Raw genomic sequence first — 144,179 nt, 5'->3', positions numbered from 1 at the left:
CGACATTCGCACCCAAAAGCGCCCCATTGTAAAGTTAGTTTTTTTACCAAACTAACCTTTAGCGTTTATCATCTCTTTTAATTCAGGCAATCCAACAGCCCAAAATTCCGTGTTCGGATAAGTCCTTTCTGGTCCATGTGTCCTTTAAGGCTCAGCGACCCCTTATTGGGTACCGTTTCGCGTCTTCCGCGTTCGCGTGGGTCCTGTCCGGCCCGGGTGTCTTTTCAGGAAAGGCGACCCCCTAATGGGTACCGTTTCGTAAACTTAAATTTTTCTCATCGGTTTAAGCATTAAATTGAATTGAACTTAATATATGAATTATACTAGCTTGGTAATTAAGCATATAAGTAAGTCGCCATTATATTATAACCACTACGGGGCAGTATATCAACATTCAAGTTGATATTTTAAAAAACTCTTTTATTTTGGTTTGCAATAAAAAATTTATTTTTGTTTATTAGTATATTTTCCAACAAATTAGAATTTTCTTTTTTTGAAGTTATTCAAAATTTTAAGTTAACACGAAAACTCAATTAAAATTATTTTAAAAATTAAAGTAAAGAGTACAAAGTAGTTAACACTATATTTACTCCCCCTCCAAGAAAATTTGAAACAAACAAATTATTAATTAATATTAAATGTAACCTTTTTTTGTTTTTTGTTGTTTAATGTATTTGTATTTAAATTAGTGTTAATAAGTAGGTTTGCTGGTTTAAGTAAATCAATTGAAATATTTTTAATAGTATTATTGTATTGAATTGTAAATGTTTTATGTTTCTTAGATATAACATTAAAAGGTCCTTCATAAGGTGATTCTAAATTAGATTTACGAAGAACTTTAACAAAAACATACTCACAATTTTCTAATTGTTTAGGAACGAAAACATTTTCTTTGTTATGATGAAAAACTTTAGAACGAACAAGTGAAAAATATTCTCTTATTTTATGAAGAGCGTCATTAGAAAAATCATGTTCTTTATTACTATTTGAAATAATTAATTCACCAGGTATTCTAAGTGTTTGGCCATAAACAAGTTCAGCAGATGAACATTTTAAATCTTCTTTAATAGAAGTTCGTAAACCAAGTAGAATGAATGGTAAAATGTCAGACCAATGAACCGAGTCGTTTGATGCTATAATTGCTGCTTTTAAAGTTCGATGAAATCTCTCTATCATGCCATTTGCTTGGGGATGGTAAGGAGATGTATGAATTTTATGAGAACCTAAAAGTTTAGTTAATTCCGTAAAAAATTTTGAAGTGAATTGTGAACCTTGATCTACTGTAATATTCAATGGTATACCAAATCGTGGTATATAATTTTGAATAAAAGTTTTTACTATAGTATTTGTTGAAATATCTTTAAGTGGATAAGCTTCAGGCCAACGTGAAAATCTGTCAATAATTGTTAAAATATAATAATTTCCATTTGAAATTGGAAGAGGTCCAACAATATCCATATGAATATGTTCAAAACGGCCTGATGGTATTTGAATTTTTTGGATAGGAGATTTAGTGTGTCTTGAAATTTTGGATTTTTGACAATTGATGCAAGATGAAGTCCAATCGTTAATCTCTTTACGCATGTTAGGCCAATAATATTTATTTTGAATTAATTTTCTAGTTGTTCTTATACTTGGATGAGATAATGAGTGAATTTTGTCAAATATAATTCTTCTCATAGAATGTGGAACATAAGGTCGAAAAGGTTGTAGAGAAACATCACACCATATATTTAAATTAATAACTGGAATATGAATTTCTTTTAAATTATTTTTAGAATTTTGATCAGAAATGGTTTTTTGTAAAAATGTATCAGTTTGCTGTTCTTTATATAAAGTTTCTAAATTTATATCTTGAGTTGAAATTGTATTTATTTCCGGAATACGGGAAAGTGTGTCAGCAACTATGTTGTCTTTTCCACGTATATATTGAATATCATTTGTAAATTGAGCAATATATTCAAGATGACGTAGTTGATGAGGAGATCTATCTACTTTAGAATTTAGAACATGAATTAAAGGTTTATGATCAGTATAAATTGTAAAAGTTCTACCTTCAAGAAAATGTTTAAAATGTTTAATTGAATTATAAATTGCCAAAAGTTCACGATCAAATGTTGAATATTTAGTTTCTGTTGTAGTTAATTTTCTTGAAAAATAAGCTAAAGGTTCTAGTATATTATTGCTAGTTTGTTGAAGAACTGCTCCAATAGCAACATTTGATGCATCTACAGCTAATGATAAAGTACCATTTTTGTCGAAATGTGTAAGTAAAGTATTTTTTGCAAAATGTTTTTTAACATTTTCGAAAGCTGTTGTGGTTTCATTTGTCCAATTTAATTGTTTGAGTTTGTTTTTAATTGCATGTGTTAACATTTCATGTAGAGGACTAAGTTCTGTTGCTAACATTTTAATATATCTGTGATAGTAATTTATCATACCTAAAAATTTTTGTAATTTATTTATAGAAATTGGTTTTTCAAAATTTGTTATGATTTCAATTCTATCTAAAGATGGTTTAATACCTTCGCCTGAAATTTCGTAACTTAAAAAATTTAATTTATTTACACCGAGAGTACATTTTGAAGGTTTGATATTTAAATTATATTCTTCAAGTCTTTTGAAAACTGATTTTAAGTGATTTATATGTTGATCTTCATTATCACTGGCAATAAGAATGTCATCAATGTATGTAAATACAAAATCGAAATCAGAAAATACTTCATTAATAAAGCGTTGGAAAGTTTGAGCACTGTTTCGTAAACCGAAAGGCATTCTTACGAATTCAAACATTCCAAAAGGGGTAGTTATTGCAGTTTTATGAATGTCTTCTTCTGCCATTGGAATTTGGTGGTAAGCACGCACAAGATCAATTTTGGAAAAAAATTGTTTGTTTTTTAAATCAATTGTTAAATCGTGAATATGTGGTAAAGGATACCGATCTTGTGTAGTAATAAAATTAAGTCTTCGATAGTCTCCGCAAGGTCTCCAATCATTTGGTTCTTTTTAGGAACGAGATGAAGTGGAGATGCAATAGGAGAATTTGAGGGTCTGCATATACCCGTTTTAACTAAAAATTCAAATTCAGCTTTAGCAATTTTAAGTTTGATTGGATCAAGACGTCTGGGTTTCGAAAATGGTAAAATACCTTTTGTTTCTATCCTGTGAACCGTATGGTGTTTAACTTTTTTAGTATAATCTGGTTCACAGGTAATAGACGGAAATTCATTAAGTAATTTTGAAAACTTATTTTCGACAATAGGAATTTTGAGTGAGAAAATATCAGAAAATCCAGAAGATCCAGTAACTTTAATTTTTGTAGTAGAATCCATTATTTCTTTATTTTTAATATTGACAATAATTCCGAATTTTTCTAAAAAGTTTGCTCCTAAAATTGGTGTATCAATATTCGCAATAATGAATGGAAATTCAAAATCTCTTCTTAAACCTAAATCAATTTTAAGTAGTTTTGTACCGAAAGTTTCAATTGAAGAACCGTTTGCTGCAGTTAAAGTAAGATCAGAATTTCTTTTATAAATTTTAAATTTAGAAAAAGGAATAACTGATACAACTGCACCGGTATCGATAAGAAAATTAAGTTTATTGAATTTATCAAATATGAAGAGGCGACGAGTAGGTTTAATAATAGTTCCATTATCCGTCACCGTCATAATGGATCGTTTCAGTTTAAATTTTGTTCGTAATTTGAATTATGATTTTGATTAAAATTGCATGGGGGTATACATTTGAGAGCGTTATTCTTAAATTTTGTGTGATACCAACAAATAGTTGTTTGTGAATTAAAATTACGATTGTTTGAAAAATTTCTTGATCCTGAAAAATTTCGAGATTTAGATCTATTTCTATCTTTAGATCTTGAACGGATTTGTAATTGATTAATATCATTAGAAATTTTATTTAAATTTTAATAAATAGTCGTAGTTAATTCAGTTAAATTTTTAACGCATTGTTCTAAAATATTATTATTTATACTTGAGACTACAGGAGATTTGGAAGAATGAGGTTTATTGATTAAATCAAAAAGTTTGTCAGCTAAAATAATAATTTCATCTCTGTTTTGATTATTATTGGAAGTCAAATGAATTTGTATTTCTTGTGGTAATTTACGAATCCACAATTTAAAGAGTAATTCTTGGCTAACTATGGAGGCAGAACCTATAAGTGATTTCATAAATCTGAATAATTCAGATGGTGAACGATCACCAAGTTCAGTTTTTGAAAATAATTGTTCTAATCGTTTTTCTTCGCTAAGAGAAAATCTTTCACATAGAATTTTTTTGATTGTATCATATTTATTAAAAAGAGGAGGAGGGTTAATAACATCTAAAATTTTAGATATAGTATCTCGTTGAAGAGTAATTAGAATATTTTGAAATTTTAAATTATCATCATTGATATTATTAATTTCAAATTGTCCTTCAACAAGTAAAAACCAGGCATCAGGAGAATCTTGCCAAAATTGTGGTAATTTAATAGATTTAGTAGAAGAAAAATTTGTAAAGTTATCTTGTCTTGAAGCATCTTGTGTTATATTAGAGATGATGTTTTGTGTTGTATTAATGTTAGAATTTTGAGTTGTATTGTGAGTCATGATGTTATTTGTATGGTTGATATTTTGATTTTCTGAATTTGTAAATTTACGAGTTCGTATTGGTGAACGTAGAACCATATGAAAAGAAATTTAAATGAAAAATTAGAAAATAAGAAAATATTTAAGATTTTTTTTGGAAAGGGAGTTAACAATTTAAATAAAATATTTAATTTTATATAAAAAATAAGTAAATTTAAATAACTATATTAAAATTGTTAAAATATAAAATAATCTTAAAATAAATTTAAAAGTTTAAAAGGTTTAAAATTTTAATTTAAATTATAATTGGAAAATTTGTAATATGATATTAAAATAAAAATTATACTTACATAAAATTAAATTAGTAAAAAAATATTCAAATTAATAAGTATTTGATTGATGATTGTAGAGATTTTGAGGGAATAAATGACGTTTTTTGGGCGTGATAACAATTAAATTCATTGTTGTTGCTGTTTATGCAATGGCTTTGTTGTTTTCTTTATGAATCTCATCATTTTCATCGTGATGTCTTATACTTTAAATCCGTTCTTGTGTGTATTTTGCGTAAAATTGTTGTAATAGCTCTTGTTGTAGTGAAGTGGAAAACTTAACTATTGTTTTAAGCGTAGTATATTGTTTTTAGAGTTCTTTATTAATTAACGATTCGTAGAAAAATTTTATTTTTATTTATGTTGCATAAAATTTATAGCATGTCTACTAGTAAATTTCTGCTATAAGTACTTTATGTTTTATTTGATTGTCCGCACTTATTTTTTGTTTTTGTTTCGTATATAGAATTTACAGCGACTGTTATATGCAATTTGCACAAAATATTGTTTATTAATTGAAGTATATTTAAGTTTCATTTTTTTTTTAAATCGATGTGCGATTTACAATTATGGTACTATGATTTAACTTTTTAATTTTTTTATTGTTTCTTTAAAAGTTTTAACAATTGGTTAAACTATTTTGTTCATCAAATCTGCTAAAATTTGATTTCCGTTTTCGGGTGTTTCCACACAGTCCATCTACGAATGTCTATGGACTTTCACTTATTTTCACAATAGTAAATGTTTTAAGCACTTTCAAAACGAAATATTTTTAAAGTTAATTATAGCTTCGTATTATAATCACTAAATTCATAATTTTTTGTTGATGGCGAATGTATTTCCAAATTGGATTTTAAGTAAACAAATTGATGGCTGTTCGTTTAGTCTGTTTCGCACAACTATTTAAATCGTTGTAAATATGACGGAGTAGTTACTTTAAAATTGCGAAATTTTTTGTTCAAAAATCATTTATCACAAGCACGAGGTATTATATATACAAGCACGGACAGATATAGATTTAGATAATAAATGCATTTTAATTAAAAATTAGCGAATGGAAATTTTCGTAATCATTACAGTCATTAATGAAATAAAATATTTGCGCAGGATCGTTGGTAGGATCGCCAATATATCAACATTCAAGTTGATATTTTAAAAACCTCTTTTATTTTGGTTTGCAATAAAAAATTTATTTTTGTTTATTTTTGAGTTTAGATATTTTCCAACAAATTAGAATTTTCTTTTTTTGAAGTTATTCAAAATTTTAAGTTAACACGAAAACTCAATTAAAATTATTTAAAAATTAAAGTAAAGAGTACAAAGTAGTTAACACTATAGGCAGCAATTATGAATTTATAAAATACGAACATGAACTAGATTTAACTATAATAAAGAACTGTATATATTAAAGAAAACTCAACAATTTATTACTTTACACGCATTTAATGAATTTTAGTTTTAGTTTGGAAATTTATATAGTGCTTAGCTTCTAAGTTGTTTGTTGCAACCCCTACGTGTTGCAAGGCCGGCGTCAATGTTGAAGCCAAACGCCTTCAATAGTTGGGAACCACTGGTGTTTCTTCATTCACAGCTGTTCGCCACAAAGCGCACTGTGGTTGGAAATCTACCGGTGGTTCTCTTTCGAAGTTAGGGTTCGTTAACGCTGCGCTCAAGTGCAAAGGCATAGTCTTCTACTTACGACAGTAGTTGAGACAGCGTTCCACAGCAGCTAAGGTAAAATACGTACTTTTCGGTAATATTAAATCTTAATAATTGTTATATCTGTAGGAACGGATAATACTGCACAACTGTGCTTTTAGATAGAAAAGCAACACGGACAGGAAAAAACTATTAAGAAAATATTGTAGTTTTGAAAAATTAATTAATTATTGTCTTGGATGTGAAAAACGTTTTTGTTAAAAATCTTTAAAATACTTAAACATTCATATAATATTAATTTACATTCGTTAAATCAAATAACTGTCTAATTGTAACATGAACAATTAACTAAAAAATAAACGATGTATTATAACTTTAAACTTAAAACAATTATTTGTGGAGACCCACAAATAAATTGGGGGCTCAACCAGGATTGAATGCCGTCAAGCCAACATTTCCAACGGAAGATCTATTTGTAAGACTATCCGTAGGAACGGATAATACTGTACACGGAAACACTGTGTTTTTAGATAGAAAAGCAACACAAACAGGAAAAAACTTTTAAGAAAATATTGTAGTTTTAAAAAATTAATTAATTATTGTCTTGGATGGAATATTTTTGTTAAACATCTTTAAAATACTTAAACATTCATATAATAATAATTTATATTCACTAAATCACATAACTGTGTAATTGTAACATAAACAATTAACTAAAATAAACGAGATTTTATAACTTTAAGCTTAAAACAATTATTTGTGTAAACCCACATATCTATTGCTATTTATAGTCTTTATTTTAAATTCCATTTTTCACCCACATATATCCTCGTATATGCGGTTTCTTCTTCTTAAATAAACCTAAACATTTTTTATATTATACTTTACTAATTCCTTTGTTTCATTTCCTTCTTTTAATTTTTTCGAGTTGCCGTGAGGTCGAACCGGCATACTATTTGGTTTGTGTAGACAAACAACAACTCTTACACAAGAGGCATATAATATATATCTCGTATATGCGGTTTCTTCTTCTTAAATAAATCTAAACATTTTTTATATTATACTTTACTAATTCCTTTGTTTCATTTCCTTCTTTTAATTTTTTCGAGTTGCCGTGAGGTCGAACCGGCATACTATTTGGTTTGTGTAGACAAACAACAACTCTTACACAAGAGGCATATAAGAGAGAACTTGAGGTCATATATAATATCGCTGCAAACAACGGATATAAAAAAGCACTAGTAGATAAGCTCAGAAGGCAAATGGAGAACCAAAAAGAGATAATGAAAAGGAAAATAATAGCTGGACGACTATGACATATACTGGAAAAGCAACGTATAAATTGGCAAACTTCTTCAAAAAATACAACATTAACACAGCTTTCAAAACATCGAACAATCTAGGGCGAAAACTAAGAACTAACACTAACTCAGAGGATCCGTTTAGCAGCCATGGTGTATACAAGCTTACCTGGCGATGCCAGCTTAGTTACATAGGACAACCAAGACGGCAAATAAGAACGAGATTCAGAGAACATATTAGAGATTACAACAAAAAAATACGGAATCCAAGCATTATACCCGAGTCTTTTTCGCGAATCACATGGTCGAGAATGAATGTTCCCCAGCAAACATCAATAAAACAGTTAGGGTTCTTCACATACAAGCAAAAGGCCGACGTCTCAATGTACTAGAAAACGTGGAAATCTACAAACAGAAAACATTCGACGGTAGAATAATAAACGAACAAATAAACACAATTTCTGACACAATATTCGAGCCTTTAAAACTAGCCTTTACAAGAAACAAAGTAATCGCACAGGTACAACAGACAACCCCAGTCAGCCACAAAAATCGATTAATCAACCACCCTCGGTTCTGAATGAACACAAAGCACATACATATAACTAAATATACACAAGCATAAATTTTGGCAATACTTGCTCATGTACCTACGAACTATAAATACAGGACAAACGAAAACAACAGATCAGAACGAAAATCGACACTGATGATGGCACAACGCCGAAACCGGTATGTCTTAAAACCAAATTTGACAAGAGATGACGGAAAATCGTTCCAATATACATCATTACGGGAGCCCTGAAAACCACCCCGATTGCTGCACTGTATGCCATTATGCAAATTCCACCTGTAGATCTGGTAGCAAAGAACATAGATCTAACAACTGCAACCAGGATCAGGGCCTCGGGACAGCTTGAGCACCGACCATACGGGTATAGTAGTATAGCGTATCAATTACAGAACGAACATACTACCTGATTCCCTATCTGTGCTTCGAGGGAGATCTTAAAGCCGCAATTGAGGTGGATGGTTGGCGCAATTGTGCTCAAAGTAGTGGAAGGAGTAGGCTCTGCGGTATACCGTGCTGATCTGGAAATAAACAGATCCTACAAGCTGCCAGATCACTGTAGCGTTTTCCAAGCAGAAGTACTGAAAGATAATAGCTTAAACTGCAACCGTGTTAACTTTTATACTGAAAACGAGTTATAAGTAGAAAATTTCCAAGTGTGTATCGCAGTTGATTGAAATAGTCGGCTACACGGTCTAGGACCTTTGTTTTGTTTTTTCTAATTTATTCGTTTTCTATGTATAATAATTTAATATAAAATAACTTGTAAAATATACATTTTACAAAAATAACAAACTCGGTTTTGGGGACAACAAATTAATATAATAGTTCATTATTTACAGACCAGTAAAACCAAACATAACATTAAATACTTTCAGAATACTGAGAAGGCACCCTGGAACTATAACAAAAGGAAGAGCTTAAAGAAAAACCATATGGGCTACAACAAATATCCTCGTCTAGTGAAATAGCGCACTCAGTAGACGGTGGTAAAGAATAAAAACAATAAAAAATTTAGAAAACGAGTTATAAGTAGCAACTTGCCAAGTGCATTGATGGATTGATGCATGCACGGCCGTTGTGAACGAATTTTTTAATTGAAATTTAAGTAACTTCCCGCTAAGCTACTAGCTTGAAATTTGGAATATAGTTCAAATCGTATTGTGGTGTGATTTGGCTCATATTTGGAACACATAATACATACAAGAATAGAAAGCGACCTATAAAAAAAACGCCGCTGGGTAGCGCAAGGATCGAGATATTCACAAAAATCGGTATTGTGATCCGATTTGGCTCATATTTGGAACGCATAATATATGCGAGAATAAAAAGCTACCTAAGAAAAAAAATCGCCGCTAGGTAGCGCAAGGATCGAGATATTCACAAAAATCGTATTTGTGGTACGACTTGGCTCACGTTTGGAACACATAATACATATAAGAATAGAAAGCGACCTATGAAAAACAATCGCCGCTAGGTGGCGCAAGGATCGAGATATTCACAAAAATCATATTTGTGGTCAGATTTGGTTCACGTTTGGAACACACAACACATACAAGAATAGCAAGCGACATATGAAAAAACGACACCGCTAGGTGGCGCAAGGATCGAGATATTCACAAAAATCATATTGGTGTCCGATTTGGCTCCTGTTTGGAACACAATACATACAGAATAGAAAGCGACCTACAAAAAAAAATCGCCGCTAGGTGGCACAAGGATCGAGATATTCACTAAAATCGTATTTGTGGTCAGATTTGGTGCATATTTGGAACACATAATACATACATGAATAGAAAGCGACATATGAGATCCGATTTGGCTCATATTTGGAACAAATATTATATACAGTCCGGTAGAAATGACATCTAAATATTTTGGAGTTGGAGGGGGGACAAGCATACTTGGCGCAGAGTAGAGTAAAGTCTTTGGAAGGATTATATATTGAGGACTTAGATTGTAACAAATTGTCAGGAAAGAGTCCTTGTAATAATGAGTCACCAAATGAACTAAATAGAATGATAAATAATAGGCAATTAAATAAAGACTAAAAACGTGAAAATAAAATAATTTAAAAAAAATGTTTAAGTTAAACAGTTTTATTGAAAACAATACTTACATGAAGCAATAATAATACTAAAAGCTAGATAATAATTAGGTAGGTCCTAGGTACTAGTCATCACACTCCTCATCAATCTAGGGCGTTGATCAGATAATTAAATAAAAGCGATGGACGCGTCAAATTTCTATTGATAGTCATATATAAGACCAACTGAACCTTAATCAGGTTAAACTACGCCTCATATTTTTAGAAATTTCACGCGCCCAACGCTTTTATTTAATTGTGTGATCAACGCCCTAGATTGATGAGGAGTGTGATGACTAGTACCTACGACCTACCTAATTATTTGCTAGCTTTTAGTATTATTATTACTTCATGTAAGTATGGTTTTCAAAAAAACTGTTTAACTTAAAAATTTTTTTAAATTATTTTATTTCTGATTTACTCGTTTTCTATGTAAAATAACTTAAAAAATATACATTTCACAAAAATAAAAAACTCGGTGTTAAAGACAACAAATTAATAGAATAGCTAAAAAAGATGATACACAAATTTTAAGGACTAGCTTTATATAAATGGATCAAAAAATAGTGGGCAATTTTTCCTTTAATACAGACATAATCTTGTTGAATTTTGGTTAAAAAACTTTAAAAATAGCTCTTGTAAAAGAAATTTGGGATTTGAAACTATAAAGGTGGACCCCAATATTTCAATTTAAGGAAACCATGTACTTGGGATTAACTAATTGATTATTTAAAATTTAAACTCGCGCTCTACCTTTATAATTTTAAATACCAAAATTCTTTTACTATAGCTGTAGTGAAAGTCTTTTAGGCAAAATTTAACAACATTATGTCTGTGTTAAAGGAAAAATTGCCTTCTATTTTTTTGGTCCATTTATATAAAGGTAGTCCTTAAAATTTTTTTATCATCTTTTTATTTTCAATTTTTTAGTATTGCCTACAAAAAGGCAATTACAAATTTGATTAGTAGTTTAAGTAATTCCTAAGTGAAAATTCTTATCTTTATTTATTTGTTCAAAATAGCAAGATTTAAGAGAATTAGTGGAATTTTCGCTGACAACAGTGGCGAAAACAACAGAACTCCACCTCGCATCATAACAAGAGAATTCCACCTCGTTTGTCAGTTACTTAATTTGCACACCTGAAAATCGTGGTGAAATTCGCATACGCCTGAAAGTCTAAAAGAATCGTGGTGACAGTCGAGTACGCGTAAAAGTATGCAGGGACGGGCATTGAGTTGGGCCTTCGACGAGGTGGAATTCTACAACGCCTGCAACACTCAGGAGGCTAGCCATGAAGGTATGACATAATTTTCTAAATAGTTCGACTTGTGCCTTACGTAGCTCAAATTTTTATACTCAGTTGAGCAGAGTTCACAGAGTATATTAACTTTGATTGGATAACGGTTGGTTGTCCAGGTATAAAGGAATCGAGATAGATATAGACTTCCATATATCAAAATCATCAGTATCGAAAAAAAATTCGATTGAGCCATGTCCGTCCGTCCGTCCGTCCGTCTGTCCGTTAACACGATAACTTGAGTAAATTTTGAGGTATCTTGATGAAATTTGGTATGTAGGTTCCTGGGCACTCATCTCAGATCGCTATTTAAAATGAACGATATCGGACAATAACCACGCCCACTTTTTCGATATCGAAAATTTCGAAAAATCGAAAAAGTGCGATAATTCCTTACCAAATACGGATAAAGCGATGAAACTTGGTAGGTGAGTTGGACTTATGACGCAGAATAGAAAACTAGTAAAATTTTGGACAATGGGCGTGGCACCGCCCACTTTTAAAAGAAGGTAATTTAGAAGTTATGCAAGCTGTAATTTGGCAGTCGTTGAAGATATCATGATGAAATTTGGCAGACACGTTACACTTATTACTATATGCCTGTTTAATAAAACCTAGCAAAATCGGAGAACGACCACGCCCACTTTTTAAAAGAAATTTTTTTTAAATACAAATTTTAAAAGAAAAGTTAAAATCTTTACAGTATATAAGTAAATTATGTCAACATTCAACTCCAGAAATGATATGGTGCAACAAAATACAAAAATAAAATAAAATTTCAAAATGGGTGTGGCTCCGCCCTTTTTCATTTAATTTGTCTAGGATACTTTTAATGCCATAAGCCGAACAAAAATTTACCAATCCTTGTGAAAATTGGTAGAGGCTTAGATTCTAGGACGATAACAGTTTTCTGTGAAAAAGGGGAAATCGGTTGAAGCCACGCCCAGTTTTTATACACAGTCGACGGTCTGTCCTTCCGCTCGGCCGTTAACACGATAACTTGACCAAAAATCGATATATCTTTACTAAACTCAGTTGACGTACTTATCTGAACTCACTTTGTGTTGGTGTAAAAAATGGTCGAAATCCGACTATGATCACGCCCACTTTTTCGATATCGAAAATTACGAAAAATGGAAAAAATGCCATAATTATATACCAAATACGAAAAAAGGGATGAAACATGGTAATTGTATTGGTCTATTGACGCAAAATATAACTTTAGAAAAAAACTTGGTAAAATGGGTGTGACACCTACCATATTAAGTAGAAGAAAATGAAAAAGTTTTGCAGGGCGAAATCAAAAGCCCTTGGAATCTTGGAAGGAATACTGTTCGTGGTATTACATATATAAATAAATTAGCGGTACCCGACAGATGATGTTCTGGATCACCCTGGTCCACATTTTGGTCGATATCTCGAAAACGCCTTCACTAAGGGCCACTCCATTTTAAAACCCTCATTAATACCTTTAATTTGATACCCATATCGTACAAACACATTATAGAGTCGCCCCTGGTCCACCTTTATGGCGATTTTTCGAAAAGGCTTCCACCTTAAGAACTAAGGCCCACGCCCTTTTAAAATACTCATTAACACCTTTCATTTGATACCCATATCGTACAAACAAATTCTAGAGTCCCCCCCTGGTCCACGTTTATGGCGATATCTCGAAAAGGCATCCACCTATAAAACTAAGGCCCACACCCTTTTAAAATACTCATTAACACCTTTCATTTGATACCCATATAGTACAAACAAATTCTAGAGTCACCCCTGGTCCACGTTTATGGCGATATCTCGAAAAGGCGTCCACATATAGAACTAAGGCCCACTCGTTTTTAAAATACTCATTAACACCTTTCATTTGATACGCATATCGTACAAAAAATTCTAGAGTCGCCCCTGGTCCACCTTTATGGCGATATTTCGAAAAGGCGTCCACCTTAAACTCTAAGGCCCACGCCCTTTTAAAATACTCATTAACACCTTTCATTTGATACCCATATCGTACAAACAAATTCTAGAGTCACCCCTGGTCCACGTTTATGGCGATATCTTGAAAAGGCGTCCACATATAGAACTAAGGCCCACTCCTTTTTAAAATACTCATTAACACCTTTCATTTGATACCCATATCGTACAAACAAATTCTAGAGTCACCCCTGGTCCACCTTTATGGCGATATTTCGAAAAGGCGTCCACCTATAGAACTAAAGCGCACGCCCTTTTAAAATACTCATTAACACCTTTCATTAGAAACCCATATCGTACAAACAAATTCTAGAGTCACCCTTGGTCCACCTTTATGGCGATATTTCGAAAAGGCGTCCACCTATAGAACTAAGGCGCACGCCCTTTTAAAATACTCATTAACACCTTTCATTTGATACCCATATCGTACACACAAATTCTAGAGTCACCCCTGGTCCACCTTTATGGCGATATTTCGAAAAGGCGTCCACCTATAGAACTAAGGCGCACACCCTTTTAAAATACTCATTAACACCTTTCATTTGATACCCATATCGTACAAACAAATTCTAGAGTCACCCCTGGTCGACCTTCATGGCGATATTTCGAAAAGACGTCCACCTATAGAACTAAGGCCCACTCCATTTTAAAATACTCATTAACACCTTTCATTTGATACCCATATTATACAAACGCATTCTAGAGTCACCCTTGGTCCACTTTTATAACGAAATTCCGAAAAGGCGTCCACCTATAGAACTAAGGCCTACTCCCTTTTAAAACACTTATTAACACCTTTCGTTTGATACCCGTATTGTACAAACGCATTCTAGACTCAACCCTGGTCCACGTTTATGGCGATATCTCGAAAAGGCGTCCACATATAGAACTAAGGCCCACTCCTTTTTAAAATACTCATTAACACCTTTCATTTGATATCCATATCGTACAAAAAAATTCTAGAGTCGCCCCTGGTCCACCTTTATGGCGATATTTCGAAAAGGCGTCCACCTTAAGAACTAAGGCCCACGCCCTTTTAAAATACTCATTAACACCTTTCATTTGATACCCATATCGTACAAACAAATTCTAGAGTCCCCCCCCCCCCCTGGTCCACGTTTATGGCGATATCTCGAAAAGGCATTATAGTGTTAACTACTTTGTACTCTTTACTTTAATTTTTAAAATAATTTTAATTGAGTTTTCGTGTTAACTTAAAATTTTGAATAACTTCAAAAAAAGAAAATTCTAATTAGTTGGAAAATATCTAAACTCAAAAATAAACAAAAATAAATTTTATATTATAAACCAAAATAAAAGTTTTTTTAAATATCAACATGAATGTTGATATATTGGCGATCCTACCAACGATCCTGCGCAAATATTTTATTTCATTAATGACTGTAATGATTACGAAAATTTCCATTCGCTAATTTTTAATTAAAATGCATTTATTATCTAAATCTATATCTGTCCGTGCTTGTATATATAATACCTCGTGCTTGTGATAAATGATTTTTGAACAAAAAATTTCGCAATTTTAAAGTAACTACTCAGTCATATTTACAACGATTTAAATAGTTGTGCGAAACAGACTAAACGAACAGCCATCAGTTTGTTTACTTAAAATCCAATTTGGAAATACATTCGCCATCAACAAAAAATTATGAATTTAATGATTATAATACGAAGCTATAATTAACTTTAAAAATATTTCGTTTTGAAAGTGCTTAAAACATTTACTATTGTGAAAATAAGTGAAAGTCCATAGACATTCGTAGATGAACTGTGTGGAAACACCCGAAAACGGAAATCAAATTTTAGCAGATTTGATGAACAAAATAGTTTAACCAATTGTTAAAACTTTTAAAGAAACAATAAAAAAATTAAAAAGTTAAATCATAGTACCATAATTGTAAATCGCACATCGATTTAAAAAAAAAAAATGAAACTTAAATATACTTCAATTAATAAACAATATTTTGTGCAAATTGCATATAAAAGTCGCTGTAAATTCTATATACGAAACAAAAACAAAAAATAAGTGCGGACAATCAAATAAAACATAAAGTACTTATAGCAGAAATTTACTAGTAGACATGCTATAAATTTTATGCAACATAAATAAAAATAAAATTTTTCTACGAATCGTTAATTAATAAAGAACTCTAAAAAACAATATACTACGCTTAAAACAATAGTTAAGTTTTCCACTTCACTACAACAAGAGCTATTACAACAATTTTACGCAAAATACACACAAGAACGGATTTAAAGTATAAGACATCACGATGAAAATGATGAGATTCATAAAGAAAACAACAAAGCCATTGCATAAACAGCAACAACAATGAATTTAATTGTTATCACGCCCAAAAAACGCCATTTATTCCCTCAAAATCTCTACAATCATCAATCAAATACTTATTAATTTGAATATTTTTTTACTAATTTAATTTTATGTAAGTATAATTTTTATTTTAATATCATATTACAAATTTTCCAATTATAATTTAAATTAAAATTTTAAACCTTTTAAACTTTTAAATTTATTTTAAGATTATTTTTATATTTTAACAATTTTAATATAGTTATTTAAATTTACTTATTTTTTATATAAAATTAAATATTTTATTTAAATTGTTAACTCCCTTTCCAAAAAAAAAAATCTTAAATATTTTCTTATTTTCTAATTTTTCATTTAAATTTCTTTTCATATGGTTCTACGTTCACCAATACGAACTCGTAAATTTACAAATTCAGAAAATCAAAGTATCAACCATACAAATAACATCATGACTCACAATACAACTCAAAATTCTAACATTAATACAACACAAAACAACATCTCTAATACAACACAAAATACTTCAACACAAGATAACTTTACAAATTTTCCTTCTACTAAATCTATTAAATTACCACAATTTTGGCAAGATTGTCCTGATGCCTGGTTTTTGCTTGCTGAAGGACAATTTGAAATTAACAATATCAATGATGATAATTTAAAATTTCAAAATATTCTAATTACTCTTCAACGAGATACTATATCTAAAATTTTAGATGTTATTAATCCACCTCCTCTTTTTTTAATAAATATGATACAATCAAAAAATTCTATGTGAAAGATTTTCTCTTAGCGAAGAAAAACGATTAGAACAATTATTTTCAAAAACTGAACTTGGTGATCGTTCACCATCTGAATTATTCAGATTTATGAAATCACTTATAGGTTCTGCCTCCATAGTTAGCCAAGAATTACTCTTTAAATTGTGGATTCGTAAATTACCACAAGAAATACAAATTCATTGGACTTCCAATAATAATCAAAACAGAGATGAAATTATTATTTTAGCTGACAAACTTTTTGATTTAATCAATAAACCTCATTCTTCCAAATCTCCTGTAGTCTCAAGTATAAATAATAATATTTTAGAACAATGAGTTAAAAATTTAACTGAATTAACTACGGCTATTTATCAAAATTTAAATAAAATTTCGAATGATATTAATCAATTACAAATCCGTTCAAGATCTAAAGATAGAAATAGATCTAAATCTCGAAATTTTTCAGGATCAAGAAATTTTTCAAACAATCGTAATTTTAATTCACAAACAACTATTTGTTGGTATCACACAAAATTTAAGAATAACGCTCTCAAATGTATACCCCCATGCAATTTTAATCAAAATCATAATTCAAATTACGAACAAAATTTAAACTGAAACGATCCATTATGACGGTGACGGATAATGGAACTATTATTAAACCTACTCGTCGCCTCTTCATATTTGATAAATTCAATAAACTTAATTTTCTTATCGATACCGGTGCAGTTGTATCAGTTATTCCTTTTTCTAAATTTAAAATTTATAAAAGAAATTCGGATCTTACTTTGACTGCAGCAAACGGTTCTTCAATTGAAACTTTCGGTACAAAACTACTTAAAATTGATTTAGGTTTAAGAAGAGATTTTGAATTTCCATTCATTATTGCGAATATTGATACACCAATTTTAGGAGCAAACTTTTTAGAAAAATTCGGAATTATTGTCAATATTAAAAATAAAGAAATAATGGATTCTACTACAAAAATTAAAGTTACTGGATCTTCTGGATTTTCTGATATTTTCTCACTAAAAATTCCTATTGTCGAAAATAAGTTTTCAAAATTACTTAATGAATTTCCATCTATTACCTGCGAACCAGATTATACTAAAAAAGTTAAACACCATACGGTTGACAGGATAGAAACAAAAGGTATTTTACCATTTTCGAAACCCAGACGTCTTGATCCAATCAAACTTAAAATTGCTAAAGCTGAATTTGAATTTTTAGTTAAAACGGGTATATGCAGACCCTCAAATTCTCCTATTGCATCTCCACTTCATCTCGTTCCTAAAAAAGAACCAAATGATTGGAGACCTTGCGGAGACTATCGAAGACTTAATTTTATTAATACACCAGATCGGTATCCTTTACCACATATTCACGATTTAACAATTGATTTAAAAAACAAACAATTTTTTTCCAAAATTGATCTTGTGCGTGCTTACCACCAAATTCCAATGGCAGAAGAAGACATTCATAAAACTGCAATAACTACCCTTTTTGGAATGTTTGAATTCGTAAGAATGCCTTTCGGTTTACGAAACAGTGCTCAAACTTTCCAACGCTTTATTAATGAAGTATTTTCTGATTTCGATTTTGTATTTACATACATTGATGACATTCTTATTGCCAGTGATAATGAAGATCAACATATAAATCATTTAAAATCAGTTTTCAAAAGACTTGAAGAATATAATTTAAATATCAAACCTTCAAAATGTACTCTCGGTGTAAATAAATTAAATTTTTTAAGTTACGAAATTTCAGGCGAAGGTATTAAACCATCTTTCGATAGAATTGAAATCATAACAAATTTTGAAAAACCAATTTCTATAAATAAATTACAAAAATTTTTAAGTATGATAAATTACTATCACAGATATATTAAAATGTTAGCAACAGAACTTAGTCCTCTGCATGAAATGTTAACACATGCAATTAAAAACAAACTCAAACAATTAAATTGGACAAATGAAACCACAACAGCTTTCGAAAATGTTAAAAAACTTTTTGCTAAAAATACCTTACTTACACATTTCGACAAAAATGGTACTTTATCATTAGCAGTAGATGCATCAAATGTTGCTATTGGAGCAGTTCTTCAACAAACTAGCAATAATATACTAGAACCCTTAGCTTATTTTTCAAGAAAATTAACTACAACAGAAACTAAATATTCAACATTTGATCGTGAACTTTTGGCAATTTATAATTCAATTAAACATTTTAAACATTTTCTTGAAGGTAGAACTTTTACTATTTATACTGATCATAAACCTTTAATTCATGTTCTAAATTCTAAAGTAGATAGATCTCCTCGTCAACTACGTCATCTTGAATACATTGCTCAATTTACAAATGATATTCAATATATACGTGGAAAAGACAACATAGTTGCCGACACACTTTCCCGTATTCCAGAAATAAATGCAATTTCAACTCAAGATATAAATTTAGAAACTTTATATAAAGAACAACAAACTGATACATTTTTACAAAAAACCATTTCTGATCAAAATTCTAAAAATAATTTAAAGGAAATTCATATTCCAGTTATTAATTTAAATATATGGTGTGATGTTTCTCTACAACCTTTTCGACCTTATGTTCCACATTCTATGAGAAGAATTATATTTGACAAAATTCACTCATTATCTCATCCAAGTATAAGAACAACTAGAAAATTAATTCAAAATAAATATTATTGGCCTAACATGCGTAAAGAGATTAACGATTGGACTTCATCTTGCATCAATTGTCAAAAATCCAAAATTTCAAGACATACTAAATCTCCTATCCAAAAAATTCAAATACCATCAGGCCGTTTTGAACATATTCATATGGATATTGTTGGACCTCTTCCAGTTTCAAATGGAAATTGTTATATTTTAACAATTATTGACAGATTTTCACGTTGGCCTGAAGCTTATCCACTTAAAGATATTTCAACAAATACTATAGTAAAAACTTTTATTCAAAATTATATACCACGATTTGGTATACCATTGAATATTACAGTAGATCAAGGTTCACAATTCACCTCAAAATTTTTTACAGAATTAACTAAACTTTTAGGTTCTCATAAAATTCATACATCTCCTTACCATCCCCAAGCAAATGGCATGATAGAGAGATTTCATCGAACTTTAAAAGCAGCAATTATAGCATCAAACGACTCGGTTCATTGGTCTGACATTTTACCATTCATTCTACTTGGTTTACGAACTTCTATTAAAGAAGATTTAAAATGTTCATCTGCTGAACTTGTTTATGGCCAAACACTTAGAATACCTGGTGAATTAATTATTTCAAATAGTAATAAAGAACATGATTTTTCTAATGACGCTCTTCATAAAATAAGAGAATATTTTTCACTTGTTCGTTCTAAAGTTTTTCATCATAACAAAGAAAATGTGTTCGTTCCTAAACAATTAGAAAATTGTGAGTATGTTTTTGTTAAAGTTCTTCGTAAATCTAATTTAGAATCACCTTATGAAGGACCTTTTAAAGTTATATCTAAGAAACATAAAACATTTACAATTCAATACAATAATACTATTAAAAATATTTCAATTGATTTACTTAAACCAGCAAACATACTTATTAACACTAATTTAAATACAAATACATTAAGCAACAAAAAACAAAAAAAAGTTACATTTAATATTAATTAATAATTTGTTTGTTTCAAATTTTCTTGGAGGGGGAGTAAATATAGTGTTAACTACTTTGTACTCTTTACTTTAATTTTTAAAATAATTTTAATTGAGTTTTCGTGTTAACTTAAAATTTTGAATAACTTCAAAAAAAGAAAATTCTAATTAGTTGGAAAATATCTAAACTCAAAAATAAACAAAAATAAATTTTATATTATAAACCAAAATAAAAGTTTTTTTAAATATCAACATGAATGTTGATATAGGCATCCACCTATAGAACTAAGGCCCACTCCCTTTCAAAATACTCATTAACACCTTTCATTTGATACCCATAGAGTACAAACAAATTCTAGAGTCACCCCTGGTCCACCTTTATGGCGATATTTCGAAAAGGCGTCCACCTATAGAACTAAGGACCACGCCCTTTTAAAATACTCATTAACATCTTTCATTTGATACCCATATCGTACAAACAAATTCTAGAGTCACCCCTGGTCCACATTTATGGCGATATCTCGAAAAGGCGTCCACCTATAGAACTAAGGCCCACGCCCTTTTAAAATATACATTAACACCTTTCATTTGATACCCATATTGTACAAACGCATTCTAGACTCAACTCTGGTCCACGTTTATGGCGATATCTCGAAAAGGCGTCCACATATAGAACTAAGGCCCACTCCTTTTTAAAATACTCATTAACACCTTTCATTTGATACCCATATCGTACAAACAAATTCTAGAGTCGCCCCTGGTCCACCTTTATGGCGATATTTCGTAAAGGCGTCCACCTTAAGAACTAAGGCCCACGCCCTTTTAAAATACTCATTAACACCTTTCATTTGATACCCATATCGTACAAACAAATTCTAGAGTCCCCCCCCCCCCCTGGTACACATTTATGGCGATATCTCGAAAAGGCATCCACCTATAGAACTAAGGCCCACTCCCTTTCAAAATACTCATTAACACCTTTCATTTGATACCCATATAGTACAAACAAATTCTAGAGTCACCCCTGGTCCACCTTTATGGCGATATCTCGAAAAGGCGTCCACATATAGAACTAAGGCCCACGCCGTCTTAAAATACTCATTAACACCTTTCATTTGATACTCATTCCGTACAAACAAATTCTAGAGTCACCCCTGATCCATTTTTATGGCGATATCTCGAAACGGCGTCCATCTATAGAACTTAGGCCCACTCCCTTTTAAAATACTAATTAATACCTTTAATTTGATAAGCATATCGTACAAAATAAAGTCTAGAGTCACCCCTGGTCCACCTTTATGGCGATATCTCGAAACCGCGTCCATCTATAGAACTTGGGCCAACGCCCTTTTAAAATACTCATTAATACCTTTCATTTGATACCCATATCGTACAAAATAAATTCTAGAGTCACCCCTGGTCCACCTTTATGGTGATATCTCGAAAAGGCGTCCACCTATAGAACTTAGGCCCACTCCCTTTTAAAATTATCATTAACACATTTCATTTGATGCCCATATCGTACAAACAAATTCTAGAGTCAGGCCTGGTCCACCTTTATGGCGATATCCCTAAATGGCGTCCATCTATAGAACTATGGTCCACTTCCTCTTTAAATACTCTTTAATACCTTCCATTTGATACACATGTCATACAAACACATTCCAGGGTTACCCTAGGTTCTTTTTACAACATGGTGATTTTCCCTTACTTTGTCTCCACAGCTCTCAACTGAGTATGTAATGTTCGGTTACACCCGAACTTAGCCTTCCTTACTAGTTTGATCTAACATTGCACAGGCACCGAGTTTTAAACTACATTTCAGGTTTCAAGTCTCTAGATATCCAGGAAGTTAGTTAAAAATGGATTGAAAGATTCCCAAGTTAAAATAAATTTTCCTAATATCTCGATCCATACGCCACCTAGCGAAATTTTTTCATAAAATATTGCAATGTCATCGGTTCTGACTTGCGGCTCAAGTTTCATATCTCCAGCCCACCGGGAAGTTACTCAAAATTCGATTGCAAAATTCCCCTAATTTTTCAGGGATTTGCAGTTATTTCAATTAGCACGCCACCTAGCGGAGCTTTGTTTTCTATAAATTGTATTTTCACCGGGTCTCGAACTATGTGCTAAGTTACAAGTCTCTAGGTAACCGGGAAGTTAGTTAAAAATGGATTGAAAAATTCACAAATTAAAATTAATGTTCGTAATATCTCGATCCATGCGCCACCTAGCGATATTTTTATGGTAAAATATTGCATTGTCACCGGGTTCTGACTTGCGGCCCAAGCTTCAAGTCTCTAGCTCACCGGGAAGTTACTTAAAAATCGATCGCAAGATTCCCTGTGTTTTTTCAGGGATTTTAATGGATTTTCGTTTGTCTCGATTTTTCTGCCACCTGGCAGCTTTGTTTTCCACGAATTGTAGTGCCATCGACTCGCAAACTATGTGCTTAGTTTTAAGTCTCTGGATCGCCGAGAAGTTAGTTAAAAGTCGATCGCAAAATTTCCATATTAAAATTAATTCTCTCTATATCTCCCTACGTGCGCCACCTAGCAGATTTTTTTTCACTTGCATTGTAATGTCTCCCAGATGTGAGCTATGTTCTAAGTATCAAGTGTCTAGCTCAACGGGAAGTTACCGAAAAAGACTTTTCCGTGGGTTAAAAATTCGTATGGAAATGAGGGGACAAACATTCAAGGGACTTAATATAAGGATAATATAAAATAATTAAAAAAATTGTTTAAGTCAAACGGTTTTATTGAAAACAATACTTACATGAAGTAATAATAATACTAAAAGCTTGAAAATAATTAGGAAGGTCCTAGGTACTAGTCCTCACACTCTTCAACAATCTAGGGCGTTGATCAGACAATTAAATAAAAGCGTTGGGCCCGTGAAATTTCTAAAAATTATTGGCGAAGCATAACCTGATTAAGGTTCAGTTGGTCTTATATATGACTATCAATAGAAATTTGACGCGTTCAACACTTTTATTTAATTGTCTCATCAACGCCCTAGATTGATCAGGAGTGTGATGACTAGTACCTAGGACTTACCTAATTATTTGCTAGCTTTTAGTATTATTATAACTCATGTAAATATTGTTTTCAGTAAAACCGTTTAACTTAACAATTTTTTTTAAATTTTTTTTTTCAAGTTTTTAGTCTTTATTTAATGCCTATTATTTCTCATTTTATTTAGTTCATTTAGTGATTCCTTATTACGGGGACTCTTTCCTGACAATTTGTTACAATCTAAGTCCTCAATACATAATCCTTCCAAAGAATTTACTCGACGCTTGTCCCTTCTCCAACTACAAAATATTTTGATGTCACTTCTACCGGACCGTATGTAAGATTTATTCAAAATATGAGCCAAATCGGACCACAAATACGATTTTTGTGAATATCTCGATCCTTGCGCCACCTAGCGGCGATTTTTTTTATAGGTCGTTTCTATTCTTGTATGTATTATGTGTTCCAAATATGAGCCAAATCGGGTCACAAATACGATTTTTGTGAATATATCGATCCTTGCGCCACCTAGCGGCGATTTTTCATAGGTCGCTTTCTATTCTTGTATGTATTATGTGTTCCAAATATGAGCCAAATCGGGCCACAAATACGATTTTTGTGAATATATCGATCCTTGCGCCACCTAGCGGCAATTTTTTTCATACGTCGCTTTCTGTTCTTGTATGTATTATGTGTTCCAGGTATGAGTCAAATCGGACCACAAATAGGATATTTGTGAATATCTCGATCCTTGCGCCACCTAGCGGCGACTTTTTTCTTATTATTGCATTGTCATCGGGTTCTGAATTAAATTCCAAGTTTCAAGCTTGCAGCTTATCGGAAAGTTACTTAAATTTCAATTACAAAATTCGTGCACAACGGCCGTGCATGCGGCCGTGCGGCCTGTCTGTCAAGTCAAGCTAAATAAAACCGTTTAAAAAAACGATTGAACCCCTACTCTACAAATCATTACTGTTTAAAGTAACTTGGCAAAATCATCAAAAAGTTTAATAGATGAATCTTTGTTTTTTTAAGTGAGCCACATATTTTTTATGCATTTTTTATGCGAGTGATGGCCACTATTTTTCTGCTATTTGCTACCTTGACAAGCCAAGTTTCAGGTGCATTTACATGTAATATCGATTAACCTACGAAGCGACTGAAACTTGATGAATTAAGGGAATTGGGAGTATTTCAAACTATTTCTAAATTAAGATCAATTTTTCCAAAAAGTTTGATATAGCTGTTTTTAATAAATGCACGTTGCCGTTTTAGCTTTTATTTCCAGCTGCGATGCTCTTGATCTCGCTCTCACTTATGTCAATAATGGTTGGCAAAGAGTGTTATAATTGTACGTACTCAATTCACACGTATTCTTATTCTATTTCGCTAAGTAGTCGCTGAGCATTAGGCGCAGCAACCATTAATGACCTTGATATGAAACTTCTCGCACCCTGAGAGCGCGTGAAAAGGTTCCTTTTAATAATATTGGCCATAGATGCCATCATCCTCAAAATCAAATTTGGGCATTTCTTAATAACTTTGGGTTATTTTACATGGTAAATGTATAATTTGATTTTCGTCGAAAATTTACTTGTCAAATGTGATATCCGATAAAACTCGAATTTATGTTAGGATTACAAATTCGAAAAAAAAATAACTCCTTTTCACCCGTGGAAAACTTATCTGTGACAACACCTTTCATCGAAGGGCTGCACACGAAACGGATTTTGGTAGCGACTTTCGATTGATGAAAAAGTTGGCTTCTTACTCTTCGCGTTGATATAAGTAGATGGGTAAAGGCCATTTTTTGTGGCGCTTTGCGACATTCCATTTTTTACGGCTGAAATAAATTGTACGAAGACGTATAAGCTAACGTAACATGTTTCATTAACTTCTTTTTGAGGACGAGAACGCAGATACTTCACCAAGTTTTACCTTTTTGCGTTCGTTGAAATAATAGTGGATCTAGTTTCGTAATTTCTTATAAATTTTTTGCGTTTTTCATTGTAAGTGGACCTACATACACGTTTTGGTCGCATCAAAGCCAAGAAACGGGATAGCCGTTCATTGTTGTCTTATGGCGCTGCCAGAGCATCAAAGCAAAGCAACGCGATCGATATATATTATTTGCTATTTTGCACTTATCCACCACAAAATAATTTTACAAAGCATTGCCTTTTTTATAAATTTTAATAATTTTTTATCAGCTTAATTGCTGATTTATTAAAAATAATGGTACCGAACGGATTTCTTGGAGTTTTTTTGGCGCATTTTAGGCAATTCTATAGCCATTGGATATTCAAGACACATTCTTGGAAACGAAAGACTAATGTTTACAATCGAATGAACCATTGTTTACAATCGAATGAACAGATAGCTGATATTAAAGATCCATTCCTGGAAACGAATTGAGAGAGAATGAATGTTTCATATCAGGTCATTAGTGGCAGCAACATGGAATATGTCCTTCGCTCACAATGTTATCCATAGCTCACTATTTTCCAACCATTGAACACAAACGATCTTCGCTTGTTGCTTGCTAGAGAAAGTGCGAATGAACAACACAAAATGATGACTCAAGCATGGCGGAACCATACAAGGTGGCAGCATGGTGACGGACCTACAAACATAAATAAAAGTCCATGTACTTTGTTTTTGTATATTCGATGGACTAATGTCAAAATTGTACTGAGCTTTGGAGACAAAATGTCTTTTTCATGGATACATACACATGGTAATACTAAAAAGTGGGGTAACTTGCCTTTGGTATCTTTCTTCAGCTATCAATTCGTTTTATTTGAATAATTTTTTAAATATGAAAATTTGGTTAAATTTGAATGCATTTCTTTATAATTTTTTTAAAATCACCCCTAAAATATTTTCGAAGCGCTCTTAATTACGAGTCCGGTAAGAGTCCGAAATTGTAGACCAAGGCTGACGTTTTTTGGAACGATTTTCCTTCTTCCTTTGTCACATAAGGGAAAATCACCAGGAGTTTGATCGCGACTACGTAGCGAACTCTGCACCTGCAAGTGTAAATAACAAAAATGAAGCAAAAAAATTACAAATTCAAACAAAAGCAATATTAAAAATATTCCACCCATTAATACATTTGATGTAGAATAAAAACAAATAATTGGGCTGATGGTTTAAAGATAACAAATTTTAAAATAAAAGAATACAACCCAAGGCAGTCGGTTCTATGTACCGGAGCGACTCGGGATTTTTCCCGACCAAGGACTGTCATTTCAGTGTGACCCGATTTAATTTGTTTCGTCCCTCCCACAAATTGTTATCCTCCCAGCAGCTCCTTGCAGCAGGACTGCTCCATATTCTCTTACTCCGGGAAGGCATCGAATACAAGGGATGGTTGCATCGGACAGGTTGTTCTGGGCTTGATCCCAAAACCCGACGTCCACGTAACTTTAATAAATCTTTTGTGGCTCCTTGCTGTTTACGCCCAAGTTCGCCCCGTAGTCTACGCCTAAGTGCCCCCCCCCCCCCCCCCCTACTACCTTCCAGCAGCCCCGCTGGTCAGCAAGCCACAACAAGTACCCGCTGCTGCTCGCGCCCCACGGCGCCAACAACTCAAACAGCTAATACCACTCATAACTACTACCTTCGTAGTAGAGTTGGTAGCAATGCTGAGCATCAGCCCCTGCCCCCGTCTTCTCCCCCCTCTTTTCCGGCAGCAATCATGCAGGTCAGGGAAACAGACTCTTAGTCCCTACCTCCGTTTGCTCCGTCTGCCAGCACAGAATATATAGGTTTGCGACATCCGCCCAATGCAGCTCCTGCCTTGGGTGGTGCCACTTTCCTAGATGTTCTGGTCTCCGCCACGGGAACCCCCCGACGGGTTTCATCGCGCCATGTTGCCAGTTCGCAAACCCAAATCATCCGGGTACCCCAATGCTTGCCCAAGGACGCCCAGTCCCAGGGCCACAACAGAAATTGCGTCCTGGCCTTCCACAACCCAGTCGTAGTCACCCGTCACTTACCCCCAGAGTGGCGGCGTCTCCCCTTATGCACTTCAGAATTCTGCAGTTAAACTGTAATGGACTAACTGGGAAGATTACGGAGATAGTCGATTTCATGAAGCGGCACAACATCCGCATTGCTGCGATTCAAGAGACTAAACTCACAAGATCTGCATTGCAGACCTGCTCTGGGTATAATGTCCACAGGAAAGACCGCGAGAGCGGAAATGGAGGCGGTCTCGTGTTTATCATACACCACTCTGTGCAATATTATATATTTGATCCTGGCATCGACCGCAGGGACAATGTCTTAGAACATCAAGGCCTATCTGTCCGGTCAGGCGAGGCAAACCTAGAAATCATCAACATATACATCCCTCTTGCCACCTTTTGCCTCAGTGGATACCACCCTAATATCAGGGCCTTACTCACTGGCAACAATCGCATTATCTTAGGCGATTTCAATGCCCATCATGATCTATGGCATTCAAACTTGCGGGCGGACAGTAAGGGTGGGATGTTGGCGGATCAAATAGAAGAAACGACGTTCTGCACAATAAGCGGAGACGCCCCCACACGTATGGTAGGAAGCTGTCACAGCTCGCCAGATATCTCAATCGTGAGCTCAGAACTCGTAAACTGCGTCAACTGGCATCCGATGGTAACATTGGCATCCGACCACCTGCCAATAGTTATTTCCGCCGACTTCATCGTCACTGAAAAACGCACTTTCATAAACTTCAAAAAAGGAAAGTGCGAAGAATATAAATCCTTTACAGACAACCGCTTTGCTGCCCTCCCTATCCCGACTGATGCCCGCCAAGGGGAGCGTGCCTTCCGTAAGGTCACTGAATCCGCCTCGGCACATTTCATTCCCGCCGAGAGAATTCCCGAAATCTGGCCCCACTTCTCGGCGGACGCCGCAAATTTAGCGAAAGAACGTGACCTTATAAGACAGCTTGATCCAGGCGACCCCCAAATAAGGGATATTAACCAACGGATCAGATTGCTTGTGGATGAACACAAGCGGGCGAAATGGGAGGAGCACCTAAGAGGTTGTAACCTCTCTACCGGTGTGGGTAAACTTCAAAAAATAAAAATGGGTAAACTTTGGTCCACCGTAAAGTCCCTATAGAATCCGACTAAGCACAAAGACAAAGATTCCATCGCCTTTGGCGACAAAGTGCTATCGGATGCGAAAAAATGCGCGAGCGCTTTCTGCTGACAATATATAATGCATCCTACTGTCGACAAGGATAGACGGAGAGCCAATATACACGCACATAAACACAAATTCAGCGCGTCACCAATCACCATCACCGCTAAAGAGGTTGAGGACGCCATTGGTCGCGCTAAACCATCCAAAGCAGTGGGCCCAGACGGCATAGCCATGCCGATGCTTAAAAACCTAGGGAAAGAGTGTTTCAAATATTTAGCGCATGTCTTCAACCTGCCTCTTTCCACCTTTGTCATATCCGAGAAATGGAAAATGGCCAAGGTGGTCCCGCTACTAAATCCTGGGAAATCAGCTAACATAGGTGAGCCGTATCGTCCGATATCTCTCTTATCGCCAGTGGCAAAGACGCTTGAATGATTTTTGCTCCCTTATTTCCAAGCAAATTTGCAGCTAGCCCCTCATCAGCATGGCTTCGGAAAACTCCATAGCACTACCACCGCGCTAAATGCCATTAGCACGCAGATAAATTGTGGTTTAAATCAATACCCCCACCATAGAACAGTACTCGTAGCGCTAGACCTATCAAAAGCTTTTGATACGGTCAACCATGGCTCGTTACTGCAAGACCTGGAAGGGTCTCCCCTTCACCCATGTCTTAAAAGGTGGACCGCAAATTATCTGGGTGGTCGGCAGGCATCGGTGCAATTTAGAAACGAAACATCAAAACCAAGGAGAATTAAACAAGGGGTGCCACAGGGTGGTGTCTTATCCCCACTTTTGTTTAATTTCTACATATCTAAGCTAACTTCACCACCGGAAGGAGTCAGAATCGTTTCCTACGCCGATGACTGCACAATAATGGCCACAGGCCCAGAACCAAAAATCGATGCGCTATGAAATAAAATAAACGGCTACCTCCCTGATCTCTCCAGTTTTTTCGCCTTGCGAAACCTGGCATTATCACCGACTGAATCTTCCGCGGCCTTATTTACAACATGGACGTCCCAAATTTCGACCATTTTGAACATCCACGTCGATGGCACTACGCTACCGACTGTCCTACACCCCAAACTCTTGGGTGTGACGTTTGATCAGGATCTACATTTTGGTGAGCACGCAGCCGCAATTGTTCCGACAATTCAGAGCCGTAACAAAATCCTCAAATCCCACGCTGGCAGTACCTGGGGAAAAGATAAAGGAACGCTCATGACTACATACAAAGCAATTAGCCAGCCGATTACGTGCTACGCATCACCCATATGCTCGCCAAGCCTAAAAATTACCCACTGGAAGAAACTACAGGCCTGCCAAAATACTTACTGGGCGATGCTCTGCCACGCCTATTCTCTCTGGACTACGGTGCTCTGTCGCGGTTTGCGTCGGCGTCCCTTCCTGCTGCGGTGCTCTGTCGTGCCTTCGTCGGCATCTACTTGTATTACTGAGGCGATGCTCTGCCGCGCCTAGCGTCGGCGTCTCTTGTATTACTGGGCGATGCTCTCCCGCGCCTTGGGTCGGCGTCCACTTGTATAGCTGCGCGATGCTCTGCCACGCCTCGCGTCGGCGTCTCTTCCTGCTGTGGTCTTTCGTCTGCGTTTGGCGGTCGCGTCGCTGAGGTGCGGTTTATTACTGTCGCGGCGCCGCCGATGTTAGCGAGCGGACGTCACCTGTTCGCGGGTGCGCGTTACTGTGACAGGGCCTTTGTCTACGCGGGTGTGAACGAAGTCTCAAACCGTGTTTGGTGGTAGAACCGACACATTCACAACTTGAAGCCACGACTCACTCCTATGAAACGATCTCTCTTGGTGGTAGAACCGAAACATTCGAGGCGCGGTTCACTGGTAGCTCTGGTCACGACCACAGCTCCGTGCTAACTGACTACTGTGCTGATGTGTCGCTCCTTTTATGGCTATTGTGTGTAGTGTTGCTAGCTCAGATGGTTGCGTTGCTGTTAAATGTTGCGACGGCTCGTTGCGTTGCTGAGACATGTTGGTTATCCGTGTTGCTGTTAAGTGTTGCGACCGCTCGTTGTGTTGCTGAGACTTGTTGGTTTGTCGTGTTTCTGTTAAGTGTTGCGACCGCTCGTTGTGTTGCTGAGACTTGTTGGTTTGTCGTATTGCTAGGGCCTTTTGTGACCGCCTATTGTGTTAATGGTTGTGATCCATATGGTGTGGTGTCGTTTTGTGTGGGCCAAATTAATGAGGTTATATTTGGTCCTCACCATACCTCAAAATTTACTCAAGTTATCGTGTGTACGGACGGACGGACATGGCTAAATACATTACTTTTTCGCCCAGATCATTTTGATATATAGAAGTCTATATCTATCTCGATTAGTTTGCGAACAAAGTTAATATACTCTGTGAGCTCTGCTCAGCTGAGTATAAAAATTTGAACCGCCTACAAGTACATTGCTCTTATAGTGCTATACAACAAGAAAATGCTAAACTAAAACTAATAAAGAAGCTAATTCAGGACAACATCAAAATACATATAAATAAGCAACTAGAACTCAAACTATCTTATATCAAGACTGGCGATCCCTCTAAAATGTCTTCTATTAAAAAATCATTTCTTCCAACTCAGAGTGAGACCATCAGTCAATTTTGTATTCCCTTACTTCATCCCCACTCATACAAGACTAGATTGTAACTTAATTGAGAAGAACCTCACAACTAACAGCTACATTATCTAAAATAAAGATACTCATATAGTTGATATAATTGGCGTTCATCTTGAATCAATTCATTCTTGAAAACAAAACAATCCTGACAATCTAATCCATTCACAGGTAGAAGAATGCTTCAATGAATTTTTAAAGACTAAAACTTTGTTTGATTTAATGATGAGCTGTACGAGCTATACGCAGACATCAACATAGTCCAGTGAATTAAAACGCAGCGGCTGCACTGGCTAGGCCATGTTATGCGAATGAAAGATGATGCTCCGGCCAAGAAAGTGTTTCTATCGGAACCCGCCTATGGAAGCAGAGGTAAAGGCGGCCTCACTCCGTTGGAAGGACCAGGTGGAAAACGATTTAAACTCCCTTGGTGTGACCAATTTGCGCTGGTTGGCGGAGCGCAGGAGCGACTGGCGCGCCTTGTTGGACGGCCATAACCGTTTAGACGGTTAAGCGCCAATTAAGTAAGTAAGTAAGTAAAACTTTGATAGCATCGAGGTAACTATAACAACATTTAGCGCAGATAAACGGGCAAATAACCTTACCGAAAAACAAGCCGAAAGATTCTTCATTCTTACTAATGACCTGTCAGATGTATTGGCAAATTTGAAGGGAAAACTGTCATCAGGTTTAGATCAAATACCAAATATCATCCTAGAAAATCTTCCAACAGATATAATTCGAGAATATTGTACGCTTTTCAACAACATGTTGAACAATGCTTACCTCCCACCCATTTGGAAAACCGCCAAAACAATATTTATACCCAAAATGAACAAAGACAAAAACAATCTCAAAAATCTTTGTCCGATCAGTTTGTTTCCAAACATTAGTAAAGTATTCGAGGTAGTAATAAATATAAATATCAATAGAATTATTGAAAACAATGACTTAATAAGCCCCAAACAATTTGGTTTTAAATATGGGCACTCAACTACTCATGCCATCAGGAACTGGAATAAAAAAACACGTCACAGGCCTTAGTTCTATTGTTGGACGCCTTTTCGAGATATCGCCATAAAGGTGGACCAGGGGTGACCCTAGAATTTGTTTGTACGATATGGGTATCAAATGAAAGGTGTTAATCAGTATTTTAAAAGGGAGTGGGCCTTAGTTCTATAGGACGCCTTTCCGAGATATCGCCATAAAGGTTGACCAGGGGTGACTCTATAATGTGTTTGTACGATATGAGTATCAAATTAAAGGTATTAATGAGGGTTTTAAAAGGGAGTGGTTGTAGTTGTATACGTGAAGGCGTTTTCGAGATATCGACCAGAATGTGGACCAGGGTGACCCAGAACATCATCTTTCAGGTACCGCTAATTTATTTATATATGTAATACCACGAACGGTATTCCTGCCAAGATTCAAAGCCCTTGATTTAGCCCTGTAGAACTTTTTCATTTACTTCTACTTAATATGGTAGGTGTCACACCCATTTTACAAAGTTTTTTTCTAAAGTTATATTTTGCGTCAATAAACCAATCCAATTACCATGTTTCATCCCTTTTTGCGTATTTGGTATAGAATTATGGCATTTTTTCAATTTTTCGTAACTTTCGATATCGAAAAAGTGGGCGTGGTCATAGTGGGATTTCGTCCATTTTTTACACCAATACAAAGGGAGTTCAGATAAGTACGAGAACTGAGTTTAGTAAAGATATATCAATTTTTGCTCAAGTTATCGTATTAACGGCCGAGCGGAAGGACAGACGGACGACTGTGTACAAAAACTGGGCATGGCTTCAACCGGTTTCGCCCTTTTTCACAGAAAACAGTTATAATCCTAGAATCTAAGCCCCTACCAAATTTCACAGGGATTGGTAAATTTTTGTTCGACTTATGGCATGAAAAGTATTCTAGACAAATTAAATGAAAAAGGGCGGAGCCACGCCCATTTTGAAATTTTCTTTTATTTTTTTATTTTATTGCCTTTGAATTATAACTTTTTAAATATACACGAGCTCTAGGCCAAATATTTGTATATTCTTAATAAAACACAATACGTGAATTTTTGATATACAATTATATTATTTAATTTGTCGATATTTCGACTTCAGTCTGAAGTCATCATCAGGACTAGGTACGAAAAGAACAAACATACATATTAAAATCATAAAAATACACATTTGCACAATTACAGAACTTACATTTTTGAATGCAATATGTCGACTAGTGTAACACTGTTCGTAAACGAACAGAACAAACATACATATTAAAATCATAAAAATACACATTTGCACAAGTACAGAACTTACATTTTTGAATGCAATATGTCGACTAGTGTAACAAAAATATAAGTTTACGAACAGTGTTACACTAGTCGACATACTGCATTCAAAAATGTAAGTTCTGTACTTGTGCAAATGTGTATTTTTATGATCTTAATATGTATGTTTGTTCTTTTCGTACCTAGTCCTGATGATGATTTCAGACTGAAGTCGAAATATCGACAAATTAAATAATATAATTGTATATCAAAAATTCACGTATTGTGTTTTATTAAGAATATACAAATATTTGGCCTAGAGCTCGTTTATATTTAAAAAATTTTATTGCACAATATCATTACTGGAGTCGAATGTTGACATAATTTACTTATATACTGTAAAGATATTGAATTTTTTGTTAAAATTTGACTTTAAACAAATTTTTTTTTAAAGTGGGCATGGTCGTTCTCCGATTTTGCTAATTTTTATTAAGCATGTATATAGTAACGTTCCTGCCAAATTTAATCATGATATCTTCAACCACTGCCAAATTACAGCTTACAAAACTTTTAAATTACCTTCTTTTAAAAGTGGGCGGTGCCACGCCCATTGTACAAAATTTTACTAATTTTCTATTCTACGTCACAAGGTCAGCCCACCTACCAAGTTTCATCGCTTATCCGTTTGGCAATGAATTATCGCATTTTTTTTGGTTTTCGAAATTTTCGATATCGAAAAAGTGGGCGTGGTTATAATCCGACATCGTCCATTTTAAATAGCGATTTGAGATGAGTGCCCAGGAACCTACATACCAAATTTCATCAAGATACCTCAAAAATTTACTGAAGTTATCGTATTAACGGACAGACGGACGGACATGGCTCAATCAAATGATGATTTTGGTATATGGAAGTCTATATCTATCTCGATTCCTTTATACCTGTACAACCAACCGTTATGCAATCAAAGTTAATATACTCTGTGAGCTCTACTCAACTGAGTATAATAAATAAATGTAAGGCGCGATAAGCTCCGAAGAGATCTAGCTCCGAGCCTCTCTTGCCATTTGCGTCGTGCTCCTCTTGATTTTCCCTACAAATTGGGCGGCCGACTCCGAACGGCATCTGCAAGGCAGATGAGTTTTCACTGAGAGCTTTTCATGGCAGAAATACACTTGGAGCGCTTGCCAAACACTGCCGAGAGGCGACCCCGCTTAGAAAAATTTTCTTCTAATTGAAAAACCTTATTTCTAAAATTTTGATGTTGCTTTGCCCGGGGTGCGAACCCAGGGCATACGGTGTGGCAGGCGGAGCACGCTACCATCACACCACGGTGGTCGCCATTATATAATAGGTTTTTAAATTTCTTCAAATAATTGTACGTTTTAATATCTACAGGTAGCTCATTATACATTTTCAAGCATTTATAATAAAGATTTAGCTTTGCATTTTCTGTCTGGCAACGTGGTAATGCGTCAGTAGTATCTTTCAGACCAAATGATGATATATGTACGTGCCCACATGTGGTAATGCGTCTACTCTCATTAGAGCCAACAACAGCATGATTATTTTGTCTTTTGTTTTTCACATTAGACCAAACATTATTGTTACTTAACAAAGTGTTATTAGCTCCTTGCTGTGAAAGAAGAGAAACACTGAATGCGGCGCTCCTACAGTGACCTCTGTATCGGTGTTAATTGGTACCGCAGATACCATGGTATCACCAGTAGTAACATCATCATCAGCGGTCCCATCTATTGTGATAGTCACTGCTGGCTGCTCATTAAGAAGAAAAGGCGAGACACCATTGTAAACGAAATCTTCGCTCACAGCAGAGATATTAGTTGAATCTCGAGTAGTGGGAGTAGCAACAACAACCGAAGAAATAATTGTAGATATAGACATTGGCAAAAGGAAAATGCAACTGTGTTAATAAGAGTGCAATGCCGCAGTTCTCTTGAATCCATGGTGGAACTATACAAGGTGGCAGCCCAGGACAGCTGATTTGTACTTTTTATACTTAGCTGAGAAGATCTCACAGATTATATTAATTTTTTTCGCATAACGGTACTCCGTAACGGCATAAACTAATCGAGATTTAGCGAAAAGTTTAGCCATGTCCGTCCGTCCCTCTGTCCGTGAACACGATACCTTGAGTAAATTTTGAGGTATCTTAATGAAATTTGGTATGTAAGTTCCTGGGCACTCATCACAGATCGCTATTTAAAATGAACGAAATCGGACTATAACCACGCCCAATTTTTCTATATCGAAACTTTCGAAAAACCGAAAAAATGCGATAATTCATTACCAAAGGCGGATAAAGCGATAAAATTTGGCAGGTGGTTTGACCTTATTACGCAGAATAGAAAATTAGTAAAATGTTGGACAATGAGCGTGGCACCGCCCGTTTTTAAAAGAAGATAATTTAAAAGTTTTGCAGGCTGTAATTTGGCAGTCGTTGAAGATATCATGATGAAATTTGGCAGGAACGTTACTCCTATTACTATATGTGTTCTAAATAAAAATTTTGCAAAATCGGGTAACGAACACGCCCACTTAAAAAAAAATTTTAGTAAAATTTTAATAAAAAAATTGAATCTCTTTACAGTATATAAGTAAATTATGTCTGCATTCAACTCCAGTAATGATATGGTATAATAAAAGACAAAAATAAAAGAAAATTTCAAAATGGGCGTGGCTCCGCCCTTTTTCATTTAATTTGTCTAGAATACTTTTAATGCCATAAGTCGAACACAAATTTACGAATCTATGTGAAATTTGGTAAGGGCATAGCTTCTACGACGATAAATGTTTTCTGTGAAAATGGGCGAAATCTTAGATCACGTACCTATCTGAACTCACTTTACCTTGGTTTAAAAAATGGGCGAAATCCTACTATGACCACGCCCAATTTTTCGATATCGAAAAATGAAAAAAATGCCATAATTCCATACCAAATACGAAAAAATAATTTAAAAAAATTTTTTAGTTAAACGGTTTTATTGAAATCAATACTTACATGAATTAATAATAATACTAAAACTAGAAAATGATTAGGTAGATCATAGGTACTAGTCATCACACTCTCATCAATCTAGGGCGTTGATCAGATAATTAAATAAAAACGTTGGGCGCGTGAAATTTCTAAAAATGTGAGGCGTTGCATAAGCTGATAAGGTTCAGTTGGTCTTACTTATGACTATCAGTAGAAATTTTAAGCGTCCAACAATTTTATTTAATTGTCTGATCAATGCACTAGATTGATGAGGAGTATGATGACTAGTACCTAGGACCTACCTAATTATTTTCTAGCTTTTGCTATGATTATTACTTTTGAAATACTCATCAAAATCTTTCATTTGATACCCATATCGTACAAACAAATTCTAGGGTCAGCCCTGGTCCACTTTTATGACTATATCCTTAAATGGCGTTCACCTATAGAACTATTACCCACTCACTCTTAAAATACTCTTTAATACTTCCATTTGATAAACATGTCATACAAACACATTCCAGGGTTTCCCTAGGTTCATTTTCCTACATGGTGATTATTGACAAAAAAGCTCCCTCTCTTGTTTTGCATTGGTAAAAAAAAAAAGATGACCCAGTAAAGAACCGCGTATAAATTTCAATTTGAGTGAGTTATCTTGTGGTTAAACTTAAATTTTTGGATTCGAGCATCCGGCCGGTCAATGTGAGAGTTTATCCTTTCAACTGTTTTACCGGTAGAAGGTAGTTCGAACTCAAGCGCCTTAAATGATGACCATATAAATTTTAGTTCAGAATCGAGTGCTGATCTTAAATTTTGTAACGAATTCAGGGAAATTCCGCTTATACCAAATATTCTGCTAACGTTCGTATCACTGAACTATTGAATAAATAACTCCAATATTCAATAATGCAAAAATGGTCTTTATTAGACTACTTGAACGTATTTCACAACCAATAGCGTGATTAAATCAAACTCATTGCTTATTCCTCAGCTGGTGCTACTTTTATACTCTTTGGTTTCCTCGTTCGCATATTTCTAGCCATTTCCCCTTCTAGAATTTACTAGTTCGCTGAAGATTGCATACTTTTGTGAGTATCTCAGAAATATGCATGTGTATGTGTGAGAACTACTTTGATGATGATTGCATACTTTTGTGAGTATCTCTCCGCTGATGTATGAATAGATGTGTAGACATAATGATTGATTTGTTTATGTAGATACAAGTGACTGCTTAGTATCGACTTAGAGATGATAGTATGCCTTAGTGTTGCTGATATTCGTCACACTGCCGTCCAACTAAGTCTGTTCGTCCCGATCAGACAAATTTCCTGATCTAAACGCCGCCAGGCTTCCCAGCAGACCATTTCATTTTGGTTCGTGGTTTACCAATGGTTTGTATGCGGTTTGTATGCAAAAATGTTCTATTGAATCGTTCCACCATACCATCGGACTGAAGATGCTATGCAGTCCGTGTTTTTCGAATGCCCAATGATTTACACATTTCCTAGAACACAGCTGATTCGAAATTCCTGCCATTGTCAGAATGTAACTCCATTGGTACACCATAACTTCCAACCCAATTGTTTATAAACACTTCTGCTACTGTTTCCGCTTCTTGATTTGGGATTGGGTATACCTCTGGCCATTTGCTGAAATAATCCATAACCACCAGTACATATTTGTTTCCGCAGTTGCTAGTAGGAAATAGACCTGCGACATCCATAGCGATCCTTTCAAATGGCGCACCTGAGTTATATTGCTTCATCTGGCCATGACTTCGGGTTTTGGGCCATTTCGCTCTTGTTACGCAAGCCTTAAGATACATCGATACATATGTCACCGGCAACCGTACTTGTTCTTGCCTTACACTGTTATCGACAAAATGTATATCAACCAGGTATCTTCGCGTATCCGACAGCAATATACAAAGCAAGCTTCGTCGTCTATAAAACATTTCCGTTTCTTGAACGAAATCATACAGGTCTAACTTATGAAGATCTTCAGCTTTAAGTTTTTGTCCTTCCAATGAATATACCACAATTCGGCCTCCGCAGCAAAACTTGTAAGACCGTAAAACTGAATAAAATAAGGTATAATGGACAACTGAAAAATTTTAGTTTTGCATGAATTGTTACTTCTAAAAATTGCAAACAAGCACATTAACCCTTTGTGGCCTAAGCATATATTTTGGCTCCTACACATGATTCAACTACTACAGGTTTGCTCACACGAAACACTCGAAATCAAAAATCAGTACGTGTCGTGTTGCTTTTACTTAGCATGGAAAAGGGGGGAGAAATTGTATCTTTCTCAGCAAAAATTTTAATAGAAAAGGACCTAAAGTAGTATGTAGTAGTAGTAGTGCTAGCAAGTTCGTAAATGGGAGTAAATTTTCAGAAAATTGTAGATTTCAAACGAAATATTTCCTCGCTTTGGCAAACAGGTTTCGCAAAAAAATATAACCAGCTCGGTCGGAAATATACGAAAACTTCCTTCGTGAGCACCTTGGAGTAGCTTTTCATCCGAACTAGATGCCTTAAAGAATTGAACAACTATTATTCTGAGTAACTCCGTAAAAAGCACAACTTATGAATGTCCTCCCACACTGATCTATTCCAGGATATCACTTATTACGGATGCGCGTTGTTGTTGTTTTTTTTTTTCAACAAAAGTATTCAAATTGAAAATTGTGTGTGTTTACAAAAAAAATTAAATTTTTCAGAAGTCAATGGGTTAAATATTTTTTTCATTTGAAACAACAATTCATACAGAGTAGGGAGAACTGTCAAGTTCACTATTACTTTGTTTAATATACTTTGAACAGTAATATTCAGATTTGTCTTATTTACAACACTTCTGTTCTATCACAACTGAAAATTACATGAAGGGATAAAGTTACACAATTCTATATAAATCTTTAATTTACGAAGCTTCACTGGATGAGTCGTGATTTCCATAATACAAATGCGTTGCAAAGAGCGAATTACTGAACAGCAGGGCCGCAGAGAGCCGAGCCGGGCCCCTGGGACACTTCGCGTTTACGGGCCCCCTAAAAAATAAACTAAATCTAGTAAAAAAATAACATACATAAATTTTTCAATTTACATTGTCAGTTTTATTTCATATAAAATAAGATATCTTGGAGCACTTACATAAATGAAATGTTAGATTTCATTGTTTGATTTTCTTACATTAACTTTTTCTAAATATGTACATTTTAAGAGCTTGAATCAACCGAGGAAAACCTTCCGTGCTTTTTGGTCTGCGAATATGGAAATTTCCGATTCAAAACTAATGCTGCGAGCAAGGCTGGACTCCAACGCCAATTAATTACTTCCGAAACATACAACTTTTCAAGAGAGCCCTTTTAAGATTTCAACAGACACATTGTTTCGAGACATTAAAGTTTAAAGTTGAGTACTTATTGCAATTTCTGGGTAGTAGGGCTATGGCCCGGCCATAAACAAACTCTGTGTCCATAAACAAAACTATACAAATATGAGTATAACTAAAAGTTAAAAAAAAAATTTACTTTGAGCCTTTTGCTTCTAAACCCTTCAGATATTGGGCGCGTAAAGCTAGAAATTAATTTTTATCTCAAGCCCCCAGTTTTCCACGAAACATCAAGAATGACGCATTCATTTTTTCATTTCATTTATTTAATAGATTATTACCTTTAAATTTTATAAATCAGTGCTTAGTGTATGTCTTTAGAAGGCCCGTGAGGAATTACAACCGAAATTACATTCACAAATTAAAAAATTTACCAATAAGTGCACCACTGACAAAAGAAATACGAAGCTTGCAACAATTATCGCAAAACTGACCTTTGTATTATCCACGGCATTCTCATATGTGTATGTGTATGTGTAAGTGTACTATTTTTTTCAAATTAGCGCTCTAGTTTATTATCAGCCTGTATTTATAGATGTCGCTGGCTTTTACAAAAATGAAAAAGCAATACGATCAAACCGATAGGGGCATAGTTATAGTCGAAATAAAATGTGATTTTAAGTTAGTATTTTTGACAGATAGCTCTTATAAAATTGTGTCAAAACCGTTTATCTAACTTAAAATCACATTTTATTTCGACTATAACTATGCCCCATAGTATTGATTGGAATCTTATGATTTTAGTTTAGTGATTTTCAATTTTAAAACAATTTTTTGCAGCAACAAATTATGTATGTATCTATGAAATCCTAGTTAAAGTACTGCCAATATTGTTTGCCTTGCCGCCCCCCAAAAACGTTCCGGGCCCAGGGCAATTGCGTTTTTAGGTACCACTTTCTAATTTTTTGCTATTTTTTTTAGCACTCGGTCACTGTCCTAGAATATTACCTGCGTATACATGCTAATAAATATTGTGATTGGTAAAAACACAAAAAATTTATATCATCCATTCAAACCTTTTGAACATGTAAGCTTCTCTTGCAGACCCAAACAGGAAGCAGCAACTTCTTCAACCCGAGTCGTGGCGGGTTCCACAATCTTTCGTTTTGGTGATGTGAAGACACAAGTATACAATTTGGGTTGAGGCAAGAACAAAACTTTTTGAGGAAGATAAGCTTCAAATGCGAATCCCTCCAATTTGAATAGTTTTGTGATTATGTTGGGAAATGTATTGTATACTTTAACTCTTTCAGCCTGGCTTTTACTTGAAAATTTTTAATTGATAAAACTTATTTTGGTAATATTCTAGAACAGGGATCAACTTCAAAAATATTTCCAAAAATATCTGGAAAGTTGTCGAAAGACGCGTTTTGACTTCAGTATTATTAATCCGAAGGCGGGAGTCCAAAATTTTGCTGTCAAATACTCACCAAAAAAAAAAAACACAAAATGACCCTGGATATATATGTTTGTATGCGCTAGTGTACATACCCACTAAACATTTTTGCCAATTCTCAGTTTGAGATACATTTGAGAATCAGTCCATTTCTCACATTTCAAACGTTAGTTTTCAAATGCATTTAAAATAACCGCTGATAGCATTCTCAAGCTAAAAGGCTCATTTTTAATATGGAATTTTTCTTTATTTTCACATTGAGAATTTTTGGATTTTCAAACTTTTTCTCAAACGATAATAAAGCGGAACGAAATGGAATCCAATCTTTCTAATTTAATTGTTTCTTCAGTGTTACCTACGCTGTAAAAGAAATACCCAGTTTTAATAATAAGAGTTCTTTTTTTATGAGTTTTGACAAATTTTTTAAATTTTCTTTATTCAGTTAATTCAAAAAAGTATATCAATGCAAAAAATTAGTTACATACCAGTTTTTCAAACATCTTTCTATTTTATTAAGAAATACTGTAACAAATATGTATATATTTTATATTGTTTAATGTTGATAGATACGTGAAAAAAAGAAATTTAAATTATATTATAAAAAAATTATTATTTCATGAAAATCAAAAAAATAAGCATTAAATCCAATGTTACAAAAAAGCAAAGGATGTAGAGAAACTCCCACTAGTTATATATACATGATTAATACATTAAAATATTATTTAATGTTGATTAAGTACACATATAGGTAAACAAAAAACTTAGGCACACAAATTTAAGGTACAAAAGTTCCCATTAGTGACATGTATACAAGCCTAACATATTAGATGTGTTCATCTACAAAAAAATTATTACTGGAAGTTACGAATTTCTGTCATTGCTCATACAAAACATCAACAATTACTAAATTCGAGAAACAATTTTTTTGTAAATGAACAGGCCTATTATTTCACATAAAAAAAAAAAAAAATTTCATAAAAGGTTACAAAAAATGCATATCAGCTAGAAAAACTCCTACGGGTTACACATATAAATGATCTTTCAATTTAGTTGAAGAAGTGAAAAGAATTTAATACAAAAATTCAAATTACATTTTTGTAGTTCAAAAATACAACAGAAATATCCTGCGTTTTTAAGAAAAAGGAAACATTAAATAATAAATAAATAAAATGCATCTAATAATTATCATATATAGATTATAATCTATTGCAAGCTGGTATTCTTCTGTTTTTCGTATTCATCCTTTTTATTTAGCCTAGTACTAGCGTGTTGGAAGAAGTTGATTGTCGCTCGTTCAAACTCATTGTCGTTGGCCACGTTAGGAAATTTGAGAAAAAAGGCTTCTAAATATAATCAACAAAATAACTAAAGCCACAACATATGATCATACGCGTAATTACGTTTCAGTGCTCCTGTTACACTTAGCGCCCTAGCTGGTGTCTTTGTTCCTGGTGTTCCTTGCCAGGAATACGATTGCGCATCATTGTCAGTTATTATTTTCCGCCAAGCCATTTTTATGAATTTAGTTGTACTTGCACAGATGATGGTCTGCAGTTCGGCCACCTGGAAAAAATAAACATGTATAAAATAGCTGCATTTTAATTGAATAGCTAAATTGTTATGATATTCACCAAATCGTTATATTTATTCTCAGAGCTATGAATTTTTACTTCAAATTCCGAAAATTCATGCACTTCTGAAAAAGGTTTTTGCGGTAAAATCTTCTTTCTTTTTACAGTTGCAGAACTAACGCCTAATTTAACTTCTTCCAATACCCTCTTTAACAACTTTTGTGTTGATTGATTTTCTGAAATTATCGAATTTATAGATATGTATGAATATTATAAAAATATTTGCATGAAATAATTATATATATGGAAAGTACGCCTCGTTTCAAGATTTTCTACTAGGGTGTTGCCACCAATGTGATTTTTTTTTAAAGTATTAAGCAAGATATGCCAATAGGGGTATCAAATGAAAGATATTTTAAGTCGTATACCAACTAAAGTACTTTCAAGGAGGATTATCATTATATATACACAGTTTGACTGATTTTGAGTAAGGCCAGTATTCTTCATTCCAAAATTTTTTTAACTGTTCAATCAAATTTTTCACAATATTTTCGAGTATTCCATTTTTTCCATACAACGTAAGGACAAAATTTAAATTTTGTATACTAAAGTTATACTAAAAATTACATACTCGAAAATGTTATGAAAAACCTGACTAAAAATATAAAAGGTATTCGAGTTGAACATATCGCACACTAATTCAAAAAATTTTAATAAATAAATAAACAAATATTACCATTTGATAAATTTGTTCTCCATACGTATATTTTCTTGTCTAAGGCATCAATATTCCTATTCAACTTATCCAAATCTGAAAAATGAACGGTAATAGACATTAGTATAAACAATTTCAAATAAACAATGAATACTCAAAAACCTTACCTTGTTTGGTAACTTGGTTATCTCCAGTAGACAAAAATATGCTGTTAAAATCCATCTATGAGTGAACAAGTGGTAAAAATACGAATTAGATATTTTCAAAGTTAAGAAATAAAATTACTTTTTTTGATATTTCATCTACAGAATGCTCAAATCGATCACTGGAAAATTCTAAAGTGGCGCAACATTAAATATTAAAGTTTGATGATTTTATTGGTGTAATAAAAAGATCATTTAAATTTTTGACCTCCGAAGATATTACTTTTGGAACAAAATTTTCATGATTAATACTTATTATCTTGAATATTTTTTTGTTTACGCTATAAAAGTTGTCAGAACTTTTTATGAATAAATAAAATAAATTTGTATTAATTGAGTTTACTGGCCGATTTCGTAATTTTTCCTTTTCAATTTTTTCCGTAACACTTTCATTACAGAACAAGCTTTCTTCTACTAAACGATTATAAATCTGTGCAGCAATATGTTTTTTTTTCTACATTTTCGTTTTAATTTAGACAAAAAGTTTTAAAATTTAAATGCGCTTACAGATTCTAAATCGCCAAAGTTTAATGCATCACTGTGTAAATGAGTAAGACAATCAAAATTAAATGTTAAACAAGAATCATCATAAAGCCTAGAGACATTTTTAACGAACTCATTTAAAAGAATTATCGCACACTCATTATTTTCCGAACATGATTTTTTATCAAGTAAAATTTGAATACCCAAACTAAGTAACAAGAAATGGTGGTACCGTTCGTCATCTAAGATATCAGCAAGTAAAGAAACTCCAGTATATAATAGAAATTGCCTCAATTCTGTGGCCTTAAATCTTTCAATTTCCTTTAAGGTACTTGGACGTCGAGCGAACTCTCTAGGTACCTTATTACTCAAAAATAATATTTAGAATTTAAAGCATCAATCTGTGCAGATTTTAATGAATACGGCTCATTTCTTTGTTCAACCCAACCTACAAGCAAAGTTTTCATCACACCAAGGCATACCACATGCATGTAGTCATATGGGAAGGATTTTACAACATCAATTGGCAATTTATCAATGGCGGTTTGTTCTATTATTCTGTGATGATTTATATCAGACCTTAGGAGGAAATCTGAGTCTGTTCTACTACTTTTCATTTCACGATGAAAGATCATTCTATGACCTTTACTATCCCCTTTCTGCGTACACTTTACGCAACAAAAATAACCCGTATGTCCCTTAACACCCAATATATACGATCTTGCTGGAGCATCACAAACAAAAGAGCGACAGTGAATTGAATAATGCTTGCCATTGAAATCTAAACCTTGCCCCATTAAGTGCAACATTTCATCTACAAAACGTTGCAAGTATATATTTGGGCACAGTGCCTTGCTATTTCCGCAATAAGCACCTACGACCATTACAACCGGGTTCCCATTCACGTTTATTAAAATGGACCATGCCTGCAAATTGGAACTTTTTGCTAGTGGAAGACCGTCAATATTTATGTTGCGGTGGATTTCAGAAGATATGAAGGATTTTTTCATTAAAAAATCTGTAAGGGAATCTTCAACACCGTAATGGAAATATTCTCCTAACCCTTTTTTTCCACTAGCGGTATCTTGGGAGTACATTTCAATGTCCTGCCATCTTTAGGAATGTCAGTAATATATTTCCGAAGTATTCCTAACAAACCGTTAGTTGCATCAGTGGAAATATTAAAATGGACGGCCCATCCTGCAAGCTCTTCTCGTATAAAACTTTCAATTTCACTTTCTGCATCAATGTCAGATTCCGAATAGTCGCAATCAAACTTTCTGAATCACTTCGGTCATAAATAACACTATTGGAAATATAAGGGCCTTCGCCTAAGGTGACGCCTACTCCTGAACTTTCTATTATTCCCGGTGCTACTGTTGTGCCACTTTCGGTAAGCAAATTTATTATTTGCCTCACTTCACTTTTAACTCGTTTAGATTTATGTATAATGTAGTACAATATCACTTAATATTAGTAAAATGTATATATACTTCCTTACTTTTTCACATTTTGTCCAACTTCACTCAATAAAATCGCTTGTTTACATTTCCAGCTAAACTATGCAAATTAGAGATCGACGAATATCCACCGATTCGATAGATTTCGATATCTTTGCTATGTTGACATTTCAGGAATGGAACGATATGCAAGCATATCTCAAACCATTCTCAAGTTGAAAAACAACGTTTGAGAAAAAGTTGCGATAATATTTAGTTTCGAATGATTAATAATGCTGAATATCAAACTGAGAATTAATGTTTTCTCAAGCAGTTGAGAGAAAAAAATGTTCAAGTATGTCTCAAATTATTCTCAAGTTGAAGATCGACGTTTGAGAAAAAGTCGAGAAAATATTTTGTTTCTAATGATAAATAATGTTGAATATCAAACTGAGAATCAATGTTTTCTCAAACATTTGAGATTTTTGTTTTCAGTGTTTGTTGGGTATGTATTATGGTGGATGTCAAACCCGGCTAACTGCCAGGTCCCTGACAAAGTTCAGGAAGATTTTGTAGTGTCACCGTAATATATATATTTGTACGCGCTAGTGCATATATATATTATGGTGGATGTCAAAGCCGGCTAATTGCCAGGTCCCTGACAAATTTCAGGAAGATTTTGTAGTATCGCCGAAATATATATATTTGTACGCGCTAGTGCATATATATTATGGTGGATGTCAAACCCGGCTAAGTGCCAGGTGCCTGACAACGTTCAGGAAGATTTTGTAGTATCATCGTAATATATATATTTGTACGCATTTGTGCATATATGTATTCTGGTGAATGTATTTTCTGGCGCCCGCTGGTAATTTGCATTTTCTGGACTTTCTGCCTTGCGCCATTGCGATTTTATGAAATAGAATAGATTTATTAATTAATACAATATCTCGAAACAAACAGTAATACATCACAAGAGTGTGTAAAATGCATTTCAAAAGCGGGCGGCATAAAATTCACCATCCAAAATTTCAGCAAACTCTGCCCGAATAACGTGTTGGCGCCTCTTTTTGGAATTACCAAGGTTAATTGCAGACTGCAATTTTAGAGAAACGTGTCTAAATTTAAATAAATGGTAGCCACTGTGGCTAAAAGTGCTGAGGTTATTAATAATAAACATCTTACCTTTAAAAAATTTGCGTACGTCCATCCTTGTAACTTATTATTAAACAATTCAACTTTTTTTGTTTTTTTTTTTTAACTTTAAATCAATGGCAGAGAAACTAAATCTCAATAAAGCAAATGTCTTCCAAGAAAGGTGTATTCAATTCCAAGTAATTGTAGGTAAACGAATCCAAAGATGTTGTATTCAAATCCAAGTAATTGTAATAATCACACACTTTCCACTTCAAGAATAGAATTTAATTGTATTACGACTTGTAAAAACTATTACTCAAGTAGTCATATTTCGACTTAAATACTACAGGGTGATCAATTGCATTCAATTTCACCAAAATTTGGTACTCCAACTAAAAAGTTGAACCGATAGAACATCTGTAAACTTTTGCCATTTTTTTTTTTACTTTTTTTCGGTAAATTTTTATCGGATTTAGGTGGGAGAGAAGGGGGGCTGTCAAGCGCAAAAAATAAAAAAATCATCGCATTAAAATTAAAAATTGCAAAAAAATAAAAGTAATTGTATAAATAAAAAAAAAAATTATAAGACTTCATGAATTTAGGGGTGGAAGGAAAGATATGACGATATTTTTTTGTATAAGCATAGTATCTTTCTGATACCGTATAAATTGGGGGGTGACGAGTTATACACAACCCTCAATATCGTTCATTTAATTTTGTTTGAATTCGATAATTATTTTTTTTTTTTTGCTTCAAACTCGATTGTTTTTGAATTTATGGTCGAAGAGTTATTTGAAGATTTCAAGCTTTTCTTTATATAGATATATTGTATTGCTAAATAGAATTGTCAAAATACTTTATTAGCCTTTTGTTTGCGATAAATTTTGTACACGTAGATTTAAGCCTAGTGGTTAGGGTATTATATATTTATTTTGTTTGTGTTGTTCGCGGTAGGAAGAGGGAAGTGGGGGAGCAATGACGAGAAATACTCTTAGACAGACGAACGTGAGTCAGGTATAGGGACACTGTAAGGTAATCTGAGTCAGCACAGTACCATGGCTTTGCGCGAGCTGCGCTGAGGAGGGTGGGTAGACTCCCCCTGACCCGGGAAGGGCCTTCTTTTCTCTTTTCTTCCATTTTTTTGTTTAGATAACTGCGGGTAAGGCAGGTGTGCAAAACCCCACCCCATTCGACGAGCTGGCAGGGTTGCAACCATGCCATATCCCACCTCCGCCTTACCACCAAAAGTCAGTTATCATAACAATGGCGCCCAACGCAATAGCCCGAATAGTTTTTTTTCCGATTTCCCATTATATTTCTCCTACTTTTAGTTACCTCAATATCACTTCTTGCTTTACACACTTCTCTATCTTTATATTTCACTACTCTCCGAACTGAGCTAGGGTTTTAACGATCATGGTTGCAACATCACGAGCGATCAGTCGCAAGCGATATGTGCGGCTATGATAAAATCAGAGGGGGGTTGTATCTCTATCCTTTCAAGGTTCCTTTTGCTATCTTCAAAGCTGACACTAGTGGTACTTGGAGGATTTAGAGGTGCATATACATATGTGGTTTCAATCCTCTTTTATTAAAATTTACTTTCCTTTTTTTGTTTTTTCTTTTTTGCTATGTGCATGCAGTTGCTGAAGCTACTGCACACTCCTTCGAGCAACAAGTGTAAATGAGGCTTTCAACATGCATTCAAATGGGGGTAGTTTTACAAGGGCAGGATAAAGGTGTTGCATCCGTACATCAGTACCGAGTACTGGGTATTGAGGTGCGCCCTTTATAGTAGTATATAAGGGATTAGATAGCTGACGTGACAAGGACAGAATGATTCCGGACTGAAACCTCCCACAATGACCTCACCGAGGCAACAACATACGCACCAAGAGTAACAACATAAACAGTTATAGATAAACCAGGAAGGATAGTTAAATCTGATATTTTTTTGTTACAAGAATCTTTTTAATATATATGAAATCTTTTTAATATACATATTATTATATATACTTATATCCACACACACCACGAACACACAAAGCAAATCACTATACACATAAACTAATGGAGTAAAGTTATTCCCGCCTTGAATTATATTTTATAGGAAATATAAACTATTTTTTTGTTCTGTTGTATGTGTAACTGATAAAAAAACAAACACATACGTATATTTAAACACATCTTGATACTAAATATACCCACATATATAAATACATATACATTTTTTAATTTTTGAAAATTCTTTTTTACTTTTATTCTATTTCGGCCTTTATTTTATAAATTTTTATAAAGAATTTTTCCGAGCTCTAAGCAATGTATATATAAATTGAAACACCAAAATTGCTTATTTTACATATAAATTGTATATTTGTCAAATTTATTTTTATCAATTTATTTTTATCGATATTTCGATTTCAAACTGAAATAATCTTCAGGACTGAAAGGCATATAAAAACAAAAACATATTAACACATAAAATATAACAACATTCCATAATTTTGAACTTACACTCTTGATGATCGACTAATTTAACAAATCTTAAAATAAACAAGTACAAGTGAAAACGATAAACAACAAGTAAGGAAGGTTAAGTTCGGGTGTAACCGAACATTACATACTCAGTTGAGAGCTATGGTGACAAAATAAGGGAAAATATCCATGTAGGAAAATGAACCGAGGGAAACCCTGGAATGTGTTTGTATGACATGTGTATCAAATGAAAGGTATTAAAGAGTATTTTAGGAGGGAGTGGGCCAAAGTTCTATAGGTGGACCTCATTTAGGGATATCGCCATAAAGGTGGATCGGGGTTGACTCTAGAATTTGTTTGTACGATATGGGTATCAAATGAAAGGTGTTAATGAGTATTTTAAAAGGGAGTAATCAGTAGTTCCATAGGTGGACGCCGTTTCGAGATATCTCCATAAGATGGACCAGGGGTGACCCTAGAATTTGTTTGTACAATATGGGTATCAAAAGAAAGGTGTTAATGAGTATTTTAAAAGGGAGTGAACCTTCGTTCCATAGGTGGACGCCGTTTCGAGATATCGCCATAAAGGTGGACCAGGGGTGACCCTAGAATTTGTTTGTACGATATGGGTATCAAATTAAAGATATTAATGAGTGTCAGCCAATACTCCGATGCGTTTGTGGATCTCCCCCGTTGTGCCAGTGTGCTCGATACTCAGTTCCTGTGCGATGGACACCAGCTGTTCCTTCGCAATGTTGTCTAACCACGTGGCGTCGACCTGGTCGGCCATCTTGTGGTTTATATCTTTAGCCTTCTGATGTTATGGGATTTGCAAGGTTCTTGCTCGGGCACCAATTGTAACGAAGCCTTTCCGTGGCCCCGTTGCTTCTTTAATAATTGCTGGGGTATACTCGCCGTGCTCGGGGTTCGTTTACAATAAATTTGTATTTAAGGGGCACCTTGCAAATCGATTTAATATAATATTTCACTTTATTGATTGATTGCTTAAATACTGTAATATAAAAGAAAACGTGCTTGTATACTTCATTTGCAAATTCACTTATATTATCTTGCGGTATCCTCGACTGTCGTGGCGGTCTTTAACTGTCCGGCCGCATTCCGTTAGACGGATCCCGTTAGTATGTGGCGTCTGTGCCTGTCGCGCCTTATGGTGGCGTCTCTCTCTGCTGCGGTGCTCTGTCGTGCCTTACGTCGACGTCTTATTGTATTACTGGGCGATGCTCTGCCACGCCTTATTCTGGCGCCTCTCTGGCCTACGGTGCTCTGTCGCGCTTTGCGTCGGCGTCCCTTCCTGCTGCGGTGTTCTGTCGTGCCTTCGTCGGCATCTACTTGTATTACTGAGGCGATGCTCTCCCGCGCCTTGGGTCGGCGTCCACTTGTATAGCTGGACGATGCTCTGCCACGCCTCGCGTCGGCGTCTCTTCCTGCTGTGGTCTTCCGTCGGCGTTTGGCGGTCGCGTCGCTGAGGTGCGGTTTATTACTGTCGCGGCGCCGCCGATGTCGGCGAGCGGACGTCACCTGTTCGCGGGTGCGCGTTACTGTGACAGGGCCTTTGTCTACGCGGGTGTGAACGAAGTCTCAAACCGTGTTTGGTGGTAGAACCGACACATTCACAACTTGAAGCCACGACTCACTCCTATGAAACGATCTCTCTTGGTGGTAGAACCGACACATTCGAGGTGCGTTTCACTGGTAGCTCTGGTCATGACCTCAGCTCCGTGCTAACTGACTACTGTGCTGCTGTGTCGCTGCTTTTATGGCTATTGTGTGCAGTGTTGCTAGCTCAGATGGTTGCGTTGCTATGATCACCGTGTTGCTGTTAAATGTTGCGACGGCTCGTTGTGTTGCTGAGACTTGTTGGTTATCCATGTTGCTGTTAAGTGTTGCGACCGCTCGTTGTGTTGCTGAGACTTGTTGGTTTGTCGTCTTGCTGTTAAGTGTTGCGACCGCTCGTTGTGTTGCTGAGACTTGTTGGTTTGTCGTGTTGCTAGGGCCTTTTGTGACCGCCTATTGTGTTAATGGTTGTGATCTATATGGTTTGGTGTCGTTTTGTGTGGGCAAAATTAATGAGGTTATATTTGGTCCTCGCAATACCTCAAAATTTACTCAAGTTATCGTGTGTATGGACGGACGGACGGACGGACTTGGCTAAATACATTACTTTTTCACCCAGATCAGTTTGATATATAGAAGTCTATATCTATCTCGATTAGTTTGCGAACAAAGTTAATATACTCTGTGAGCTCTGCTCAGCTGAGTATAAAAATTTAAATCGCCTACAAGTACATTGCTCTTATAGTGCTATACAACAAGAAAATGCTAAACTAAAACTAATAAAGAAGCTAATTCAGGACAACATCAAAATACATATAAATAAGCAACTACAAATCAAAATATCTTATATCAAGACTGGCGATCCCTCTAAAATGTCTTCTATTAAAAAATCATTTCTTCCAACTCAGAGTGAGACCATCAGTCAATTTTGTATTCCCTTACTTCATCCCCACTCATACAAGACTATATTGTAACTTAATTGAGAAGAACCTCACAACTAACAGCTACATTATCTAAAATAAAGATACTCATATAGTTGATATAATTGGCGTTCATCTTGAATCAATTCATTCTTTAAAACAAAACAATCCTGACAATCTAATCCATTCACAGGTAGAAGAATGCTTCAATGAGTTTTTAAAGACTAAAACTTTGTTTGATTTAATGATGAGCTGTACGAGCTATACGCAGACATCAACATAGTCCAGTGAATTAAAACGCAGCGGCTGCGCTGGCTAGGTCATGTTATGCGAATGAAAGATGATGCTCCAGCCAAGAAAGTGTTTCTATCGGAACCCGCCTATGGAAGCAGAGGTAAAGGCGGCCTCACTCCGTTGGAAGAACCAGGTGGAAAACGATTTAAACTCCCTTGGTGTGACCAATTTGCGCTGGTTGGCGGAGCGCAGGAGCGACTGGTGCGCCTTGTTGGACGGCCATAACCGTTTAGACGGTTAAGCGCCAATTAAGTAAGTAAGTAAGTAAAACTTTGATAGCATCGAGGTAACTATAACAACATTTAGCGCAGATAAACGGGCAAATAACCTTACCGAAAAACAAACCGAAAGATTCTTCATTCTTACTAATGACCTGTCAGATGTATTGGCGAATTTGAAGGGAAAACTGTCATCAGGTTTAGATCAAATACCAAATATTATCCTAATAAATCTTCCAACAGATATAATTCTAGAATATTGTACGCTTTTCAACAACATGTTGAACAATGCATACCTCCCACCCATTTGGAAAACCGCCAAAACAATAGTTATACCCAAAATGAACAAATACAAAAACAATCTCAAAAATCTTTGTCCGATCAGTTTGTTTCCAAACATTAGTAAAGTATTCGAGGTAGTAATCAATATAAATATCAATAGAATTATTGAAAACAATGACTTAATAAGCCCCAAACAATTTGGTTTTAAATGGGCACTCAACTACTCATGTCATCAGGAACTGGAATAAAAAAACACGTCACAGGAGCTTGCTTCTTGGACATAGAAAAGGCTTTCGATAAAGTGTGGATAAAAGGACTTATAACAAAACTCATTGGTTATAAATTTCCCCTTCTGTTAATAATTTAATTTATAATATTCTTTCAAATAAAAATTCTCGGTATATACAAGGTCGACTTTTATGATAGTGAATTTTTCGATCCAAATTTGTAATACGTGTTCCTTAGGATCACCGTATCAAAGAATTCATAAACAGGTTCCATTTGATAACCATATTGTACTAACACATCCAAGGATTACCCATGTCCATGCTTTGATCTCAAGACCCTAGCCAGAACGTGATAATTGTCCGTCTCCTGCTTCTACGCTACCTCTCCACCAATTTTCAACCAAATTGGTTCATCCGTTCTTGATTTATAAATAGTGTAACTAGCACCCCTTTCTTTTATACATATAGAATATTTAGTTAGCGGCTTGTAAATATAGGCAGCACATTTTCTCAGAAAACATAGTAGCTTCCTATCAGGGCCCTATTTAAGAGATTCCTTTAAGCCACTCAGATGAATTAAAACCCCTTCAGAAGATATAGTCGGTGCGTTAATTAAGTTGTTTACCTGCAGTTCAAAGGGATATTTGTGAGATTGAGAATAGGCATCTATAGCATAGTTAGATTTTAAAAAAATGTGAAAACAAATCAAACTCATCCACCAAGTTTCATCACTTTATACGTCTTTCATAATGAATTTTCGAATTTTTTTCATTTTACGAAATTTTCGATATCAAAAGAGTGGGCATGGTTATCATCCGGTTTCGTTCATTTAGCGATCTGAGATGAGTGCTCAGGAACCTACATACCAAATTTCATTAAGATACCTCAAAATTTACTCAAGTTATCGTGTTTACGGACGGACAGGACATAATGAATTTCTTTTTGATAATTTTGAGATATGGAAGTCTAAATTTATCTCGATTAATTTTATACCGTTACGGAATAACGTTATGCGAACAAAATTAATATACTCTGTGAGCTCTGCTCATCTCAGTATAATTATAGCTGCGTTGGTTTCGTGGGGTTTCGTAGATAAGTGGTTTTTAATTCCATATCACATACGTTTGGGAAATATCGACCAAATTGTAAACCAAGGGTGACGTTTTTTGGAACGATTTTCCTTCATCCTTTGTCAAATAAGGAAAAATCACCATGTAGGAAAATGAACATAAGGTAGCCCTGGAATGTGTTTTTATGACATGGGTATCAAATGAACGGTGTTGACGAGTATTTTAAAAGGGAGTGGGCCTTAGTTCTATAGGTAGACGCCTTTTCGATATATCGCCATAAAGTTGGACCAGGGGTGACTCTAGAATGTGCCTGTACGATATGGGTATCAAATGAAAGGTGTTAATGAGTATTTTAAAAGGGAGTGGACCTTAGTTCTATAGGAGGACGCCTTTTCGAGATATCGCCATAAAAGTGAATCAGCGGTGGCTCAAGAATGTGTTTGTAAGATATGGGTATCAAATGAGAGGTGTTAATGAGTATTTTAAAAGGTAGTGGGCTTTATTTCTATAAGTGGACGCCTTTTTGAGATACCGCCATAAAGGTTGAGCAGGGGTGACTCTATAATGTGTTTGTACGATATGGGTATCAAATTAACCGTCCTGTTCATGAATAAATTTTCTTCTTAGTACGCATGGCTGGGTACACGGGTACCACAAGGCAGTTCATACGTGACAACTACTAGTGGTACCTGGGTATCCCAGCCATGAGAACTAGTAATAAAAAACAAATTTTAGTAATAAAAAACTAATTTATTAAAAACCCATCCTTATGAAATTATATTTGAAACAATTTTCTCTCCTATTTGTAGAAAACTTATTCCCATATAATGCCACAAAATTTTAATTTGTTCCTATTTGTAGATTATGTAAAAACATGAGAACTACGAGTACTATTAATAAAAAATTAGTTTATTAAAAAAATCATCTTTATGAAACTATATTTGAAAAAATTGTCTCTCATTTTTGCAGAAAAATTATTCCCATACGATACCAAAAATTTTAACTCGTTTCTATTTGTAAATTATTTAAAACTGGCTTTTGAATATGCAAAAGGTACCCGGATACCCATCTATGCACAGGACGGTTAAAGGTATAAATGAATGTTTTAAAATGGAGAGGCCCTTAGTTGTATATATGAAGGCGTTTTCGAGATATCGACCAAAATGTGGACCAGGGTGACCCAGAACATCATCTGTCGGGTACCGCTAATTAATTTATATATGTAATACCAAGGGGTTTTGATTTCGCCCTGCAGAACTTTTTCATTTTCTTCTACTTAATATGGTGGGTGTCACGCCCATTTTACAAAGTTTTTTCTAAAGTTATATTTTGCGTCAAAAAACCAATTCAATCAGCATGTTTCATCCCTGTTTTCGTATTTGGTATAGAATTATGGCATAGTCGGATTTCGCCCATTTCTAATGCCAAGATAAAGTGAGTTCAGATAAGTACGTGAACTAAGTTTAGTAGAGATATATCGATTTTGCTCAAGTTATAGTGGTAACGGCCGAGAGGAAGGACAGACGGTCCACAGTGTATAAAAACTGGGCGTGAAAACAGTTTTGGTCATAGAAGCTATGCCCTTACCAAATTTCATAAGGAGCGGTAAATTTTTGTTCGACTTATGGCATTAAAATTATTCTAGAAAAATTAAATGAAAGAGGGCGAAGCCACGCGCATTTTCAAATTTTATTTTATTTTTGTATTTGATTGCCCCATATCATAAATGGAGTTGAATGTTGGCATAATTTACTAATATACTGTAAAGATATTCAATTTTTTGTTAAAATTTGACTTAAAACTTTTTTAAGTGGGCGTGTTCGTCATCCAATTTTGCTAATTATACTCAGTTGAGCAGAGCTCACAGAGTATATTAAGTTTGATTGGATAACGGTTGGTTGTACATATATAAAGGAATCGAGATAGATATAGACTTCCATATATCAAAATAATCAGGATCGAAAAAAAATTTGATTGAGCCATGTCCGTCCGTCCGTCCGTCCGTTAACACGATAACTTGAGTAAATTTTGAGGTATCTTGATGAAATTTGGTATGTAGGTTCCTGAGCACTCATCTCAGATCGCTATTTAAAATGAACGATATCGGACTATAACCACGTCCACTTTTTCGATATCGAAAATTTCGAAAAACCGAAAAAGTGCGATAATTCATTACAAAAGGCAGCTAAAGCGACGAAACTTGGAAGATGAGTTGAACTTATGAGGCAGAATAGAAAATTAGTACCATTTTGGACAATGGGCGTGGCACCGCCCACTTTTAAAAGAAGGTAATTTAAAAGTTTTGCAAGCAGTAATTTGGCAGTTGTTGAAGATATCATGATGAAATTTGGCAGGAACGTTACTCCTATTACTATATGTACGCTTAATAAAAATTAGCAAAATCGGAAAAGGACCACGCCCACTTTTAAAAAAAATTTTTTTAAAGTAAAATTTTAACAAAAAATTTAATATCTTTACAGTATATAAGTAAATTATGTCAACATTCAACTCCAGTAATGATATGGTGCAACAAAATACAAAAATAAGTTCCCGAAATGGATCTATACAACGAGCTTTGGCAGTTGTCTAAAATTTTTTCTTTCTTCTATTCTAATTTAAAAAATTTTTTCAATTAAGAAAAAATTTATCATAACAATAATAATGATAAAAAATTATTGTTAGGCCTTGAGCTCGATTCGAACCCGCGATCTTAAAATCAGTAGGCCGATATAACAACAAAAATTGTTAATACATCCCAGAGCACGGGGAAAAAAAGTGTCAATAAAATATGACACTATGGCAGCATTGCCAACAAACAAGTCCAATTTTCACAGCTATTCTGCAACAGATGTCGCAGTGGTGTGAATATCAATTGGCACGAACCAGAATAGAAGTAGGATTAATGAAGAAAAACAAAAAACCGCTGTGGTGGCGGAATGGTTATAGCAGCGGCGCCTAAACGTTGCCGATGAAGGAATTTAGCAGTTCCCGAAATGGATCTATACAACGAGCTTTGGCAGTTGTCTAAAATTTTTTCTTTCTTCTATTCTAATTTAAAAAATTTTTTTCAATTAAGAAAAAATTTATCATAACAATAATAATGATAAACAATTATTGTTAGGCCTTGAGCTCGATTCGAACCCGCGATCTTAAAATCAGTAGGCCGATATAACAACAAAAATTGTTAATACATCCCAGAGCACGGGGAAAAAAGTGACAATAAAATATGACACTATGGCAGCATTGCCAACAAACAAGTCCAATTTTCACAGCTATTCTGCAACAGATGTCGCAGAGGTGTGAATATCAATTGGCACGCACCAGAATAGAAGTAGGATTAATGAAGACAAACAAAAAACCGCTGTGGTGGCTGAATGGTTATAGCAGCGGCGCCTAAACGTTGCCGATGAAGGAATTTAGCAGTTCCCGAAATGGATCTATACAACGAGCTTTGGCAGTTGTCTAAAAATTTTTCTTTCTTCTATTCTAATTTAAAAAATTTTTTCAATTAAGAAAAAATTTATCATAACAATAATAATGATAAAAAATTATGGTTAGGCCTTGAGCTCGATTCGAACCCGCGATCTTAAAATCAGTAGGCCGATATAACAACAAAAATTGTTAATACATCCCAGAGCACGGGGAAAAAAAGTGTCAATAAAATATGACACTATGGCAGCATTGCCAACAAACAAGTCCAATTTTCACAGCTATTCTGCAACAGATGTCGCAGTGGTGTGAATATCAATTGGCACGAACCAGAATAGAAGTAGGATTAATGAAGCCAAACAAAAAACCGCTGTGGTGGCTGAATGGTTATAGCAGCGGCGCCTAAACGTTGCCGATGAAGGAATTTAGCAGTTCCCGAAATGGATCTATACAACGAGCTTTGGCAGTTGTCTAAAAATTTTTCTTTCTTCTATTCTAATTTAAAAAATTTTTTTAATTAAGAAAAAATGTATAATAACAATAATAATGATAAAAAATTATTGTTAGGCCTTGAGCTCGATTCGAACCCGCGATCTTAAAATCAGTAGGCCGATATAACAACAAAAACAAAAATAAAAGAAAATTTCAAAATGGGCGTGGCTCCGCCCTTTTTCATTTAATTTGTCTAGGATACTTTTAACGCCATAAGTCGAACAAAAATTAACCAATCCTTTTGAAATTTGGTAGGGGCATAGATTTTACGACGTTAACTGTTTTCTGTGAAAATGGGCGATATCGGTTGATGCCACGCCCAGTTTTTATACACAGTCGTCCGTCTGTCCTTCCGCATGGCCGTTAACACGATAACTTGAGTAAATTTTGAGGTATCTTGATGAAATTTGGTACGTAGGTTCCTGGGCACTTATCTCAGATCGCTATTTAAAATTAACGAAATCGGACCGTAACCACGCCCACTTTTTCGATATCGAAAATTACGAAAAATGAAAAAAATGCCATAATTCTATACCAACTACGAAAAGAGGGATGAAACATGGTAATTGGATTGGTTTATTGACGCGAAATATAACTTTAGAAAAAACTTTGTAAAATGGTTGTGACACCTACCATATTAAGTAGAAGAAAATGAAAAAGTTCTGCAGGGCGAAATAAAGAACCCTTGAAATCTTGGCAGGTATTACATATATAAATAAATTAGCGGTATCCAACAGATGATGTTCTGGGTCACCCTGGTCCACATTTTGGTCGATATCTGGAAAACGCCTTCACATATACAACTACCACCACTCCCTTTTAAAGATCTCATTAATACCTTTAATTTGAAACCAATATCGTACAAACACATTCTAGAGTCACCCCTGGTCCACCTTTATGGCGATATCTTGAAAAGGCGTCCACCTATTGAACTAAGCCCCACGCCCTTTTAAAATACTCATTAACACCTTTCATTTGATACCCATATCGTACAAACATATTCTAGAGTCACCCCTGGTCCACCTTTATGGCGATATCCCGAAAAGGTGACCACCGATAAAACGAGGGCCCACTCCCTTTTAAAAATACTCATTAACCCCTTTCATTTGATACCCATATCGTACAAACAAAGTCTAGAGTCACCCCTGGTCCACCTTTATTGCGACACCTCGAAAAGGCGTCCACCTATAGAACTAAAGCCCACTCATTTTTAAAATACTCATTAACACCTTTCGTTTGATACCCATATTATACAAACGTATTCTAGAGTCACCCGTGGTCCACCTTAATGGCGATATCTCGAAAAGGCGACCACCTATACAACTACCACCACTCACTTTTAAACCCCTCATTAATACCTTAAATTTGATACCCATATCGTACAAACACATTCTAGAGTCACCCCTGGTCCACCTTTATGGCGATATTTCGAGACGGCGTCCACCTATAGAACTAAGGCCCACTCCCTTTTAAAATACTCATTAACACCTTTCGTTTGATACCCATATTGTAGAACAAATTCTAGGGCACCCCTGGTCCACCTTTATGGAGATATCTCGAAACGGCGTCCACCTATAGAATTAAGGATTACTCCCTTTTAAAATACTCATTAACACCTTTCATTTTATACCCATATCGTACAAACAAATTCTAGAGTCAACCCTGATCCACCTTTATGGCGATATCCCTAAATGGCGTCCACCTATAGAACTATGGTCCACTCCCTCATAAAATACTCTTTAATGCGTTTCATTTGATACACATTTCATACAAACACATTCCAGGGTTTCCCTCCGTTCATTTTCCTACATGGTTATTTTCCCTTATGTTGTCACCATAGCTCTCAACTGAGTATGTAATGTTCGGGTACACCCGAACTTAACCTTCCTTACTTGTTTTTATTTAGAACACATATAGTAATAGGAGTAACGTTCCTGACAAATTTCATCATGATAGCTTCAACTACTGCCAAATTAAAGTTTACAAAATTTTAAATTACCTTCTTTTAAAAGTGAGCGGTGTCACGCCCATTGTCAAAAATTTTTCCAATTTTCTATTCTGCGTCATAAGGTCAACCCACCTGCTAAGTTTCAGCGCTTTATCCTTTATTCGTCTTTGGTAATGAATTATCGCACTTTTTCGGTTTTTCGAAATATTCGATATCGTAAAAGTGGGCGGGGTTATAATCTGAGTTCGTTCATTTTAAATAGCTATCGGAGATGGGCGCCCAGGATCTTGCATACCAAATTTCATTAAGATACCTCAAAATTTACTCAAGTTATCGTGTTCACGGAGAAACGGACGGCCGGATATGGCTAAATGAATTTCTTTTTTCGCCCAGATCATTTTGATATATAGAAGTCTATATCTATCTCGATTAGTTTATGCCGTTTCGGGGTACCGATATGCGAACAGAATTAATATACTCTGTGAGCTCTTCTCAGCTGAGTATAAAATGTACAAATAAGCTGTCCTGGGCTGCCATCTTGTATAGTTCCGCCATAGATTCAAGAGAACTGCGGCATTGCACTCTTATTAACACAGTTGCATTTTCCTTTTGCCAATGTCTATATCTACAATTATTTCTTCGGTTGTTGTTGCTACTCCCGCTACTCGAGATTCAACTATAATCTCTGCTGTGAGCGAAGATTTCGTTTACAATGGTGTCTCGCCTTTTCTTCTTAATGAGCAGCCAGCAGTGACTATCACAATAGATGGGACCGCTGATGATGATGTTACTACTGGTGATACCATGGTATCTGCGGTACCAATTAACACCGATACAGAGGTCACTGTAGGAGCGCCGCTCTCAGTCTTTCTCCTGTTTCACAGCAAGAAGCTAATAACAGTTTGTTAAATAACAATAATGTTTGGTCTAAAGTGAAAAACAAAAGACAAAATAATCATGCTGTTGTTGGCTCTAATGAGAGTAGACGCATTACCACATGTGGGCACATACATATATCATCATTTGGTCTGAAAGATACTACTGACGCATTACCACGTTGCCAGACAGAAAATGCAAAGCTAAATCTGTATTATAAATGCTTGAAAATGTATAATGAGCTACCTGTAGATATTAAAACGTGCAATAATTTGACGAAATTTAAAAACCCATTATATAATGGCGGCCACCGTGGGGTGATGGTAGCGTGCTCCGCCTGCCACACCGTATGCCCTGGGTTCGCACCCCGGGCAAAGCAACATCAAAATTTTAGAAATAAGGTTTTTCAATTAGAAGAAAATTTTTCTAAGCGGGGTCGCCTCTCGGCAGTGTTTGGCAAGCGCTCCAAGTGTATTTCTGCCATGAAAAGCTCTCAGTGAAAACTCATCTGCCTTGCAGATGCCGTTCGGAGTCGGCCGCCCAATTTGAAGGGAAAATCAAGATGAGCACGACGCAAATGTCAAGAGAGGCTCGGAACTAGATCTCTTCGGAGCTTATCGCGCCTTACATTTATTTATTATACTCAGTTGAGTAGAGCTCAGAGAGTATATTAACTTTGATTGCATAACGGTTGGTTGTACAGGTATAAAAGAATCGAGATAGATATAGACTTCCATATATCAAAATCATCAGTATCGAAAAAAAATTTGATTGAGCCATGTCCGTCCGTCGGTCCGTCTGTCCGTTAATACGATAACTTCAGTAAATTTTTGAGGTATCTTGATAAAATTTGGTATGTAGGTTCCTGGGCACTCATCTCAAATCGCTATTTAAAATGGACGATGTCGGATTATAATCACGCCCACCTTTTCGATATCGAAAATTTCGAAAACCAGAAAAAATTCGATAATTCATTGCCAAACGGATAAGCGATGAAACTTGGTAGGTGGGCTGACCTTGTGACGTAGAATATAAAATTAGTAAAATTTTGGACAATGGGCGTGGCACCGCCCACTTTTAAAAGAAGGTAATTTAAAAGTTTTGTAAGCTGTAATTTGGCAGTGGTTGAAGATATCATGATTAAATTTGGCAGGAACGTTACTCCTATTACTATATGCATGCTTAATAAAAATTAGCAAAATCGGAGAACAACCACGCCCACTTTAAAAAAATTTTTTTTTAAAGTCAAATTTTAACAAAAAATTCAATATCTTTACAGTATATAAGTAAATTATGTCAACATTCGACTCCAGTAATGATATTGTGCAATAAAATAAAAAAATAAAAGAAAATTTCAAAATGGGCGTGGCTCCGCCCTTTTTCATTTAATTTGTCTAGAATACTTTTAATGCCATAAGTCGAACAAAAATTTACCAATCCCTGTGAAATTTAGTAGGGGCTTAGATTCTAGGATTATAACTGTTTTCTGGTAAAAAGGGCGAAATCGGTTGAAGCCACGCCCAGTTTTTGTGCACAGTCGTCCGTCTGTCCTTCCGCTCGGCCATTAATACGATAACTTGAGCAAAAATTGATATATCTTTACTAAACTCAGTTCTCGTACTTATCTGAACTCCCTTTGTATTGGTGTAAAAAATGGACGAAATCCCACTATGACCACGCCCACTTTTTCGATATTGAAAGTTACGAAAAATTAAAAAAATGCCATAATTCTATACCAAATACGAAAAAAGGGATGAAACATGGTAATTGGATTGGTTTATTGACGCAAAATATAACTTTAGAAAAAAACTTTGTAAAACGGGTGTGACACCTACCATATTAAGTAGAAGTAAATGAAAAAGTTCTACAGGGCTAAATCAAGGGCTTTGAATCTTGGCAGGAATACCGTTAGTGGTATTACATATATAAATAAATTAGCGGTACCTGACAGATGATGTTCTGGGTCACCCTGGTCCACATTTTGGTCGATATCTCGAAAACGCCTTCACGTATACAACTACAACCACTCCCTTTTAAAACTCTCATTAATACCTTTAATTTGATACCCATATCGTACAAACAAATTCTAGGGTCACCCCTGGTCAACCTTTATGGCGATATCTCGAAAAGGCGTCCACCTATAGAACTAAGGCACACTCCCTTTTAAAATACTCATTAACACCTTTCATTTGATACCCATATCGTACAAACAAATTCTAGGGTCACCCCTGGTCCACCTTTATGGCGATATCTCGAAAAGGCGTCAATAGAACTAAGGCCCACTCCCTTTTGAAATACTCATCAAAACCTTTCATTTGATACCCATATCGTACAAACAAATTCTAGGGTCAGCCCTGGTCCACTTTTATGACTATATCCTTAAATGGCGTTCACCTATAGAACTATTACCCACTCACTGTTAAAATACTCTTTAATACTTCCATTTGATACACATGTCATACAAACACATTCCAGGGTTTCCCTAGGTTCATTTTCCTACATGGTGATGTTCCCTTATTTTGTCTCCATAGCTCTCAACTGAGTATGTAATGTTCGGTTACACCTGAACTTAGCCTTCCTTACTTGTTTTTATTATATAATTATTGTAATACGAATTATATAAAAGCAAGAGGATTTTAGGCCATATGGCATGTGATTATTGACAAAAAAGCTCCCTCTCTTGTTTTGCATTGGTAAAAAAAAAGATGACCGAGTAGAGAACCGCGTATAAATTTCAATTTGAGTGAGTCATCTTGTGGTTATACTTAAATTTTTGGATTCGAGCATTCGGCCGGTCAATGTGAGAGTTTATCCTTTCAATTGTTTTACCGATAGAAGGTAGTTCGAACTCAAGCGCCTTAAATGATGACCATATAAATTTTAGTTCAGAATCGAGTGCTGATCTTAAATTTTGTAACGAATTCAGGAAAATTCCGCTTATACCAAATATTCTGCTAACGTTCGTATCACTGAACTATTGAATAAATAACTCCAATATTCAATAATGCAAAAATGGTCTTTATTAGACTACTTGAACGTATTTCACAACCAATAGCGTGATTAAATCAAACTGATTGCTTATTCCTCAGCTGGTGCTACTTTTATACTCTTTGGTTTCCTCGTTCGCATATTTCTAGCCGTTTCCCCTTCTAGAATTTACTAGTTCACTGAAGATTGCATACTTTTGTGAGTATCTCAGAAATATGCATGTGTATGTGTGAGAACTACTTTGATGATGATTGCATACTTTTGTGAGTATCTCTCCGCTGCTGTATGTATAGATGTGTAGACATAATGATTGATTTGTTTATGTAGATACAAGTGACTTCTTAGTATCGGCTTAGAGATGATAGTATCGCTTAGTGTTGCTAATATTCGTCACACTGCCGTCCAACTAAGTCTGTTCGTCCCGATCAGACAAATTTCCTGATCTAAACGCCGCCAGGCTTCCCAGCTGAACCATTTCATTTTGGTTCGTGGTTTACCAATGGTTTGTATGCGGTTTGTATGCAAAAATGTTCTATTGAATCGTTCCACAATACCATCGGACTGAAGATGCAATGCAGTCCGTGTTTTTCGAATGCCCAATGATTTACACATTTCCTAGAACACAGCTGATTCGAAATTCCTGCCTTGGTCAGAATGTAACTCCATTGGTACACCATACCTTGCAACCCAATTGTTTATAAACACTTCTGCTACTGTTTCCGCTTCTTGATTTGGGATTGGGTATACCTCTGGCCATTTGCTGAAATAATCCTTAACCACCAGTACATATTTGTTTCCGCAGTTGCTAGTAGGAAATAGACCTGCGACATCCATAGCGATCCTTTCAAATGGCACACCTGAGTTAAATTGCTTCATCTGGCCATGACTTCGGGTTTTGGGTCCTTTCGCTCTTGTTACGCAAGCCTTAAGATACATAGATGCATATGTCACCGGCAACCGGACTTGATCTTGCCTTACACTGTTATCGACAAAATGTATATCAACCAGGTATCTACGCGTATGCGACAGCAATATGCAAAACAAGCTTCGTCGTCTATAAAACATTTCCGTTTCTTGAACGAAATCACACAGGTTTAACTTATGAAGATCTTCAGCTTTAAGTTGTTGTCCTTCCAATGAATATACCACAATTCGGCCTCCGCAGCAAAACTTGTAAGACCGTAAAACTGAATAAAATAAGGTAGAATGGACAACTGAAAAATTTTAGTTTTGCATGAATTGTTACTTCTAAAAATTGCAAACAAGCACATTAACCTTTTGTGGCCTAAGCATATATTTTGGCTCCTACACATGATTCAACTACTGCAGGTTTGGTCACACGAAACACTCGAAATCAAATATCAGTACGTGTCGTGTTGCTTTTACTTAGCATGGAAAAGGGGGAAAAATTATATCTTTCTCAGCAGAAATTTTAATAGAAAAGGACCTAAAGTAGTATGTAGTAGTAGTAGTGCTAGCAAGTTCGTAAATGCGAGTAAGTTTTCAGAAAATTGTAGATTTCAAACTAAATATTTCCTCGCTTTGGCAAACAGGTTTCGCAAAAAAATATAACCAGCTCGGTCGGAAATATGCGAAAACTTCCTTCTTGAGCCCCTTAGAGTAGCTTTTCATCCGAACTAGATGCCTTAAAGAATTGAACAACTGATATTCTGAGTAACTCCGTAAACAGCACAACTTATGAATGTCCTCCCACACTGATTTATTCCAGGATATCACTTATTACGGATGCGCGTTGTTGTTGTTTTTTTTTTTTCAACAAAACTATTCAAATTGAAAATTGTGTGTGTTTACAAAAAAAATTAAATTTTTCAGAATTCAATGGGTTAAATATTTTTTTCATTTGAAACAACAATTCATACAGAGTAGGGAGAACTGTCAAGTTCACTATTACTTTGTTTAATATACTTTGAACAGTAATATTCAGATTTGTCTTATTTACAACACTTCTGTTCTATCACAACTGAAAATTACATGAAGGGATAAAGTTACACAATTCTATATATCTCTTTAATTTACGAAGCTTCACTGGATGAGTCGTGATCTCCATAATACAAATGCGTTGCAAAGAGCGAATTACTGAACAACAGGGCCGCAGAGAGCCGAGACGGGCCCCTGGGACACTTCGCGTTTACGGGCCCCCTAAAAAATAAACTCAATACAGTAAAAAAATAACATACATAAATTTTTCAATTTACATTGTCAGTTTTATTTCATATAAAATAAGATATCCTGGAGCACTTACATAAATGAAATGTTAGATTTCATTGTTTGATTTTCTTACATTAACTTTTTCTAAATATGTACATTTTAAGAGCTTGAATCAACCAAGGAAAACCTTCCGTGCTTTTTGGTCTGCGAATATGGAAATTACCGATTCAAAACTAATGCTGCGAGCAAGGCTGGACTCCAACGCCAATTAATTACTTCCGAAACATACAACTTTTCAAGAGAGCCCTTTTAAGATTTCAACAGACACATTGTTTCGAGACATTAAAGTTTAAAGTTGAGTACTTATTGTAATTTCTGGGTAGTAGGGTTATGGCCCGGCCATAAACAAACTCTGTGTCCATAAACAAAACTATACAAATATGAGTATAACTAAAAGTTAAAAAAAAGTTCACTTTGAGCCTTTTGCTTCTAAACCCTTCAGATATTGGGCGCGTAAAGCTAGAAATTAATTTTTATCTCAAGCCCCCAGTTTTCCACGAAACATCAAGAATGACGCATTCATTTTTTCATTTCATTTATTTAATAGATTATTACCTTTAAATTTTATAAATCAGTGCTTAGTGTATGTCTTTAGAAGGCCCGTGAGGAATTACAACCGAAATTACATTCACAAATTAAAAAATTTACCAATAAGTGCACCTCTGACAAAAGAAATACGAAGCTTGCAACAATTATCGCAAAACTGACCTTTGTATTATCCACGGCATACTCATATGTGTATGTGTATGTGCAAGTGTACTATTTTTTTCAAATTATCGCTCTAGTTTATTATCAGCCTGTATTTATAGATGTCGCTGGCTTTAAAAAAAAAAAAAAATCTAACTTAAAATCACATTTTATTTCGACTATAACTATGCCCCACAGTATTGACTGGATTCTTATGATTTTAGTTTAGTGATTTTCAATTTTAAAATAATTTTTTGCAGCCACAAATTATGTATGTATCTATGAAATCCTAGTTAAAGTACTGCCAATATTGTTTGCCTTGCCGCCCCCCAAAAACGTTCCAGGCCCCAAGGCAATTGCGTTTTTAGGTACCACTTTCTGATTTTTTGCTATTTTTTTTAGCACTCGGTCACTGTCCTAGAATATTACCTGCGTATACATGCTAATAAATATTGTAATTGGTAAAAACACAAAAAATTTATATCATCCATTCAAACCTTTTGAACATGTAAGCTTCTCTTGCAGACCCAAACAGGAAGCAGCAACTTCTTCAACCCGAGTCGTGGCGGGTTCCACAATCTTTCGTTTTGGTGATGTGAAGACACAAGTATACAATTTGGGTTGAAGCAAGAACAAAACTTTTTGAGGAAGATAAGCTTCAAATGCGAATCCCTCCAATTTGAATAGTTTTGTAATTATGTTGGGAAATGTATTGTATACTTTAACTCTTTCAGCCTGGCTTTTACTTGAAAATTTTTAATTGATAAAACTTATTTTGGTAATATTCTAGAACAGGGATCAACTTCAAAAATATTTCCAAAAATATCTGGAAAGTTGTCGAAAGACGCGTTTTGACTTCAGTATTATTAATCCGAAGGCGGGAGTCCAAAATTTTGCTGTCAAATACTCACCAAAAAAAAAACACAAAATGACCCCGGATATATATGTTTGTATGCGCTAGTGTACATACCCGATAAACATTTTTGCCAATTCTCAGTTTGAAATACAGTCCATTTCTCACATTTCAAACGTTAGTTTTCAAATGCATTTAAAATAACCGCTGATAACATTCTCAAGCTAAAAGGCTCATTTTTAATATGGAATTTTTCTTTATTTTCAAATTGAGAATTTTTTAATAAAGCGGAACGAAATGGAATCTAATCACTCTAATTTAATTGTTTCTTCAGTGTTACCTACGCTGTAAAAGAAATACCCAGTTTTAATAATAAGAGTTCTTTTTTTATGAGTTTTGACAAATTTTTTAAATTTTCTTTATTCAAGTAATTCAAAAAAGTATATCAATGCAAAAAATTAGTTACATACCAGTTTTTCAAATATATTTCTATTTTATTAAAAAATACTGTAACAAATATGTATATATTTTATATTGTTTAATGTTGATAGATACGTGAATAAAGAAATTTAAATTATATTATAAAAAAATTATTATTTCATGAAAATCAAAAAAATAAGCATTAAATCCAATGTTACAAAAAAGCAAAGGATGTAGAGAAACTCCCACTAGTTATATATACATGGTTAATACATTAAAATATTATTTCATGTTGATTAAATACACATATAGGTAAACAAAAAACTTAGGCACAAAAATTTAAGGTTGCAAAGAAAAGTGCAGATGAGGTACAAAAGTTCCATTAGTGATATGTATACAAGCCTAACATATTAGATGTGTTCATCTACAAAAAAATTATTACTGGAAGTTACGAATTTCTGTCATTGCTCATACAAAACATCAACAATTACTAAATTCGAGAAACAATTTTTTTGTAAATGAACAGGCCTATTATTTCACATAAAAAAAATAAAAAATTTCATAAAAGGTTACAAAAAATGCATATCAGCTAGAAAAACTCCTACGGGTTACACATATAAATGATCTTTCAATTTAGTTGAAGAAGTGAAAAGAATTTAATACAAAAATTCAAATTACATTTTTGTAGTTCAAAAATAGAACAGAAATATCCTGCGTTTTTAAGAAAAAGGAAACATTAAATAATAAATAAATAAAATGCATCTAATAATTATTATATATAGATTATAATCTATTGCAAGCTGGTATTCTTCTGTTTTTCGTATTCATCCTTTTTATTTAGCGTAGTACTAGCGTGTTGGAAGAAGTTGATTGTCGCTCGTTCAAACTCACTGTCGTTGGCCACGTTAGGAAATTTGAGAAAAAAGGCTTCTAAATATAATCAACAAAATAACTAAAGCCACAACATATGATCATACGAGTAATTACGTTTCAGTGCTCCTGTTACACTTAGCGCCCTAGCTGGTGTCTTTGTTTTAGTTCCTTGACAGGAATACGATTGCGCATCATTGTCAGTTATTATTTTCCGCCAAGCCATTTTTATGAATTTAGTTGTACTTGCACAGATGATGGTCTGCAGTTCGGCCACCTGGAAAAAATAAACATGTATAAAATAGCTGCATTTTAATTGAATAGCTAAATTGTTATGATATTCACCAAATCGTTATATTTATTCTCAGAGCTATGAATTTTTACTTCAAATTCCGAAAATTCATGCACTTCTGAAAAAGGTTTTTGCGGTAAAATCTTCTTCCTTTTTACAGTTGCAGAACTAACGCCTAATTTAACTTCTTCCAATACCCTCTTTAACAACTTTTGTGTTGATTGATTTTCTGAAATTATCGAATTTATAGATATGTATGAATATTATAAAAATATGTGCATGAAATAATTATATATATGGAAAGTACGCCTCGTTTCAAGATTTTCTACTAGGGTGTTGCCACCAATGTGATTTTTTTTAAAGTATTAAGCAAGATATGCCAATAGGGGTATCAAATGAAAGATATTTTAAGTCGTATACCAACTAAAGTACTTTCAAGGAGGATTATCATTATATATACACGGTTTGACTGATTTTGAGTAAGGCCAGTATTCTTCATTCCAAAATTTTTTTAACTGTTCAATCAAATATTTCACAATATTTTCGAGTATTCCATTTTTTCCATACAACGTATGGACAAAATTTAAATTTTGTATACTAAAGTTATACTAAAAATTACATACTCGAAAATGTTATGAAAAACCTGACTAAAAATATAAAAGGTATTCGAGTTGAACATATCGCACACTAATTCAAAAAATTTTAATAAATAAATAAACAAATATTACCATTTAATAAATTTGTTCTCCATACGTATATTTTCTTGTCTAAGGCATCAATATTCCTATTCAACTTATCCAAATCTGAAAAATGAACGGTAATAGACATTAGTATAAACAATTTCAAATAAAAAATGAATACTCAAAAACCTTACCTTGTTTGGTATCTCCAGTAGACAAAAATATGCTGTTAAAATCCATCTATGAGTGAACAAGTGGTAAAAATACGAATTCGATATTTTCAAAGTTAAGAAATAAAATTACTTTTTTTGATATTTCATCTACAGAATGCTCAAATCGATCACTGGAAAATTCTAAAGTGGCGCAACATTAAATATTAAAGTTTGATGATTTTATTGGTGTAATAAAAAGATCATTTAAATTTTTGACCTCCGAAGATATTACTTTTGGAACAAAATTTTCATGATTAATACTTATTATCTTGAATATTTTTTTGTTTACGCTATAAAAGTTGTCAGAACTTTTTATGAATAAATAAAATAAATTTGTATTAATTGAGTTTACTGGCCGATTTCGTAATTTTTCCTTTTCAATTTTTTCCGTAACACTTTCATTACAGAACAAGCTTTCTTCTACTAAACGATTATAAATCTGTGCAGCAATATGTTTTTTTTTCTACATTTTCGTTTTAATTTAGACAAAAAGTTTTAAAATTTAAATGCGCTTACAGATTCTAAATCGCCAAAGTTTAGTGCATCACTGTGTAAATGAGTAAGACAATGAAAACTAAATGTTAAACAAGAATCATCATAAAGCCTAGAGACATTTTTAACGAACTCATTTAAAAGAATTATCGCACACCCATTATTTTCCGAACATGATTTTTTATCAAGTAAAATTTGAACACCCAAACTAAGTAACAAGAAATGGTGGTACCGTTCGGCATCTAAGATATCGGCAAGTAAAAAAACTCCAGTATATAATAGAAATTGCCTCAATTCTGTGGCCTTAAATCTTTCAATTTCCTTTAAGGTACTTGGACGTCGAGCGAACTCTCTAGGTACCTTATTACTCAAAAATAATATTTTAGAATTTAAAGCATCAATCTGTGCAGATTTTAATGAATACGGCTCATTTCTTTGTTCAACCCAACCTACAAGCAAAGTTTTCATCACACCAAGGCATACCACATGCATGTAGTCATATGGGAAGGATTTTACAACATCAATTGGCAATTTATCAATGGCGGTTTGTTCTATTATTCTGTGATGATTTATATCAGACCTTAGGCGGAAATCTGAGTCTGTTCTACTACTTTTCATTTCATGATGAAAGATCATTCTATGACCTTTACTATCCCCTTTCTGCGTACACTTTACGCAACAAAAATAGCCCGTATGTCCCTTAACACCCAATATATACGATCTTGCTGGAGCATCACAAACAAAAGAGCGACAGTGAATTGAATAATGCTAGCCATTGAAATCTAAACCTTGCCCCATTAAGTGCAACATTTCATCTACAAAACGTTGCAAGTATATATTTGGGCACAGTGCCTTGCTATTTCCGCAATAAGCACCTACGACCATAACAACCGGGTCCCCATTCACGTTTATTAAAATAGACCATGCCTGCAAATTGGAACTTTTTGCTAGTGGAAGACCGTCAATATTTATGTTGAGGTAGATTTCAGAAGATATGAAGGATTTTTTCATTAAAAAATCTGTAAGGGAATCTTCAACACCGTAATGGAAATATTCTCCTAACCCTTTTTTTTCCACTAGCGGTATCTTAGGAGTACATTTCAATGTCCTGCCATCTTTAGGAATGTCAGTAATATATTTCCGAAGTATTCCTAACAAACCGTTAGTTGCATCAGTGGAAATATTAAAATGGACGGCCCATCCAGCAAGCTCTTCTCGTTTAAAACTTTCAATTTCACTTTCTGCATGAATATCAGATTCCGAATAGTCGCAATCCAACTTTCTGAATCACTTCGGTCATAAATAACACTATTGGAATTATAAGGGCCTTCGCCTAAGGTGGCGCCTACTCCTGAACTTTCTATTATTCCCGGTGCTACTGTTGTGCCACTTTCGGTAAGCAAATTTATTATTTGCCTCACTTCACTTTTAACTCGTTTAGACTTATGTATAATGTAGTACAATATAACTTAATATTATTAAAATGTATATATACTTCCTTACTTTTTCACATTTTTTCCAACTTCACTCAATAAAATCGCTTGTTTACATTTCCAGCTAAACTATGCAAATTAGAGATCGACGAATATCCACCGTTTCGATAGATTTCGATATCTTTGCTATGTTGACATTTCAGGAATGGAACGATATGCAAGCATATCTCAAACCATTGTCAAGTTGAAAAACAACGTTTGAGAAAAAGTTGCGATAATATTTAGTTTCGAATGATTAATAATGCTGAATATTAAACTGAGAATTAATGTTTTCTCAAGCAGTTGAGAGAAAAAATGTTCAAGTATGTCTCAAATTATTCTCAAGTTGAAGATCGACGTTTGAGAAAAAGTCGAGAAAATATTTTGTTTCAAATGATAAATAATGTTGAATATCAAACTGAGAATCAATGTTTTTCTCAAACATTTGAGATTTTTGTTTTCAGTGTTTGTTGGGTATGTATTATGGTGGATGTCAAACCCGGCTAACTGCCAGGTCCGTGACAAAGTTCAGGAAGATTTTGTAGTATCGCCTTAATATACATATATATATTTGCACGCGCTCGTGCATATATATATTATGGTGGATGTCAAACCCGGCTAACTGCCAGGTCCCGGACAAATTTCAGGAAGATTTTGTAGTATCGCCGAAATATATATATTTGTACGCGCTAGTGCATATATATTATGGTGCATGTCAAACCCGGCTAAGTGCCAGGTCCCTGACAAAGTTCAGGAAGATTTTGTAGTATCGCCTTAATATACATATATATATTTGCACGCGCTCGTGCATATATATATTATGGTGGATGTCAAACCCGGCTAAGTGCCAGGTGCCTGACAACGTTCAGAAAGATTTTGTTGTATCATCGTAATATATATATTTGTACGCATTTGTGCATATATGTATTCTGGTGAATGTATTTTCTGGCGAACGCTGGTAATTTGCATTTTCTGGACTTTCTGCCTTGCGCCATTTCGATTTTATGAAATAGAATAGATTTATTAATTAATACAATATCTCGAAACAAACAATAATACATCACAAGAGTGTGTAAAATGCATTTCAAAAGCGGGCGGCATAAAATTCACCATCCAAAATTTCAGCAAACTCTGCCCGAATAACGTGTTGGCGCCTCTTTTTGGAATTACCAAGGTTAATTGCAGACTGCAATTTTATAGAAACGTGTCTAAATTTAAATAAATGGTAGCCACTGTGGCTAAAAGTGCTGAGGTTATTAGTAATAAACATCTTACCTTTAAAAAATTTGCGTACGTCTATCCTTGTAACTTATTATTAAACAATTCAACTTTTTTTTGTTTTTTTTTTAACTTTAAATCAATGGCAGAGAAACTAAATATCCATAAAGCAAATGTCTTCCAAGAATGTTGTATTCAATTCCAAGTAATTGTAGGTAAACGAATCCAAGGATGTTGTATTCAAATCCAAGTAATTGTAATAATCACACCCTTTCCACTTCAAGAATAGAATTTAATTTTATTACGACTTGATAAAAACTATTACTCAAGTAGTCATATTTGGACTTAAATACTACAGGGTGATCAATTGCATTCAATTTCACCAAAATTTGGTACTCCAACTAAAAAGTTGAACCGATAGAAACATCTGTAAACTTTTGCCATTTTTTTTTGACTTTTTTTCGGTAAATTTTTATCGGATTTAGGTGGGAGAGAAGGGGGCTGTCAAGCGCAAAAAATAAAAAAATCATCGCACTAAAATTAAAAATTGCAAAAAAATAAAAGTAATTGTATAAATAAAAAAAAAAATATAAGACTTCATGAATTTAGGGGTGGAAGGAAAGATATGACGATATTTTTTTGTAAAGCATATTATCTTTCTGATACCGTATACATTGGGGGGTGACGCGTTATACACAACCCTCAATATCGTTCATTTAATTTTGTTTGAATTCGATAATTATTTTTTTTTTGCTTCAAACTCGATTGTTTTTGAATTTATGGTCGAAGAGTTATTTGAAGATTTCAAGCTTTTCTTTATATAGATATATTGTATTGCTAAATAGAATTGTCAAAATACTTTATTAGCCTTTTGTTTGCGATAAATTTTGTACACGTAGATTTAAGCCTAGTGGTTAGGGTATTATATATTTATTTTGTTTGTGTTGTTCCCGGTAGGAAGAGGGAAGTGGGGGAGCAATGCAGTGAAAGACTCTTAGACAGACGAACGTGAGTCAGGTATAGGGACACTGTAAGGTAATCGGAGTCAGCACAGTGCCATGGCTTTGCGCGAGCTGCGCTGAGGAGGGTTCCCTGACCCGGGACGGACCTTCTTTTATTTTTTCTTCCATCTCCTACTTTCCAGTTTTCCGTATCCTCATCTAGACATGAACCACTTTTTTGTTTGGATAACTGCGGGTAAAGCAGGTGTGCAAAACCCCACCCCATTCGACGAGCTGGCAGGGTTGCAACCATGCCACATGCCACCTCCGCCATACCACCAAAAGTCAGTTATCGTAACAATGGCGCCCAACGCAATAGCCCGAATAGTTTTTTTCCGATTTTCCATTATATTTCTCCTACTTTTACTTACCTCAATATCACTTCTTGCTTTACACACTTCTCTATCTTTATCTCTCACTACTCTCCGAACCGAGCTAGGGTTTTAGCGATCATGGTTGCAACATCACGAGCGATCAGTCACAAGCGATATGTGCGGCTATGATAAAATCAGAGGGGGGTTGTATCTCTATCCTTTCAAGGTTCCTTTTGCTATCTTCAAAGCTGACACTAGTGGTAATTGGAGGATTTAGAGGTGCATATACATATGTGGTTTCAATCCTCTTTTATTAAAATTTACTTTCCTTTTTTTGTTTTTTCTTTTTTGCTATGTGCATGCAGTTGCTGAAGCTACTGCACACTTCTTCGAGTAACAAGTGTTAATGAGGCTTTCAACATGCATTCAAATGGGGGTAGTTTTGCAAGGGCAGGATAAAGGTGTTGCATCCGTACATCAGTACCGAGTACTGGGTAATGACGTGCGCCCTTTATATTGTATATAAGGGATTAGATAGCTGACGTGAAAAGGACAGAATGATTCCGGACTGAAACCTTCCACAATGACCTCACCGAGGCAACACCATACGCACCAAGAGTAACAACATAAACAGTTATAGATAAACCAGGAGGGATAGTTAAATCTGTTATTTTGTGTTACAATAATCTTTTTAATATATATGGAATCTTTTTAATATACATATTATTAAAGATACTTATATCCACACACACCACGAACACGCAAAGCAAATCACTATACACATAAACTAATGGAGTAAAGTTATTCCCGCCTTGAATTATATTTTATAGGAAATATAAACTATTTTTTTGTTCTGTTGTATGTGTAACTGATAAAAAAACAAACACATACGTATATTTAAACACATCTTGATACTAAATATACCCACATATATAAATACATATACATTTTTTAATTTTTGAAAATTCTTTTTTACTTTTATTCTATTTCGGCCTTTATTTTATAAATTTTTATAAAGACTTTTTCCGAGCTCTAGGCCATGTATATATAAATTGAAACACCAAAATTGCTTATTTTACATATAAATTGTATATTTGCCAAATTTATTTTTATCAATTTATTTTTATCGATATTTCGATTTCAAACTGAAATCATCTTCAGGACTGAAAGTCATAAAGGTTTTAAAAGGGAGTGGTGGTGGTTGTATAGGTGGTCGCCCTTTCGAGATATCGCCATAAAGGTGGATCAGGGGTGACTCTAGAATACGATTGTACAATATGGGTATCAAACGAAAGGTGTTAATGAGTATTTTAAAAGGGAGTGTGCCTTAGTTCTATAGGTGGACGCCTTTTCGGAGTATCGCAATAAAGGTGGACCAGGGGTGACCCTAGACTTTTTTTGTACGATATGGGTATCAAATGAAAGGTGTTAATGAGTATTTTTAAAGGGGAGTGGGACTTCGTTCTATAGGTGAACGCCTTTTCGAGATATCGCCATAAAGGTGGACCAGGGGTGCCTCTAGAATGTGTTTGTACGATATTGGTATAAAATTAAAGGTATTGATGAGATTTTTAAAAGGAAGTGATGGCAGTTGTATATGTGAAGGCGTTTTCCAGATATCGACCAAAATGTGTACCAGGGTGACCCAGAGCATCAACTGTTGGATACCGCTAATTTATTTATATATGTAATACCTGCCAAGATTTCAAGGGTTTTTATATCGCCCTGCAGAACTTTTTCAATTTCTTCTACTTAATATGGTAGGTGTCACAACCATTTTACAAAGTTTTTTCTAAAGTTATATTTCGCGTCAATAAACCAATCCAATTACCATGTTTCGTCCCTTTTTTCGTATTTGGTATAGAATTATGGCATTTTTTTCATTTTTCGTAATTTTCGATATCGAAAAAGTGGGCGTGGTCATAGTCGGATTTCGTTCATTTTTTATACCAAGATAAAGTGAGTTCAGGTAAGTACGTGAACTAAGTTCAGTAAAGATATGTCGATATTTGCCCAAGTTATCATGTTCACGGCCATGCGGAAGGACAGACGGACGACTGTGTATAAAAACTGGGCGTGGCTTCAACCGATTTCGCCCATTTTCACAGAAAACAGTTAACGTCATAAAATCTATGCACCTACCAAATTTCAAAAGGATTGGTAAATTTTTTTTCCACTTAAGGCATTAAAAGTATCCTAGACAAATTAAATGAAAAAGGGCGGAGCCACGCCCATTTTGAAATTTTCTTTTATTATTGTATTTTTTTGTGCTGCTGGAGTTGAATGATGACATAATTTACTTATATACTCTAAAGATATAAATTTTTTTGTTAAAATTTAGCTAAAAAAAATTTTTTTTTTAAAGTGGGCGTGGTCCTTCTCCGGTTTTGTTAATTTTTATTAAGCGTACATATAGTAATAGGTGTAACGTTCCTGCCAAATTTTATCATGATATCTTCAACGACTGCCAAATTACAGCTTGCAAAAATTTTAAATTACCTTCTTTTAAAAGTGGGCGGTGCCACGCCCATTGTCCAAAATTTTACTAATTTTCTATTCTGGGTCATAAGTTCAACTCACCTACCAAGTTTCATCGCCTTATCCGTCTTTGGTAATAAATTATCGCACTTTTTCCGTTTTTCGAAATTTTCGATATCGAAAAAGTGGGCGTGTTTATAGTCCGATATTGTTAATTTTAAATAGCTATGTGAGATGAGTGCTCAGGAACCTACATACCAAATTTCATCAAGATACCTCAAAATTTACTCAAGTTATCGTGTTAAAAAGCGGACGGACGGACATGGCTCAATCAAATTTTGTTTCGATCCTGATGATTTTGATATATGGAAGTCTATATCTATCTCGATTCCTTTATACCTGTACAACCAACCGTTATCCAATCAAACTTAATATACTCTGTGAGCTCTGCTCAACTGAGTATAAAAATGGTAAACATCTAAAGAACCGTAGTAATAAACAAATTTTTACATAAACAACAATACGATAAATAATAGCGTGCTTTTACATTATACAATTATTGAATTCAATTCTGCCGGCTTTCTCTTTTGTGTTTTCTATTCGTGTTTAAACTTAACAATTTTTCTTGAAAGCAAGTTTATGGCTTTGTTTTTCGATTTTGACATTTACATTTGGATGCTGGCAAAGAAATTATTTTAAGGAACCTATTGAATTTAACCAAACAAGCTCTCGAAGAAGATAGCGACGACGAAATTATTTTTGGTAAGTGGTTGAAATCCAGAATATACACAATCACATGTGCTAAATATTTTTCATTAACAGGATTAGTTGATTTATGTGAAAAAGCTGTTGCGCTGCCTATAAAAAACGAAAACGCATGTGGGTGAAAGACTGGCGATCTGAGAAGTGGCAGAAAGGTTCCTTCGCCTTTTTAACTAAGGAACTCCTCCTTTCAGATCCTGAAGGATTCAAAAATTATTTAAGGTTGGACAAAAGCCAATTTAACTATTTACTGAATATCGTAGAACCTGAGTTAGAGCGTGGCAATACATTATTTAGAGAAAGTATTTCTGCGGCGGAGAAGTTGGCCATAACTCTGCGATTTCTTGCCACTGGTAAATCTCGTGCATCAGTAATTGTGTTACATTACTTGTATATCAAATATCTTAAATGTTCATTACAGGTGAATCGTTTGTGAGCTTAAATTACCAATCGCGTCCGTCAACATCCTCGATTAGTAAGTTCATACCCGAAGTGTGCGAAATAATATTTAAAAAATTGAAAGATGTACATCTACGAGTACGTAAATGGGCTGGTAGCGATTTATTCGTATAAACTTATAAATTCATCATAAATAAGTCGATACATATCCAAGTCGCTTAAGTCCACAGTCAGCAAACAAATAACTTAAATTTTTTTAAATTACTTTATACATATACATATTAAATCTGACTAAGTCCTTCAAAATATAGTTATCGCAAATTTAAAATATTTGTTTTATCTCTATAAACTTAAGCGACTTTTATATGTATCGACTAAACTATACAAACCTCACAAAGGTTAAAGAAGTTTACAAGCTTAAAACAGTTTAAAGTTTATATGAATTGCTATGGTATTTTCTGTAAATAGAATTTATAATTTTTGTTTATTTAAAGATGCCGAGCAATGCTGCGGAATGGGAATCTATAGCAAAAGAATTCGCAATGAGGTGGCAATTTCCTAATTGTTTGGGTGCTTTAGACGGCAAGCATGTTAGCTTTCGGTCGGCGCGGAAGGACGGTGCGTTTTACCATAATTATAAAGGAACTAATAGTATTATTCTCTTGGCCTTAGTTGATGCCAATTATCGTTTTGTGTTCATAGATGTGGGCACGAATGGACGTGCAAATGATGCTGGTGTGTTTCAACGTAGTTGCCTAAAATATATTTTGGAAAAAGAGAAAAATTTACCAAAAGACTCTTTAGTTGGGAGAGGACGAAACCTTTCATATGTTATTGCAGGAGATGATGCTTTCCCGCTACAAAAGCACATCATGAAGCCATATCCATATCATGCAAAAAATAGAAAGAGGCAAATATTTAATTTACGACTTTCTCGAGCAAGACAGGTTGTGGAGCACGCTTTTGGAATGATATTGTTACGAATATTAGCAAAACTGAGGAGTGCTGCCATCTCCAGGCCGATGCTAAGCAGTGACGTGAATTCACATCAATAATTCAATCATTATGTATCTACATAAACGAATCAATAATTGCGTCTACACATATGTACACATTCCGACGAGCAACATTTACATACAAGGCAGCGAGAGATGAGATGTCACACACAGATGAATTTACTTATACGCTTATGTGTGTGCAGGAGACTGTAAACTACAAACTCACATATGTACGTCTGAGAAGCGCTAAAAAGTAGACAATTGTAAATAAGTAGAAAATATATGAGAACTATACACACACGAATATAGTTGGTAAGTTCTGGAAATGGAAGAGCCTAGAAGTATGCAGCGTAAACTATAAAAGCGGGGCAGGCGAGTAAGAAGCAATTCAGTTTGATTTGAGTTGTCAAGCAGTTTGATTAAGACGATATCTAGCGAGCAATAGCAGTGTTATTTTGAATAGTAGAGTTTCATTGAGCTATCAATCAGTGTGGTTATTAAGCAAGCTATTCGTTGCACAGTTTGTTATTGTGAAGTACTTTAATAAAGGCCATTTTGCATTATTACAAATTGGAGTTATTTATTCAACAGTTTAGTGATTCGAACTTAGCAGAGGATTGCAAATAAGAGGATTTGCAAGCAAAATCGTTACAATTGGTGTCAGAAGAGGAATTGTTGAATAAATTCCAGAGGACAACAAGGACATGGCAAAGTTAAGTGAATTGAAGATCCCGCAACTGAAGAAGGAGTTGGAGAACCGTGGATTGAATACAACTGGCATTAAACTCGAACTTCAGGCACGACTACGAGAGGCAATGGAATTAGAAGGAATTGATGTGGAAGAGTATGTCTTTCATCTTGATGGCGAGGAGACAACAAAAATTGAAGAGAAAAACGAATCATCACAGACAATTACCAGCACAGACTTGAACATGATATTGGCTGCAATAACTGCTCAAACATCGACAGTAACATCTAAGATGGAAGCGCAAGAGGCACGTATAACAGAAATGTCATCACAAATATCCACCAACATGTCATCACAACTGGAAGAACAGAAAACGTATATGTCATCACAGATGGAATCCCAAGAGACACGAATAACATCGAAGATGGAAGAACAGAAGACGTATATGATATCCCAACTGGAATCGCAAAAGACAGAAATAACATCTCAACTGTCATCACAGATGGAATCCCAAGAGACACGTATAACATCAAAGATGTCGTCTCAGCTGGAATCGCAGGAGAACCGTATAACAGCGAAGATTGAAGCACAAGAGGCACGGATATCCGAAATGTCGGCGCAAATTTCAGCACAGATATCATCGCAGATCTCTGCTCAACTGGAAGAGCAAGAAGAACGTATTTCCTCGAAGTTGGAGGCGCAAGATACAAAAATTTTACAGTTTGAAGAAAAAATCGAGGCCGAGGTGGATGCTTTAAGAGGACGTATCGAGCAGTTGCAACTAAATCGCCCAGCAGTTTCAACGAGTAATCCAAAGGTAAAAACACCATCCTTTTACGGTTCTGTTCCTTTCCAGGTCTTTAAGCTACAGTTTGAGAAGACCGCACTCTTCCTAGCATTGAAAGGACCAGCTGCCGAAATATTACAGACTATTCCAGAGACCGAACGGAACAGTTATGACGCATTGATGGCTGCTGTAGAACGACGTTATGGAAGCGAGCATAGAAAACAGATATTCCAAATTGAGTTGCAAAACCGCTACCAAAAAGCAAATGAGACATTGCAGGAGTTTGCTTCAGATGTTCAAAGGTTGGCTCGTCTCGCAAATGCGGACGCACCCGTGGAATACACCGAGAGGGTAAAAATCCAGAGTTTTATAAATGGCATACGAGACGTGGAAACGAAGCGAGCTACATACGCGAACCCAAAACTGACATTTTCTGAAACGGTATCCCATGCATTGACTCAGGAAACGGCGTCATTATTGAGTAAACCAGCACACAAAGCTCATCGTGTGGAAGCAGAAAGGCCAGAGTGGGTAGACGCAATATTGGAGGCGCTGAAAGGATCGCAAAAGCGGAGTGAAAAAGTTATCAAATGCTTCAAATGCGGGAAGTCCGGTCACATTGCACGTCATTGCGATCTTGGCCTTAATAGTTCCAACAATGTGGGTGGGCGTAAACGCAAAGCTGGAGGAGATGAGCAAGAGCGTGTAAGAGGTAGCGAGCTAGATCCAGCTATTGAATGCCCTGTGATATCTGTGTCGCAAATTGGTAGAAAATCAAGCAGTCTTACCATCAGAGGGAATGTGGATGGCAACGAACGAATACTGACTGTAGATACGGGCGCATCTCATTCCTTGATCCGATCTGACTTGGTCAACAGGAGAGTAAAACCGTTACCTGGAGCAAAGTTGCGTACGGTCACTGGCGAGTATAACCAAGTTCAGGGAGAAGTGATATGTGAAGTATTGATTGGGAAGGTCATGGTTTTACACAAATTTGTTGTGGCGGAGATCGTTGATGAAGTTATATTGGGAGTGGATTTCTTGGTTGACCATGACATCAAGATCGATATGCAGAGAAGGGTGATGTATTATGAGAACCAAGATGTGCCACTTAACTTCAGTTTAGAAAAAGGGTTCAGCAGTAAGCGAGTGCTGGTGGAGGAGATTCGACAGAGACCACGAACGTCAAGAAAATTAGATCGAGCAAAGGTTGATGGATCGAATGTGCCAAATAAAGCGAAGGAAAAGACCGGCATCAACAAACCCTAATGGACGCACTAAAATGACTGAAAGAAGTTTTCAGAAAGAATGCAAGGATGGTTTCAAGCCAGCGCGCACTTTTGTTGGGAAACGTCGGAACGATACTGAGTATGTGAAGCCAATCCGTCAAGAACAAGCTCTACAAAGTAGTTCTTCATTGGCCAAGCAACAGAGTGCGAGAGAACGATCCAGAATAATGAGTAGTAAGATGGAACACAGGTACGACAGGGAAAATAATTCGGAAGGTTTCCGGAATGGAGATTTGGTACTGTTAAACAATCCTCACCGGCGGAAAGGTGTTCCAGCCCAATTTCGGTGCAGTTGGGAAGGCCCGTACAAAGTTGTGAAGAAGATCAGTGATACCATCTACCGCATACAAACCACTGGGAAACCACGGATTAGAAGGGTGTTACATTTGGAGATGCTAGCGGCGTTTAGATTGGGAGATTTGTCTGATCGGGACGATCAGACTTAGGTGGAGGGCAGTGTTACGAATATTAGCAAAACTGAGGAGTGCTGCCATCTCCAGGCCGATGCTAAGCAGTGACGTGAATTCACATCAATAATTCAATCATTATGTATCTACATAAACGAATCAATAATTGCGTCTACACATATGTACACATTCCGACGAGCAACATTTACATACAAGGCAGCGAGAGATGAGATGTCACACACAGATGAATTTACTTATACGCTTATGTGTGTGCAGGAGACTGTAAACTACAAACTCACATATGTACGTCTGAGAAGCGCTAAAAAGTAGACAATTGTAAATAAGTAGAAAATATATGAGAACTATACACACACGAATATAGTTGGTAAGTTCTGGAAATGGAAGAGCCTAGAAGTATGCAGCGTAAACTATAAAAGCGGGGCAGGCGAGTAAGAAGCAATTCAGTTTGATTTGAGTTGTCAAGCAGTTTGATTAAGACGATATCTAGCGAGCAATAGCAGTGTTATTTTGAATAGTAGAGTTTCATTGAGCTATCAATCAGTGTGGTTATTAAGCAAGCTATTCGTTGCACAGTTTGTTATTGTGAAGTACTTTAATAAAGGCCATTTTGCATTATTACAAATTGGAGTTATTTATTCAACAGTTTAGTGATTCGAACTTAGCAGAGGATTGCAAATAAGAGGATTTGCAAGCAAATTCGTTACAATATGTAATAGATTTCGGGTCCTTCTAACCATTATAAACCTTAAAGTTGAAACCGTGGAAAAGATAGTTTCGGCTTGTATCGTACTGCATAACTTTTTGCTACAAGCCGACAATATTTACGTGTCCAGTCTCAGGGAGACTCCAGATATTAGCAATACCCCGCCAGCTTCCTTAGATATCCCATATAATCCACGTAAAGGCGTAGCTGAAGCCATAAGACAAAATTTCACAGAATACTTCAACGAAGAAGGGAGAATTGATTGGATGAATAGAAAGTATAATTTATAAACTAAAACTTTTCTGTTATTGCATCAGATGCTACAATTACCTGTAGACTTAAATCACGTCAACTGGACCCCCCCCCCCCCCCCCGTATTTCAAGTCCGTACTTTAATCTACCTAAAATTAAAAAAAGAATTAAAAAAGAATTATAATCAGTGTTGGGCATCAATCAATGAATTTTTTAATCAATTGATTAACTGATGATTGAAAAATTAATTGCAATTAAGTGAATGGAATTAAAATTGCATGATGCTATCAACGTGGGCGTTTAATACTGGCCTCAGCTGCGCGTTCCACGTCGTGAAAAGGGTCGGCGTTGATTTGGATACCGGCATATAGGAAAGTTTATTGATGGTACAAAATCCGTGCTGTCAGTGGTAAGTGGTAAGCTAGAGGTTAAAGTGAGCCGCCAGGTAACTATGTCACTCTTGGCCGAGGTGTTTCAGCATCTTTATGGCCGATGGATTTTGAGAGATTGGTTGTTTTTGTTGTGTTAGCAGTACTTCGCCCTGCTTAACTGGCACGTCCATCCGGTGGATTGTCATCGGATTCTTCTAACGGAGCGGTATCACTCTTGCCTTCTTCCATTTCTCTGTAAAGACAAATGAGGATAAAGACAGATTGCAAACTTGCATTCGGTGGCTAATTCTCTCGGGCAGCATGTGAACACTCGGGCAGCATGTGACCGGGGGTATGTATACATTTATAATATCGAGTTTTGCATCGCCTGACGGGACTGTTATACCTTGACATTGTAAGATTTTGTCCCTGGGGTCGATGTTCGGGTTAAACAGTATATATTGCATAGAGTTATGTAGGATGAATGCGAGGCCACCTCCATTCCCTCTAGGCTGGTCTTTCCTATCTATATTATACCCAGCGTAGGTCTGAAGCACAGAGCCTGCGTTGAGTTTAGTTTCCTGGATTGCGGCTGATCCAGGGATATTCGTGATCACTCTTGGAGTGAGAGACAGGTGTGAGGAACTAGCATATGATGATCTAGCCTCACTGTGTGCTATTGTCGGAAGAGGAGGGGGTTGAGGATGGCTGTGGAGATGTGGACTGCAACTCGGCATTGCTCCTCGACATACTGCGGAGATCGTAGTGATGAGTTGCTGCCGAGTAGGTAGTTGGTGGCGCTGTAGAGTGCGAGCTGCAGTAAATGGAATGAAATGATGAAATATATCAAGCAACGCTAACGCCACGTTTCTCAATATTTTGCCGTCCGACTACTTGATTCCTTTTCTTTGTGACGGTCAGCACCCGTGCACAAATTTTTAGCTTTTGAAAAGCAGTTTTGAGACGCGAAAAACATCGCGAACCTCTCGCGGCTATGTGTCCCGCTATGGAAAAATTCTGACTATATATACAATAAGTTTCGGTCACTAATATGCAACCGATTCTAACAATATCAGCCTGTACAAAACTTTTTCATTTTTTGCATGGTGGCTCCCCGACTATGAAACTTGATAGCGTAACTAATATAATAACCATAAATATATTCAGATTACCTGGAGTTTAATATTCAATTTCTTTTATTTACATACGTACTTTCCAAAAATTAATATTTAAATTAATTTTCTTCAGCCCCACATGCTCAACAGAAAGTTATTTTTAACTCAAAGTTAATTTGCAAAAATTATATTATTCAACCCATCATGTAAAGTTAACTCGGGTAATAGTCCAGTTGAGGGGTCGACTGCTAATACGCTACCAAAAATATCGAGAAATGTGTCAAACGACGCGCCTTGACATCAGTATTAATAATCCGAAGGCGGAAAATAAAAATATTAACTCGTTCAAAAGATATTAACGAAAAACCGAAAAAAGACCCGCGGGTACCTCTGAAACCGGGGGTGGGATCCATAGTATTTTTGCGCTTTCTGAGTTGGCGGCCTTCGGCCGCGCTTATAAAAATAACCCTGGGCTACGCCGTGCCAAGTCCGGGTGTGTGGTATAACCGTGGCTACCTCCACGGTGATGCACAATTTTTTTGTGGGTACAAACACAACAACAAACACATGAAAATCGCCAATTTCAACTGCAAATATCATCGGACATGGACAAAATTTTTCTTTTCCGCCATCGGATTATTATTCTCGAGATTAATACGCGTCTTTTGACACATCTCTCGATATTTTTGGTAGCGTATTAGCAGTCGACCCCTCAACTAGACTATTACCTTAACTCGGAGTTACAAATTTAACTTGCAGTCGAGCAAGTGGACCATCGAAGGTCGTTCTATTGCGGACCATATTTACAAAAAATAGCAATTCATTTTTCAAATTTTGAGAAAAAGCAATTGCTTATTTTTTTTAAATATGGCGCAATATGACGTAAGCTTATAAATAAAACTCAGTTCAGAATATAAGGTAACGTATATGAGTTAAACTAGATCACATTAACACAGTGGGTCATTAAAAAAAAAAAAAAACAAAAAAAATTTAAAATTCAGTTCATTGTTAAACTTTTATAAATATATGGGAACTTAAATCACTAACGCGAAACCACCACCGTACTATAGGGTATTTTGATAAAACTTGCGTTTTAACGTTTAACGTTAAGACAAGTTTTTCCGAAATATCAACTAATGCGCCACTACTAAAAACGTATTATTATTTTATATTTGTACTTTTAAGGCCATGCTTGAATTAGTCTCGGATAATTCGTTTATCTTTACAAACTCTCAAACTCTTCATCACTGAAAATTACTACCATAGATTCCTCCAAAATATTTCGGTAAGGGATTGGAGATGGTGATGGTGGCAATGAAGTTGCATTCATAGCAACTTCTTCGAAATAAACCGGATCCGTTGATGTTAAGGAATTTTTTTTCATTGTTGTCTCTTGCCAATATTTGTTGATGACACCTTGCACCTCCATCACTGCTTGCGGCTGATACTCCTCATCTACTTCTTCCATCTGCTCAGTCACTTGTCGCCCTAACCACTCGAATTTCTTTTTCTTTTCTTTTCTGTCAGCTATCATTTCCTTCATCTTTTTGATATCGTTTGCAATATCTGCACTCAGCTTCGTTTTTTTTGCACCCTTTTCAGAAATCCTGGGACTGGGGGCATCCGATGCATGTTTGGTCTGAAATAAACATTATGACACAGACAAACATAGTAGTACTTGCCTATTCGATTCGCAATCGGAAATTTCAATGCAACCGGGCGCATTAAAGGAAGCGCTTCTTTGTAATAATACGATAATGATAAATACATGCTTTTCGCATGGAGACGAACCGCTTTATTGCTACTTCGGCGCGCTCCTAAGGCTTTACTGATGCGTTTCATATCCGATTGGGTTCAGTTATACATAAACAAATTCACTCACAACTGAACATGACTTTGTAAAAACTTCAGCTGATCAAAGCACCAAAGCCTCGAACGATAAATATCATCAAGGCCTGCACCACATTTTTGTGAATTTTACACCGACCTGCATTCTTGCAAATATTGCGTTCGTAAACCCTTCCATTTTTTCTTCAGATCGTTAATTGTTATGCGTCCATCAATTTTTTGCATTTTTTGTAGAATTTCGTGTAGAGCTAGGGTTTTTTTTGGCGATCTAAATAGTCTGCAGAACTCACAGAATAAAGGCAATCATGCTCCTCGTACAAATATATACATTTTTCAATATTTCCCTTGTCCACGTAAAAGCCATTGCCTGAATAACACAATATACGATAAAATATTGAAATTTATGACAATTTGAACGTAAAAGTTACCACAATTTTGCAAATTTATTATTATTTATCAAAGCTGATTCGTTTTTCCGCCGAAATTGTAAAAAATATATAAAAAGAAATGTCAAACGCAACGAAAATGCCAAAAGCAATTCAAGAAAACTTTAAACGAGTTGACGGTAGGCAATCAAGTGTACTCTTCCCCTCTCTCCTCACCCCCTTCGCCCATGTCTAGACAGACTTGCAAGCAAGACTTGACTAATGTAAAAGTACGCATAAGCAGTAAGTGGCGCTCAGCACATTGGCGTTGGGACAGCATGTTTGGAACGACACTCTTCTCACGAGGAATTTTAGTTGTTGTAATCAATTGACGATAGGCTGCCGCGCAGCCTTCTACATCTGCCTTAAAATTTATTCTTTGATCTCTTGTTGTATTGATAATATAGCGCATTTCTAATGTGTATCTTTTGTTGTAATGCCCCTCTTGTTGAATTACTGCTACGTTGTTTAAATCTTGAGAGTGCCCGGTTACTCTGCAATGTTGTGTCAAAGCTGTTTTATTATCATTAGCGTGGTCCCGATTTTTGATATTAGATTTATGCGCGGAAATCCTTGTCTTTAATTTTGATTTTGTAGTCCCGACATATACTTTATTGCATACGTGGGACCCGTCGCCGTTACATGCAATTTGGTACATTACGTCAGATTCACGTATTTTTCGATTTTGTCCTTTGTGTTGCTAAAAATTTGTTGTACGGTATTTTTGTAAGTGAAGGCCATTTGGAATTTTTCGTGGTCATACATATTGGAATATTTTAGCCTGTTGGACAGTCCAGGAACATATACGGATGTTTTGTATATTTTATTTATATTATTATTCATTCGATTGGTACTTGATTTTTCAAAATACTCGCGGATATAACCTTTTAAAAGATATATAGGAAAGTCGTTGTTTTTAAGAATTTTTACAATAATTTCTATATTTTAATTATGGTATATTTCATCACTGATGATCAGCACTCTTCGAATTTTTTGCTGTGTTTACTGTAGTTGGTTTGCTGTGTTTCGAGTGGAAATTAATCAATCTGCCTGACGATGTAGGTTTTTATACCAGCTAAGTATAGTTTTTTGTATTTTCTTATCACTAAAGTGTCCAAAAATTGTAACTGGCCATTCTTTTCAATTTGATGGGTAAACTTTATTGATTTATTATAACTGTTCAAGTTCGTCAGCATATCCTCTACAGCATCAATTTTTACGATGGCGAACAGATCGCCGACGTATTTAGATAAAAAGCGGGGTTTATTAGGAGAGTCTACCTCGAATTTACTCAGCAATTCTTCCATTATGTAAAATGCCTACATACTACAATAGCACAACACTTTGTTCGCATGATCTGGAAGTCTCCCATCCCTAGTACTCCAAGGTAGGACATAGATGTAACTATTCTAGATTGGCTGAGCTCAGGCCAAGGGGGTCACTGCTGGCGGACAGTGAACGGCCTATTAATTAGGTTAGCTGCGAATATCAAATAATCAGCCCTCGACCAAGAGCGGCTGGTGAGGAGGGTTTGGCTTAAAAGGCCTAAAGCACCCTGAGAACCTCCAGTGGCAGGGCGAGTAGATGCCGCCCTGAATTAAGCATCCACAGCCTAGTACGGGGTTGCTTCGAGGGAATACCTACCCAAGATAGGGAGGCAACTATACGACGCGGGATACACACTCAGGAAGGTAAAGAGGTAAATTATTTGTAAATTTAAGGTGATTGTCACATTAAGACTGAGCCCAGTAAGGTCTTAATTAAGGTATACTGGAATCAACGGCTCGGATATGTTTGTTAAGGGCTGGCGAATGTGGCATTCGGAAATCTCAGTACACGGGTTGACACACCGTCGAAATGACTTTCCGGTTAATGTCCCATTCGTCTCCGTCCCGTTAAAACCTTGGCAGGCCTTGGGGTACGTTCAAAGTCCGTCATCATTAAGTTGGTGGTGCAGGCTCTGTTGAGATCCTCCCGATTAATACTGATCTGGCTCTGAACGCAGTCTTCATGAGTGACTTCGTCAACCTTCACGTGGCCTCCCTGCCTTCGCATAGACAACCACGTGATCTATATAGGTAACTGCACACTCGGACCAAGATAGCGGCCTCAAGTGGGGACCCAATTAAATAAATGATGAGCAACAACAATACTAAAATAAAAAACCAAACACAGGAGAATGAAATGGCGTTCAATCCATTTGTAGTAAGGAAGCTAGCTCGCTCTCCAGAAGGGCGTGGCCCATCGGCTGGGGGCCTTAACATTTCGTCGCAAGTGGTAACGAAACCCAAAGGAGCGGAGGCCGAAAGCAAGCAAGCAGCGTTGTCGCCGGGTGCTACACCGAAGCTTTGCAAAAAGAACTCCGACAGCAAGGCTCAAACGGGCACACCATTATTAAGTGAGCTAATTAAGCAGGCGTCAGCTGCGTTAAATCAGCAAAACCCCCCTGGGGAAAAAAAGATGACCAAGCTAGGCAAGGCGATTGAGGACTTGATGCAGTTCTTCATAGGGCGTAATAATATACACGCGGAAATCAAGCGCTTGGCCTCCGTAATAAAAGTGGTGTACATCGAGTCGGCCCTAGAGGTAAAGAATTTAGAACATAAATTGCGTGCAAGCGAATGCGCCAAGGATATAAGTCCATCACCCCCAGGAAAGCGACCGAGGAATAATTTGTACTCGACCAACAACGTTGTAAAACCCACTACTACACTAAAAGATGTCTTACCAGGGCACGTGGGTGGTCACAAACGACGGCAAGAAATGCAAGAGAAGACGGAGCGGAAAGAGGAAACTGCAGCCCAAAAGACGGGAGAGTGGCAGTTAGCCAAAAAGAAGAGCAAGAAAAAATCACTTAAGGCTAGGCCGGATGCAATCATCATTTCCAAGGCGGGGGATGCGACGTACGCCGACATATTGCGTAAAGTGAGAAGATGCGACGAATTAAAATGCCTGGGTGATGACGTCAAAACGATTAGAAGAACGGAGAAAGGAGAGCTGTTACTAGAGCTGAAAAAATCGCAAGATGGGAAAACAAGCGCGTACCAAGCAGAAATTGAAGCGGTACTAAAGGACTCGGCTAAAGTTATAACAAAGTCCCAAATGGTTACGCTACAGTGCAGAGATCTCGATGAGATTACTACGCCCGAGGAGATTTGCAACGCCCTCCACCAGCAATGCAACATCAAACTTCCAGATGTGGCTGCCATAAAAAGCATACGCACAGGGTACAGTGGCACGAAGTCGGCACTTATAAGCCTTACAGCGGATGATGCCAAGGCGGTTCTTAATACGCAAAGAATCCGGGTAGAATGGGTTTCCTGCCGAATTAGAGAGCTCAAGCAAGAAAAACGCTGTTATAGGTGCTGGGGCTACGGGCATATAGCTCAGAAATGTAAAGAGACTGTAGATAGGTCTAGCCTATGCAGGAAATACGGCCAGGAAGGTCATAAGGCTGCAAGTTGCGAAAATGCACCGAAATGCGCGCTATGTGGGGGACAACATTCAGCAGGCAGTTTTAAATGCCCACAATGAGAGGACAGCAAAATGACTGTCTCATGAGGGTATTGCAGCTCAATTTAAGCCATTGCGAGGCAGCCCAAGAGCTATTATCCCAAACAGTCTATGAAGGAGGATATGACATAGTGGTACTCTCTGAACAATACAAAAATGGCCAGGAGCAGGGTTGGCTCTCATATTTAGCAGGGAAAGCCTCAATTTGGGCACCAGGGAAATGTCTCCCACAGGAAATTTTGACGCCAACGGTAGCAGGATTCACGTGGGCAAAAATCAACGGTATATACGTCTTCAGTTGCTTGGCCCCTCCGAGCATGACCATCGCCGAGCTCGAAGACATGATATAAGGGATCACCATTGAAGCACGAGGTAAACACCCGCTTTTAGTGTGTGGAGACTTCAATGCATGGTCATTTGTGTGGGGAAGTAGACGAACCAACGAAAGAGGGAGAGTTCTCCTCGAAAGCCTTACTTCTTTGAGGCTAGAACTCCTAAATGAACCAGGGATACATACCTTCGATACAGGTACCAGACGATCCATTATAGATCTCACCTTCGCTAGCAGCGAAATAGCAAGACGAGCAAAATGGTCCATAAGCAACGTCTACACACACAGCGACCATAAAGCTATTAGCGTAGAGCTGCTCGAAACTCCACGAACGGTAGCAGCAAGACATCGACAAAGTAGGAAATGGAAACAGCACCTTTTCGACCCACAAATATTTGACATTATCTGGAAGGACGCCATAGTACGATAATCGCATGCGGAAGACCAGTCGGTTCAAATTACTAAGTTGCTATGTATGGCATGTGATACTGCCATGCCCAGAAGTCGCGGAAAAGCACAGCGCACTCCGGTATATTGGTGGAATGACGAAATTGCAGAAGAGCGTAGAAAATGCCACAGAGCACGAAGAATAGCGCAGAGGGCACGCTCATCACCACGATATGCAGAGCTACACAGCACCTATGTCGCACAAAGAAAGGCACTTAAAAATGCCATAAAAAAGAGCAAGAAGTTATGCTTTAGGGAACTGCTGGATAATGTCGACCTAGATCCTTGGGGATCAGCCTACAGAACTGTGATGGCCAAAGTTAAAGGACCGATATCACAGAAACCTACGTGCCCGATACTGATGAATATTATTGTTGAAACACTTTTCCCGGCGCAAGATCGCTGGACTTATCCAAGCGAGGATCTAGAAAGTACGGAAATTCCGCAAATTACAGAGCAAGAGGTGCTGGACGCTGCAAAAAGAATTGCTGATAACAAATCCCCAGGACCCGACGAAGTACCAAACATAGCCCTTAAAGCCGCGATTACAACTAGGGCTACATTATTTACTGATCTTTTTAATGCCTGTATGCAAGAAGGCGTGTTCCCTCGCCCGTGGAAACGACAAAGACTTGTCCTATTGCTGAAACGTGGTAAACAGCCGGACAAACCATCCTCATATAGGCCTCTTTGTATGCTGGATTCCCTAGGGAAGATTTTCGAGCGTATAATTAGTGAGCGCCTACAGCTGACTCTAGAAAGACCAGGTGGCTTATCGAATAATCAATATGGATTTCGCAAATCAAGATCCACCGTAGATGCAATACAAACAGTCGTCAATATAGCTAGAGAAGCTATCTCTGGAGGCCAAAATAAAAGGAAGTTCTGTGCACTGATTATGTTGGACATCAAGAATGCTTCTAGCACTGCGAACTGGATGCAGATAATGGCAGCGCTGCAAAGCTTCGGCACTCCAGCTTACTTACGCAGAATTATAGGTAGCTATCTTAAAGACAGAGTACTTCTTTTTGACACGGATCAAGGAGCAAAAGAGTAAAAAATCACAGGAGGCGTCCCACAGGGATCTGTTCTCGGTCCAACGCTTTGGAATGTAATGTATGACGGGGTGCTAAAGATTGATCTACCAGAAAACACGCAAATTGTGGGATATGCTGATGATATTGCAGTGGTAGTAGTGGCCAAGAAACTGGACCTGCTTCAAGCATTATGTAATGACGCCGTAGCAAGAATAAAGGAATGGCTGACCAATACAGGACTGGAGTTGGCTAGCCAAAAGACGGAAGTGGTATTAGTAAGCTCCAAACGGTCGGCGAACGAGTTAGTCTTAACTGTCGGGGATCATCAAATCACCTCAAAGGATTCCTTAAAATACTTAGGAGTGCACATTGACTCTAAGTTAACTTTCAAAGAGCACTTCGGAGCGATGGGGGAGAAAATTACCAAAGTTAATGGATCACTTATGCGAATAATGTCTAACATTGGTGGTCCGAGCGAAGCTATACGTCAGCTATTGTCCACAGTAACCAGCTCAATAATACTATACGCAGCACCAGTGTGTTATGGATCTAAACAGACACATCAAAAATATATATTAGCAGCGTACCGACGTGCTTCTTTAAGAATAGCAAGTGCTTATCGGACGGTGTCCGACGACGCGATCCTGGTTCTAACCCGGAAAATCCCAGTGGACTTACTGGCAAGCGAAATGGCCGATCTGTATAACACTAATATCGAGCGATCATCTGAAGAAGACAAAAAAAGAGCAAGGACACAAACAATAGCTAAGTGGCAAGAACGGTGGGAGGCCTCGAGTAAAGGGCGTTGGACTTTCACACTAGTTTGGAACGTAGCTCAATGGAATGAGCGGAAGCACGGCGAACTGAACTACCATCTCACGCAGATAATGAGTGGACATGGCGGTTTCAAAGAGTATTTATGGAAGCGTAGGATAGAGGAAAATCCTCATTGCCCTATGTGTACCACAGAGTTAGAAAACGCAGAACACGTCATGTTCTACTGCCCCGTTTCCACGAAGAAAGACTCACCTTGCATGGAGTCTTTGGGGAGGAACCTACCACGAGAAATTTAGTTTCACATATGTGCAACAGGAAAGAATGCTGGACTGCAGTGAGCAAAATGGCATTTATAGTAATGACACGCCTGATGGATGCTGAGAGGGAGCGCAGAGAAATGCGCATGCGAAGCAGTGGCGATTAAATGGACACTCAGAGCAAATAGCGGGAACCTGGACGCAGGGACAACAGTAGGCTCTTAAAAAATGAGAAATATGGAACGCCACCCTGAAGTAATGCGAAAGTGGTGCCGGGGTGGGCGACGGTTCCAGAACGGGGCTGTTTTTTAGTCTACGGACCTGCGACCGGTATGCATTCTGCGGTATGGTGCATTAGGCATTTTTCAGCCTCACCGCAAAAAAAAAAAAAAAAAAGTCCAGAAGACAATTATAAACATGTAAAATAAATTTAAGTTAGGCTTAGGAAAGCCGTAATAAAAAAATACATTACATTACCAGTCTGCAATGATAGGTGATGCTGGTGACCCCATTGGCATTCCCGACCCCTGTTCATATATTTTATTATTTCAAATATCGGGTTCCTTTAATGCAAAATCTCACAATTTCCAAAAACAATTCTTTACTAATACTGGTATGGACTTTTAATTGGTTCCATTTAGATGCTATAATATCCAAAGCATGGTCGACTGGAATGCTGGGAAACAAGGAAACCACATCGAACGAAATCAGACATTCATCGTCATTTATATAAGTATCTTTTACCTTGTTTCTGAATTCTACCGAATCTCTGACATTGTACTTCGAAGTATTGGTTAGGTTTTTGAGGACATTAACAACATGTTGGAATAACTTATAAGACGGGAGTTGACAGACGGACATATAGGACGCAGGGGCACGCCTTCCTTATGAATCTTGGTAAGACCATATAACCCTGGAGCGTTTGCCGTTTTGCTTATTAGACGATATTTCTCCTTCAAATCAGTTATTTTATTTTTAAATAGTTTCTCAACAATTTCGTTATTTTTATCCTATAACCTATTGGTAGGGTCACTTTTTAGTACGCGATAAGCCGAAATAGCATTCACAATTTGTTGTAATTTCTTATCATAGTCTGATTTGTCCATCAGAACTGTGACATTCACTTTGTCGGCATTCAAAACTAATAAATTTTTATTTTCTTTGAGAAAAGTTTTCATTTGGTGTAGTGTGTCTAAAATAAACCTGTCCCGCGCGTTGTTTTTTGACTTGTTTAGGTGATCTCTTATTAAATTGGTAAAATTGTTCCTCTCAATTTCTTGCTCTTCTTTCTCTTTAATGGTCTGTATACAGTCCTCTCCGTCAGCTATCAGTTTAAATAGTGGAAACTTATCATTGGTTGTTGGTAACGAGAACTTTGGACCTAAGGAGAGTAGCCACTGAGTGTCTGTCGGTATGTTTGTGTTCGTCGTATTACAAAGCTTTGGACTTTAAGCGATCGTTTTTGAACGTTTTAAGTCTCTCGAATTCGTTGGTTTGTGTGTTCTTTACTTTCGTTTCTAAAATATGTGTTAATGTTTTCTCACTTTCGAAAAATACGGTCGCGTCTTCCGTATCAAGTTTTTGTTGTAATTTATTTCTTATGCTATTTACCTCATTTTCTTTCAGCTTCCGGAGTTCATGCTTTGCTCTGATAATAATATTCAAAATTTTGCTTTTTACTGTGTTCATATATGTTGCCGCTGCGCTCCTAGTCTTCTTCGATATTCTCTTGTCGTTGGTATTACAGTTGAGAACGTAGGAAATTGTCTCACTAGAAACATTATGGTTTGCTTCAGCTTGGTTAGTTGTTTTGTGCTATATTGATAACGTTTTATGTATGTTTTACTCTCAATATTATATTTGTTTTTAATGCCTTTGTAGATTTTCCTTGTGTTGTTGTTGTTACGGCGTGCTCTCCATTCCATAATTACTTTTATTCTATTTCGGCCTTTATTTTGTAAATTTTTATAAAAACTTTTTCCGAGCTCTAGGCCATGTATGTATATGTAAATTGAAACACCAAAATTGCTTATTTTACATATAAATTGTATGTTTGTCAAATTTATTTTTATCAATTTATTTTTATCGATATTTCGATTTCAAACTGAAATCATCGTACAAACATAAACATAAACAAAAACATATTACCACATAAAACAAAACAATATTCCAAATGAACCTACACTCTTGAGTGCACTTGATCGACTAATTTAACAAATCTTAAAATAACAAGTACAAGCGAAAACGATAAACAAATAAGGTAAACATCTAAAGAACCGTAGTAATAAACAAATTTTTACCTAAACAACAATACAATAAAAAATAAGCAGTAAGTGGTGCTCAGCACATTAGCGTTGGGACAACATGTTTGGAACGACACTCTTCTCACGAGGAATTGTAGTTGTTGTAATCAATCGACGATAGGCTGCCGCGCAGCCTTCTACATCTGCATTAAAATTTATTCTTTGATCTCTTGGTGTATTGATAATATGAAGAATTTTTAATGTGTATCTTTTGTTGTAATGCTTCTCTTGTTGAACTACTGCTACGTTTTTTAAATCTGGAGAGTGCCCGGTTACTCTGCAATGTTGTGTCAAAGCTGTTTTATTATCATTAGCGTGGTCCCGATTTTTTATATTTGATTTATGCGCGGAAATCCTTGTCTTTAATTTTGATTTTGTAGTCCCGACATATACTTTATTGCATACGTGGGACCCGTCGCCGTTACAGGAATTTTGGTATATTACGTCAGATGGCGGCCACCGTGGTATAATGGTAGCGTGATCCGCCTACCACACCGTATGCCCTAAGTTCAACCCCGGGCAAAGCAACGTCAAAATTTTAGAAATAAATTTTTTCAATTAGAAGACAATTTTTCTAAGCGGGGTCGCCCCTCGGCAGTGTTTGGCAAGCGCTCCGGGTGTATTTCTGCCATGAAAAGCTCTCAGTGAAAACACATCTGCCTTACAGATGCCGTTCGGAGTCGGCATAAAACATGTAGGTCCCATCCGGCCAATTTGTAAAAAATTAAGAGGAGCACGACGCAAATTGGAAGAGAAGCTCGGCCTTAGATCTCTTCGGAGGTTATCGCGCCTTATATTTATTTTTTTTGTATTTACGTCAGATTTCTCGTATTTTTCAAAATTATGGAATGTTGTTATGTTTTATGTGTTAATATGTTTTTGTTTTTATATGCCTTTCAGTCCTGAAGATGATTTCAGTTTGAAATCGAAATATCGATAAAAATAAATTGATGAAACTAAATTTGACAAATATACAATTTATATGTAAAATAAGCAACTTTGGTGTTTCAATTTACATATACATGGCCTAGAGCTCGGAAAAAGTTTTTATAGAAAATTATTTTTGTTTTAAATTTTTTATGGGCTGAAATTTCATTCAATTGAAAACTTAGTTACAAAACCTTATTTTTTAATTTTATTATTATTACAACATATTTGATATTACATCGACAGTAATTTTTTTTGCGAAGTTAGATTGCTGTTGTGGAATTCGAATAACAAATCGCAATTCACATTGTTAGTTTTATCGTGAAACTTTCAATTTCTGAAATTTAAAAAAAAAACTTTTTTGTTTTGAATGCAAAATACTTTTGGTTTTTTTTAAATCAACTTTATATTTGAAGTTTAATTTTTTTTATTTAAAATTCAATTTTTATAATTTTTCTATTTTTTATAGTTTGTTTACCTCACTTTATTTCTTTAAATTATTTTTTTTTACTTTCTTTAGTTTAAATCTAATGTTTGATTTTTTTTTTATTCTTGGAGATTAGTATTTATTTTCAACGGGGTATATCCCGTTAAGAGTACCATTTTTTCCAATTACTTGAATTACCTCTTTGGCCGTTTTAATTTAAGTTCGGTTGTATTTTATTTTGTTTGGGGTGAATTTCATTATCGAAATTTCTTTGTTTTTTAATTTTAGTTTTAATCTAATTTCGAAAAGTTAACATTTTGTTTTTACCTTTGAATCCAATTTTTTATTTTAGTTTAAATCTAAAGTTTTTCTTAAATTGAAGTTTTAATCTTAAATTTATGTATTTTTTCCTTATTTTTTTAATATTAAAATATTTCAATTTAATTTCTACAAGTTTTATTTTTATTATTTCTTCCTTTTCATCCCACTTGAATTATTTGTATTTTAGAGTCACTAAATATTTAAGCGTCATTTTGAATTTTGAATTTTTATCCTTTTCAATTGTTCCCGTTTTCTTTTTTTCATTCATTTGATTCATTTCCTCTTTCTTTTACTTTTTTAAAATTATTTTGGTAAATTTTTTTGGTGTACGGTTAAGTTTTTCTACTTGAATTTTTTTTGTTTTTGAAACTTTTTTTTCTTCTAAATTTTTAGGGTTCTGATTTTCAATTAGTTTTGTTTAAGTTGCTAAAATTTTTTTTTGGAAGGAAAATTGAAGGTAATTTTTAAATTTAGTTTTCGATGACTGCGTTTGAGATTGTTTGAATCCGTAGAGTGTGTCTGGGTACATGTCTGACGGAGAAAACAGGGAAGAAAATGTTTTTGCTGGTTTGAGCCTGTTCAGTGGAGACAGGCGTATCACTCGTGGCTTTGCGCGTGCCTTCGGAAATCAGGTGGTTGGGTCACTGTTCAACCAAATTGATACAGCTATTCAACACCCGGTAGATTTCGTCCCTGTAGACTACTTTAACCAGTGCACAGCTAGGATCTTCGGCTCAATCGAAGGCGGGAGCGGGCGCGAGGCTAGTATGTCCATTGTGAACCAGGTAGTGGCAAATAGGTCCGAAGATAGCTTCAACTTTGCGAAAAAGCTTGGCGAGATATTAGAGATGGCAGGCGACGAACAGGGTGGTGCTGAGGAGGCGTTGGTCCAGTAGGAAATCAGATACCAGGGGTTCCGGCAGCTGGGGTTGCGGCAACAACAGGAAACAGGATGGCTATCACCGATACAAATACCGAACAACTAAGTCGTTTCATGGCCATGATGACGCAGCAAGGCGATTTAATGGCGCAGTGGACAAACGAGCTCGGAAAGGTCAAGACATATGTAGCCAACCTCAGAGGTCGTGTAGCAGAGATCGAAACCTCCGCAGCACAGGCACTGAATCACCGCTCCACTCAGGCATCGACGCCGAACAACAGAGGTCAAACAAACTCAGATGGAGCAGGCAACAACACCAACAACGGGAAAGACGAACGGACGGAGGAAGTCAAGCCACAGGAGCCACAGCGTTGGAAGAAAATGCACCTGGAGAAGTGGCATATAAAGTTTGACGACAAGGATAAGGGGATTTCGGTCGAAAGTTTTTTATTCCGTATTAAGAAGATGATGGCCCAACATCAAATCACTCATCACCAACTGTTTACAGACTTTCATTGCCTCATGTCGGGCGCGGCTTTGAAATGGTACTGGTAGGTGTTGGAAGATCATGCCGAAGATCCAAACTTCGGTTACATGGGTCTGAAGGTAGAACTGCTAGCCCATTTCAAGACCGCAGAGTCCGACTACGAGGTGATTCGACAAATTATGGACCGGAAACAGTTGGTGCATTAGGGTTTTGATGAATTTTATGGGGAAGTACATAATTTGACATTCAGGCTTCGGAATAAAATTCCTGAAAAGGAGCTGGTAGGAATCATTAAGGAGAACTTAAAGCCATACCTGGCTAACCTTACATTCTCCTCGAAAATGGACACACTAGCCGAGCTAAAGGATGAGTGTAGGTGTGCCGAGAAGCTCATCAGAGAAAACAAAAGTAGGTCAAAAGGAGCGGTAAGCTAACTGGTTTACCCCGACATACAGTTCCTAGAAGAGATGGGTAGTTCCAAGCGATAGGGAACCCATTTAAAAATAAGTCGAACGGTGATCAGCTACAGGACACAAAACCTGGCACCGCGTGGTGCACCTGCCGCAGCGTCTACAACCGGTACGAAACCAACTATAAACCCTTTCTGTCCCTCACATTTCCACTTAACGTTTGCTTCTCTTGTGGAATTCCGGTTGACCATTTTGTGAGGAATTCAGCGGAAGCTGCGTTGCAAATCCAACTTCCACAACATGGTCTGCTTTTCGTGTGCGAGACAGCTCTTTTTTTGTTTTCAAACCTCCTAAGGGAAACGGGAATCTGGCAGAGATGACCGGGGTACTCAGCCAGGAGGAGGAGCGCCCGAACAACAAGCAGTGAAAATTTTAAAAAGAGAAAATAATAATGAAAGAATAGAAAATAGTTTAAATGTAAGAAAGAAGAGAGAATTGAAGAGTTTACATATAAGGAAACTAGAGTATGAGGAAGTCCGGAGGAGAATATTTAATGAGGAGATAGTAGAAAGAAGAAGAAGCAGAAATTTTAAGAAATACAAAAGATGAGAGAAAGATGTTTAGAAGAATCAGGAGTAAAATAATTTCGACAATGGTCACTTTAAAGGGTGACAATAGATTTTTTGCGCAAGCAAAGATAGGGGTAAAGACGCATTGGCTTTGTTAGATTCGGGAGCAGGAGCATGTTGTCTGGGGGAAAATAGTGAGAAGTTTTTAGAAGGGCACGAAGCAAGGATTCTGCCAATAACAAACCCATTTATTAAGACGCAAACGGAGGAGAAATACGAGTGACGGGCGTGGTAGTATTACCGGTAATGTGGGATGAGATGTGCAGGGACTTAGAGTTTTTAATAGTACCATAGCTCCAACAAGAAGTATATTTAGGGATTAATTTTTGAAAGGTTTTCAACCTAAACGTAGTAGTAGAGGCCCCACAGCTCGTCCAACCCACACGACAGTAGCAGAGCTCGCTCCGGCCGAGAGGACTTGTCCTTCGACGCCGTACAACATGTCTTATCCCTAGACCATACAGTAGCTTTAGTAGGGTAAAGGCAAAATTCCCGTCGTTCACTGTCTTAGGATTAGGCGGTACCGAATTAGAAGCGCATGTAATAGAGGCACGCGATGAGAATTTACCTGTTAAACAACGCCACTATCCCATCTCACCAGCGATTCAAAAGTTAGTTTACGCGGAATTAGATCGAATGCTTAGTATGGGGGTAATCGAAGAATACAATAGTAGTTGGAACCCACCAGTGTCACTAGTAATTAAGGGAACTAAGAATCGACTCTGCCTGCATGCGCGTAAGATAAATGAGCGTGCCGTAAAGGAAGCCTATCCCCTCGCTCATATCGACGGAATACTTAGCCGGCTACAAAATACTAGGTATATATCAGCCATAGACCTGAAGGACGCCTTCTGGCAGATTCCGTTGGAAAAAAGGTCTAGGGAGAAGACAGCACTCACAGTGCCAGGGAGACCCCTCTATAATTTACAGTTATGCCCTTCGGACTGTGCAACGCGGCACAAAGGATGTGTAGATTAATGGACAAGGTTATACCCGCTTCATTACGTGAATGTGTGTTTGTGTACCTTGATGATTTGTTAGTTTGTTCCGAAGATTTTTCGCTCGGTGTTTGCGCTTAGCAAACCTAACGATAAATGTAGAGAAAAGCAAATTTTGTTATAAAGAAGTTCGATACTTTGAAATACCAATCGCTTACATGTCTGCAAAACTGAACAAAGCACAGAAAAACTACAGTGTGACAGAACAGGAATGTTACGCAGCGGTTCTAAGCGTAAAATGTTTTCGACCTTATGTGGAGGGCTTGCCCTTCACGATAATAACGGACCACGCAAGCTTAAAATGGCTTATGACATATGTCTATACTCGCCATATTTTGACTCAGACGAATACCGTGAGCTACAAAAAACAATGACGGACATCAAGGAGTAATTGCCAAACTTCTGTGTATCTGACGGATACGTATATAAACGGACAAATTTTGACCGGGGAGATGTACTTCAAGCGGACCAAGCCTGGAATCTTTGGGTTCAGTCGGAACTACGATCGGGGCTGGTAGTCTGCTCACAGCTCACCTTCAGCTGGTCACGGGGGAATACATACAACTTTTTCCCGTTTACGCGAAAAATATTACTGGCCAGGAATGGCAACGGAAGTTTGCAATTTTATCAAAAGGTGCGAAATCTGCCTAGAAAGCAAGACACAAAATGCTTTTCACAAGCCCTTATATATAACTGAACGACATTTTCAACGTTTATTTGTAGATTTTATGGGTCCGTACGTCTGATGGTAATGTTTATGTGTTTGTAGGTTTAGATCATTTAACCAATTTGTATTCTTGAAACCTATGCGTAAAGCAACTTCAGCTGAGGTGGTGAAATTTCTGGAGAAGTCTTCCATATATTCGGGGTACCCGAATACATCCATTGAGACAAATTCGTTTCAGGAACTTTCGCCACCCTCCTAGGAAAATGTGGTACTACCCATATCAAGCCAGCGTTTTATTCACCGCAGGGAAACGCCGCAGAGAGGGTCAATCGGTCGGTTCTTCAGATCGTAAGATCATTTATTAACGAAAACCAAAAATCTTGGGACCGACATATTGTATTTGTATTGTATTGTATGGTATTTTATTAAACATTTTCCAGATGCATACTTATTAACCTAAGGTTACAATATTACATTAAATAATTTCAAATTACTATGCAGCATAGGAAAAGTATATGGCATTTTTTATATTAAAGTTTAACATAGTTCTAAATGCCAGTCCTAGCTTTGGTATATTGATTTGTGTGGGGTGTACAAAAATAAAAATTTCATAAAGAGTTTAAGTTATACATTAAATTAAATCATCAAAAATATGAAATAGAATCAATACTAAATATTGCAGCGTGATGCGGCGTTTGCTCTTCGAAGTGCTGTCCAATCCGCAATCAACATGACGCCTTATCATGTCACTTTCGGTATGCCTGTAATACTGCATGCAGCATCATACGAGCTATACCGAAAGTTGGGGTCGCTGAAGGATGTTGATTGCGAAGTGGAGACAAATGGTGATCGATTGCAGTTACTGAGGGACAAAAGTAGGCATGGTAGGTTTCAATTTGAACAAGTGGTATACCGCCGGAATTTTAAACAGAGCTCCCAGATTAACACCTATAATGCCAAATTGGCACCCAAGCAAGTAAAATGTATAGTGCTTAAAACAATAGGAAATTCAATGTACGAGCTAGGGAATGCTAATGGGAAAAGAATCGGGGTATACCACGCTAAGGATATATGTACGAAGTAGATGTTATACGTTGCAAGTTATATGTTGCACGTCGAATGTTAAATGTTAACAATGTGTTTGCCAAATACCTCACTAATCTTCTGCTTCTGATTCCCATATCTCACTACCTTTTTTGACGTATGGCTTTTAAACTTCTTAAACCCAGTGATTTTTTTTTACATTTATGCACTCACTTGACCATTTAGTAATTATTAAACCCCTTCTTATTTATTTATGCAACTATTCATTTTTTTAATATTTTTTGTAAAGAAAAAAATAGTTAAATAAAATAAAATTTACTTCAAATAAGGTTAAGGGATGAAAAGCATTTAAAGATAAAATGTGTTCAAAAGTAAAATATGTGAAATCTATATGGGAAAAAATGTGCGGCAACTAATTTGGAAACTTTTTGAAATAAAAATTAAATGAAAAATTTACGTCAAGTACGGAGAGCATTCCTCAATAGGGTAGGCACCTTGTCGTTGGTGTGAGGGCTTACCCGAACTCCATAGCGCCCGACTATGAGGCGGAGCTGTTTAGGACTGACATCTACGCCGTTTCGCCTCATAGGAGGGCGGCGGGATGTCGGTGACCAAGAACTGCCAACCCCCTAATCCAGGGTGTTATGCGGACCGTGCCTATTGGACGATTTGCAGCCAGGGGATAAATTAGGCTGTATTCGAACGGAGCTTTCCCGATACCGGGCCATCTCGGGAAGTAGTTATGGCCTTACCGCAGTAAGGGGCGCTGCTGTGGCGGACGGTTCTTTCCCCGTATATAATACTGGCCCGCTGAGCCCGCCTTGCCGGGCAGGTGGTCGTACGACCAAGATGAACAACTCATTACCTGAATGTAATAAGGAGGATGTAAAGAGGAGGACTGAGTCGCAATCCAAGGACGACAAATACGAATTAAGCGATGCGTCGGACTCGGGGAGCGAGAGTAGTGCTGATTCAATGAACTCCGTGTTGGAGAAGCACACAAATGAAAACGGAGTAGAAGAGTGGAGAAGGGTACGGAGCAGAGGAAGTAAAAGAGCTCTCTCGCAGTACCGTGCAGCACTAAGAATTGTACAACGCTTGGGAGCAGTGGTCGACCCAACAGAAGTGGAGACCGAGCGCTTGGAATGGGCCCATGAAGCGGTAGAAGTAGGTCGAAGGCAGTTCAAAAGGTTTGCTGCGAGAAACCCTCGGTTCTGCAACCGGTACCAGGAGGAAGAAGCGTCGAATGGCAGAATGAAGAGGCAACGTTCGGTAGAAGGCGACAAGCCTGCTTTCAAGAGGCAGAAAGGACCCAGTCCTAGAGCCGCGAGGCAGAGCAGTCGCATAGACAAGACAAGTAGGCCCAAAGCTGTAAGACAGATGGGTTCCAATAGCGAGGTAGCAACTACCTCGAAAGCTGCCAGTCAGAGGGAAGTTCCAACTACGGAAGTAGGAGATAAGCCAAAGGGAGATAACGCTAAGACTCCGGTGTTCTCGGAGGTTCCAAAGGGAGATAACACTAAGACTCCTGCTTTTCCCGAGAAGATGAGTGATGCGGCAAAGCAGTCACTGACTGTGGCGCTGGTTGATCGTAGCAGTCCGTTCGGACAAATGACTACTGAAAGGTGGAGATCTGTGGAAAGGGAGCTTATTAGCTTAATGCTTAAGATGATGCGGGAACAACCAAGTAAGCCCCATCCAACCTTTGATTCGGGGGGATGGTATAATGGTGTGAAGATGATAGCGTGCGACAACATCGCGAGCTTGCGGTGGCTGGAGGAAGTCGTTCCAAACCTCCAAAGGCAAGGCACGAATGCGCGGTTTGAGGTGGTGGATAAAGCGCAAATCCCCAGGGTACCAAAAGTTAAGGTATGGATACCATGCGTGATGAAGTCGGAGGATACACTGCGACTTCTGCAGAATCAGAATCCGAACATACCGACACAGGATTAGAAGGTACTTACTGTATCTCGGCCTACCGAGGATGGTCAGTTCTACATCTTCCAAATAAACAAGCAGGCGGAGGATATTTGGTACACGCATCTTGGAAAATGTCCTTTGGCACTGGCAAAATTTACGTGCGACTCAGGAAAAGAAGTCCCGAGGATAAAAATCCTAACACGCTGGAAGTGGGCGAAGTCGAAAAGGACCTCAGAAGCCTAAGGGAAAAAAGACAGGTGGAGGTCCCCGACGTCACCACGAACGTGCTAGAAGAGGACAAACCGCTAAATGGTGCTGTGACTCGCACAGAGGAACACACGGCACAACATTCACGAGGGGCTGAAGGGGGCCTCGAATACTCTAAACCAAAAGGGCAAGAGGAGGACGACGACGTCAAGACGAAGGTGCTGGAGGGGGACAAACAGCCCAATGGTGCTGCGAGTCCTACAGATAAACCTCCAACACAGTAAAGTGGCGTCGAGCGAACTCCTCCTAACCCTTGAGGAGGGTTCGTTTGACGTGGCGCTGATCCAGGAGCCGTGGCTCTCATCGGGAGGAAAGGTTTCTGGACTTAGCGCGCGCGGGTTTGGCGTTTACTACGCACAAACGGAAGGACGGGTGCGAGCTGTAGTAATGGTAAGGAAACAGCTGCATTCATATATGCTGCCTAATTACACCACCGAGGATCTCGTAGCGGTGGCCGTTGAGCAAAAGAATAAGCAGGCATTTATCCTGGCGTCCTGCTACATGGCCCATGCTGTGGAGGTTCCACCGATGGAGTGCAAAAGGCTAGTACAGGAGGAAGGGCGCAAAGGGCGGTTGGTCATAGGCGCAGATGCAAATGCGCACCACAATGCGTGGGGAGGAGCAGATACGAACGAGAGAGGCGAATCTCTATTTTGTTACATCCTGCAAACCAATTTGCAGATAGCCAACAGGGGAAATGTTCCTACATACATTGGTCCAACATTCAGCAATGTTCTGGATATTACATTGAGCTCCGAGCGTGATATATCAAGGTATGATTGGATGGTTCTCGATAGACCATCCTTCTCCGACCATGCGTATATAAGCTTCAGCATCCCATTAAAGAGGGTAGAGAAGGGAGGAACCTTTAGAAACCCTAGGGCAACGAATTGGACTAAATTCCAGAAACATGTAGAAACGAAACTGGGACAACCCAAAGAGGTTGCTAATGTAGAGGAACTGGAGGAGTCGAATGAATTCCTAACAAGGACGCTTATGACTGCGTATAACAAAGCTTGCCCTCTAAGAAGATTCAGAGGAAAAGCAAAGCCGCCATGGTGGAGCAATGAGCTGAGTCTTCTAAGAAGACAGGTAAAAGAAATGTTTAAACTCGCAAAGACCGCGGAAAGCGAAGCGTGTCGGGACGAGTACAGGGATCTACTGAGGATCTACAAGCGTGAAATTACCAGGGCGAAGACAAACTCATGGAAAAGTTTCTGTACGGACAAAAAGTGATCCAGTGAAACAGCACGGTTGAAAAAAGTCCTAGCAAAGAGAAACATAGTCCAGGGACTAATAAAGAAAGAGAACGGGGAATGGTCACGTGATAGTGAGGAATCCCTTGAGGTGCTTCTCGATACACACTTCCCATCGGGAGACGGTTTAGAAGAACCAGCAGACATCACTCACACTTCGATCACGGAGCTAGTGGTGCCGGGCTTGGTGACCGATACCAAGATCGAGTGGGCAGTGAAGACGTTTTCTAAGTTTAAATCGCCGGGCCCAGATGGTATATTCCCGGCCATGCTACAAGTCTCAAGTAGGGCGGTCGTGGAATGGTTTAAAATAATATTCGATGGGTGCATAAGACTGAATCATGTACCGCACTCTTGGAGAACTGCTCGTGTAGCTTTTCTACCAAAGGCGGGGAAGATCGGTCACGTGTATCCCAAAGACTATAGACCCATTAGCTTAACATCATTTCTGCTCAAAACCTTTGAGAGGCTGATAGATGTGTACATAAAGTCCAACGTGGATGAAAAGCTGCTCTCCAAAACACAGCATGCGTACACCAAAGGCAAGTCGGTAGACACCGCATTGCATAGGGTGGTAATAAGCATAGAGAAATCCCTGGAATATAAGGAGTATTCTCTAGGAGTCTTCTTGGACATTGCCGGGGCTTTCAATAATGTTGCAAAATGGGCGATTATGGATGGTCTTAATTACATTAAAGTGCATCCTGCCTTAATCAGATGGATCGGCTGCATGTTAAATTGCAGAAAGATTACATCACAATGGGGATTGTACGAGGCCACGAAATCAGTGGACAGGGGCACGCCGCAGGGAGGGGTGCTATCACCTCTGCTGTGGACATTGGTCATCAACCAACTGCTCAGGCAATTCGATGAGGGACCCGTAAAACTTACGGCTTACGCAGATGACGTTGCAATTGTCATAAGTGGAAAATGCTATCCAACGATTAGTTCTTTGATGGATCGGGCGCTTCGGGATATTCATACCTGGGCATCTAATGTCGGGCTGAAAGTCAATGCGGAGAAGACGGATATGGTCTTGTTTACAAAGAGGTACAAGGTCCCAAATTGGACCAGGCCTAAGTTAGGAGCGGTTACCTTACAGGAGAAACCTTGCACAAAATATCTAGGAATCATCCTAGACAGTAAGCTGTCATGGAAGCTCAACTTGGAGGAGAGGGTCAAGAAGGCCTCAACGGCACTCTATGCATGTAAAAGAATGCTGGGGTGTACGTGGGGCCTATCGCCCTCTCTTTCTCATTGGGTTTTTACAGCGATTGTAAACCCTATTCTATACTATGGAGTTCTTGTTTGGTGGAAAGCCACACAAAAAACAACATACCTCAAAAAATTAGAGGGGGTATGCAGACTATCGATGCTTTGCATTACGGGAGCCCTGAAAACAACCCCGACGGCTGCACTGTATGCCATTCTGCACATTCCACCTGTAGACCTGGTAGCAAAGAACAAAGCGTTAACGACCGCAACCAGGCTCGATGCTTCGGGGCAGCTTGAGCGCCGACCATATGGTCATAGTAGTATAGCGTCCTCAGTAACAAGACGAACAGACTACATGATTCCCTACCTGCACTTTGAGGGAGATCTTAAGGCCACAATAGAGGTGGACGGTTGGCGCAAGGGTGCGCAAATGGCGGACGAGGCGATACATGTGTACACCGATGGTTCCAAAATAGTGGAAGAAGTAGGGTCTGCGGTATACTGCGCTTATCCGGAATTAAGCAGATTCTACAGGCTGCCGGATTACTGTAGCGTTTTCCAAGCGGAAATATTAGCCGTAACCAAAGCAGTAGAAACCCTGGAAGAGAATAGCTTAAGCTGCAACCGTGTTAACTTTTATATTGACAGTCAAGCATCAATTAAGGCAATAATCTCGCATAGCACAGCATCTAAATGCGTGTTAGAGTGTAAGCAGTCTCTGGAGAGAATCGGGACAGGGAGAAGCATACATCTATATTGGGTCCCAGGGCATATGGGAATAGATGGGAATGAAAAAGCGGACGATTTAGCTAAAAAGGGCGCATCCCTTGAAGCTTGCTCCGTAGACGTCCCAATTAGATTGGGCGAGATTAAGCGAATGCGAGAGGTGCACATGATCGACCAAGCAGAAAAGGCGTGGGTTCAAGCGCGGGGCTGTAAAGTGTCGAAGATTATGTGTAGGTCTTACAACCTTAGACTAACACAGTTGCTTCTATCATTAAAAAGAGAGGACTGTAGACTCATGACGGGTATTCTGACTGGACACTGCCTTCTGGCGTCACATGCCTTTAAATTAGGCTTGGTCGGTGATAGCAGGTGTAGGAAGTGCGGGTTGGAGGAGGAAACGATCGAGCACGTTCTGTGCTCGTGCCCTGCACTTGCCAGGCTAAGACTCCAGCTATTAGGAGTGATACAGCTGTCAGATCTAGAAGCAGCAAGTGGCTTAAGTCCTAGGAAGCTTCTAGTATTTGCCAAGAGGACGGAGTTATTTTATAACATAGGTCCTGGTTTTTGATAGGGTTTTTCAGTTTGGTCGTTAAAACAAACTTCTGGTAACACTACGGACTCAATCAGTCTATGTGAGGTCCTCATGGACCGGCCAGTTCAACCTACCTACCTATGGAAAGTTCAGTAAACGAAAACTAAAAGTAGAATAGGGTTTAGTAAAAGGAAATCCAATTAAAGTAAAGTAAGAAAGTCGCCGATATAAAATAAAATTAAACATATATTTAACAAAAAATGAAAGTAAAATTAAGAAAAAAAAGATAGAACATTCGGTTTAAGTTTTTTTTATTGCATGCACATATGAATGTAAGTCCATACATACTGTATGATATGCCAATTGGAATTGGAAGGCTATCTCTAGGGTATGTCTGGACATACACAAGTAAAGGCAAAAAGCAATAAAGGAACCGGCTAGACCTACAATATCGAGGCAGTAGAAAACATCTCGTTTTTTCTGTTTTCTATCTTTATAGATTCTTGTGGCAGGACCTGGGAAGGGGCTACTTACCCGTATTGTCATATTTCTAACACATTACAAGGAAGTAGGTAATTGGCAAATTCAAAATACATATGTTCCAACGCCATATGTAGCGAAATAGATAGCCGTGGAATGAGAGGAAGGAAAGAAATAGAGAGAAAGAGAGACATTTCCAGGCCAGAGCATTATCGTGGCCAACAGGCAGAAATACTAACCGAGCGAAAACCAGCACCAGCGCCAACGCCAACGTCAACACCTAGCAGCGATAGCAACGACACCATCAGCAACGCCGATAGCAATACCAGCGACGCCACCATCACCAACGCCCAAGGAGGGCCACAGAAACACATTTTTATTTTTCCTATTTTTTCCTCATGACTAGAGATTATATTTATTCACTTATAAACTTTAGAAATATCGCTATCATTATTTTTTGGATATTCTTGTAAAGATTTCATTTTCTTTGTTATACGCACATGGTTTGCACCTTTTTGTTGGGTAAGCTCAACTGGTTTTTTTGGTAGTTTCTTTGTTTTTTTGTCTCGTACACGGATTCCCTTTTTTTTGCGGTGTTAAAAATTTCTGTTTTTCACGCGCTTTCACATGCTAACAACCGGTAATTAACTTTGTTAATAGCACGCCACTTTTCTTATGTCACACTTAAAAAATTTTTTTTTTGAATTTTCTTGCTTCTCGCCTCTTGTGGTTCTTTTTTTTTATTTTTTTTTTTTGGCTGCGCAATTTTGTGGCCCACTCGACGGCCACTACCGCGAGTGAGTGAGCGTGGAGTTCATTTCAAAATTCCATTGAACCTTACTTAGGCATGAACGTATGGTATTTGTTCGAATAGGAAGAGACATATGCATATACATTTTCCTCGCTCACAGGTCCCCCACAGCTTGAAGGCGCCTACAATGCTGATGTGCTGAGATCAGGTGAGTGAGGAAAAAAGCCATCATATTCTTCTCTTTATACATATATATATATATGTACATATGCAAGCAATAACCCATATATACCTATGTACATAAGACCTTAGCCTAGGTCAGGAATTTGTATTAATTTGGCCGCTTTGATTACTTTTTATATATACATACATGCAAATATTCTTGCTATTTATTGAAAGGAAAGATATGAAAATATTTTTTGTATAAGCATAGTATCTTTCTGATACCGTATACATTAGGGGGTGACGAGTTATACACAACCCTCAATATCGTTCATTTAATTTTGTTTGAATTCGATTATTATTATTTTTTTTTTTTGCTTCAAACTCGATTGTTTTTGAATTTAGGGTCGAAGAGTTATTTGAAGACTTCAAGCTTTATAACTTATATAGATATATTGTATTGCTGAATAGAATTGTCAAAATACTTTATTAGCCTTTCGTTTGCGATAATTTTTTTACACGTAGATTTAAGCCTAGTGGTTAAATTAAATAAAATAATGTTTATATTTTAAAGGTTAAAATTAAATTTATTTCGGTAATGGAGGGCCAACTTTTCCACTCTTAGGTGTGGGTGTTGTTCCCGGTAGGAAGAGGGGAAGTGGGGGAGCAATGACGTGAAAAACTCTTAGACAGACGAACGTGAGTCAGGTATAGGGGGCACTGTAAGGTAATCGGAGTCAGCACAGTGCCATGGCTTTGCGCGATGCGCTGAAGAGGGGGTAGACCTCCCTGACCCGGGACGGGCCTTCTTTTCTTTTTTCTTCCATCTCCTACTTTGCAGCGATTTATGTATCCGCATCTAGGCATGAACCACTTTTTTGTTTAGATAACTGCGGGTAAGGCAGGTGTGCAAAACCCCATCCCATTCGACGAGCTGTCAGGGCCTTGCAACCACGCCACATGCCACCTCCGTCTTACCAACAAAAGTCAGTTATCATAACACTCTGCTGCAAACCTCGCAGTTCGAAATTCACTCAGTGACCGACTGACGGCAAACACCCAATATAATCTCTTTGTAATCTTCTGGAGCGTCTTCGTGATTCCAGGATGACCTCCACTTGGACTATTATGCAACTCGCTGAGCATGTCAGGAATCCTCTTTCTGGGAACAACTGTCAGTTTCTTCTTGCATTGACAATCCTCACTCTCCCATGCTCGCAGCAAGCAACCGGATATGAATTCTTAAGTGTTCCACTGTGCCCAATATGACTTCGCAATGGGACTCTCTGGTGACAACTCCTCTCTATTTGGTCTTCCGTTTCGTTCGAGCCTTTGCATTACATGTGACAGATCTGTATCTTCTAGCTGACACTTCCTTAGTTGTTCCATATCCCATTCATCCGTACATGTTATAGTCATTATCCGGACATCTATAACGTCTTCTTTAGCTTCGACCTTTGAACAGTGATTGCATTCCAAACTACATGGTCTTCGTGACATTGCATCAGCATTTCCATGCTCAATGGAAAAGTCAAAGCTTTGTAGTCGCTCGATCCACCGTGCCAATTTTCCTCCGGGATTACGGAATTACGGAAATGCAAGAGCCATTTCAACGCTGCTTGATCTGTCCTGACGCGGAATCGCTGACCGTAGAGATACTTGTGAAAATGTGTAACGCACTCTACCAATGCCAACAGCTCCCTCCGTGTAACGCAATAGTTCCTCTCTGGTTTTCCAATTGATCGGATGTAATATGCAACTACCTTCTCCTGTCCATCGGCCAGTTGTGATAAAACGCCTTCTAAATAAATAAATGTTGCTCCTGGAATCGGATATACCAACACTGGGGCAGTGTACAAACGCTCTTTCAATGTTTGTAAAGCCACTTCATGCTCCTTCTTCCATTCAAAAGCTTTATTTTTTCTTGTAAGCCCGTGGAGGCTATGGGCTAAGCTGGCAAAATTTGTTACAAATCGGAGGTAATATGTGCACAGCCCAAGAAAACTTCTCAATTTATGTAGGTTCTGTGATCTAGGCCAATCCTTTACAGCCTCTATCTTTTCGTCCGCAGTGCAGATGCCCTCTGTCGTTACCTTCTAACCCAAATAATTTACTTCTTTTTAAACAGCGCACAATTTTTGGGACTTAGTTTCAGACCAGCGCCAGCTATTCTCCGGAAAACTTCCTCCAAGTTATTCAGATGTTCATCAAAGTTATTGCCCAATACGTTGATGTCGTCCAGGTACACCAAACATGTTTTCCAATGTAGTCCTTTCAATACTCTGATCCATGCGTCTCTCAAAAGTAGCTGGTGCATTACAAAGTCCAAAAGCGATTACTGTAAATTGCCAAACACCATCTCCGGCGCTGGAGGCTGTTTTCTCTTTGTCTTCCTCCTTCACCACCACTTACCGGTAGCCACTTTTCAAGTCCAGTGTGGAAAACCATTTCGTATCAGAGAGCGAGTCCATAGTGTCGTCAATTCTTTGCAATGGGTAGCTATCCTTTTTCGTGACGTCGTTCAACATGCGGTAGTCCACGCAAAACCTCATTTTCCCATCGTTCTTCTTAACAGGTACCACCGTTGAGCTCCATGGAGTAGCTGATTGTTCGATGACGCCGCTGCCGCTCATTTCTTGTACCATTTGACTCCCAACTTCCCGCTTCGCCAGTGAAACACTACGAGGAGCTTGACGTATCGGCCTCGCGTCTCCAGTGTAAATTTTATGTTTCACAACATTGGTGCGGCCTGGTTTGGAACCATCCTGGTCAAATATGTTCGCGTACTTTAGGAGCAGTTGTTTTGCCTTACTCTGATAGGTTTCCTCTGGCCCCTCCGTCCATGCCGTGATGTCATTTGAAAGATCAGTATTACTAGATGAAACGTGTTCCTGGAGCTGTTCACAGTTAATAACTACTTCAGCCTCTTGGCATCTTCCCAAAATAGCTCCTTTGGTCAGTTTGAGTGGTGACTTGAACTCATTGAGTACTCTTACCGGAATACGTCCATTTTGTTTTGTCATAGCCAGGGTTTTTCCTACAAGTATGTTCGGTGCTGATTTGTTTGCTGCTTCGATAACCCACAATTTGTTTGTTCCACAATCTCCATCAACCTTTGCCCAGATGACTGCTTCTGATTTTGGTTGTATTTGCTTACTCTCTTCCACCAGCACTCGTTTACTACATCCATGTTGTTATATCGCATCGTCTTGCTTTGCATGCCAATCTTGATGCCCTGGTCGATTAAGAGGTCTGCCATTATAAAATTGTGTACCACCGTGACGTTCCCAATTGCGACTTCACATGCTACTTCTCCTAGAACCGTGGTGTCTTCTCATGCAATGGTCTTATCTTCCTTTTGACTAAATCCGCTCGAATGATGGAATGAGATGCACCCTTATCTACAGTCAGTAAACATTCCTTTCCATCCACATGTCTACAGTAAGATTGCTCGAGCTTCTTCCAATCTGCGAGATAGAGGTTATGGGGAATTAAATTGCGGGAGCCTGCTGTCACCCCTTGCGGCTGACTCGATTAATTTAACGATTGAGTGGTCTTGGAGATTTGCTCATCTACTTCTGCTCTGCGTTTACGACCACCCACATTGTTGGAATTGCTAGGGTTGGTGTTGCAATAATGCGAAATGTGCCCTGGCTTTCCATACTGAAAGCATTTGACTGCATCATTATTCTTCTGCTGCGTACCCTTCAATGCTTCCAAAATTGTGTCTACCCACTCTGGTCTTTCTACTTCCACACGATGAGCCTTGTATGCTTGTTTACTCAATAGGGAGGCAGTTTCCTGGGTCAATGAATGTGATACCGTTTCTGCGAATGTGGGTTTTGGGTTTGCATATGTCGCTCGCTTCGTTTGGACGTCCCGTATGCCATTTATAAAACTCAGTAGCTTTACACTCTCGGTGTATTCCCCGGGTGCGCAGGAATTTGCTTGATGGGCCAGCCTTTCGACATCCGATGCGAACTCCTGCAAAGTCACTTTCGATTTTTGGTAACGGGTTTGCATCTCAATTTGGTATATATGTTTCCTGTGTTCGCTTCCATATCGCCTCTCTAGAGCGCTCATCAATGTTTCATAGTTGTTCCGCTCGTACTCTGGAATTGTCTGCAAGATTTCAGCTGCAGGCCCTTTCAATGCCACGAACAGTGCAGCAACTTTATCTTCAGCACTTCAGTTGTTAACTGCTGCGGCCTTCTCAAACTGAATCTTAAACACCTGGAAAGGAACAGAACCGTCAAAGGATGGTGTCTTTACCTTTGTCTTACTCGCTGAAACTGCTTATTTGCAACTCCTGTATACGACCTCTCAAAGCTTCTATCTCGGTTTCTTTTTTTTCTCAAACTGCGTTATTTTCTCGTCCATACGCGCTTCGAGATTTGATGATATACGCGCCTCCTAAGCTTCGAATTTTACTGTTATGCGTGCCTCTTGTTCTTTCAGTTGTGTTTCCATCTTTGATGTAATCTGTGTCGACATTTCTGAAATACGCGTTTCTTGTTCTTCAATCTTTAATGTTATGCGTGTCTCCTGCGATTCCAGTTGGGATGCTATACTTTTCTTCTGTTCTGCCAGTTGATATGACACTTTCGATGTTTGAGCAGATATTGCAGCCAAAATCGAGTTCAAGTCTGTGTTCGCCATTGTCTGCGGTGTTTCGTTTTTCTCCTCCAATTTTGTTGTCTCATCGCAATCAAGATGAAGGACATACTCTTCTACGTTAATTCCTTCTGATTTCGTTGCCTCTCATAGTCGCGCCTGAAGTTCGAGTTTATTGCCGGTTGTATTCTATCCACGGCTCTCCAACTCCTTCTTCAGTTTCTGGATCCTCAATTCACTCCAGTTTGCCTTGTTGTATTTGAAATCTTGGGAATTTATTTAATAATTCCTCTTCTGACACCAATTGTAACGAAATTCCGCTTATTCCAAATCTTCTGCTAAAGTTCGAATTACTAAACTGTTGAATATATAACTCCAATATTCAATAATGCAAAAATGGTCTTTATTAGACTACTTGAACGTATTTCACAACCAATAGCGTGATTAAATCAAACTGATTGCTTATTCCTCAGCTGGTGCTACTTTTATACTCTTTGGTTTCCTCGTTCGCATATTTCTAGCCATTTCCCCTTCTAGAATTTACGAGTTCCCTGAAGATTGCATACTTTTGTGAGTATCTCAGAAATATGCATGTGTATGTGTGAGAACTACTTTGCTGATGATCGCATACTTTTGTGAGTATCTCTCCGCTGCTGTATGTACATATGTGTAGACATAATGATTGATTTGTTTATGTAGATACAAGTGACTGCTTAGTATCGGCTTAGAGATTGTAGTATCCCTTAAATAGTTTTTCCAAAACTGGAATGATTCATCGCTATAGCATTCTCTTCTCATTCTATTCTGGCGGCCACCGTGGTGTGATGGTAGCGTGCTCTGCCTACCACACCATATGCCCTGGGCTCACACCCCGGGAAAAGCAACATCAAAATTTTAGAAATAAGAATTTTCAATTAGAAGAAAATTTTTCTACGCGGGGTCGCCCCTCGGCAGTTTTTGGCAAGCGCTCCGGGTGTATTTTTGCCATGAAAAATTCTCAGTGAAAACTCATTTGCCTTGCAGATGCCGTTCGGAGTCGGCATAAAACATGTAGGTCCCGTCCGGCCAATTTGTAGGGAAAAGCAAGAGGAGCACGACGCAACTTGGAAGAGAAGCTCGGCCTTAGATCTCTTCGGAGGTTATCGCGCCTTACATTTTTTTTATTTATTCTCTTCTCAAAACAATAAAATTTTTCTAAAAACAAAAGTAAAACCTACTCATGGAAATTTTCTTCATTATTGTAAGAATCCATACAATAGATTAAGGAATCTTTGCCTATTGCAAAAAAGCCCTCCAAGCCACGACCGCTAGTGTTTGAACGTATTTTACTTACGGGTGGCGAGTAAAAATCTGGCTTAGAAGTATAATGACAAAGTCTACAGTAAGAGCATTCCATGGAAAGTCGTTAGTTTTCGCCGATTTTCGAATTGATCTCCTAATTGATTTTCAACATATCAAGGAGGAAGAATTTAAAAATAGTACCCGCTTGAGAAAAAAACTTGGAAAAAAAATTTAATTATCAAACAATTCTCAAAAATTTCCTTGCAATCATTTCCTTATTCCTTCATATTAGTTCGCTGAAAAAATGCAGAGTGTTCATTTCTGAAAATGGACAAAACCTGTACCTGGAGATTGTATGTGACTATAAGTAAACTGGAGTAAATTACCCTGTATAAACATTGCTTTAAACAACCACTGCTTCAATTTTTCTACATAAAATATAAGACGCGATATGCCTCCCGAGAGAATTTAGGGCGACCCTCTCTTCCAATTTGCGTCGTGCTCCTTTTAATGTTTTCGACAAATTGTAGGGACTGGTCCTACATGTTTTACGCCGACTACGAACGATATTTCAATGGCAGATGAATTTTTACTGAGAAAATTTCAATGGCACAAATACCCTCGAAATAACTGCCGAGGACGGTCCCGCTTAAATTAAATTTGCTAATAGAAAAAAATTGTTTCTAGATTTTTGATCTTGCCCGGGACTTGAACCCAGGATTTTCGGTGTGGTATGCGGAGCACGCTACGCTATTTAGTAGTATAAGGGAAAATTAAAATTTGTACTCTAAGTTTCACGTAAAAACAATTTATTTTTAAACAAAAAAGTTTTTTGGAATAAAAGTAATTAATTTTTGTTTTGTTATTTTATCAAACCGTGATACAACTACTACCAAACTCAACGTTACTCCTCTAACTATATTTGTTATAAATATAAATTAGCAAAATCGTATGTCGAACACGCCCACTTAAAATAAAATTTTTTTAAGTAAAATTTTAACAAAATATTTAATATTTTTACAGTATATAAGTAAATTATGTCAACATTCAACTTCAGTAATAATATGGTGCAACAAAATACAAAAATAAAAGAAAATTTCAAACTGGGCGTGGCTCCGCCCTTTTTCATTTAATTTGTCAAGAATACTTTCAGTGCCATAAATCGAATAAAAATTTAGATACCAATCCTTGTGAAATTTGGTAAGAGCATAACTGTTTTCTGTGAAAATGGGCGAAATCGGTTGAAGCCACGCCTAGTTTTTATACAAAGTCGACCGTCTGTCCTTCCACTCGGCCGTTAACACGATAACTTGAGCAAAAATCGATATATCTTTACTAAGCTTAGTTCACTTACTTATCTGAAATCACTTTATCTTGGTATTAAAAATGGGCGAAATCCTATAATGACCACGCCGACTTTTTCGATATAGAAAATTTCGAAAAATGAAAAAAATGTCATAATTCTATACCAAATACGAAAAAAGGAATGAAACATGGTGATTGGATTATCTCGATCTCGATATCTCGAAAACGCCTTCACATATACAACTAAGGGCCACTCCACATTATAGATTCGCCCCTGGTCCATCTTTATGGCGATATCTCGAAAAGCACTAATGCCCACTCACTTTTAAAATACTCTTTAATACCTTTCAGTTGATACCCATGACATACAAACATATTCCAGGGTTACCCTAGGTTCATTTTCCTACATGGTGATTTTCCCTTATTTGACAAACGTCACCCTTGGTTTACAATTTCGGACTCTTATCGGACTCATAATTAAGAGCGCTTCGAAAATATTTCAGGGGTGATTTAAAAAAAAAATATAAAGAAATGCGTTCAAATTTAACCAAACTTTCATATCAAAAAAAAAAAAAATATTCAAATAAAACGAATTGATAGCCGAAGAAAGATAGATGCATCCAAAACTCTCAGCTGAGTATGTAATGTTCGGTTACACCCGTTGAAGGCTGAAGTTTCACCTGACTGATTGTAATCCCGTACAAAAGGATGTCTTTTTTCGATTTTTTACATATTTATATAAATATTTCAAAAACAGGTTTCCTTATTTATTTGGACATGTACTACACAATATTAATACACTAAATAGTTTTTGTGAAAAAGTTATAGGTTTTCTTTAGTTAAGGTCTAAAATGAAAAAAATGTGTACGATTGGTCCCGTACCAACCGTGAAATACTCCAGTAGGAATTATTGTAAAGAGCTGGTGGAACATTAACACCTTCCCTGGGTGCTTCAACTCTGCCTTCGTTTACGATGACGTACTTCCCTATAGAATCTGAGCCCTCTCTGAACATTGGCTATAAGGTCGCCCTTTTCGTTTTGACGGAAAATTTACCTGGTTTGAAACTTTCCATCTTTCGCTGAATTTTTGGTAACATTTTAAATTTTCTTATACTCTGTGCATACTTTTCGAACAGCCATGTAGCTTTGTGGATCTTTGAATATTTAAACTTTGGACTGGATATGAAAACATCTCGGAAAAGAGCGAAGTCGATCGTCCTCACTCCATTAATTATGTTTTTTCATCCCCCAATTCATGCGAAAAAGCGGTAGAGGCGGGTATAGATCATGAATTTGTATGCGTGTCCCATATGTGTATTTTTCATTTTTACATAAAAAATGGGTGTGGTATTCAACCGATATTGTGATTCTTGTCTGGGGAAATTCTACTTTGAAAAGGAAGGATGGCTATAAATAATATCACAACATGTTCAACCGTTTTTCAAAAGGTTCGAGCTGCCTATAAATACAGTTTTTAAGTCAACCTTACGAAGATGATCTTATAAAATTTTAGCAATGTAGCTTTATAAATGACTGAGATAACCTGTTAAATAATGAATTATAACAGAATTATATTTCACTTTTAAATAATTTTTATATTTTACAGGAGTACTGGTCGCGTTCAGAAGACGTAGTGTGATGAGTCTCATTACAATACATTTCTTTGAATGAAAGTTATCGCAAAAAACGTGTGATGATTACACCTCGGACAAAAAGGGTGACGGAGAGACCAATTAACTAGACCGAACATACATTTTTTTTTTTCGATTTTACATAATTGTCTGTTAATTTGGTATAAAAACCTCTAACATTTTGACAATAAATGCTCACAGTCTTTGCACTTAGTTTTTTGAGGAGTCATTATTACTCGAAACATTTGTTAAGCTCTATATTCGAATTCCCGCACCAGAGCACCGGATGGCCAGAAAGTGCTGTTCGACAAAGTATCAAAGTTTTACGAATACGCGAATTCTAAATGACGAAATGGCTCTTTGGTGATTAAATTTAAATTTTCTTATTAATACATATTCGTCCCCAGTAGTATCTTTTTCAAAATGAGACGCGGAACACAATAAGATCTGTGGCATTTGGAATAGGGTTTAGAAATAGAGGTGGGAGCTCGCGGTTTTTTTTTTTTTAGTTTTTTTTTTGTTTTTTAATTTTACGAGGTTCGAAAAAGATTTGGGGTTAACTTTAATACTCAACTCCGAACTACGAATATAGTTGGTTGTTCAATGACATATATTCCTTTTGATATTATTGGCATTTTACCAACAATGATTTACATTGTGGATAAAACAATCCCATCTTATCCGTCAACTGCCTGACAGCATGTTCAAGATAGCTACTTTCTGGCGTTTTGGCAGCGTTTTTCAGGGTGTTCAATATGGCGGCGCATACGGTCGCCTATCTTCAGCGGCTGATAGAAAGAGATACAGGATGAGATCACGATAGTCACTTTGAAAATCAGGTATATTATTAAACAAATTATTATTAAACAAATTTCATAAATAGTCGATTTAAAAGTTGCATTGCAACTATGAATATCCAAGTCCATAAATAAAGTAAAGACTCAATTGCATGAAAACGTAACTCAAGCTGCAACTCCACTTTTCTCTCACAACGACTTTCTGAGACTGATTGAAAGTAGAACGACTTCTACACATGGTTGTAAGAAGAAACTGTGTACTTAATGCACAGAATGTACAGTCGCCGCCGCGGTGAAAGCCACTAGTTCCATTCAGCAAAATATTACAGAAGAGCGAAAGAAATAAAAATTAATTGAAATGAATAGATTAGCATCTTTTCATAATTTTGTTGGAGTTTAATTTCTAGTAATTTTTAGCAGATTTTTTCTTGACCTTAAACGGAAACTTTTCACTTACAGCCATGTGCAGGGATTGATTTCCATTCCATAAGTTTCAAAAAGAAGACTTGAGTTAAAAATTCAGTTAACAGCTTTTACGGCATCGTCTTAATTTCAAAAAAGGTTCCTGTCAGTTTCTGCTCAGGTTGTTTGTTAAGGGAGTATATTTGTTAAACTTAAACCATCAGCACTTGCTATAGAATCTATACTTTACTTTGTACTTGGTAAACAACATCGAGTACGAGATCTAAGAGTACTTTTTTTTTGGTAAGTGTCAATACTACTCACTCCGTACTCGTTTCGTTCTATCACTAGTCATAATGATCCAAAACCATTTATTAAATATCTACTTTATATAATATAATCTATATCTAATTCTATATTGTCAGTACTATATTTTCTCAATATAAAAAAAATTCGAATTCAGTTCTAGCCAAGCTAGTACCGTATATTCTTGATATTACATTGAACATGATATATTAAGGTATGATTGGATGGTTCCCGCTAGACTATCCTTCTCCTATAGATTCAGCTCACTTCGCAGTTGTTTCACTAACTTGGAGAGCAAAACTGCTCCACAGAGTTCCAACCGTGGAAGACTCATGGTTTGGAGGGGTGCTACTTTGCTTTTAGCAGCTAGCAAATGGGATGAAAAACGATTTTCATGGGTTTGTACTCGTAAATATATACAGGCACAAAATGCTTTTTCTGAAGCATCTGAGAATCCATGCAGCTGGATTTGTTTATCGGGGGAATACTGTACCCACCTAGGGATTTTAATGTCTCTGATGTGAGGTACATTTTCATAAATTGAGGTCCATTTTTGGAGAGCTCCGGGCTTCACGTCTTCGTCCCAATCCGTTCCTTCCATCCACAGTTGTTGCAGCAACATTTTTGCAAGAATCATTATTGGTGAAAGCCATCCTGCGGGGTCAAACAGTTTGGCAACTGCTGATAAAATCTGCCTTTTTGTAGTCGTGTTTTCTGCTGATGGTGGATCATACGTGTAGATGAAGGTGTCGGTTAGCGCCTTACACTGAAGTCCAAGGGTTTTTGTTGAACTCGAATCATGGAATTTGAGGAAGTCGAAGTCTAGCAAATCAGGGTCGGGAACGGGTTTTAAAATTGCAGGGTGATTTGCCGACATCTTCCTCAAAGGGAACCCTGCCGATTTTAAGGCTTCGATAACTTGAGTCATAGAGTTCAAAGTTTTTCGCGAGCGGATATTCGTCTTGACAATCGTGGGCGAGTTGGTGTAGGGTTCGAATCGCCAAATATGGCGCGCAATTTACACCAAAGGTAACTGGTTTTAGTCGAAAATCTTGTATCGGCAGAGTTGGGTGTTTTCGAAAAACGATTCGATGAAAATCTTTATCTTCTTCATGGATGAGTATTTGGCGATATATTTTCGCAATATCCCCGTTAAAAACAAACTTATAAAGTCGCCATTTAAGTATGACGAGCATTAAGTCATTTTGTAGAATGAGGCCTGTATGAAGCACGTCGTTCAACGAGTTGCCAGAATGGGACATTTTTGATGCGTTGAAGACGACTCGCACTTTTGTGGTTTTGCTGTCGGGTTTTATGACAGCATGATGGGGTAGATAAAATGATAAATATTTACCATCTCTAATTATCTTTTGTTGGGAGGCGGGTTCCATATGATCCATGGTTAAATATTCATTAAGGACTTCAAAATATTTGTCTCTTAATTCGGGTTTTCTTTCGAGCGTGCGTTCGATGCTGATGTACTGCTGTTGTGCTGTGGGTCGTGAATGACCGAGTGCCAGATTTGCTGGAAATTCCGATTTGAACGGCAGTTTAACTCTGTAGCGTCCATCTTCTTCGCGAAAGATGGTTTTCCTGTAGAGTGCTTCGCAGTATTCATCATCTGCAGATCTTTGTTGGGTTTGGTGAACTTCTTCCTGTTCCCAAAATTGTCTCAAAAGTTTGTTGATGGGGTCATCGGTGCATTTAGTGACATGAGTGCTGAAGGTTGATACCTTTTCAGCTACAGGGCCGCTTAATATCCATTCGAATATTGTGTTTTGGGCAAGTAATGTTCCTCTCACATTTCGAAGGAGCCCTTCGGTGAGGATTTGCGGGGTGATATCGCTGCCGATTACCACATCGATTTTCGATGGTATCGAATACTGTGGATCGGCTAACGGTAAATGGGACAGTTCTTCGAGAGCGATGCTTGAAACTCTGACTGTGGGCAAGAACTTAGTTAGTTTCGGCAAAATGATTGCTTGTGCGTCTATCATTTGGGTTAAGTCTGCTGAACAGAATGTTATCTGGCAGACTTTATTGGCATTTTTCACAACCGTTCCACCCATTCCAGATATCTGGTGGAGAAACTCTTTTGTGGGTAGACCAAGAACCTTTTGTATACGGGATGATACAAAAGTTTTTTGTGAACCTTGGTCTATTAGGGCACGAATTTTATGAAATTCGCCAGCAAAGTATACTGATACTATTGCTGTGGGTAGTAGGGTAGTTCCATGATTACTCGAAAAGAGTGTAGAAACCGGGTTTTTGTCCTGAGACTGTTGGGAGGAGGTGGCTCTTGCGGCGGCTTTCGATGTTGAGGCTCGCTCGTCGTCCGTTCTCCTAGGGGTGCCGGCTTGGGCATTTTGAGCTCTGGGGTTTGGTTGTGATTGTTGGGGTTTGGGCTGCAAATGCAGTAGTGAATGATGACGCTTTTGACTATAAACGCACGTGAAACTACTTTTACATTCGTTCTTGAGGTGTGACGTTGATAAACAGTTTTCGCAGTAACTATTTTCTCTCAAAAATTTGATTCGGTCTGATACCGATAAATTCCTAAACCTTACGCAAGATTTGACTGCGTGGTATTGGTTGTACAATCTACACGAAGCCGTTTTATTGAACTCGGGGTGATATGCATAGGTTTTATTATTATTGGGTTGGTCCAGTTTTGATTCACCATTCGTGGTGTAAAACTCGAAAATTGGGGCTTCGCCTTGCCTGGTCTGTAGGTACTTAGTCTTTCTACTACCTCGTATCTGCTGGTGAGGAATTTATTCATGTCCTCTCAAAGGGGCAGCTCCTTCCGGGAGCTGAGGGATTGTTCCCATTTGGCAGCTTTGATGAGCACAGATAAACGAGGATCGGGTCCCAGTCCGTTGTCGGGATTCCTTGGGTGTTTAAAGTTGACATGCAATTGTTGATTGCACTTCTGGATTTGTTCTCCGTTTTCTGTGAATATTGTGGGTAGGTTGAACAGCGTCTTTAGTTGATTGTCGACGAGTATCCTTTTATTTTCGTACCTCGATCTAAGTACTTCCCAGGCAAGATCGAAATTATCATCGCTCAGTGGGTATTGTTTTACAATAAGTCCTGCTTGAATTTTCGTTTTCAGGTGCAGGTGGTATAATTTTTGAGCGGGTGATAATTTAGGGTGGTTTTTATAGACTGCCGTGAACATATCTCTAAAAGATTGCCAGCCTTCGTATCCACCATGAAATACTTCGGTGTCGCATGGTGGTACTTTTAAATAAAAACCGTTTGCGTTTGAATTGTTTATTGGGTGGGCGGGTATTTGTTGTTGGTTGGTGATAGCAGTATTAAAAAGCTGTAAGGCTTCTAAAATTTCTGATTTGCATGTTTGGTACGTTTCCATGCATTTAGCAAATTTTTGCTCAACCGAGCCGCTGACATCTGTATAATTATCAGAGAAACTTACATCTCGATGGGACTCTAGCACCTTTGCCCATATTTTATCTAGGTCTTCTAATTTGACCGCAAGCATACACTCTGATAAATCGGTAGCTTGGGAGGGTGACCATCTTGAGCAGTAAACTTCTACTTGGTTGCCGTCATATATGAATTTCTGCAGGCATTGGTCTGCAGTGGTCAATTTTTGGGTTTCGTCCGACGATTTCGGCATTATAAATTAGTTTGGTTTACTAAGAAATGGGAGCTTTTATTAAGCTGTGATAATCGAAAAAAATTTTGTTAAAAGGGCAAAAAAAATTGTTTTTGAAACCAGCCTAATGTACGCTTGGTTCTTTATACGGGCTTGTCTCAGCGCTTCTGAGTACAAGTAATGTGGGTATATAATAATATAAATATTATAATATTTGTGTTCGCTGGGATTTTATTTTTTTATTCTTTGAGACCGGCCTAATGTGTACCGGATTTTTGCTTTGTTATATGTACTTGTCTCAGCGTGTCTGAGCACAAGTAATATGGGTATATAGTACGTATGTATGTATATATATAAGTGGGTAAAATATATTTGCCGGTAAACTGTGGTGTACCAACAATACCTTTTGTTGCCGTGCCAATGCACTTGATCTATTGTTAACAAAGTAAATGTATGCCAATATGTGATCGATGATCTTCTTTGTTGCTTCCTTCTATTATGTAGTTACATATGGTCATGCAATTACTTTGTTGAGGGTGGGTTTTTGGCTTATGCAAAAAGATATACAAGTGCGTGTGGGTATTATGGGTGCATATACTTGTAGGTCTGTATGCAAAATTAATCTTGGGTGCACCGGTAAAATAAACTTTAGGAAAAGTGACAAAAACTTGGCAATGTTTGTTGCTATGGGTTTTTTGTAAAATATATTTTATGTAATATATTTATATATGGGTAAATTGGGCAGCGGTGAATTTCACGCTGGAAAAATATATATATAGCTCGTGGATGATTACCGAACTAAGTGGGTATATACATATATTACATATATATGTATATACTTTTATAATTAGGTAGGTATTTAGCGCAACGAACTTTTTGGGTACCGGGCAGTAGATTTTCCGTTAGTACAGGAATACAAATTTATGTATTGAAAAAATTATAAGGGTTTTGACGGGACTGTACCTTTTATTACCAGTGGGTAGGCAAATGAAATATTTTGCCGTTTAGGCTTTATGATGATGGTTGTATAACCAGGGTCCGGATCTTTAGATCGGATGGGTGTATAATTTGCATAATTTCAGATTTGGGGTCCGTACTTTAGACGGAGGGAAAATATATATGGATATATAATTGGGTAAACCAAGTACTCACTCTGACATCTTATTTGTTATTGCTTTATGTGTGTGTCCTAGTTTTTGTAGAAGTTCCTGGTTGAAATGTTGTGTTGTATCTCCTTGTTGTATTGTAATGTTGATATTGTTTGGCTGTATCTAGGTGTTTTTTTTTTCAATTTGATTTTTCAAACAATTCCTTTTTTATCAAATGTATTTTTTTTCTAAAAAAAAATGTTATTTTTTTTTTTCAAACTTTTCTTTTTAGTTGAGTTTCCGCTTTTTTCCAACTTTTCTTTCTCAAAACCTTTTCTGCTATATATTTTAATGAAATTTTTTGTTGCACTAAGCACTTTTGTAATTTTTCATTTTCTTAAAAATTTTTTCTCTTTTTTATTTTTCAAAAATTTCAAATTTTTTAAATTTTCTTGCTTTTTCCAAAACTGCTTTTATTTTCTTTAAGCTTTTCTCCTCTTCACCCACTTTTTAAATTTGTAATTTCAAAAAATTTTATTCCACCTTAATGTAATTTTTTTTCTTTTGTATTTTGTGTACACCGGTTTTTATGTATGTATGTTTGTAAATATTTTTATTTAAAGCCCTTTGTATAATTTAGCACTTTTTTTTTTCACCACCTTAATGTTTTGTTTTTTGTGCATAAACCTTAATTGTTTGTTATGTTGTTATTCGGTTTTGTTTTATAAAATAAATTTTTTGTATTGCACCTTAATGTGTTTTAGTTATTTATGTATTTATATGTGCACGTACCGAGCGCGTATTATTTAAATATAAAAAATTTAGTTTTTTTTTTTTTTGTGTGGGTCGCTGGTTGCTTTTTTCAGAACAAAAGGACCATGTTTACAAGAGGGCACTCGAGTATATGTATATCATATATTCACAACTGCAGTTTTTATTTTAAATGGAAACCAAAATATAAAGTTTAATTTAATTGACTTCACTTATATAAAAGAAAATAAAACTGCGCGATGGCGGGCGGGCGATGAAACAAAAAACGATGCGATCGATGCGTAGCGAACGGGCTGGTAGTTAATGATAAACTAAAAACAATTGAGAGTGAGCGCGGTGGTGGTTGGCAAGACACAGCTGAGCTGCACTGCCTGCGCTTGGCCGCACTGGCCGGGTGTTGCCAGACGGAGGGGGCGGACTTAGTCCGAAAACTCGATCATGTCTTAAACAGGGACGAACCTTTAGAAACTCTGGAACCTAGAATCTGGGTCAACGAACTGGACGACATTCCAGAAACATGTAGAATCAAAACTGGAACATTCAAAAGAGGTTGCCAATGTGGAGGTTCTGGAGGAGTCCAATGACCTCCTACCAAACACGCTTATAACTGCATATAACAGAGCTTGCACTCTAAGAACACCCAGAGGTAAAGCAAATTCGCCATGGTGAAGCAATGGTCTGAGTCCCCTTAGAAGATAAATAAAACAAGTAGGGACGGGACTGTCTTCGGCTGTGCCGAAGCCTTCATACCTTTCATGAATGGTGCTGAACAATAATTTTATCCCGTTCGTAATCTCCAAATAATCGGATGTATAAGATAAGAAATATATAGTGAACAGATGTACATACCTAAACGATTTTTAAGATAAATATAAAATAAACAAGTAAGGAAGGCTAAGTTCGGATGTAACCGAACATTACATACTCAGTTGAGAGCTATGGAGATAAAATAAGGGAAAATCACCATGTAGGAAAATGAACCTAGGGTAACCCTGGAATGTGTTTGTATGAAATGTGTATCAAATGGAAGGTATTAAAGAGTATTTTAAGAGGGAGCGGGTAATAGTTCTATAGGTGAACGCCATTTAGGGATATCGCCATAAAGGTGGACCAGGGGTGACCCTAGAATTTGTTTGTACGATATGGGTATCAAATAAAAGGTGTATTTTAAATGGCGTGGGTATCAATTGAAAGGTTTTAATGAGTATTTTAAAAGGGAGTGGGCCTTAGTTCTTTAGGTGGACGCCTTTTCGAGATATCGCCATAAAGGTTGACCAGGGGTGACTCTATAATGTGTTTGTACGATATGGGTATCAAATTAAAGGTATTAATGAGGGTTTTAAAAGGGAGTGGTGGTAGTTGTATATGTGAAGGTGTTTTCGAGATATCGACCAAAACGTGGACCAGGGTGACCCAGAACATCATCTGTCGGGTACCGCTAATTTATTTATATATGTAATACCACGAACGGTATTCCTGCCAAGATTCAAAGCCCTTGATTTCGCCTTGAAGAACTTTTTCATTTACTTCTACTTAATATGGTAGGTGTCACACCCCTTTTACAAATTTTTTTTCTAAAGTTATATTTTGAGTCAATAAACCAATCCAATTACCATGTTTCATCCCTTTTTTCGTATTTGGTATAGAATTATGGCATTTTTTTAATTTTTCGTAACTTTCGATATCGATAAGTGGGCGTGGTCATAGTCGGATTTCGTCCATTTTTTACACCAATACAAAGTAAGTTCAGATAAGGACGAGAACTGAGTTTAGTATATCGATTTTTGCTCAATTTATCATATTAACGGCCGAGCGGAAAGACAGACGGACGACTGTTTAAAAAAACTGTGCGTGGCTTCAACCGATTTTGCCCTTTCTCACAGAAAACAGTTATCGTCATTGAATCTATGTCCCCACCAAATTTCACAAGGATTGGTAAATTTTGTTCGACTTATGCCATTAAAAGTATCCTAGACAAATTAAATGAAAAAGGGCGGAGCCACGCCCATTTTGAAATTTTCTTTTATGTTTGTATTTTATTGCACAATATCATTACTGGAGTCGAATGTTGACATAATTTACTTATATACTGTAAAGCTATTGAATTTTTTATTAACATTTGACTTAAAAAAAAATTTTTTTAAAGTGGGCGTGGTCATTCTCCGATTTTGCTAATTTTTATTAAGCATACATATAGTAATAGGAGTAACGTTCCTGTCAAATTTAATCATGATATCTTCAACGACTGCCAAATTACAGCTTGCAAAACTTCTAAATTACCTTCTTTTAAAAGTGGGCGGTGCCGCGCCCATTGTCCAAAACTATACTTATTTTCAATTCTGCGTCATAAGTTCAATCCACCTACCAAGTTTCATCGCTTTATCCGTCTTTGGAAATGAATTATCGCACTTTTTCGATTTTTCGAAATTTTTGATATCGAAAAAGTGGGCGTGGTTATAGTCCGATATCGTTCATTTTAAACAGCGATCTGAGATAAGTGCCCAGGAACCTACATACCAAATTTCATCAAGATACCTCAAAATTTACTCAAGTTATCGTGTTAACGGGCACACGGACGGACGGACGGATATGGCTCAATCAAATTTTTTTTCGACACTGATGATTTTGATATATGGAAGTCTATATATATCTCGATTCCTTTATACCTGCACAACCAATCGTTATCCAATCAAAGTTAATATACTCTGTGAGCTCTGCTCATCTGAGTATAAAAATAGGTAGGTACTTTGTGTGAGGATGCAAAGTTTCAGGTTTTTTGTGGTCTGCATGTAAAAACTATGACCGAATCACGTATTTCAACAATATATGACGTAAACGTAAGTATTTGATGAAGTTTGTTGAAATTTGAAGCTTCTAGCCGTAAAAAAGATGCAAAAATAAACAAACTCTCGTATCAAAATAAAAATGGGTTTGCACCAAATTGAGGAAGACTATCACTAATGATGTATAGCAGCAGAAAACGTAAAATTTAAAAGTAGAAAGCAGAACGTGTACCGAAAAGGCAGAAGAAGCAGAAAACATATTGAACATCTAAAGGGCGCAGATACGTAGAAAAATTGGTGGAGATCAATACTTACGGAGGGTTTGCATTTTTGAGAAAAAAGAAAATCAGTATTGTGAGTATGCAATGAATGAGTATGAATGACGTATAAACAAAAAGACAATAATTAAAAACGATTAAAAAAAAAGAAGATAAAACAAAAAATTTAAACAATGTTTCTAAATATTCTCATGTAATTATTCAAGCCAGTAGAAAAAAATTATAAAAAAAATTTTATTTGAAAATACTTTCAACTCATATCGCAATTAATTTTGTAAAAACATACATATGTTGTTTGTATTTAACTTTTGTATTACATAAAACAAATATTTTTAACCGGCGTTTAGGTTTAGTTTTTGCTTAGTTGATTTAAAAAAAAAACATATTAAGAAATGGATCTTCAAACTATTAAAAGTGCAACTGTAGCAGTATTGAGGGAAAAGTTAGGGAGTTAGGTTTGACCACAGATGGCAATAAGTCGAATTTGCTGTTGCGCTTAATCGAACATTTCGGCCTTTCTGATCGCGAAGATAGTGATGCTGAATCGAGTGTTAGTCGGTACGAGGAAGCTGCTGTAGTGGTTTTACAAACCTAGAATGTTTCACGTTTTACCACGTTTAGTGTATCCTCTTTTACAGGTGTAGACTCACTTGACGTTAATCAGTGCGTAAGTGAGTTTGAAGATAGTGCAACTATTGTAGGATGGAATAGTTTGCAAATGTTCATTTATGTCAAGCAATTATTAAAAGATGCAGCTAGTTTGTGTATTAGGGGTGTTAGGGATATACGAGGTTGGCACTCGTTGAAAAAAGCTCTTATAGATGAATTTGGAGCAAAGTTGTCTTCAGCAGAGGTACATAACCGTTTGCGAAATCGTCGCAAAAAGCATAATGAATCATTTTTTTAATATCTTTATTCTATTATAGAGATAGGAAAGCCAATTAGTCTAGATAGTGAAATAATAATTGACTATTTTATAAATGGGATATCTGACTCTAAAATAAACAAATCAGTTTTATATCAGGCTAAAGATGTGAGTGAATTAAAAAGACAAATTAAGATTTATGAGAAGATTAGTCAAACCCAACAAACGCAGAATAGAGGTATATTTTCACCACCAGTAAAACGTATTGAATCAAAGTCAAGTAGCTTAAATACGGAATCAAAAAAATGCTTTAAGTGTGGAGATGCATCTCACTTTGCTAATAATTGACCAGATAAACAATATCGTTGTTACAAATGTAACAGGATGGGACATAGGTCCTTCGAATGTAACGAGGTAGTATCAAAAACAATGCTATTAAGATAGGCCAGAGTGTTAATACCTTGCGTGACAAGTGTGGATTAATATTAAAGATATTCAATTATGTGGGTATACATTTTCTGCTTTAGTAGATACAGGATGTGATCTTTGTACTATCCGTAACGATATCTTAGATATGATGGATAATGAAATTAAATTAAATAGCGACAGACGTTGACTAATGGGTTTGAAGGAAAGTGCCGCTGACACTATAGGAAGTTTCGATGTGAATGTTGACATTGATAATATAATCATGGACGTTACATTTCATGTTGTAAACGAAGTAGATTTACGTTATGCCGCTATAATACGTAATTGTGTTCTGAAGAACGTGGACATGTTGGTTAGAGAAGGTGAGGCAATTTTCATTAAAAGATTTGCTAAAACCTTAAATCAGCGTTGCAATTTGTTGAATGAGTTTGAACATGTCTGTAGAAGAGTTCAAGAAAAACGAAATAGCACTTGATTTAGAACACCTAAGTAGGGAAAATGCAAGTTTGGTGTCATCAATAGTGAATACATATAAGTCAGTAAAGGAAAGAGAAAGTCCTGTTGTTATGAAAATTGTACTTAAAGATGATATACCAGTGTTCACTACTCCTAGAAGAACGTCTCATGTTGATCAGGTTTATATTAAAAAGCAAATAAACGAATGGTGAGAAAATGTAATAATTCAGTCAAGTACATCTGAGTATGCTTCACCAATAGTTTTGGTTCCTAAAAAAGATGGTACCAAAAGAATGTGCTGTGACTATCGCAAATTAAATGAAGAAATAATTAAGGATAATTTTCCAATGGCATTGATCGATGATGTAATTGAGCGATTACAGGGTTCAAATGTTTTCACAACTTTAGACTTAACAAATGGATTTTTTCATGTATCTGTAGATAAGGATTTTAGAAAATATACTTCTTTTGTTACTCATAGTGGACAGTTTGAATTTTTATACGTACCCTTTGGTATATCGAACTCTCCACCAGTAGTTTGTAGATTTGTTAATTCAGGTTTTAGAGATCTTATTCAAAATAGTACCATTGTTGTTTATATGGACGATATTATTATTCCAACAAAGGATGAAAAATCGAATATTGAAAGCTTTAAAATTGTGTTAAAGCGTGATTCAGAATACGGCCTTAAAACAAGATGGGAAAAATGTCAGTTTTTGAAAAGAAAATAATCATTTCTGAGTTATTTGATAGAAAATGGCACAATAAAACCATCTGTTGAGAAATCTCGCGCTACTACCAATTTTCCTATAATACAAAGCAAATACAACGTTTTTTGGGACTAACATCCTACTTTAGAAGATTCGTACCTGACTATGCAACTTAAGCTAGGCCTCTTACTGATTTATTAAGGAAAAATGTAAAATTTAAAATGAGTGAAGAAGAATGTTTGGCTGTTGAGCAACTAAAGGCAGCCGTAGTAAGTGCCCCGGTACTTAAGATATATGACCCACGAGCAGTGACGGAAGTACATATGGATGCTTGCATGTATGGGTACGGAGCAGTATTATTGCAGAAGGATACTACCGATCAGCAATATCATCCTGTTCAGTATAAGAGTCGTCGCACAACTCAACAAGAAAAAAAAAAATACCATTCGTTTGAACTGGAAGTTCTTGCTATCATTGAGGCACTTAAAAAATGACGTATTTATCTTATGGGGTTTAAGTTCAAACTTATTACAGATTGCAATGCTTTCACTCAAACTAGATGAAAGTTGAACACCGTTCTGGAGCAAAGACGAAACATGTTGATGCATTAAGTCGTGTCGCGTGTTTGTTAGTAGATTCAATTAGGCATCGTTTAAAAGAAGCTCAGATGAGCGATGAATGGATTAAGACAATACGGAATTTACTTGAGAGAGAGCAGTATTCAGATCTTTTTGTGAAATATGATTTATTATATAAAGATCCAACGACGTAACTGTTGGTTGTACCGTCTGTTATGGAGGAAGAGATAATTAAGATTGTGCATAGTAAAGAACATTTTGGCGTAAAGAAAACACAGGAATGCTTAGAGAAAGAATTTTACATTCCACAATGACGTTCAAAAGTAGTCAGAGTGGTTCGAAATTGTGTTGAGTGTATTATTACTGAGGGCAAAGCAGGAAGGAAGGAAGGATTTCTCTCTCCAATCGATAAAGAAGATGCGCCTTTAGGAACTTTTCACATGGATCATGTGGGCCCTTTGGATTTGACTTCTAAAAGGTACAAATATATTCTGGTAGTTGTTGATGGGTTTTCTTTCTGGTTGTACCCAGTAAGGTCATCAGACGCTGCATCAGTTGTTGATAGTGTGGAAAAGTTGTCATTGGTTTTTGGTAATCCAAAAAGAATAATATCCGATAGGGGAACAGCATTTATATGAACTTATAAAAGATGAAATTCATGAGGAAAGAAATGATTTGCGAAAAGAAGATGAGAGAAATATTCAGAAGATTCAAGAAGAAAATTGTAGGAATTTTAATAGAAAACGAAAACCAGAAAGAAAATACAAAGTCAGTGATCTTGTATAAATGGAATAGAAAAAATCAGATCAGTTCAGTTGTAGAAAAAATATAAAAATAATTACGCCGGAAAACACAAACACAAAACCTTAATTTGAATTAATTTTAAAAATCTAAAAAAAAGAAGAATTTTATGTACTAATTTAGTATACATAATTATTAAAATAAATATTTAAATCTAAAAAATGTGTTAAAACCAAATATTACTACATATATGTACTATATATACCACCGATCTCTATAATTTTTTCACACAACAATATATACTATATACGTAAGCAATTGTTGAAATTTTAAGCTTATAGCTGTTAAAATGGGGTAGAAATTGCGAAAAGTTTCTTATCTGTGTGAGATATATACTATATATACCACCGGTCTCTATGATTTTTTCAGACAACAACATATGCTATACACGTAACCATTTGGTGAAATTTGAACATATCTAAATGATTTTTATGATAAATATAAAATAAAAAATAGGTAGGTACTTTGTGCGAGGATGCAAAGCTTGACGTTTCTTGTGGTCTGCATGTAAAAAATATGACTACGAATCACGTATTTCAAAAATATATGACGTAAACGTAAGTACTTGATGAAATTTGATAAATTTTAAAGCTTCTAGCCGTAAAAAAGGGGTATATAATATATATAGCACCGATCTCTATGATTTTGTTAGACAACAATATATGCTATATACGTAGGCATTTGGTCAAATTTGAAGCTTCTAGCTGTTAAAATGGGGCAGAAATTGCGCAAAGTTTCTTATCTGAATAATCGGTTGTATGAGATATATACTATGTATACCACCGATCTCTCTGATTTTTTCGGACAACAATACACGCTATACATGTACGCATTTGGTGAAATTTCAAGATTCTAGCTGTTAAAACGGGGCTGAAATTGCGAAAATATATATATATTATATATATATACTATATATACCACCGATCTTTATGATTTTTTCAGACAATAATATATGCTATATACGTAAGAATTCGTTGAAATTTTAAGCCTCTAGCTCTTAAAATAGGGCAGTAGTTACGAAAAGTTTCTTATCTGAACAATCGGTTGTGGGGATATATACTATATATACGACCGATCTCATCAATTTTTCAGACAATAATACGTGCAATATACGAAAGTATGTATATGGCGAAGTTTGAAGCTTCAATCTGATAATTTGAGGAAGATATGACAAAAATCATCTTGTTCTGAAAAATCGGTTGTATGGAGGATATATGTTATAGTGGTCCGATTCGGCCGGTTCCGAAAAATGTCTAATCGGACACCCAAATACACCCGCTCACCAAATTTTATCAAGATATCTCAAAAATTGAGGGACTAGTTTGCAAACAGACAGACGGACAGACGGACATGGCTAATTCAACTCAGCTCTTCATCCTGATTATTTCGGTATACTTAATGGTGGGTCTATATATTTTCCTTTAATGACTTACAATTTTGAGATTCGTGCCAAAGTTAATATACCATTTCATTTTCATGAAAGGTATAAAAATAGGTAGGCACTTTGTGTGAGGATGAAAAGTTTCAGGTTTTTTGTGGTCTGCATGTAAAAACTATTAGCGTTTTCTTTTCCGAAATAAATTGTTCCCTAAGTAAATGGTAAAGCCTTAATAGAGTTGCCCCTTCCCCAGAAAATGTTCACCATTTATAGTGCATACAACGAACATTTCAACTCATATGTGGAACATAAGAGCGAATTGAGAGTTTCACAGAGTTGCATTGCCACAGCGCCATTTTATACAGGGTAAAAGTGTAACGCTTTTGCGTTGCGAGCAGGCAATAATTTTCACAAAAGAACGAAATACCCCGTAATGGCGTTGCCTGTTTTTAGAATAGAACAACAACCCTTGCGCGGCGTAACACTTTAGCCAGAAAAGAAAACGCTATATGACTACGGATCACGTATTTCAACAATATATGCCGTAAACGTAAGTATTTGATGAAATTTGATGAAGTTTGAAGCTTCTAGCCGTAAAAAAGGGGCAAAAATGATAGTTTATATGGGGTATATAATATATATACCACCGATATCTATGATTTTTTTAGACAACAATATATGCTATATACGTAAGCATTTGGTGAAATTCGAAGCTTCTAGCTGTTAAAATGGGGCTGAAATTGCAAAAAAAAATATATATACTATATATAAATATTATATATACTATCATATATATATTATATATATCACCGATCTCTTTGATTTTTTCACACCACAATATATACTATAAGCGTAAGCAATTGCTGAAATTTGAAGCTTATAGCTGTTAAAATGGGGTAGAAATTGCGAAAAGTTTCTTATCTGAACAATCGGTTGTATGAGATATATACTATATATACCACCGTTCTCTATGATTTTTTCAGACAACAATATATGCTATATACATAAGCATTTGGTGAAATTTGAAGCTTCTCGCTGTTAAAATAGGGCTAAAATTGCTAAAATATATATATTATATATATATATATATATATACTACATATACCACCGATCTTTATGATTTTTTCAGACAACAATATATGCTATATACGTAAGTATTCGTTGAAATGTGAAGCCTCTAGCTCTTAAAATAGGGCAGTAATTATGAAAAATTTCTTATCTGAACAATCGGTTGTGGGGATATATACTCTATATACGACCGATCTCATCAATTTTTTCAGACAACATATGTACGTACACGCAGCGGGGAGAGATTCACAAACTCATGCATATATCTTATCTGAGATGCTTCCAAAAGTAGGAAATTATCTTTGGAAGTATCACTCACATATACACGCGCATATGATAAGCTATAACGTGCATTTGTAGTTAGTTATAGCTGAGAATTTTATAGCTGATAACTAACTAGTAAATTCTAGAAATAGAAACACCTAGATATATGTAAACGAGGAAACCACACAGTATAAAAGCAGCAACAGTTGAGGCACTAAAAATCAGTTTGATTTAAGCAAGCTATCAGTTGCGAAGTATAAGTGTTATTTTCAAGTAGTCTAACAAAGACCATTTTTGCATTATTCAATATTGGAGTTATTTATTCAACAGTTTAATGAATCGGACGTTAGTAGAAGGTTGTGAATAAGAGGAATACCAGTAAATTCGTAAGATATATATATATACCACCGATCTGTATGATTTTTTCAGATAACAATATATGCTATATACGTAAGCATTTGGTGAAATTTGAAGCTTCTAGCTGTTAAAATGAGGTAGAAATTGCGCTAAGTTTCTTATCTGAAAAATCGGTTGTATGAGATATATACTATGTATACCACCGATATCTATGATTTTTTCAGACAACAATATATTCTATACTATATATACCATCATATATATATTATATATATCACCGATCTCTATGATTTTTTTACACAACAATATATAGTATATACGTAAGCAATTGGTGAAATGTGAAGCTAAATAGCTGTTAAAATGGGGTAGAAATTGCGAAAAGTTTCTTATCTGAACAATCGGTTGTATGAGATATATACTATATATACCACCGATTTATATGATTTTTTCAGACAACCAGTAGCGTAGATAGGGGGGAATCAGGGGATAGGTCCCTCCCATCGGAGTCATATATATATGTATGTATATGTATATTCAGGTTTAGTTTCAAAAAATGATCAAGGTTCTGCGCAATGTTCCGTTTTCAACTTCATTAATTAAAAAAATGTTTATCTTCCAAATTTAATAATTCATACCGAAAACTAGTAGTTCGTAAATAGTGTTTGGTGGTGAGTGCACATTAGGTTGCATGCTAATCTAACTCCCCCGTGGTAAATGCCGTTTGCCACATGGTGAATGCATGCTGGCTCGCGTGAAATTCAACATCTTAACCCACAGGTGTCAGCGTGCGTAGTTAGTTGTTTTTAATGTATCGTATTTCACAAACACCTGTGGGTGCGCGACATCTGTGGGTGCGTACTTAGTTGTTTTTAACGTCTCATTCGTAATTCTAAAAATAATAATGAGTGAAACGTTCATACCGTAAACTAATAATTCGAAAAAATAGTAATGAATGAATTTCAAAAGACTATCGAATGAATGCAAATGAGTTAACTATCGAATAACTCGATAGTTTTTATACGATAGTTCCCAACACTAATAAATGCATCCACCTTAACAGCTCGTGCTTATTTTTCCGAAAAGTGAAAAGTTATGAAATGAGGAGATTTCTCGTGCCAATCAAACGTAATTGTGAATCTGCAGATAGTGATAACAATAATAATGCAGATGTGGGATCTGGATCACTGGCAAAAAAGGTTTTCAATTCCGCTCAAAGTTTTACCAGTTAAACTAGTCATGTCAGAAATAATGTTGAAAAATATGTGTTTGTAGAGGTCGTTAACAGAATCGACGTTGGAAAGTTTGTCAATATTCCGCTCACTGACTCAAAAAGGCTCGATTTGTTAACCAAAGTTTGGAAGCCTCCTGTAAATTACGTTTTTCCGTTATTGGATAAATTTAAAACCCGAAAATTGAAATTTTACTACAACTGGTTTGGGAATATCCAGGCTCGCCTAGTCTGAATTACATTGTGGTGCTTATTGTTTACCATGTGTGGCGTTTGCAAAAACCGGTGGAAGGGGATAACAAGATCTGGGGCAGTTAGTTATTAGAAAATTCGACAATTGGAAAAATGCAAAAGAAGTGAGTAAGAAAATCGTTCATTAATGATACAAGTAATCCAATTTTTACACGCAACTTGATAGTCTTTTGCACAATATATTTGAGATCTGCACATTTCTCAAAAACTAATGCCATTATCAAAAGAATATTTTTTAATTTTCAGATAATAACCATGCAATGACATCTTACCACGGTAGAGCACTTGATTGCAAAGATAGTTTTCTGCATATTATGCAAAACAGAAGAATCTATAGAAAATTTGGTCGATCCGTCCCGTGTACAACAAATACTAGACAACAGAGGAATCATCACTCTTATTATTGAAGTTATAATTGTACTAGGGCGCCAAGAGTTGGCTTTACGAGGACATCGAGACAGTGGCGAAATAGTAATTAAGGATGACTTTACTGGTATAAACGAAAGGAATTTCCGAGCTGTGTTAAAATTGCGAGCCATGGGAGATCCACTTTTAAGAGAGCATTTAGAAAGTCCGGGAAAATGTGATAAATATACAAGTCCAACAGTTCAAAATGAAATAATTGATGCTTGTTACAAAATCTTGACTGGAAAAGTTATTACAAAAATAAAAGCTGCAAAGCTTTATTCAGTCCTGGTTGATGAAACTCGAGATGTCTCTACAATCGAACAAGTGACGATTTGCATTCGATACATAAGTATGGCTCATGACGGAAAAAATCTTATGCACAAGGATTTCTTGAAATTTGTTCCCACAGCATCATCTACAGGTACATTTTCACTGTAAATGTGACCCATCTTCCTGGGCTTAACAACACGCAAGACCTTCACAAATTTGGATATATCTCTCGTCATATTTTTCCAATAAAACTTTGTTCTCAGTTTCGCGTATAGCTTTTTTGTTCCACAATGACCACCTGATAATGGGTCAGTGTGGTAAATGGTCATTAACTGTAGTTTTTTGGAATTATCAGTCACTGTTTCCACCGGGTCAGTTAATATTTTTTCTAATGTTTTTAGGATGTCATTTCCTTTGGCTTTTAGCTCGGATATGGAAATATGTTTAAAAATTATGTCATCTTTTGGCCATTATATTTTCTTAAAGTGCTGACTGTCGGCCGCCTTTTGCAACCTCGAAAGCATATCATCTAAATTTAGAATTTCGTTAATAGTAGCAACATTAGTTAAAAAATGCGTTTGGATTTAATATGCGCAAATATAAGAACATTAAAATTTTTTTATTTTTATCATAACATATTTGAGATCTTATTTTCGGTATTTTCTTAGAAAATTCGAATTCGAATTTGTCATATACCATAACTGTCTCTGTTAAAGGGTGACTTTCATTGTTTGTATTTGGTTGGAATTTTTTCGTCATTGACCGAGTTTTCATTGCCAGAATGTGTTTAGATTATTGTTTTAAATCAGAAAATGAAATGCGCGAAAGTGCATCAGCTGCTACGTTGGCTTTCGTTTGATATATTCGATTGTGAAATCGTACTCCGCGAGTTCTAACCTGATTCTGGCAAGTTTTGATGTTGGATCTGTCATGTTGTCAATTTTTGAATTATCCGGTGAAATTCCAGTTGACGAGCATTTGTGACCTAGCAATTTTACCTCGGATCGAAGGAAGTTATATTTTTGTGGATTTAATTTAAGGTTAAATGTTCGGCGGGTATCAAAAACTTTCTTAAGATTTTTTAAGTGATGTTCTTCGCTACATCCAATGACAATAATATCGTCAATATATAAAAATGCTTCATTCGGAGAAATTCCCGAAGACGCTATGGACAACATTCGTGAAAATGAATTGGGGGCAACAATTAATCCAAATGGCAAAACCTTCCATCTAAAAGCACCTCGATCAGTTCTAAATGACGTGATATCGCGTGAGTCAACATGAAGCGGAATTTGATGAAATCCTGAGAAAAGGTCCAACGTGGAAACAAATTTTGCTCTGCCTAGATTATCTAAGATATCATCAACGCGGGGCAAAGGAAATTTATCAGCTATAAGATTTTTATTGATAGCACGGAAATCAACACACATTCTGTAAGCTTTTTGACCTTCACTGCTTTTTTTTGGAACTAAAATCAGAAGACTGTTGTAGTTTGAATTACTTTCTTCTATAAGATTGTTTTTTAAAAGATTTTTACTTGCCTATCAATTTCCTTTCGCTGCGAATAGGGTAATCGGTAATTCTTCATATAAACTGGCGTTGCATCCTTTACTCTAAGTTTTTGCTCATAAAAATTATTTATTGTCATTACGTCATCCTTTAATGCGATTTAATAAATTTTCTTTTCCATTCCTAGGTATTTGCTGAGTAAGTATATTTGCATCTGCTGTTGTTTTATTAATAGAATAAACATTGTAGATGCTTAACATTTCTGACTGAACGTGACAATTGTTAACTAGCTTCACTTTATCTGTTGTATTAATAATTTTTAATATAGGATTGCTACTGTTGGCAATACACCTTGCCGTGAAAACGCCGTCGCAAATTTCCTGCGATTTTATGAATAGCTGTCGGTTGGGTTTCCCTAAGTTAAAGACACGGTACACCTCACACCTGGGTGGTATGATGCATGTATTAACGTTTGTACTATGTAAAATTGGAATCTCAAATTTTTTGGTTATTTACCAAAACGAAAGACGATCATTTGCATAATTTATGTTGCATCTGTATGCTTTGAGAAAATCTTTGCCAAGAATGGCATCAGAGGAGATGTTAAAATTGTCTGGAACGACATGTAATGTATGTTTAAAAAAGTAATTGGATGTTGTTAAATTCGTTGTTATTTTTCCAAGAGTCAACACTTTACCTGATGTGACACCTGTTATGTTTATTATATTATCGCTGTCCATGGTCGTATCTTTATTTAAGGCGGAAAGTTTAATTAAGGAGATGTCTGCTTGTGTGTCAACAAGAAATGTGCACCATTTGTGGGAATCGGTACATCCTAACTCAACACAATCTGTGTACTTTAAGTTTAAGCAATATATGGACACTTCGCCTTCTTTGTTGGCCGAATTTACTCGGTTTGCTCCCTCAGTGTTCGCTCCTGAGGGGCTTCCGCGTTTGTCTATTGTTATTGGTATGTCTTGAATTATTGTTATAGTTGTTATTGTTTCTGCCGCTGGGAACTTTGCGTTGCTGTTGTGGTTTTGCCTCTAACCTCGACTACTGTTGTGACCTCGACTAAAGTTATGTCCACAAGATCCCCTTTGATTGCCACGGTATAATCTACGAGCACGAAACGCCAATACCTGTCTTTCTTGTACTTCATTGTTCTGTTCGACGATTAATTTTGCTACAACATCTTTTGGGTCTTTAAAATGGGTTGAGGCAAGGATTGATTTAACTAATCTTGATTTGGCATTTAGTCGGCAAACGTTGACAGTTTGCTCGACTGCCATCTCGTGAGCTTTTGCTTGGGTTATGCCTTCAATGATTAAAGAACGTTCAAGAGCCTCTGATAGTTCTTCTACACGTTTAGAAAAATCCGAATAATTATTGTTGCTTACATGTAGGGCTGCGATTTTTCCTGCAACAACCTTTGAGTTGTCAGGCTTTATTCGTGCTCGTAGGGAAAGTTTTATATCGCTGGTAGATGAAATACTCGTAGGAAGAGCTTCTCGAGCTTTTCCTTCCAGTTTAGATTTCAAAAATGATAATAGGGTGGGTATTAAGTTTTCCTCAGCTAAACTTTCAACAAGATCTATTTTATCTATAAACGATTCGAGAGCCAGTGGGTCCCCGGAATAATTTTCACGAATTATAGACGCACACATTGTTACAAATGATTTTTTTTGCTCTATGGTAGCCATATTTGAATGCTTAGAAATACTCGCGTTTGTTTCTTTAGTAAATACGTATTGCTTGTCTTGGAAAGCAAGTAAATTATCTAACGCGTTTAAGGAAGCGTGCCGTTTAATATTTTTTCCGGAAACCTGCAAAGTATCATATACGAATTCGTCACCTAATTCGTAATCTTTAATAATACCTTCACACAGTAATGAAGTAAAATCTTGTGGAACCTTTATTCTGCATTCTAGCTTAGCAAAACATTTGATAAGCTGCTCTCTACAACGTACTATAATATCGTTAATGGATTTTACGTTAACACTTGAAATGTTTTCTAAGTTTAAAGATATAATTGAATTATACGATTCGATAAGTAATTCTTTGTATTCTGTTAATTTTTCTTCTCTTGTAGATAATGGGCGACTTTGTTAAATTCGTTTGGTGATTTTTAAAAATGACTCTTGAGCTTCTTTTGCCCTTGCTTCAATATCACTCATGGCAATTGAATAATTTATCGTGAAAAATCCTACACACCCTAATTCAGCTTATTCAAAAAGTGACTTTGCTAATTTATTGTTGTTTTTCATTTTAATATATTTAAACTATTAGTTTAACAAAAAGCCCTAGTAATTTTTTCTTATTCTTTATATGTATGTATGAATTGTATGTAAAAATGTTGAATTTAATTTATTAATATATGTACAATGTTAGTAATTTAACTTAGCTGTACCACTGTAACTCCTCTTCGCTGTTTTGTCTGTTGGTGTCTCTGCCCGTGTTTACTGCTTTTTACTTCATGCCTTCGTTGTTGTATCGGTTGATGCTTGGAATCTATGCTGCGCTTGCCGGATATCGCTTAGCTGTTGCAACAGCCGATTTGCGCTCTGACTTCCGATGTTTTGCATATTTAATGTTTGTTGTATTGAAAGTAATACTTTTTTTCTTGATGTTTTAATTTTGCATTAAATTGTGTACATAAGTAACCGTTGCGTATTTTATGTGTATATATAGGTATTTCTTTCCCGTTTTGTGCCGTCTAATATATGTTTTAAGTACATTGACTTTGCCGGATCTAAAATTCTTACGCTTTATATATTTCATTTAGTTGATTTTTACATATTTGTATACCCGTGTTTGTTGTTTTTGTTTTGGACTTCATGTAGTTGTAATTTTTGTTTAGCAATTATTCACTTTTTAAAAATTGTTAAAGTGTTATCTTTTATTGTTGTTGCCTTCTATTAACTAAATGTTTTCCATTTTTTCTCTGTTTTCTCTTTTTAATAATTTAATCGTTGTAGTTTTTATATATTTTTTAACTTTCATGTGATGTTTGTGTACATATGTACTACTTATTGCACACCACTCTGTTCGCCTTTACATATTAATAAAGTATTTCTGCATACGTATATATGCATTTTTTATTTGTTTTTCTGGAATTTTCGTCTCTTTTCTGTATTTTTTTTTTGTATATGACACTAAGTGAGTAGATATGTTCAAATATATTATTTTTTTGTATGTAGCTTCTAATTTTGCAAACACTCGTTCAGTTATTATATGTTCAATATATTTTATTATACCTTCATATGTTCAATATATTTTATTATATCTTCAAATTAATTAAAGTAACTTCTTTCCAAATTTTTTTCTATCACTCACTTAGTTAATTGTCTTTAAACGTTTTTTTTTGTTTGTTTGTGTTCGCACAAACTTGTACAACTGTCGCGGTCGCCATGTACAGTCGCCGTGTACAGGTACTTACTTTTTATAAGCTTTTATTTAGTTTCACTTTTGTTGTCTGTAATGGAATCTTGAAAGTTAAATTTGATACACTTCCCGGTGTCCGATTGAGCTGAAATTTTGCACACATGTATAACTCCGATGACAATGCAATATTACTTTGTTAGAATTCGATAAATTAATCGATAACACAGTTATCGGTAAAGATTTGTATTTACTTTGGCATAACAGCCTAAGTCCCATACAAACACGCCGGTACCTATCCGTGGATTGTGATATTTGGACGTGGTGAATCACGCGTGTCACGCGTGGTGAATCTCAACGCTTGCGAAAAGCGGAGACACAACCCTCTGTTGTATTTCTGTGTATAACCAACATCGCTGAATTTTTAAGGCTGTTTAACTCTGTAATCTTTTCTGTAATTTATTTTGCTTTTGGAAAAATTACCTATTTGAAAAAAGCTGGCTGAAAAATATTGGCATAACAGCTTAAGTTAAATCAAGAATGGAAAATCTTGGAAAATTTGAGCAGATGTGGCAATTTCGCGCGTCCGTTGAACGAAATATTTACAATCTGCTAGGATCGCTAGGAAATTAGCGACATTCCATCAACTAAGCAGCACTTTAGCAATACTACTGTTATTATTTGGCCGTTCAAACACACATATATTAATTGTGCATTAAATCTAAAATATACAAATACACCATAATAATTTACACGGCCAAAGCCATAATAATTTACACGGGTCATCAATTCTTTCTCTGATTCAAAATCTGAACTACCAGCGCTACCGTCAACAGCTCAGTGTCATCATTGCCAGTAGCGCCAATAACACCAAACTCGTGCCTGACACACAAAAGTCGTTTCACTCAATAGCGCAAGTAAAATGTACTACGCACTCACTACTAAGTAGCGTCAAAAATTCGCTTGGAGTCATTTCGTCAATGAGCTACCATTGCGCGAATGCCCAGGCTCATGACTTCAATACTTATATTTACTATGCTTTAAACTTTGAATACACCGCTGAAGTTGCTGCGCATAAAATGTGTACTAATAAATTCCAATCCGCATTATACCATAAATTTTTGAATATAAAGATATTGCATGCGCGAACTTCGGTGGAAAGCAGCGGAGCGTAACAAAATTCTAGTAGGTCACTTTCACCACACCAAAAACTTTAACACAATTTTTAACATAATTTAAGCACAGAAATACACTGATTGGAGTTTTAGTGAATAAAAGTTAAAATTCTGAACACATTAGCTGAATAAAAAGTGTACAAATAATTATTAAATAACAAATACAGACAGTGGTAGTTTAACAAATTCTGCTGTGGTAAGTGGTGAATGTGACCTACTAGAATTTTGTGAAGCTTACCTCACACGATTTTTCGTCTATGCAATGTCTCTATATTATATCGTTTCTGATTATACGCATATGTAACTGAAATATGTGTTTTTGTTTCACCTCCTTTACTTATATTTAAAGCTTTTCTAAG

Source organism: Eurosta solidaginis, chromosome X, assembly GCF_040869045.1.
Source record: "Eurosta solidaginis isolate ZX-2024a chromosome X, ASM4086904v1, whole genome shotgun sequence".
NCBI classification, from domain to species: domain Eukaryota; kingdom Metazoa; phylum Arthropoda; class Insecta; order Diptera; family Tephritidae; genus Eurosta; species Eurosta solidaginis.
This window is presented reverse-complemented; position numbering follows the sequence as displayed.